The sequence below is a fragment of the Maylandia zebra genome, linkage group LG20, assembly GCF_041146795.1.
Source record: "Maylandia zebra isolate NMK-2024a linkage group LG20, Mzebra_GT3a, whole genome shotgun sequence".
NCBI classification, from domain to species: domain Eukaryota; kingdom Metazoa; phylum Chordata; class Actinopteri; order Cichliformes; family Cichlidae; genus Maylandia; species Maylandia zebra.
The window spans coordinates 19,672,612-19,784,568 of NC_135186.1; the positions used below are offsets into that span (position 1 = coordinate 19,672,612).

Below are 111,957 nucleotides of genomic sequence, written 5' to 3' on the forward strand. Positions count from 1 at the left end.
TTTATGGTAGGATAAACGTAGCTATATCTGTTTTAGTCTAAGTGCCTTTTGTTTAGATGAACTGCTGGACTTCCAGACCAGCAGGTTTAGGGAAGTCATTTATGGGGTCACACTCTGACCACACACACACACACAAGGTACTCTTTGTTTGTATGTAGACGTCATATGTTAATGAACCTATGCATATTCATGTAACCTCAATAAAAGAGCAGTGTTACGGGGGCGGGGACTAGAGCAACTGGGGTCAATGGCGTGTCACAAATTTAGAGGATCATCATTTAGCCTGGAGAAATAGTTTGTTGCTTTATAAGAAAGCAAAGCCAGAACATCTTACTATTCGTCACTGATTGAAGAGAGAGCATATTTCTCCTGTTTTGGCTTCCCTTCATTGGCTTCCTGTTAAATCCAGAATTGAATTCAAACTCCTGCTCCTCACATACAAGGTCTTAAATAATCAGGCCCCATCTTATCTTAATGACCTTGTAGTACCATATCACCCTATTAGAGCACTTCGCTCTCGCACTGCAGGCTTACTTGTTGTTCCTAGAGTATTTAAAAGTAGAATGGGAGGGAGAGCCTTCAGTTTTCAGGCCCCTCTTCTGTGGAACCAGCTTCCAGTTTGGATTCGGGAGACAGACACTATCTCTACTTTCAAGATTAGGCTTAAAACTTTCCTTTTTGCTAAAGCATATAGTTAGGGCTGGACCAAGTGACCCTGAATCCTCCCTTAGTTATGCTGCAATAGACGTAGGCTGCTGGGGATTCCCATGATGCATTGAGTTTTTCCTTTCCAGTCACCTTTCTCACTCACTATGTATTAACAGACCTCTCTGCACTGAATCATATCTGTTATTAACCTCTGTCTCTCTTCCACAGCATGTCTTTATCCTGTCTTCCTTCTCTCACCCCAACCGGTCGCAGCAAATGGCTCCGCCCCTCCCTGAGCCTGGTTCTGCCGGAGGTTTCTTCCTGTTAAAAGGGAGTTTTTCCTTCCCACTGTCGCCAAAGTGCTTGCTCATAGGGGGTCATATGATTGTTGGGTTTTTCTCTGTATCTATGAAGCGCCTTGAGGCAACTTTTGTTGTGATTTGGCGCTATATAAATAAAATTGAATTGAATTCAGTTTTATTTACATTACCAGTCAAAAGTGTGGACACACCTCATTTAATATTTTTTCTTTATTTTCATGACTGTTTGTTTTGCAGATTGTTATTAAAGGCATCAAACTTATGAATAAACACATTAAATTATGTAGTAAATACAAAAGTGTGAAATAACTCAAAACATGTTTTATATTTTAGATTCTTAAAAACAGCCACCCTTTACTTTGATTACTGCTTTACACATTCTTGGCATTCTCTCCATGAGGTCGTCACCTGAAATGGTTTTCCAACAGTCTTGAAGGAGGTGCTGAGCCGCTTTCCCTTCACTCTGCGCTCCATCTCATCCCAAGCCATCTCCACTTGGTTTAGGTCAGGTGACTGTGGAGGCCAGACCATCTGGTCAGCACTCCATCACTCTCCTTCTTGGTCAAACAACCCTTCCACAGCCTGGAGGTGTGTTTGGGGTCATCGTCCTGTTGAAAAATAAATGATGGTCCAACTAAATGCAAACCAGATTGGATTGATTTTTGAAAATCCACAACAGTGTCACCAGCAAAGCCCCCCACACAATCACACCTCCTCCTCCATGCTTCACAGTGGGAACCATGCATGTAGAGACCATCCATTCATCTTTCTGGGTCACGGGTGGAACCAAACATCTCAGATTTGGACTAATCTGACCAAAGCACAGATTTCCACTGGTCTAATATCCATTCCTTGTGTTTCTTGGCCCAAACAAATCTCTTCTGCTTGTTGCTTTTCCTTAGTCGTGGTTTCTTAGCAGCTATTTGACCATAGAGGCCTGATTCACACAGTCTGCTCTGAACATGTAGAGCTGTGTCTGCTACTGGAGCTCTGTGTGGCATGTATCTGGGCTCTAATCTGAGCTGCTGTTAACTTGTGATTTCTGAGGCTGGTGACTTGGATGAATGTGTCCTCAGCAGCAGAGGTGACTCTGGGTCTTCCTTTCCTGGGGCGTCCTCATGTGAGACAGTTTCACATTCAAAGTTTTCTGGACTGACTGACTTTCCGTTCTTAAAGTAATGATGGACTGTTGTTTCTCTTTACTTAGTTGATTGGTTCTTGCCATAATATGAATTCTAACAGTTGTCAAATAGGGCTGTCAGCAGTGTACCAACCTGACTGCTACACAACACAACTGATGGTCCCAACCCCATTAAGAAGGCAACAAATGAACCCTGACAGACACACCTGTGAAGTGAAACCATTTCAGGTGACGACATCATGAAGCTAACTGTTATTTGACGGCTGTGTGCAGGCAGGAAAAGGACCCAAAGTGCAGACAACCGGAGACAAAAGATGAACTTAAATACAGCTTTAATGCTGAACTCCAAAAATGTAACAAAACTGAGACTCCAAGGTAAACCTGCGCAAACAGAACACACAGCAAGATAAAGGTAGATCACAACACCAACAACCTGAAACACAGGGCTTAAATACATAGAGGGAGCAATCAGGGAATGAGTAACAGGAGGTAAACACAGCTGGAGCAAATCAGGCCTAACGAAACAGGGGAAGCAAAACCAGACACATTAACATAAGACATGCACCTCCAAAGTAAAACAGGAAACATAACACAGACTGAACTACAGACACAGGCTGTGTCCCAATTCAGGGTACACGCACTAAGCGTACTACGTACGGTGCGTACTATAAGTACGAGAAGGGTGGAAGTGAGAGGCTTGTGAAATGGGACGGTCTAGCCTTCGTCGCGCTGTTCAGGTTCCCTAGCAACCATGATACTAACCGCGAGAAACGTTACATACAGCATTGTTTGACAGAAATGAAGGAGAAACATGTTTTTTTGGTCATTAATTTTTGTCATGACATCCCTTTGATTAGTTGAGTATCTGAGGCTGAGACCACGGGACTGTAAAACATGATTGTTGGGCTTCATTTGTGTACTGAACAGTCATTTCAAGAGTAGTTAGTAAATAACAATTAGCTAATGTTGTTCATGAGACTAAAATTATCTCACTGTGGTAATGTAAATATGATATGGCCAATATTATAGTATTGTCAGATTATTCTGATATATATATACAGTGGGGCAAAAAAGTATTTAGTCAGCCACCGATTGTGCAAGTTCCCCCACTTAAAATGATGACAGAGGTCAGTAATTTGCACCAGAGGTACACTTCAACTGTGAGAGACAGAATGTGAAAAAAAATCCATGAATTCACATGGTAGGATTTGTAAAGAATTTATTCGTAAATCAGGGTGGAAAATAAGTATTTAGTCACCTCAAACATGGAAAATCTCTGGCTCTCACAGACCTGTAACGTCTTCTGTAAGACGCTTTTCTGTCCCCCACTCGTTACCTGTATGAATGGCACCTGTTTGAACTCATCATCTGTATAAAAGACACCTGTCCACAGCCGCAAACAGTCAGACTCCAAGCTCTGCCATGGCCAAGACCAAAGAGCTTTCGAAGGACACCAGGAAAAGTATTGTAGACCTGCACCAGACTGGGAAGAGTGAATCTACAATAGGCAAGCAGCTTGGTGTGAAAAAATCAACTGTGGGAGCAATCATCAGAAAATGGAAGACATACAAGACCACTGATAATCTCCCTCGATCTGGGGCTCCACGCAAGATCTCATCCCGTGGGGTCAAAATGATCATGAGAACGGTGAGCAAAGATCCCAGAACCACACGGGGGGACCTGGTGAATGACCTGCAGAGAGCTGGGACCAAAGTAACAAAGGTCACCATCAGTAACACACTACAACGGCAGGGAATCAAATCCCGCAGTGCGACAGCCCCAAAACATCACTGCTCTCGAGAAGATCTGCATGGAGGAATGGGCCAAAATACCAGCTACTGTGTGTGCAAACCTGGTAAAGACCTATAGTAAACGTTTGACCTCTGTTATTGCCAACAAAGGTTATGTTACAAAGTATTGAGTTGTATTTTTGTTATTGACCAAATACTTATTTTCCACCCTGATTTACGAATAAATTCTTTACAAATCCTACCATGTGGATTCATGGATTTTTTTTTTTTTCACATTCTGTCTCTCACAGATGAAGTGTACCTCTGGTGCAAATTACTGACCTCTGTCATCATTTTAAGTGGGGGAACTTGCACAATCGGTGGCTGACTAAATACTTTTTTGCCCCACTGTATATATATATTTTTTTGCCCCACTGTGTGTGTGTATGTATGTGTGTGTGTATGTATGTGTGTATGTGTGTATATGTATATGTATATATATATATATATATATATATATATGTATGTGTATGTATATGTATGTATGTATATGTATGTATGTGTATATATATGTATGTATGTGTGTATATATATATTAGGGGTGCAACGATACACAAAATTCACGGTTCAGTTCGGTTCGATACTTTGGTGTCACGGTTCGATATTTTTTCGATACAAAAAAAATGTTCATGCCTTTTTAACTTGTCATTTATTAAAATTATAAATATATATTTTAACTCAAAAGTACAGTTTTTAAATTTAACCCTAACCCTTGTGCGCGTTTTTTATTTTGACAGCGAATGCGCACCTGCGGACCACTTATGTGCAGCCCTGGTTATTTAGCTCGTCATATTGTAGCCACAGAAATTCTTTTGTCCATGAAACCATAAAGCTGCACTTTCTTTTTGCCTTATAGTCTCATTTGTCATAACTTCTCCGTTTTGTGGTAAGCTTTTCTTTGGCTGTCACTTCTTCACCCTGACCTGTCTTATTTGGCTCAGCAGAACTAAAATCAGAAATCAGAAAGGGTTTTATTGCCAAATGTTGAGCGGGTTTACAACATTAGGAAATTGCTGCGGTGCTTCAGTGCAAACATACTGTTATAAATACTGTTATAAATTAAGCTTAAATAGACATGAAAATAAAAATGAGAATAAGAATTAAAAGTGCTAAGTAGATAGATAGATATATACATGAGTGCAGGTGGTGATCAGTGCTAAACATCCTGCTGCTTTTACACACGCACTCACATAAGCTCAGCGATTCTCTGCGCGATCAACCTCTCACATGTTTAAGCTTGCTGCGGGAGATTTCACTTGTCATGTTTGCGTAGTAAGCTAACGATTAATAAGACGATGTCAGAGGAATTGGTGCACAAATTATCATCACTCACAGATCAGTGCTGTCGCTCTCTATACACAGTTCGCACGATTGCAAAATGAAAGCAAAAAAACAAGCGCAAATTCAAACGCGATTTCAATATGTCACATATTGACAGTGGCTCACCGATGCCAATCACATAATTACCCAGCTACATTTCTGAAAGAATGCAAAAGCATTGACATATATTTTTCCTTCCTACAATAGCCCGACGGGCAGGGTAGCCCGTCTGAAAAAAATCGCTAGCCCCAGGACGTCGGGCTAGCGATTTTGCGAGCCCTGTATCTGATTGAGGAATCACTCATCTTTGGAAAAGAGAGTTTATTACAGAGAAATGTCTCTTTCCAAAATAAAAGCTATACTATCCGCTTCTTCTGGGCTATATTCTCAGCAGCATAAGTAGAATCATGTGCTAACAGCTGTCTAAATGACTCGGCTAAAGTTAGTAGCATGCTTGTTGTTTTTGTCTTTGCACTAGGATGATGTAAATGTGCAGTCATATTCGTTGTGTTCCCACTAGTGCTTTCAGGTTAATCTCGTTGAAATGACCTTAACGCCACAACACGGCAAATCTCCGTTAACGAGCTACCGCCGATCGCCCCGTGCATGGGGCTAGACGGCCAACACGTTAACGAGCTAACTGCGCTAACACACTAGTTCCCACCCATGTAATTGAGCATTGCATGGCACATCCAACATACTGTTTTACTTTAGTCTAGGGCTGCCACGATTTGTCGACTAGTCACGATTACGTCGACTATCAAAATCGTCGACGACTGATTTAATAGTCGACGCGTCGTTTGAAGCTTTGTAAGATCACAAAAGACGCAGGAATAAGTGGCAGGATTTAAGAGTGTAATAACGGACTGAAACAGAAGATGGCAGCATTGCATGTACAAGGATGCCAGCTACCGTTAAACCCCGAAGAAGAAGAAGAAGAAGCAGCTGTGTCCCAGAATTCATAGCGTGGCCCAGCGCAGTTTCCAACAATGGCGGCAGCTAGTTAGTTTTAATGTTACTCTTATTATTCTTTCTGGGTCACAAAATAAACGTTTAACATATTTTCAGGCGAGAATGTAGCTGTATAAACCTCAAATATCTGCTCAGTTTATCAGGACACCACATATTTTCAAAAGCGCTCAGACGTTTTCGGAGACATCTGTTACCCACTAGCTCGTTAGCGAGCCGGGGGCTAGGCTCACTAGCGCCGTGAGAACACCGGACTCCCCGCAAATCGTTTTCAAACCCACCGCCGTCTTTCGCTACTCAGGTTAAATATATATGAGTCACTTAGATAACTTAAAATGTTATTGTTTGGCTTTTTTTTTAAATATTTTATTTGTTCCTGAGTAAATCAGTTTGTCTGAGATTAAAGTTATAGTTTTTACACAGCTGAATAAACGTCAAGCAGACAACTGATTATCAGAAGTGTGAGATGCTCGAGAATATACTCCAGTGTCCTGTTATATTTTAGATAGCAAGGAGTTTATTAAACTTCACCGAAACAATCTGCAAATTTCATTAAAAATTAATAAACTACCATCTTGTCTTTATTTTTAGTTAGCACAAACACTTCAAGCTGTAAGCTAATGATAGTTATATAAGAGCAGATGCTGCTGGTGCAATAAGCTGTAGTTTTACGTCCAATGGATGATGATCTGATTAGTCGACTAATCGCAAAAATAATCAGTGACTAGTCGACTATCAAAATAATCGTTTGTGGCAGCCCTACTTTAGTCCATGACTCGCTTACCTTCAGGGTCATACGTCACATGAAAACCAAAATAATTCCAAACGCCAGATCTGAATGAGAGTGGGGGAGGTCCATGTTGCACGGAGAGCTTAACTTCTGTCTTGCTAGCTTGCCCTGCGCTCTTCCTTCTGACTATGCTGTCTGTGTTGAGCGCTCAGTGGATCTGCGCTCTACAGTGCAGCCTAGGCGGAGTAGTCGAACGCAGATTCACTGAGCGCTCAACACAGACAGCATCGTCAGAAGGAAAGTTGATAAAATAAATTACAAATGTTGTATTGTTCGATACATATGCGTACCGAACCGAAAGCACTGTATCGAACGGTTCAATATCGATACGAATATCGTTGCACCCCTAATATATATATATATATATATATATATATATATATATATATATATATATATTACAGCAGTGAGCTTGAACTCTGCGTCAAAGATTCAAGTTGCAGTTATTTATATTTCCTATCACCTTAAATCTTCACTCAAAGACAAGTATCTGTGACAGTGTATATACAGATGTATTATACATAAGAGACAAATATTGTTCGTTTAATATGTTGGAATTATTACATTTGGCTCAATGCTTACATATATGTGTAAAAAGGAAAATGTACGAGCTGTGAAAACTGTTTCTGATAGAATGAAGAGTAAACTGATATATGAAATATTCCTTTATTGGGTGAGAAAATCATACCATGTCATAACTGCTTTAAGTCATACAGAATAGATATTAGAGCCTTAAACAGGCTGACTTCTGCTAAATGGGTCAAACTGGGCAGAAAGTATACAAACACATAACATCCTTATAGAATATGATGTAACACTATAGATCAACTTACCTCAGGATATATAAAGCATATAAACAATTACAGCAATATGATGCAGCAAACACAGCAGTACTACTAACCGAAAATACTCAAAGCTTCATAGAACTGAAACAAACATTTATTTTTAGGTCCATTCTGCTGCTGATACATACTTTAGGTTTCTGAATATTAAACTTGTTTCTGCCTTTCATAGTGTTTAACTTGAAGGCCCTGAGTATTTTCTACCACACTGAAAACACCGGAATGATAAAATTGTTTGAACATTACCTAATACGACTGATTCAGGACAGACAATTAGTTATTTTAAACTTTTCTAGCAGTCCTTCACAAACAGGGAACAGTTGTCACACATGGAAATCAAATGTGTGATAAACTGCAAGATTCAAACACAAGTGTAACTTATAAACACATGTTCATACTTTTATTCCACAATCAGAGAGAAAGAAACAGAGAGAGTGCAGGACAGACAGACAGGTGACAGTCTCAGATGTATACACTGCTACAAAACAGCACAAGAGAAGGAGGATTTAGTGTTTGTGTTATTACGAAACAAGAAGAGTTTCCAGATGGTACAGTGGACACATGTGTGACTCCTGTGATTAAAGCATCTTTCCTTCAGCTTAACGAGTGAACCGTCAGCTCGTTCAAACACACGTTAAAGTCCGTTTGGCTCGACACCACCGAACAGAGGCAGCAATATAACATAGCTAACATTAACAGTGCAGTGAATCCTGCTTGTGCCGTGATATTCAGGACTACAAACCAAGCAGTATCACAGACTTTCAGCTTGTTGTGTTTGTGGATATATGACTGACTTTAATTATCCATAAAATCATCACATTCTCTGTAAGATTAAGGTATAAAGGTTAAGATGGTTTAAGGTTTAAAACCAAGTTAATGCTGAAAGTACAAACATCACTAATGTCACACAACTTTGCCGACATGTGGTCAACTGTAATGTTTTAATGTTCTTCGTTATTAAACATTAGCACATAAATAAGTGACATCATATTCAGTACTTACTTTTGACAGTTCACTCTTCGGCCGCTCCCTTCTGCCGTATTCTTACGGCAAAATTATCCACACCCACCGCCGCGCTATGAATTGTGGGATATATGGAACCACGAAGCGTGCACCGGACCACGCTTGATATTTGGGGAAATCGAGCGCATTTGGAGTACACTTCGAATTGGGACAGCCGTCGTTGCGTGGCGGTGACGTAATCGCACTTAAAATGCGTACTTCAAGCGTGCAGAACCTGAATTGGGACACAGCCACAGACTCTGACTGGACACAGGGAGGCAGCAACTATGGAACAGAACAGAAACCAGAAGACACAACTCTGACAAAGAAACCAAAAAACTAGAAATGATAAATAATATAATAAACTCAAAACTCTGGGTCAACGACCCAGGCAGCCTAACACTCACTGAGAGAAGACCGAGGGTTTGCAGCACTGTCAACAAAGCAAAGGGTGGCTACTTTAAGGAATCTGTGATATAAAACATATTTATTCTTATTATGTTTATTCTTGTTATTTATTCTTTGCTACATAATTCCATATGTCTTGCTTCATATATTTGATTTTTTTCAGTATGTATCTACAATGTAGATGGTAGGGGTAGCTGTCATCTACTGATCAGGTTAGTGGTTTGATTCCTCGTTCCCCCAGTTTGCATGCCAAGTGGTTGCTCTCTGCTGCATCCATCAGAATATGAATGTGTGTGTGTGTGTTAGCTAGGAAGTCTTGATGCACGCTCAATCATCCAGGTAAGCTAGTTAGCTAGGAAGCACTGAAAAGCATAGAAGAAAGTGCTTGTGTGAATGGGTGAATATGGGATGTTGTATAAAGCGCTTTGAGTGCTCTGGGAGAGTAGAAAAGTGCTATAACAGTCCATTTACCATTTAGTAAAAATAAAGAAAAAATATTTATTGAGAAGGTATGTCAAAATTTTTGACTGGTAGTTTATATAGCGTCAAATTACAACAACAGTTGCCTCAAGGCGCTTTATACTGTAAGATAAATCCAACAACAGGGGATTTTTCTCGCTCTTAAGTAACTGAAGCCTTCCATTGAACTACCAAATAAACAAATTGGTACTCTCTTTCTGGCCAGACACGTGGCAGCACTTCTGCTATACTTTTGCTTTGTATTTAACAAAATAAAAATGCAGACATAAGTGTACACATTAGTTTTTGCCTGCGTGAAAATTGTTTTCTTTACAAATAACAATAATAATTTGTACTCTCTGCTCATATCACCTTCATATTAAATCATGTTTTGCTTTTTAAAAAAAACATTTTAACATTGCACTCAACAACAACCAAATCCTCCCTAACAAAAAACGTAATTTCAAGGGTCAAATCGCATATTTCACCACGTCAATATACGGGGCGCAAATAGGGATGACGGGTTGGGCTCCAAGTTCGAGACCTACAATAATACAAAGAAAACCCAACAATCATATGACCCCCTACTTCCTACTGTCACTTTGGTGACAGTAGGAAGGTAAAACTCCCTTTTAACAGGAGGAAACCTCCAGCATAACTGACTCCTTATCAATTGTCATTGGCTCCACCTCCTCTAAGCAGCATATCAAAGACATTACATTCATGCAAATTAATTACGTGCTAAGTGGTCATATGTTTGTGCACGTTGAAGGTATTTCCCCTCTTTGTTGTGATCAATGTACCCCAACATTGATCACTCAAAAAAGTCATTATCACACAGAATGTTACACAGAACATTTTTCTTAAAGGTAATGTAGTGCGTTACTTATTTACACACAAGAAAAAGACATCTGTATCATTTGCGAGCATAGGTCTTGTAAACCAAACATTTCTAGTTCTCACAGTATGCTGGATCCCAGTACAGCTGCAAGAGATGTTTCTTTAATTGAGCTGTCCTCCAGAGCTAGCCAGCTGAATTTGGAAACAGCGCCATTCATCCCCCCAAACAAGCAATGGCCAATGTTTGTTGCCTAATAACAGAACAGAAAATTTGGACGGGATAGGCCGCCAATTTTGCGTTTCATGGTTGTTTTTTGTTCCATACAAACCGAGATACCTGGCTATTTAAGTTGATAAACAAGATTTTTTTAGGAAGATAGGGAGACATTGGAACAAGTACAGGACTTTAGGGAGTATGCACATTTTTAAAAAGTTGATCCTGCCTCCTAGAGCAGTGGTTGGCAACCTTTAACACCCAAAGAGCCATTTGGACCCGGTTTCCACAGAAAAGGAAACAGTGGGAGCTGCAAATACTTTTTGACAACTAAAATGAAGATAACACGATATATATTATTTGTTTGTTTTTTACCTTTACACTTTGTATAAACAACTATAGTGTGTTGCTTATGAAATCCATGAAGTGCTACAGAGAAAATTACATTATATTTATGTAATGAACACATTTTAAACATTTTGAACTCTTAAAAAAATAATAACAAAAAAGAAACACACCGAGTTGAAGGTGTCTTTCAAATGAATTAAAAAGCTGAACTCAAATTATCCATGTAGCAAACAAAAAAAAATTGTGAGCTGTCATCTTTATCACCTTTGGGCTTTCGAAATTAATTATGAAAAATAAATATTTGCTAAATATTTATTTTACCTGGCTAATGAGGCTTCTGCTCATGAACCTCTGCGCACAGCGTCTGCAAATCAGGGCTGTACGAAGTCACTTTCATCTTTTCACAGGACTGTAAGCTGTCGTCTGTGAGGCGTGAGCAGTGTTTGTTTTTAACATAGTTCATGGTGGAGAATAGCTGCTCACATACGTATGTGGATTCGAAGATCGACAGACATCGTGGCCCTCTGTAAATCCATCCATCCATCCATCTTCATCCGCTTTATCCGGGGCCGGGTCGCGGGGGCAGCAGCCTAAGCAAAGAGCCCTCTGTAAATCTCTGGCTAAAACTGTCAGTTTGTCAGCTCAAACACTAACGTGTTGCCTCCTCTCCCCTGAAGAGTTGTATTCAGCTTGTTCAGGTTTGCTGTCATGTCCACCATAAAGTGCAGCTTTCCAGCCACTCTGGCTGTTCCAGCTCAAAAAAGGTGAGCCCTCTGCTGCTCATGAAAGTTTTCACCTCTCCCAGACATGCAGCAAACCGTTTCAGCACCTCTCTTCTGGAAAGCCACTGGACTCTGTTATACAGCAGGAGATCAGAGTACGTGCTCTCCACCTCATCCAGTAACGTACGGAACTGACGGGGGTTTAAATCTTTTGCTATGATTTTATTGATAAGTTGTAGGGTCTACCTTACAATATAAAGCGCCATGAGGCGACTGCTGCTGTGATTTGGTGCTGTATAAATAAAACCAACTGGTTGGTGGTCCTCCACCAACCAAGTGGTGGAGGATAAGAAGAGGAAGGAAAATACCCTTTGAGCAATGGAGAATATGCAAAGATAAGGAATGGTGACAAATGGAATCCATGTGACAGTTTTTTTTCTAGGTCATGAGTAGTGTTTATAGAGCAAATATTAAGCTAACATTAAGTAGGACAGTGTTTTCCCAGGTCAGTAGCCAGGAGCAACAATCCTATGTCAAACCTGTGAAAATGTGACTCGCTACACTACAATATTCAAGCAAATAATCAAATGTCTTTTGAAAAAGGTGTACTCATTTCATCCCAGTAGTTCAGTTTGTTGGAATTGTTAGCTCGCTTGCCTATCGAGTCCATTAATCGGTTCCACTTGCACTACAATCAGCTGATTTTATTTTGTCTCAGAGGAGACAGTGGCACAGTCTCCTCCATAGATATGAACATTACTTTTATTTCAATTGCACAAAAGCTTGATGGCAAAGTGTATACTATATCCAGAACAGAAACAACCGCATTATGCTTGTAAAACAACTTTGGCTCTTTGCAAGTATCTGCACAAAGCCTCTGGTAATATGTTGTGCACAAAAAACAACTTCTCACCTGAGAGTTATTTTTAAAAGATTTTTAAATTCATTGAATGCAGTACCACAGCTCACTTAAAGAATGGTATTTTATTGGACTAAAAACTAAAACTGCTCATAAACAAAAAATGTAATGATTAATGTGTGATTACTTCTAGACAAAATCCTACCTTTGCCACTGCTCGGGAATTGCATTCACTCAATAAAATGTATCACACTTTGTTGGCGATAAACTAGTTTCCAAATCAGGCTGTGGGACAATGTCAGACTTGAAACAGAGTAAACTTTAACCCAATGCATTTAAACATAAAATGTTTTAACACTGATGAGCAGCTGTCAGATTAGAAACTGATGGCAGCACCTGGAGCACAGTGAGCAGAAAAACAGACTTATATAAATTTCACTTGCATCCCTCAAACCCCCACTTGCAATTAACAAAAAACAAGTTCTCTTTTGGATTAATATCAACACATTTGCTGCAACAGTGTTTCATTTTACTGTTTAATGCAACATTGTGAATTCATAAGGCCAATAAAGATTCACTTCATCTTTTCAATCAGAATGGTTATCAGTTCCGAATCTATATGCCATCTATAAAGTATGATGTGCGATTTATTTCGGGGGGTATCCCACCTGTCTATCCACGATATGCAATCCTTGTGCAGACCTATGTAATTCCATCTTCTTCCTTCCCTATAGCATGATCACGAGTTGGAATTTCCATACTTTCTTTCATTATCAGTCAGTTCCCTATGTCCGCTCACTGCAACTTGGATCTCTCTTTTAGTGGCAGTAAATGAGCTCACCCAGTTGTCAGTGTTGCATGCTTTCCTCACCAGGTTTCTCTGCAGTTCCTCTCCAACACCTCCTCCTTTCATAAACGTCTCCACCATCTGTTTTGCTTGCTTTAACTCATACTCTTCTATGATGGGATCCAGGGCACCGAGGTAGCCCTCACATATTTTCCGTAGAGGAGGGACAGGTACCCTGGGAAGTCCCTTCTGGTGGTTCAAGTATCTGCCACGAACAAGAATCACTTGTACAGGCTTCAGAACCCCTCCATGAATCAGTTTGTGTACTTTATTTATTTTTTTGTTTGTGTTTTATTTTTTCTTCACACGTGCTTTATCAGTACTATCTGATTCCGTGTAATTATTAATGTACAAGTTGTTTTATTGCCTTCAGGAGGACTTTTACGTTGAAAGATATAAACGGAAGTTATGAGGTAGAAACGATTTCGTATGTGAAAACACGTCGTCATGTGCGGATGCTTGTGTTTAACTATGTTTTTATATTCCTGCACACGGGATTACACAGACTGTTGCATAAAGCATATTTCTTTCTTACGATATGAACCGGAAGTTCAGGTATTACTCCAGTATTGCCAACTTACCTAGTACCGGAAGTGCTCGTGTTGTGTTTATGGTCTCTTTCCTTTGTTAATGACAGCACACGGGATTTACATTTTTTATACGCCAACACTTTAAATGACAGCTAATATCAACGAAATACGGGAACAAGTGTGCTGTACGAAGATTAGTTTTTTTGGCTGTACATCATTAACAAATACTTGTTTATCGAAATTAGTTTTGCGACGAGATATTAGTATCATTCATTTTCCCCGTGGTTCATCAACGCCACACGAGAAGAATTGTTTTTGTCATGTGACAGGAAGTATACGTGAAGTTCGACATTATTCGGAAGTGTGTTATTTACAATGTAGCGACACATAACTCTAACGCATTGAAATACGACAGTTACAGGTTGTTGTTTTTTTATTTTGAGAAGCTCAGCAGTGTTGCCATCAGTTGCTTATTAGATTAGCGGGTTGTGAGCTCTGTAACATGCTAGATTTAGCATTTAGCATACTGGCTACCTTGCTATCACCCGTCACTACAGCCATCTCGACTTGGGTGCTCTCTTTTGACGAATAACGCTTGTCAATAAGTCCGCTTTCAGTTTCACTTTTTCCCTTATTTAGCTAGTGCCCCTTCCTTAATGCCGGAACATATTTGACTACCTTGGGTTGCTGTTGCTGTCCCGCTAAATGTTTCTAAAGTCCTGTCCTGAGTGCTCTGACATGACATGGCCACCCACTGATAGTGGCAATAGGCTGGTACTGACAAGAACTCAAGGATGGATCGATAAGGCAGCTGTCGTCTTTGGCGGTGAGTCAGTGGCACTGCTGTCCGTGAGAGTAACATTTGACCGATGTTTGTTGTAACACGCATATGATAGCTAACTGCTGACTTTCCAGTTGAGGAATTTCCAGTTAGTCCTTCTGTGCTAACACTGGATAAATCAAAACATTGCCGCTAATCCCATATATATGACTATGTCGTTGCTTCATTAATAGTAGCCGTTTCTGACGACACGTGATTGGATAGCTTTAGCCTGGTGCCTGCCGTGAGTATTTCGGTGATGAAACCAGCTGCAAAACCGCTGATTTGTGAGGATACCAGTTTGCAGAGAAGGTTATCACAGCCTGGCTGCTACATTTGGCTAAAGAACAGCAAGCCTACACCCCCAAAACCGCACCGCAGTTGCTTATAAATAAATATGTGTGATTACGAAACGAATTTCGGGTCTCTTAGTGGGGCACTGCACAAGTGACACGTTAAAGGGCATTTCATGGAAAACCTGTGTTAGTAAAGTGTTCAGCCACCACATGCTGATAGAGTAGCTTCAGTCCTTGGATCTTACAGGAGGGCTAAACATAATTGCTCCAACAGACACCATACTTTAATGTTTTAATGGTGGTGTTGGAGAGCATTTTCTGACCCCTCAGGCAAAAATCTCCCATAGTAGTGGTATGATGATTGTGAAGGTTATAGCATATGAATCACACAATTTTCATTCTCGTACAATTCAGTGTGTGCCCTATTGACCAAGTAGTTGAAATCCCACACGAAACCAGTCCCATTAAGACAAAATGTTTCATTTTAGAGTACAAGTGCTATCTCTGAACCACTACAGCTTGATTTCTTTAAGCTGTCATCTATCTGTATCTGACTTGTAGCAATTTACTAGAATTTTGTAGGAACATTATGCAAATGGTTAAAAGAAATTTGTTTGCTATGTTTATTAGACATTTAACGGCTCCCTCGTAAGACCTGCAATCAAGAGGGTCAATCTTTCATCATCACAATTTTCTCCCACCGCGGGTGGCTCTCATCACCCCCGAGCCATCAGGATGTTGGAGGGCCTTGTTGCCTGGGTGCTGAACACATACCTAGGAAAATATGTTAGCAACCTAAATACAGATCAACTTTCCATTGCTCTTCTGAAAGGTAATTACACATGCTGAAATTGTACAGGCGAGTAACTTCACTTCTTTCATATTTGCTTGTGTTTCTTCTTGTTGTCTTTGTCCATTTTCCTCTCACCCTAGTCTGTTGTACTAGATGGCTGCCACTCCACTTTAACCAGTTTATGAATATTAGTTCTAAGTAAAATTTATTTCAGGGGGATGAAGATTGGCACACCTCTGCTATGCCGGTGGACTAATAGTGGTTTGATCTGCTGCTGTTTTAATGATCTGCAGCTCAATGTTAACTGTGTGTGGTCAAAGGGAGTGTGCTTGGAAAATCATTTAAAGACAGTGTAAAAACTGTCAAGGTCAATCTGAATTCAGACACTTTTAAAGGAGTGTGCAGCAGCCCTAGTAAACATGGTGTTTATCTGTTTGTTGTTATTCCTCAGGTGCGGTGGAGTTAGAGAACCTCCCTCTGAGGAAGGATGCCCTTCGAGAGTTTGACTTACCATTCGAAGTCAAAGCAGGTGAAACACATTCACTGATATCTGCACATAGTGTAGAGACAACTACTTTGTTTAAACAGATCTGTATCTGTATGAATACACAGAACTACTAGTCACTTATTTGCTAAGTGAAATCACCAGCAGTCAACCAAGTAGTTTGTCAGACTGGCTACAGAATATTTTCAGAGTGCCTACATGTTTTCATAAAACAATTGATTTTGGGCATCAGTGTATCAAAAGAGGCAGTGGATATAATATATCTCTGTATCAATATTTCCTTCCACATTTATTTGGTACCAGAAGCCTTTTGTGTTGTGTTTGTAATCCAAGTAGTGTCATATAGAACTAAAGAAACGTAATCCTGATGCCATGCTCTATTGGCAATTGTTGCCATATTTTGAATTTGCCCTTTGTTAGGAAATTATTTTTAAAAAGTTGGAAAGTCAGTTCAGATCTTTATTATGCAAATGGCAGGTTTTTCACCCTTTTCAGTGGGATTTTCAAAAGCAGTACTCGACTTTTGGAGGTCTATAGTTATCTTTTGATAGCTTTCGATGCAGGGAACTGCTCTGGATTTTTTTTCTACAGTATCAGTCATTGATACTGTTTACCATAAATTCTTACCTAACATGCTTAAGGCTGTAGTGGATATCTTTGGCTCTGCATTAAATTATTTTTTTCCTATTTGTCTGATAGGACTTTCTCTGTTAGGTCAAACAAGTTTTTCTCTATCATTGCCTTTCTAACAGTGGGGTGTTATGCCGACCGTACCCTGCTACATACCTTCTGACCGGCCGGGAAGCCATCTAGCCCAGTCCAGCAGCAACATCTGCTGTCTGGGCCTGTGTGATACGCTTGTCACAATGAGGCAAGGATGGAATGGGTGAATTAGGCACTTCCAGTCCCAACCGATCTCTTTAACCAGGCTCACCAGAGAGGTGATTTAGCCTCTCTCCATTCTTTCAGGAGGTTGAGGTGATATATTTGTGTGGCACCCCCACTATCCAACCGTACCGTTGCATAGTGAACATCCCCTACTGGCTGTATGACAACAAAGGGCCATTGTCACTTGGCGAGTAACTTTGAGCTGAATGAAGGGAGCAATGAGTGAAAATTGTCTGCGCTGACATTCCTGAGCCTGGAGCGGATTTTCGTGAGATAACCTCACCAATGTGTGAAGTTCAGCTCTCAGGTCCAGAACGTATTGAATTTCGTTCTTAGCTGGGCTTGGACTTTTCTCCCAGTTTTTTTTAACCAGATCCAACACTCTGAGCGAACAGTAACTCAAAGGGAGAGTCTAACCAGGATTCTAATTGCGTTCATCCCTGTGAATGAACTTACAAAGCATGAACTTCAAGGTGTTATTCAGCTGCTCCACCAATGCCTCAGCAGATGGTAGACGCTGGTTCGAATAGACTTGATGCTTAGTAACTTGCGAAGCTCCTTTAACCCTCTGGGGACGACAGACACGCCAACAAATTGTTGTGGCTTCTGCTATCTTTTATGGTGTGGTCTGCTGGGGCGGCAGCATCTCTGCTGGGGACAGGAAGAGACTGAACAGGGTGATCCGAAGGGCCAGCTCTGTTCTAGGATGCCCTCTGGACCCAGTGGAGGTGGTGAGTGACAGGAGAACGGCGGCTAAGCTGTCATCCCTGTTGGACAACATCTCCCACCCCATGCAGCAGACTGTGACAGCACTGAGCAGCTCCTTCAGTGGGAGACTGCGGCACCCACGGTGTGGGACGGAGAGATTTCGCAGGTCTTTCCTCCCCACTGCTGTCAGACTCCATAATAAAGACTTTAACTGATCAAGCACACACATCCATACATATGCAATAATACCAAGTGCAATAATCCTTTCTGTCATCGTTGTATTTTTACTCAGTTGTATATAGTATTTGTATTTGTATTCTATTTTTATCTTATTGTATATTTATTTTATTTTATTCTACTGTATATAGTATTTTATTTTATTCTATTCTGTACAGTTGTGTACTGTATTTATTCTTATTGTATTCTAATTTTTGCCTCATAACTTTTGCACTGTCCACTTCCTGCTGTGACAAAAAAAATTTCCCACGTGTGGGACTAATAAAGGTTATCTTATCTTATCTTATCTTATCTTATCTTATCTTATCTTATCTTATCTTATCTTATCTTAAATCCAAATCACATGACCGATTTAAGATGACATAGCATCAAAATGCAGCCCCGCTAAGTCTCTATTTTTCCAGTTTGCAGTTATTTCATGATTCAGGCTTTAAAGGGTGGCGGCAAAAAATATGACAAAGGATACCTTTTGGATTCAAAACTGCAGCAATTACTCTCTTCAGTTTCAAAGCATTACAGCATTTTGGTAAAAGAAGAGGTTGTACAACACAGTGTGAATAATTTTTGTTGCAACTGTTTTTGAAAGGTGTTGCTGCAGTCAAGTGGAATAAGCACAAATGCTGTAAGGAGTCTTTGGTGGGTTGTGGTTTCTGGCTCAGCTGGGGATGGTTGGAGCAGTGGGTTCAGCGGTGGTGTCAGGGGAGGCTAACCAGCATTGCTGGTCTCCATCGTCCAATCATGGCTTTCCGTTGGACCTTCTCAAATAGTGGGAAAAGCTGTGGTGAACAAAGTGCAACAAAATAAACTTCCACAGCACTGCAGTGCCTTATGTGTCAGGTTCTTTTTGTGTTACTGAGTGATTACTCAGTAGGGAGTTTAAAAGCCATTTCAAGCCTTGCAATGCATGATTAACAGACATGAATTTAAAAAGTACTTGTTCTGTTTCTTTTACTAGGCTTCATTGGAAAGATCACTCTCCAGATCCCTTTCTACCGGCCTCACAGTGACCCATGGGTCATCTCCATGTCCCAGCTCAACCTGATTGTTGGCCCTGCCCAGTTGCAGGAGTATGATAGGGAGAGGGACATAGACGAGGAGAGAGAACGCAAAAAACGCCTCCTCAAAGCTCTCGAGGACAAATTCAAAGTAAGTAGATCAAAAGTGTTTTGTTTTTTTCCCAGAAATGGTGGAAATAAAAAATAACAATGTAACAATAAGTTTGTCTTGCCATTTAATTGTCTGGTTACTAATGAACTTTGCCACACAGTGAAAACACCGTTGTAAATTGTAGATGCAGGCCACTGCATCAGTTCTCGCCTAAACAATTTAAGGTTATCTCACCTAACTATTATTTTTGATTGTGATAAAATTATTTTCTGTCTTATATCCAGACGAGCTCATGACATGACAAGTTGTCTGTTCGTCTGTCCATCCAGAAGTCACAGGAATCGCTTTTATCTCATACAGTGATTTTATGATGTCTGGCTTTTCTACTAAGCACAGTTATCTTTAATGTATTTTTCGTATGTCTTTGGCTCTTTCAGAATGAGTGTGAACAGACAGGAGAGTCGTACTGGTACTCTGTGACTGCCTCATTAGTCACCAGAATTGTGGAAAATATTGAGGTAAGACATGAGATACCAGTTGAGATTATATCAAAAACAAATAATAATATAAATAATTATTACAAACAGCCCAACGGATAAACAGAATTTGGTCCATTTTATGTTTTGCCCTCACAGTAGATCTCAGCGGTGGTTTTGTCTTCAGCAGTTAAAAATAAATAAATAACCTCCTCTCTTCCATGAAGCAGCTTTTAAAAGAAATCTTCCTGAAAAGTCTCTGAAAATAGAAACGTGCATGCGTGTGCAGTCAGCTTGTGATCTTTTTTGAACAAGGAGCAGGCAGTGACCAGAGGGTCATTTTGGCCTGTTGAGAACACCTGACATGTGAATGAATGGGTTACAAACTACACAGAATACACACATCAGGCACAATTCTCTCAGGGTCACATTTACTGCAGACTTTGAATTTCTTCATTTATGAACAACGACACAGCTGGTTTGCTTCATTAAAAAGTTATCTTAACTCTTTGGTACTAAGGTAGTTCTCATTGTCTGACCTTGAGTTACAGATTGAACTGTGACTAAATGATGTTTTTTTTATATGTCTAGCTGAAGATCCAAAATGTGCATCTACGATTTGAGGATGACTTTTCCAACCCAGAGAAGCACTTTTCCTTTGGTGTTTGCATCAAAAATATATGTGCTCAGAACCCTTCCAGGGAATTGGTAAGTGTTAGTTGATTTCATAAAATCCAATCATTTGTTATATTCATGAGAACAGATGATACAGTAGTCCATTTGTTTTCTGTTCTTCTTGTAAGACTAGTTATTGCTACATAAAGATTTTCTGATCAAAGCAGTTCAAAAACACTGTGTGCATCATTGTAAACAAGTTCTTCCATTGCATACTGATTTATGTATTGACATTTTCACTTTATAGCTTAGCCCAGACCTGTAAACTTATTGCATCTCATACTATTGCTACTCTCAGTTTGGACTGGCAGCCATCATGACATTTTGCGGTTACAAACAGCAGCTGTAGCAATGAATGAGAACTAAGGAAATTGAAAAGACAAGAAGGAAATTACCTGTGTTTGTCTGAAAACAAGAACAACAAAAAAACATTACCATAAGACGTTCTTCTCATCTTCCTACAGCACCATAACCAACTCACCCCAACCAGTCATGACAGATGGCTGCCTTTGTCTGAGCCTGGTTCTGGTGGAGGTTTCTTCCTGATAAAAGGAAGTTTCTCCTTCCCACTGTCACCAAGTGCTTTTTCATAGAAGGTTATCACCCCATAGTTGGGGTTTTCTCTGTATTATTGTAGGGTCTTTAGCTTATAGTGTAAACATATATATTTGTATTAGAAAGTTTAACTGATGTGGATTAATATGTCATCTATTCTTGTTCTGATCATTCTCAGCCTCTTTCATGAAATGGGCAGTCATTACACAGGGATGTTCCTGGTGACTAGTCTGAAACTAAGAAACACTAAGATATTACTGCTTTATTATATATACTCAGTTACATCTGAGAACCGTTTAATGGAAAATGTCAAAAACTAATAACAAAGGCATTTTAAACTATTAAGGACATTCTTAATAATAAATCATGTTGGTGGCAACATTACACACAGCGTAATGTTGATAATGCACGACATGAGGTTTTGCACCGTTAAGTAGCAGACGAAAAACAATTAAAATAAACCAACATGTTACTATAAAAGATATCACTTGGTATTACTAAAATGTGATCAATTAAATTGCAACTGAAAAGAGTGGAGCATTATGCCGTGCATTATGATTCATGCGGTTTGAAAATTCATGACAACCACTTCCATGTAGGTTAAAATCTAAAATAATAAATCAATAAATCATCCAACTATTTTCTTCCGCTTATCTGAAGTCGGGCCGCATGGCAGCAGGAAAGCCCAGACATCTCTCTCGCCAACTCCTCTAGCTTATCCAGGGAAACGTCGAGCTATTCGCAGGCCGGCTGATAGATGTAATCTCTCCATCTTGTCCTGGGTCTACCCCTGGACCTCCTTTCGGTAGGCCATACCTGGCCGAAGCACCTTACCCGGGAGGTGACGGCCTTAGGTGTCTCATTTCGATCCAGGATGAGTAGTGGCTCTACTCTGAAACCCTGCTGAATGATTGAACTCCTAACCCACCTTTTGGAGAAAGTTAATTTCCGGGTATATCCGTGATCTCAGTCTGATAGGGTTAGCAAAAACAACAGGCCTAGATTAACAGATTTACGCCATTTTTCAACAACAGTGTGCCATCTCGTGGCAGATGTCTGCCTAATATTTAGGACAATAACTTACCGGCATTGGGCATCAATTCAAATTTGAACTATTAGATTAAAAGACTATTATGTCTGTTACCGATAGAGGTGGGAATCACCATACATCCCACGATACGATATTATCACAATACTTAACGCACGATACGATATTATTGCAATTTTTAAAAAATATTTTGCGATATTCAGATTCTGTACATAAAGGTAAACTTTATCAATATTCATTTTATCTGATATCAAAGTCTCGCACTCAGTCTTTCTCTCATTTCAGTCAGTTTTATTGTTGACAAACTGAACGGTTTGTATTACAGTCTAGTCCAACTTAACTGAATGCAACCATCTGGTACAATTATAGCTATTCTGAACTATGCAATTTATGAAAACTATGCAGCCCATTCAGCAACTGAAGAATTTGAAAGTAAATTAAAACAAAATATAATTTTACATTAAATAAAAAAGTTTTAAACGTAATTAAAATAAAACATGTCTTAAATTAAAATAAGTAAACAGTCATGTTTATTGCTGCCAAAAATAAGTTAAACACATTTGGACAGTGAAGGAATGTCAGGATTCTTGCTCAGAAAAAGGATCAACATGCTCTGAAGTCAGAGCACAAGAACCTTTTGTGTAACAAAATATCGATTTCTGCTGTCCCTGTATCGATACATTATTAGCAAACAAAATATCATGATACTACACAGTATCGATTTTTTCCCCCACCCCTAGTTACCGACCAGTGACAACACTGACAATTAGTCGGCTAGTCAACTAGACGTGCAGATGCCTAATCACAAGTCATCCTCCTTAATGCTGTGTTACATTAATGCAAAATTTCCCTTGAAAGCACTAAATACTGTTAACTATTTAAGTATTAAGTATTACTGATGAGCAGCAGAGTATCACAAAAAGAGATTCTGTGTGCCTATTCATTTTTTTCTGTGGAAAATTAGAAGCATTATCAAACACTTCCATTAAGAGCCATCAGTCTGTTAATCTGTCAGCTAACCCTGAGACATGCCCTAAAATGACATCAGTCAATCAGTCAGTTAATATCAGATGTGCATCACATTTACAAAAGAGGTTAGAGGGTAAACTGCTCCTTTTATTAATTAAGGACTTGGTTTGGTCTTTGGATTTGAGGTTAGTGGTGGTTTTCTTTTGCAGGTCCAGAAGCTCTTCAGACAAAAGCAGTTGGAGATCGAAGACTTCAGTGTCTACTGGGACACTGAGTGTGAAATGCTGGGAAAGCTGCCCATTAACCAGATCCAGGTCAGTCATAAGGTGAACTTGGTGGCAAATCACTGGAGTATTACAGCTCAGTTCTGAAGACCACCTGGATGGCTTGTCTTTAAAATTCAGTTCACTAAAACGCTGATAGAATGAACAACAATCTTCCAAAATACATTCACTCTTTTGTTTTGATGATGATGAAACGTGTTTGGGTTGTATCAAATAACTATAATTTCCATAGCATTACAACACATTCAAAAGACGTTTATTCTGATGACCATAGTCCTCTAGGGACCCAGATGATGCCCACAGCATCACAGGTCCACCTGATTGTTATACTGTGAGAATCAAGGGTTCATGATTTTCTTTTACTTTGCCACCCCTCTTTTTATAGTCCACCAGTTAGAAATCCTCTTGGATTCTGATCTGTGATTATACAAAGATAGATCAAAAGTAAAATTTTCTCAAAAGAGATACCCCATATGAGTAGGCTAATTGTTTTTCTAACTAACAGGATGCTATGAGCCAGTGTATGCAAAGCCGTGAGCATCAGTACATCTTTGAGCCGGTGTGTGCCTCTGTGCTGCTCCGAAGAAACACCTCCAAGGAGCCTTTGAGGTCCCGACACACCCCACGAATCGAAGGCCAGGTTCAGCTGGAGTCTATGTCTTTACGCCTTTCACAGGTCTGTATGAAAACCTAATGCCCTCTTTTTTTAAACAGTGACAACTGTTTTCGTAAAATTATATATGTGAGGGTTTCATATCCCCAAGGAATAATTTGAGGATCTCCATAATCCCACAGTCATGCTGTGGGGATGTATGATTGAAGCAGTGTCTGCCCATAACTGGGGCTGAGATAACTGATGTAGGTAAACAACTGTACAGTGGGCTCCTGGGATGGATAAGATTTGCCCTAAAAGTTCCTGAAGGCTCTGGATGTTGTAGGGCTGTCCTGGCTGACACGTTTCTGCAACGTTGTCTTGAGCGATACCTCTGGATTGGCATACTGGGTAGGTGGTTCCCCTGTTTCAGAAGAGGGACCAGAGGATGTGCTCGAACTAAGGGGATCATCTAGAGCTACCCTTTGTCACTGATTTTTCATAGTTTTTATATACAGAAAATCTAGGCATGGCCAGGTAGTGACCTCCAGCTTTTAGCGGAGTGATTTGAGGCTGAGCTTGAAGTGGTGGAAATGAGAATCAGCACCTCTTAAGTCTGAAACCATGGCTCTCAGCTGGAAAAGGATCAAGGAAAAGTTAGAACCCCAGGTGAAGGAGGTATCGGGGTCTTGTTCGCTAGTGAAGAGAGAGCAAAGCGTGAGATTGACAGATGGATTGGGGCTGTACAGATCTGTTCTGGTGAGGAAACAGCTGAGCATAAAAGAGCTGAGCTACTGGTCAATCTGCATTCCTCACCTGTGGCGCCAAGCTATGAGTAGTGACCAATGAGATCATGGATACAAGCGGCAGAAATGAGTTTCTGGGTAGCTGGGTTCTTCCTTAGACAAGAGCCGCTGCTCCTTCACCTCGAAATGAGCCAGTTGAGGTAGTTCAGGGGGGGTCTGACTAGGATACCTACTAGACGGCTCCTAGGTGTCCTACAGGGAGGAGGCCCCAGGGCAGACCCAGGACTCACTGGAGAGAATGCATTTCTTGGCTGGCTTGGGTACGTCTCAGTGTCCCACTGGATGAGCTGGAAGAGGTGGACTAGGTGAGGGAAGTCTGGGCTTCTCTGCTCAGGCTACTTGCCCCACAATCTGACCCCTGATCACCAGTAGAAAATGGATGTATGGATTTTCCATTGAAGCATTCCTTGTATCCTTAGGAACTGAACCTAATCTAGAGCTTTCACAGACCAAGGCTAGAATTTTGGATGATGTTTGTTGTCTGTGTGTCTTGCCTCTTAGGTGCAGTACCAGCAGATCATGGCCTTCCTTAAAGAGCTGGATCGCAGGGAAAGGGAGATGTTTTACAGAAAGTGGAGACCAAAAGTACCTATTTCAGGAAAGTAAGTTCACACTTAAAGGTACAGTGTGGAAGATCTCACTGCTGGATGTCAGTAGATTGCAGACTGCAGTCAACTGAATTCCGTTTTCTTACCTCTCTTGATTGAACTCCATAACACTAGCGACTGTAACCAAAGACATTTTAGCTTTTGAGTTATAAACTATTACTTTCTCTTAAAAAGTTGATATTTGCGAATAGGAAATCAGGAGGTGAAATTAGTTTTTTATGACAAAAACATGAACCTTTGTAATCGGATTACTTTATCCCTATGCTGGTCACGTTGTCCCTTTCTTTCATGTTTTGCTTCTTTGGTGAAGGACACTTTGTTCGATGATAAAACATAGATGTGATTCTTGATAGCTTGATTTGAAGGTATATCTTGAAGGTGTACACTCAAATCAAATTTGCCCCCACAGCACACGAATGCCTACAAGTTCTTTTCTCCACCTGTGGTTTACTGTGTATCTGCCTGGCCCGTAGCTACATGCAGACACACAAACACTGATCACCAAACTTCCAGCCTCTGATCCAGCATCCACTCTGCTCCGCCTCAGTCTGCAGCTGCCTCTCCTCAGCTCTGCTGCTCAGACCTGAAACTATTTGGGTGGCTGTAGCTCAGGTGGCAGAGCAGGTCAGCCACTAATCAGAAGGTCGGTGGTTCGATCCCAGGCTGCCTCCTGGCTGCATGCCAAATATCCTTGGGCAAGATACTAACCCCATGTTTGCCTACTGGTGGTGGTCAGAGGGCCCGGTGGCGCCAGTGTCCGGCAGCCTCGCCTCTGTCAGTGCGCCCCAGGGCAGCTGTGGCTACAATGTAGCTTGCCATCGCCAGTGTGTGAATGTGTGTGTGAATGACTGAATGTAGTGTGAAGCGCTTTGGGGTCCTCAGGGACTAGAAAAGCACTATACAAATGCAGGCCATTTACCATTTGGCCATGGAATTTCCTCTTTATTTCCTCGGATTAGTTTTCCACACTCTAAAGTCTCTCCTGAGTTCAGCTACCGTAACCCCGCTGCTCAGAACAGTCAGTAACCCAAGTGTTCAGTCACATTCTCCCCGCTCTGCTACGGGTCAAAATAATGTCTGTTTTTTCCTTTACCAGTAGACTTGATAACATGCTGTACTGTATTTTAATACTCGGGTTGTTGTTTAATAAACCTTTGAAATCATGCAGCTGCCGACAGTGGTGGATGTTTGCCATCCAAGCCAACCTGAGTGACATAAACGAGCAACGGCGGCGAGGCAGTTGGGACTTTGCCCTGCAGCGCGCCCGGGACTCCCTAACCTACACCAGCCTCTACTTCAGAAGACTCAAAGGAGTTCCACTGAGTCCTCAGGAAGAGGTACTTCAGTAAGAGAAAGACGAGATGAATAATAAGCATTCAGTATAACATGTTGCTAATATGAAAAGAAAAAATCTATTACTAATAAAAACTGCCAAAAGTACACAGTGTTGAGTATTTTTGAATGATGGCTAGATCCCTTAACAGATACTCCTGTTGCCCACATCTGTACCATTTTCTATAGATAAGAAAGATATTTTTGTATACAATCCTGCTTAGCTGAACAGTGATGGCATGAAAAGTGTGTGAAATTGTTGGATTTGTTTCCAGCTAAAACACATTAACCTCATTATCTTCTTAGATTCACTCTTGTTGTCTGTCCAAGTGCATGGATAGGAAGGCAGTTAATTTGTACTGTACTGATCTTTCAAGATTATATTCTTCTGAGAACATTTCCCTGGACTTTTTCATCTAGAGTGAGCTGGAGCGGGTTGAGGAGGAGCAGACTTTTGAAGAGCTGCAGCTTCTCAGAGAAGTTGTCCATGAGTGGTTTCGAAAGCAGGAAGTAATCGCAGAGGTATTCTCAGGTTTTATTCATTTTAAACAAAAAACACATTATTGTGTCATTTCCCAGCCTTACGTAAATGCCTTTCAGATATTGTGTTGTCATTAATCACCCCCACCCTTAAACTAGTCAGCCTACAAGAAATGCAGCCATCACTCCTCAGACGGTCATTGATCGTTGTGAACGTTCCAGTCATCTTATTTCCGTGTCACCTCTGTCAGAATGCACGTGAGCCCAGCAGTGAGCCCCAGACGTGTTCATCTACAACATCTGTTCCAAAGAGCGGGAGTTCAGGAATGATCCAGTACCTACAATCGTGGTTCCCAGGCTGGGGGGGCTGGTATGGAGAGTCCCAGGATCCAGATAGGCCACAAGAACTCCTGCAAAGTCCATCCTCTTGGAATATTCTTGGTGAGCTAGGCGATCGTGGTACCTTTGACAAATGCCAGCTGCGAACAGTTTTACATCTATTTTTCATCTGTATGTAAACTCTAGTTGTGGTAGTGCACACATGTCTTGTGAAACAATCTTCTGTTTAAAATAATGTAAACGTTTAATATTTTTCCAGCAGAAACAGAAGACTTGTTCGACCCCTTGGAGGACTCTCACACTTTGAACACTTTCACCAGGCGAGATCATTTGTTTGGCCGGTTGGAGTTCTTACTGGAGAAAGGTGGAGTCACCCTCTTCCACCAGGACAAGTGCGGAGACACGCTACATGAGAGTGGAGTCATACAGCTGGAATTCTCTGGTATATCAAAGCAGGAATTGTGTCTTTTAAATGTCTAAACTCAAGCATCTCAAGTGAAAAACCAGAGTATTTGCACGTCTAATCTGCTGTGTGTGGAAGAGTTGGATTGAGGAGGCCGTGCTTTGGTTAGATTTATTAGAGAACCATTAATACTCTCTCAATGATGGTAATTTTTCAACTTCTTCCACTCGGGCAGTTAATCAACCCTAAATGGACCCAGCAGCTCTGATAAACTGTAACATGTTTGTTCACTTGTTTTGTGGCTTCATTCACCTGCAGGATGCAGGATGGAAACATAGTTGAATACAGTCTGCATTGAATATCAAGAGAGGGGGGTACCCTGGGTGAACAAATTCAAGTCCCCCTAAAATATTTTAGTTGAGATGGATGATCTCACGTAAAACATTAATGTCCTAGCCTTACAGATAAGGACCTGTTAGAGACATAAGAAACCAGCCAGTTAAGAGTCACATGACTGATGCCATCAAAGTCTTTGTTCCAACAAGTGACTGATGTTCACAATCTAGCTGTAGTTTAATCTACCTACAGCTGTTTTTCCCATAGACTGATGGGAAAATGTAATAAACTCAAAACCTGTGCACGTCTGTTAAAATCCAAATGACTGTAACTGTTTCCACAGGGGTGAAAGTGATGGTGGAGTCTCTCCCTCGCTCAGAGTCCTCCTTATTGTCTGTAAAGCTGGGAAGTTTGTTCCTTCGAGACTTGACCACTCAGGGCACCATCTTTCCTGTCCTGGTGTCGCCCAAAACGGTAAGCAGTGATGGCAGAGCAGGGAGTTCATCACATAAAAATATTGAAAAAGTGGATTGCAGTTCCTCAAACACACAGTTAATTATATTTTGCTGTTACATGTTATAGGGGAACGTTGTTGTTGTAGCTAACCAGTCATCGAGCCAGTCCAGCACTACTTCTGGTAAGATTTTTGTTTTGTGTTAATGTTAATGACCAATTACAGTTATGAAGTAAAGTTTTATGGAAACGGAATAAAATAATTGGTTCGCTGAGCTTGTGGCCATGCTGTATGTGGGTGAGTATTAAATTGTGCACAAATGGTTGGGGGAAGTTTTTAAATTCAGTGTGTCGATATTTGTGTCCTGCCAGTGGATTAATTTAGACCATCTCATAATTTAGTCCGGAAAAATAGTTTGCTGCTTTTATTAAAAAAGCCCTTTGTAAAGGTAGAACGTCTTACTTTTCATCACTAATTGAAGAAAATAAAAGCAACCCTAGGTTCCTCTTCAGCACTGTAGCCAGGTTGACAAAAGGTCAAAGCTCTGTTGTGCCAAGCATTCCTTTAACCTTAACTAGTAATGACTTCATGAACTTCGTCAGTCTTTTGCAGTCTTCTTCCTAGAAGTCCTACTATTAATTAATGTTTCAATCTTAAATATGATCAACCTATTTCGATTAATCCACTGTGTACCAAATGTACCAAAGATCTTCAAGCTGGCAGTATTTAAACTGTTACTAAAAAACCCATCACTTGACCCTTCTCTCTTAGCTAATTACATTCCAATCTCCAACCTTCCCGATCATCTGCAGAGGAAAGGTTTATTTGAGTTTCAGTCAGGTTTCAGTACAGAATGTGGTCTCTGGGTGTGGATTCATCGTTGTGCTTATTAGAGCATACTGTAGGTATTACAGGAACTGTGCTATAGTGGTTTGAATCATATATGTCTTCTACTTTGATAAAGTGTATAGTTAGAACTGGATCAAGTGACCCTGAACCCCCTCTTAGTTACACTGCAATAGGTCTAGGATGATGGATTGATTGATGATATTTATCCCGAGGGAAATGCTGAGGGATTTCCACAATGCATTGAGTGTTTCTTCTTCATTCACCTTTTTCACTCACTGTGTTTATACACCACTCTGCATTAATTATTATTAATCTCTGGCTCTCTTCCAGAGTGTGTCTTTGTCCTGTCATTCATTGCCCCAACCGATCATGGCAGATGGCTGCCCCTCCCCGAGGCTGGTTCTGGAGGTTTCTTCCTGTTAAAAGGGAGATTTTCCTTCTCACTGTAACCAAAGCATTTGGTTGTATTAATTTAACTAATCTCTTTAAATTACAGTATTAAGCACCTCAAGGCGGCTGTTGTTTTGATTTGATTTGGTGCCATATAAATAAAATTGAACTGAATTGAATGTCGTCTGTGAGATGGTTATGAGTAACTTCTTCTCCAAAGAGCAAAATTTTGTTTGTGGATAAATTCATAAAGCTGTTGCTATTTAAGGTTGCTAGTTAAGATTTAAAGGATTGATTGGTTCAACAGAGCTCTTATTTTTTTGTGAGCATGGCAACCGTGCAGAGAGAAACCTAGGGTTGTTCTCCTTTACACAGTATCCAGAGTCATATGCAGTGAAGATGTAAAGCTGAGATAATCAGCCTACATGTGAGAGCAGAGTTCAGGTTGCTGTTCTGTTCTGTGTTGGCTCATGGCAGTGAAGAAAATAACAGTAGAGGAATTGTATTCTTAAACTTAGTTGCAGCACTTTCAGAAAGACACCTGCTGTGATGAAACTTATCACCCACTGCTGTGTAATGGAATTGTGCTTTTATTGCATACTACCAGATTTGAGTGACTATTTCCTTTTTTAACATAACGCACTTGAGAACACTTTGTTTGTTATGTTTCTGTCAGGATGCAATGTGGAATGCGTTTCATGCCCAGTGTTTGAGATGATTTACGAGCGTAACCCTGTGAGGTGCAAGTTTGAGAGAAGACTGGAAGTAAACACTAGTCCACTGAACATAATCTACAACCCACAAGCAATAAAAGAAGTGATTGAATTCTTTTATAAGGGAAGAATTCACACCTCGGGTAAGTATATTTAAAGTGGATTTTATACCTTGCTGGTTTTCCTCTGTAGCATGTTTTGCAAGCACTGAGACCAGAAATGTGTTCTGCGTGAGTGGTCATGTGATATGCAATTACAAGCAGAGTTGACTGAATTGAGACTGTTTAAAAACAGTTTACTGTTTAAATAAATGTCTTTCAAACCCAGGTTTTGGGTATCAGTCAGAACTGGAGCTGAGAGTGGCAGAAGCTGCAAGGAGGCAGTACAACAAGCTGAAAATGCAGACCAAGGCAGAAATCCGACAAACCATCGATCAGCTGCTTGTGGGAGAGTTCATTGTAAGAAACATACTCTGAATTCAATTATATTTTTCAGTCAATTCAGTTTATAGTGTCAAATCACAACAACAATTGCCTCATGTTGCTCATGGTGGTATGAAAAAGTTAAATCACCATTAAATCTTACTCATGTCTGATTCGTAGGAGAACAGTAAGCGCTGGACAATGAAATTGGACATCTCTGCACCCCAGGTGATTTTTCCTGATGACTTCCAGTCAGGAGACCCAATGCTTGTTGTTGTTGATTTAGGCAGGATTCTACTGACAAACTCTCAAGGTAAATTAGCCATTTCACTAATATGCCTCAGTGTCTTTGTTATTTTTCCCACTGTTAAGAGTGATATCTGACTTACCCCTGCTATTGTATCCATTGTTTTTCAAGATGACAATAAGTCCAACTCAGTGGCTACTCAGCCAGAAAGAGAAAACATAAGTGATGATGAGTACCAGACTCCTCTTGCAACCCCACCAGAATCTCCCCCACCTGAACTCGATGTGCCTTTGAAAGCACAGGTGAAATACCCTGAGTTTACAAGCTTCAGGTCTCTGGAAGGTACTCAGGCCTACAGACAAAAGCTTTATGAAAAATATTCCTTGTCCTTTAAAGACCTCCAGATAATGGTTGGTCGCTATAAAGACAACTGGAAGCATCTTCAGGAGAGTGAGGTAGGGCCTACACACGTGGTGGAGAAATTCAATGTGCTCTTGCAGCTTGAGCAGAGACTGCGCTACACATCTGACCCCCAGCTCCCCGGTGCTGTGCTGTCAGGAACCCTACCAGACCTCAAGATCCATATGAACCTTGAGAAGATGACTGCTCTCAGGAGTTGTCTGGCTAGACTAAACAGTCCAGCTGTAAATGAAGGAAACAAAGGCCAAGAGAAGAGTCAGACTGTCAGACCTTCTGATCCTCTTACCCTCCGCCATGAAAAGATATTTCAAAGAGAAGAGAGCTCATGGAAGCTGCAGGGTTCAGCCAAAAATCTTACTCAGAGCGTGATGACATTGGAGCAGCATACACGTGAAGTCTTGGTGGAATCCCGTCTACTGTTAGCTGAATTCAACATTAACTACATGCAGCTTGGTGTAGAGAGTGATGGGCGGTACATATCTGTTCTTAAAGTGTTTGGCACAAATGCTCATTTTGTCAAGCGACCATATGATGCAGAAGTTGCTCTGACTGTCCATGGTCTTCTGCTGGTGGACACCCTACAAACTTACGGCTCAGACTTTGACCTCCTTGTTGCTTCTCATAAGCATCTCAGTTTTGACATACCCACAGGCAGCCTAAAAGAAAGCCAGCCATCGTCTCCTGTTTCAGCTAATGGCAGTTCTCCTCCACATCAGCAAAGCTATACTGAGCAGTCTTCTCACCTGCCCTCAGATGGACTCTCCCCCTTCAGTTCCTTTTTCAAAGACCAAGAAGCCCTGATTAAGCTTGAGTACCAGTTTGTCAGCTCAGACTGCCCCTCCATGAATTTGGAAAGCTCCCTTCAGGTTACAAGCATGCAGGTTAATAACCTGGATATCATTCTCAACCCTGAGACTATGGTAGAACTGCTCAAGTTCCTACAGAAGTCTTTCCCCAAAGAAGAAGGCACCTGGACGTCACCAGTGCAACACGATAAAGCACAACAACATACAGAACAGGACTGTGGTGAGGAACAAGATGGGATATATCAGTCCACCTATGACCAGAACAAAGAACTGACTGTGGAGATCCATCGCCTCAACCTGCTTCTCCTCCGTACAGAGTCTACCAGCACTGTTTTAGGTACTGAGAAGAAGGGTTTGAAGATTGCCACTGCCAGCATTACTGGTACCAAGGTCAATGTGTCCATGGGTAGCCGGTTGGACATTAATGGTTCACTTGGATGCATGCAGCTGGTGGACCTAACCCAGGAGGGAGGCCGAAGCCAGTTTGTGGTCAGCATCGGTAGTGTTGAAGACTGCTCCCCAAGTCTTGATGGATTAACATTCCTTCCCAATACAGGAGAACGTTCTCCTGCAGAAGCTTTGAATTTCCGCCTTATGGAGAAATCCCAAGGAGAGTGTTCTTTGAAACTTCAAATGGCATCATTGCACTACAACCACTCAGCTAAGTTCTTAAAGGAACTCAGTCTGTCAGCCAATGAAGTAGAAGACAATTTCCGCTCCATGTTGAAAAGAGCTGCCACGAAAGTGTCAACAGTTTTAGCTAACAAAACAGCAGAGTATAGTGGGATGGTGTCACTCTTTGAGACGCCGTCACGGAAAATGCGATCTTTGAGTCAGAGCTGGGCCTATCCGTTTGAGGATGAAGAGGACGTTCCCATGGAGGAACCTGAATCCACTTTAGATACATTCTTAGTAAAACTGACCCTCAACATTAGCATTGAATCACCAGTTGTGTCCATTCCCCGTAAACCTGGTCACCCAGAACTCTTGGTTGGTCACCTGGGAAGCATAACAATCCAGAATTTTGTTGCTGGGCAAGACTCAGAAAAAGAAAGGTTGCAGGTGTTGGTGAAGGACATTTGCCTCTATTCACTCAACATGAGTAATTTAGTTGTGAAGAGGCTAGGCAAGGGGGTTAATGCTGGCAGCGTGTCACCAACTCGCAACAGGAGCAACACTCAGGATGGACCACAGTTCACACGTCATGACTTCTTTGAATCCTTAAATGATGGAAAAGGTGAGCACGCTTAAAATTTCTAGGATAGTTGTATTTCGGATGGCAGATTCTCTCCATGGTAATGCAAGTATGTTCATATAATTTCTTTCTTTCATTAGCTTTCCATATACTGAAAGATACCACTATACAGTTCACCCTGGAGAAAGTTCCTGTTGATGGAGATGCACAGTTTACTCTCCTCACCACAGAGGAATCCTTCAAGAGCACAGGACTACTGAGAATTGAGGGCAAATTTGTTAATCCTGTTAAGGTATATAACATAACTATATATGCATTCTAAATATAAGTCACTATTCGTGAATGAAGGACTGGTTACTATGGGGTGGCTGTAGCTCAGGTGGCAGAGCAGGTCAGCCACTAATCAGAAGGTCGGTGGTTCGATCCCAGGCTGCCTCCTGGCTGCATGCCAAATATCCTTGGGCAAGATACTAACCCCATGTTTGCCTACTGGTGGTGGTCAGAGGGCCCGGTGGCGCCAGTGTCCGGCAGCCTCGCCTCTGTCAGTGCGCCCCAGGGCAGCTGTGGCTACAATGTGTGTGTGAATGGGTGAATGACTGAATGTAGTGTGAAGCGCTTTGGGGTCCTTAGGGACTAGAAAAGCGCTATACAAATGCAGGCCATTTACCATTTACTTCTAAACACATAAATAGAAAACACAGACTGGTGGTTTTTGCCTTTACAGATCACATAGTACATTAAGGAAAGCACAACAGTGCTTGCACATCAGTATTACAACAGAGCTGGGCCCAATTTCACTTTTTAACATAAATGCTGTCCTTACAACAATTCAAACCTGTACTTTACCTTTCTTTCTTTAAACTACTGTCAGTAGATGTTTCTGTAAAGTGTCCTTCACATCAATACTGAACAAAGAACCATGAAGTAGAACATTTTGAATTCCTTATAGTTGGAAAAATCTGTATTTCTATAAAAGAAAAATTCTAAACAACAGTAGTCTGACAATTACTGAATATTAATGTGTGAGAAGTGTAAACTATATTTAAACTAAATTTATAAACAAGATTACAAAAATAACACAGATAGCTTGATTTCCTCCATTAGTTTCTGAGCTGGTCTGTAACATGTAGTAAGTCATGTAATTTATCATATACAAAAGTTGCACCAACACAGAAAATGTTGGTCTAAAGGTCTAGTTCAGAGACCTGAGCTAAAAGCTGTGGACATCTATGAAGCAGTATTATGACCACAATAAGAAACAAATATAGCATTGATCATTTTAAAATTAAAGTGAAAGTGGAAGTTTGCCTAGAAACAGCTGTAATCTCCACATTTTGAGTTTTTTCTTAAAATAGAATTTCAACTTTATTCTCAAATTGATCTGTATTTGTTTTTTTCTTAATGTGGCCATAATACTCTGTCGTAGACACCAGATTCCCCAAACAACTGATTTAAAAAATTCACCGCCCATGCATGTTTTTAATATAGAGAAAACTATACATAGAGACAAAAAACATTTTTTATTGTAGGCTATAACACGCTGCTGTAGAGTTGTGCATTTTAAGATAAAAATGGAATTCAGCTGCCAGCCACTCGTGTAACTGCAGTTTGTGGCACATCTGCATCATTTATATTTTTCAGAGGTGGAAAGGTGGAGAGTATTTTGGATTAATCTTCCTAAAATATACTTGTAAAAAGTTAGGAAGTAAGACTTTTGTAATTAAAAGCAATAATTTAAAAACCACAGTTTTTGTTTAGATGTAACTACCTCTCTTTTTTTCTAGATTTTAAAGATACAAATTTTAAACTGACTCTATTACTTTAATAATTTTGGCTTATCACAACATCACATGGTTACACCAAGACTAGCTTGACTGGCTTCACCTTTCCCTTTTGAGAATACTTTATTCCAACACAGCTGCACCATCTTCTGCTTGAGATGAAGTCGGATATAACATGCGATGGCTGTGCAAGTCTTACTGCTGGGTTATTAATTGCTTTAACATTTCATTCTGGTGACAGGTGTTCCTGTGCAAGCCTGTGTATGAACAAGTCCTCCAGACACTGGACAATTTGTCTCTGACTGAAGAGCAACATGTTACACCGAGCCAGCCGCCCACACCCCCACCACCAACACCTTCCTGCACCAAACCTCACCGCTTTCCCGACCCCCAGGGAGGAATGTTTGCAAGGGACCCTCCTCACTTCAGCTTCTCTCACATGTCACTTTCATCTCCTTTGCCTCTACAGTCAAACAAACATACAATTGACTCTTCCTCGTTCACTCAGCTAAAAGTCACCTTACATGTGGCAGAATTGCAGGTTCATCTCAGTGCTGATCTAACACAGGGGTCCCAGGGCTTAGTCAGTTTGCGCTTCCAAGATTTGGAGGGAGACTTTACCAAGGATCACCCTCATTTACTGGAAATCCAGCTGGCTCTTCGTTCCCTGCTCATGGAAGACCTTTTGGAGCAGAATCCCGAGTCCAAGTACAAACATTTGATGGTGTCGCGTGGAGCTCCCAAACCTTCCACCTTTAGTCCAAAGGAGTACCTTTCTCAAAGCTGTCCGTCAGCATCTAATGCTCTGTACCCAGTCATGCCTCGGTCACTGCCCGCTCACATGGAGGAGGCTCAGAATGTCTTCCAGCTGTACCAGAGGCACCCCAGCAACCCTTCATCTAGCAGTCGCAAATCCAAGAGGGGCCCGGACTGTCCCTGCACTCCTCCTCCTTCTCCGAACCACCACACACCCTCTCCTAACCCACCACCAGATTTTGATGAGTCATTAGTCCATATCAGTGTACAGCTGGTTGACCAGAACCATCCAGAGTTCAGAACGCGTTATGGGAGCGTAGGCCGAAGTGTGGACGTTGACTTTAACTGCCTGGACGTCTTGATCACGCTGCAGACCTGGGTGGTTATTCTGGACTTTTTTGGTGTTGGCTCTACTGCCAATAATCATGCAGTCAAGGTGCCTGTGACACCCCAGCCCGCGCCAGGAGAGCCTCTCTATGAGCCAGACAGCAGTGAGAAAGACAAAAGAGAGCCTGTCAACACCAAAGTCGACCTAAAGGTATGTCACATAGCCTGCTAAAAGTTATCAGACCTTATGCTGAATGCATATGGATTCAATAATTAAGAGATCCTGTATGAAAATATAGTCTGTTTATCATTGATGCAGGCTACATTGCTCTAAGGATAGCAATGTAAGGCTGTCAGATACAATTTTAGTGGTTTGTCCTTTAATTGGGCTCACCTGCCAAACGAATGATCATAGGTATCCGAGATTAATTTCAGTGATACAAAGAGCCCTGAGACACAATTCCATCCAAGAGTTTAATTGAAAAACAACTTATTTGATCTTTATGCCACTTAAACACAATTTGCATAATAATTTGGAATGTGGTGTACAGCATGTAGTCAAGTCAAGAACGTACTTAACAGGTAGGTGTATTATTTTCAAAGTCTGCAATCAAGAGATAGCATAATAATTCAAGAACATAAACTTCTGTCACGCTGCTAGAAATAAAAAAAACAGAAGGAAAAGAAGGACTTTGTAGCACAATGATAATAGGCGAGGGGGTTGCTGGGGAAAAACAGGGCTTATGATCTAAAGCATACCATGTCATTTGCTAATCATCTAGTAAACATACTAGCAAATTCATCAAGTGTTGGTTCATAACAGTCAGTCATGCTGTGAACCAACCGGAGAGACCTCCACAGTGGAGAGATTACACCTGGAACATATAGCCTTGCTGCAACCCTGATAATCACACATGAATACATGGGAGTGAACTAGTCGCATAGGCTAAAGCAGCAGAAGACCATGCCGGGTGCCACTCCTGTCAGCTAAGTAGGGGGTTAAAAACTGAGGCCGCAGTTTACAAGGGCTCTCCAAAAATGGTCAGAAGATTTGGGGGAAAAAAATGTTGGTCTTATGAGTTTCAGTTTCTCCTGCAAGATTTGGATTGTAGTCACAATTTGATCCATCCTACGTTTTATCATTGGTTCAGGTTGGCGGTAATGTAATGGCTAGATACTTTGAGCACCTTTGGGCTCTTAGTGCAACAGGAGAATTAAAATCATGGATGCAGGCAAAACATTTGCAGTAACTGTGTGATGATGTCATATCAGCATGGACATGGATCTCTGAGGAATGTTTTAAACACTTTGTTCAATCTGTGTCAATAAGAACTGAGGCAGTTCTGAAGGTGAAATGGGGTCCACCCTACTACTAGCAAGGTGTCCTTGATAAAAGTGGCTGGTGAGTGTAAAGTGGCAATTCTGAAGTGATTTTTGTATTGCTAACCCCTTTCCGTGTTTTCATTCATAGGTTCATTCTTTGTCTCTTGTACTGAACAAGAAACTCAATGAGCTTGCCAAAGCAAGTGTGTCCAAATTATCTGCTCATCTGGAGATGTTTGGTATGAATGAATCTTTTTTATTTTATTTTCCATATTGTAAAAGCAAAAAAACAAACTGTGCATATTCAGATTTTATCTTATTACTATCGATTCACCAAAATGTATATTGTTGTTATATTTTGTCTGGTATTTCAGATGGTGACATGGCATTACAAGGAGCTTTAGGAAGTTTGTCCCTGAGTGACCTGACCCCACATGGTGATCTCTACAGAGAGCGTTTCACTACACAAGGAGGGGAGGCACTGATCTTCAATATTCTTAAGTATGTATCACTGCAGTGCTCGAAAGACTGTTCCTCTGTGCTAAAGGAATTAGAAGTATCGTGCTGTTTTTAGTCACCTGTGTGCTCTGTTCTCCTCAGGTATGGCCAGCCTGACCCCGACCTGGAGCGGGAATGTGACATCAAGGTGTCTTTGCAGATGGCGTCAGTGCATTACGTGCACACACAGCGCTTTCAAGCTGAGGTGGCAGCCTTCATCCAACACTTCACTCAGCTACAGGATGTGCTAGGCCGGCAGCGGGCTGCAGTGGAGGGCCAGCTTGTGAGTGCTGTCTGCTAGGGCTGCCGTCATGGAAAGAAAACAACATGATTTCTTTAGGCTGTAGTTTTTACAAACCAAATGTTAGTGAAGTTGGTGTCATTGCCTGTAGCCCCTTGTAAAGTTATGCATATGTTCTCCAGGCTGCATTTCATTTGGTTAGATGTAAAGACTCTTAACCAAGGAAAGACTTCAGTTGTCCTCTGTGGTCTTCAGGCCGTTTAGTGTTCTTGAGAAGGTTCGTTCCTTCTTTTGGAGAATGGACCACATTGTCAATTTGACCACTGCTAAAGTGGCACAGTTCACTCTTGGGCAGAGCAGGCTTTGTCAGTAACTACACTTTGCATGACTTTTTTTAATTGGAGGGGCACTAAATAAGCACAGGTGTTTACTTGTTAATTTTTTAATTAGATTGTGTTTTTCCATTACATTTCATGATAAATCACTGGAGAGATTGTGCTAACCAGTGGGGGTTTTGTTGCATATTGCTCATTCCTTCCTCCCTGTGTCTGTCAAAAGGTACGAGATCAGCCTCAGAGGGCATCCAGACTCCTGCTGGATATTGAGGCTGGTGCCCCAGTTATTCTCATCCCAGAGAGCTCCTGGTCACCAAGGCTCATTGTAGTCAACCTTGGTCAGCTGAGGGTGAAGAACCACTTCCTTCCTGCAGGGGCGTATGGGACTTTTTCCCTCAGAGACAAGGTAGAGAAACTGACCATGGCACATGCCTTTTTCCCTTCTCTGGTGAGTCATGCTTCTGGTTTCATCCATGCATGGAGTGATGCCTGCGCCCCATTTCTCTTCCAGTCTTTTCTAATTTCACCACATTTATTATTATTTAAATTATACGTTTAAAAAAAACAACATGTCACTTCACACACTAATGTACTATAAGTTAGTGATTGTCAAGTGTAGTTCAATTTCTGATTGGCTTTGGTGTTTAACCAGCTATTATGATGACTGTGTGCACATCATCACTGTTTTTTTGGAATGATGCTTATCTACCTGTGTGTGTGTGTGTGTGTGTGTGTGTGTGTGTGTGTGTGTGTGTGTGTGTGTGTGTGTGTGTGTGTGTGTGTGTGTGTGTGTGTGTGTGAGAGAGAGAGAAGAATTAAATCCCAGCAAATTCAAAAACAAGGATCTGAAATGGGACAATGCTTTTGATGTGGAAACAGGTTGTACTGTTTTTACAGTGCCACAAGTCACCATACTATAAATATCTGAATGATGATGTAAAGTAATGCCGATATGTCAATGATCGGCATATATTACATACTCATTTGCCTCACAAAGCTGGTTGTACAGTTATTGTTACATGTTACACTGACTAAACAGAGGTTACTCCTCCTGTCATAAATGTATAACACAGGGGGGAAAAAATACTCTTAAGGACAAATACATGCTTGAATGTATAAGTTTAACTGTGACCTAAAGAGATCCACAGATTAAATTATATAAAAATAATTAAGAATATTGTATTGTATAACCCGCCTGAAGACACGTCTTTACTCCCTAGGATTTTTTTAAATTCTTTTTTTGGTTTGTGTCTTGTCTCTGTTTTTGTTTCAGTGTTTTTCCCCCAGTTTGCATGACACTTTGGTCAATCTGTGTGTTGTTTTTAAATGTGCTTACAAAGAAATAGACTTCACTTAAAAATTAACAATTGGTGTTACTAAATTTTAGGAATTATGTTAGATTTAGGTTATTATGATAAAGTATTTTGAAAATTGTATTTGTTTTTCGTGTATATTATTTTCTAAGCTCTTGGTAAGCTTTTCCACAGTCCCATCTCATAAATATATATGTAAAACAGTTTATAGTGTCTTTTGCTTTTAGTTATTTTGGCATTTAACAAAAATATGATTTACTATTTGTGTGTGTATGTAGAAATCAATTTTAAAAGTACTTGGTGTTCAACTATACAGCTCTTTTCTTTTTTTTTTTTTTAAAGGAGCATGTCCAGAGTGCAGCAGAGAGGTGCAGTGATCAGGAGACGTGCAGAGTCTCCACATCCAGTTCGACCTCATACACAGGTTTCACCTCTGGGAGGCCACAAACCGTAGACACAGAGAAGACACCTGAGAAGGATGGCCCTCGCAGTTTAGGTCAGCATCTCTGTAGCTACTGTACAGTCCCAAAAAACAGTGAATGCAAATGCTCGTTAGCAAGGTGAGTAATTTCTGAGTTCTTAAAGCCCTCGATAAGGATGCACGGCCATTTCACACATCTCTAGCAGTCCTTGGTGTTTCATAGTGTTTGCAGGCCGTCATTTATGATAAGCTCTCTTAAGGTCCTACCACATCATTTTAATCTTGTTGAGGTCTGGACTTAGGTCTTAGACTGCATAACTTATGGCAAAATATCTCCACTTTCACCTCATCTATCCAAAGGACATAATAGAAGTCTTGTGCTTTGTTCAGCTGGAGCTTTGCAAACTTTAGCCCTGCTGCTGTCTTCCTTTAAGAGCGAGGAGACTTTCCCTAACTCCAAACAGGCCATATTTTCTGTAATTATACTGATATGAAACGTAACATTTAACATGTCAGTTGAGGCCTGTAGAGAAACAACATTGGACTGATTCCCATCATTCTGGTACAAGATTAATTTGTATCAGAATGATGGGAAGTGAAAAGAATTATGAAAGTAAGAGCAGCCAAAGGAAGCCATGTCATCTATTGAAGATGGTAAAGGCAGTGTTATAGAATTTGTCCAAAACACTATGAACCTAGCTGTATGTGGTGTGTCTTTATCCCCATTAGAAAACCATGTGTGCTTGTTGGACTGCATTGCATTGGACCTGCAGGAGATGGATATCTTTGCTGCAGAGCATTTGCCAAGTCAACCTTTGGACAGTGGTGGTAAACCTCTTGAATATTCAGACCTGGTCTTTCCTTCCTATTGTGTCCGTCGCACCGGAAACAACCTGCTGAAAGACTGCTGCCGCCTCGAACTTAAAGTGGAGCGCAACCTGGACAAGTAAGCCCTGCTTTTAAATGCTCATAACAGACTTTCTTTTCTTTTTTCTTTAGCAGTGGAAGCACCTTGAGGTGACTTTTGTTGAGATTTGGCACTAAATGAATAAAACTGAATTGAAGCTGAATTGAAAATCAGTTTTCAGGGCATATTTTCACTGTCCATCCATTATTTTTGTGTTGTTTTGCTCCCCTACCGTAAAATAAGTCAGTTATAACTCAGGGCTATTAGGCTCACGAGCACCCAACTTTGGCTTTGTTGGGTTCTCCTCCAACTTTGAAGGATACTGAAAAGTACAGGCTTTCAGTACATCAAATATTTTAATCCTACACTCATTGATATGCTGAAGTTTTAAACATCAGCAACTCTCACATGAATAATGGGATAATGTTTAGAGAAAACCTTTTTCTGTAGCACATGCTAGAATTGTTTCAGTATATGACCATACTCATAATCCAAACCTGGTCCTAACTCAGAGAGCTCAGCCATGTGGTACCCGACATGTCCATCCAAGGCAGCCTGTCATCGGTACACTGCTCTCTGGATGTGGACCACTACCAACTTGTCAGAGGGCTACTGGAAAACAACCTGGGAGAGCCTATTGAAGAGTTCCTGCGACCCTACAACCTGCAGGATCCCAGCACCTATGTGAGAAAGCACACATACGTACACCTGAGCAGTTTACAGTGCATTGTAGTACATTTTTAAATAAGGATATGTCATATATCCTACAAAATATAGCATTTGCTGGTTTTTGATGTCTTAAATACTGCAGAACATTTACTCATTTTAAAAGCTGTAAAAAGGAGGTGATGTAGAGCGTAAAGCTGACATTGGAAAGTGCACGGAATTCTTCAGGTGAGGCTACGTGGTGGGTAGTGAGGACAGCAACTACAATTATAGAAGATCTCATTGCCAGAATGGCAAAACAGATTAGCTCTTTTTTCATATTTCAGTTTGCAGACTGACTTTTTTCTCTCTCCCTAGACGGTGTTGAGTGGAGATGTTTATACCAACTTTTCATTCTTGTTGAACATGATGGATGTCAGTTTGGAGCTACTGTACAATCCCCAAAACAGTGAACACAAATGCTCACTAGCAAGGTAAGTCCTTTCTGACTTTCTATATAGAAGCATTTACAGCTATTTCACGGCTCTTTAACATATTTCGGGCTGGTGTTGTTGTGGAGGAGCTACAGCATTCCTTCACTTCACTGAAATTTGCAGGCAGTCATTTATGCGCAGCTCTCTTACAGTCCCGCAATAGCACTTCAGTCAGGTTGAGGTTTGGACTTTGAGTCATTGTAGCACCTTGTGGGCGGGGTTTCAGCCATGGTGTTATACAGCAGGTAACATAGGTATGGTCACCATTTTTCTAAGCAAATATATTTCTAAAGGTGCTATTTTCACCAGATGTCTGTAACAACCCATCCAGTCCACACATGCAAAGAAATCCAACCATAGATGTCCAAAAATTATGCGACGGAAATTTATTTATTTAAAGCATTTATTGGTGATGACAGTTTCAAGAAAGCTCCTGTATAGGGAAACTAGTCGAATGCACTCCTCAAGTGTGATTTTGGCCCATTCTTCCACAGAGTCTCCAAATCCTAAACTCTGAGCTTTAGCATTTAGATTTTCAATTAGATTCAGGTCAGCTGATTAGCTGAGCCATTAGAGCAGCTTTATTTTCTTTCTCTAAAACCAGTTGATTATTTTCTTGGTTGTGTGTTTGGGATCATTGTCCTGCTGAAATGTCCACCCTCATTTCATTTTAATGGCAGCAGATTTTTAACAGGAATGTCTCTGTACGTTTTCCATTCATCCTTCCTTCAGTTATATGAAGTGGTGTGTGCTGAAAAACAGCCCTACCTCCAGACTTCATGGTATGGTGTTTTTGGGGTGATATGCTGTGCTTTTAGACCTCCAAACATCTTAGCAGGCTATAGTTTCCCAGTATTTCACAGGCTTTCTTCAGCAATGGAGTTGTGCGATACAGGCCATGGAGATTGAGTGTGTTACTTGTTGTTTTCTTTGAAACAATCATACCTTCTGATTCAGGGTCTTTCTTAAGCTCTCCACAAGGGGCCCTTGGCTCTTGCACAGCTATTGCGATAATTCTTGGTGGATGTGGAAGGATGTGTGCCTCTGTGCAGTTTCTGTGTGTGTATCTGTTTGGCCAGTCTTGGGTCCCTCTGGGACATGGTTTAGAACGGTAACAACCCCGTGATGTAGGTGCTTAGTGGGTGGTTGCTAGCCTGCTCCCTGGTTCGGTCACTTAGGCCTCTCTGTTGTGAGGTGAGAGCTGCGGCAGGTGTCAGGCAGTTCTTGGGTGGCTGGTGTCTGGGGCCCCTTCCTTGGCTCATGCTGGGGACAAACGCTCATGCACAGACAGACACATTCTCTTGTATGTTTGTTTGTTTACCTCTTTTTAACTTGTTTTGTGACTTTTGTTGCCCCTTAGTATGTTTTGCAATAATAAGGTCACAAAGGTCTTGAGGGTCATGGCTTTCGTTGTCATGACCCCCTGTTCTGCGTGTGTTCAATACTTTTTCCGTGTCATTTCTCATTGCTAATTGCACTTAATTTATGGACATCTACAATTTGATTTCATTGCTCGTGTGGGTTGTATGGGTTGTTACCACATCTATTAAGAAATTCATGTTAATAGCACCTTTAGACATATATTTACTTCGAATATCGATGAGTGGTTAAACATTTATTTTACCAACTGTAGATTTCCTGCTGTGCTTGGGACCATTATCCTGATGGATGACCCGGTTTAATTCAAGCTTTTATCTGTGGGAGACGAGGCCTCACATTTGGCCCTAGAATTTTTGGTACTGAGGTTCGTTTGTTTGCCATTTTGGACACGTGACAATGTGGGATCAAGTGAACCCACATTCTCTAAGCCTGTGTAACCTCAGTTACACAGTTCATGCAGGCTGGCCAGTTACTCTCTGAGCGGAAGTGAAACTAAGGGTGCCTCAAACTGGAAATGGAGACTGTTTGTCTTCAGAGTAAATGCTGTGCCTAAGGAACCATGTTGGCTGCAGCACAAAGGCACAACTTTTATTTTGAGATCAATCTTCTTAATCTCTGGTTTGCGTCACTCTTTCTCAAGATGTACTACTGCTTAACTCGTAGTTTGCAGACAAACATAAAAAGCTACCGGCAACTGTGGCAGTCTGCTAGCAATCAAATCAAACACTTGGCGCTTTTCTGGTACAGTACCTTCTTTGCATTCAAGGTCACCTACCAAAAGCCAGAAACCTCCAAAAACCTCTGCCAGCCTGTGGGGGAATAGACATTTTTCCCTAGCAACTGGTGCTTTTATCATGTCCATTATGGTGGACAGTGCTTGAGATATGTGCACAGATTGTTCATGGTCTCCATACTTAGTGACTGCAAGTGGCTGCAATGTAGCCCATCACCGCTCTAGCATTAAGCTAACAGTTGGCATGAGGTGTGTTGATATGCTGTATTTGGTTTTCTCCAAACGTGGCACTGTGCATCATAGCCAAACTTCTCCAGAGAATTTTAAATCATTTGGTATCATTTTAGTTTGTGCACCAAGAAGAAACAGAAGCTATATGTCTTCTTTGATTTCCTAGAAACATCAGCTAAAAGTTGCAACTTGGGTTTGGTCATCTAATATTCGATGGATGAAAAACTGTGGTGGTGTTCGAGGGATTTAAATTGTTAATTTTTTTTACAGGGGAGTCTGAAACTATTCCATTTCACCCTTTTGTTTTTATTTTTCTTGCAAAGGTTCGACTTCCTTAAATCAAAGCTGCTCTTTGAGAGTCTCTCTAATGGATCCAAGTCTGTCAACCTGGTGTCTCATTCCCTGCTGGCATATGACACTCGATACACCGGGTTAAATAAAAGAGCCGGTGAAGATGATGGGGCAAGGCACAATGTATTTGATTGCATTCTCCAGGCATCCAAAACAGGCACCAACCGGGCATCCTTACAGCTTGAACTGCATTATAGGTAACACTGGAGAACATCTTTGAACTGGAAGAAGTGGACATTCTAGATAATGTTAGTCACTTACATTATGATCTCCCTTTCTACAGATCCACACGTGAGTCTTCCAGCTTCACAGTGGTCCTCAACAACCTCAGGGTCTTTCTCATCTTTGACTGGGTCCAGCTGGTACAGGACTTCCTGCAGAAGCCGACTGAGAAGATACCCAGTGATGCCAAACATCATCAGCGCTGGCCTAGTAACACTAGCACAGATTCAGGTTCCTGTACCATGGCCAGTACAATAGGAACTGTTATGCCAAAGACAGTCAAGAGTGGGGTAGTCACCAAGAGGTCCACAGTGTCGGTCACCCAGGAGCGCTGCCTTGAGATCAAGATCAACGTCACAGGTCAGACATGAAGAACAAAGAAAGAAAACTGTGTGTGCTCTTATATTGAAAAGTAGTCAAAGTGTGGTTGTTGGCACACCAAAATGTAGCTTAAACTTCAGATTACAGTGGCTACACACAGTACTGTAACTAATGCTACTAGCAGTCTAACAGGAACAAGTTTGTTGTTTTTTTTAAAGATAGTTTTATTTTTTAATGAATTCAGAAATACTTCCATTCAGCAGTTGTATTTTCACTGCATCTACAAATGAAAAGAACTGCAAAGAAAAGTGATTGATTTTCCTCCACTCATTATATGGAGCTAACTACTTCATAAGACTGTCCTTTAGTGCTTGTGACATATTGGGAAAAGATTGCTTGGTCTCTCACAGTCAGGGGAGAAATTATTTGAACCCCTACTGATTTTGTAAGTTTGCCCACCAGTAAAGAAATGGCCAGTCTGTCATTTCAATGATAGGTTTATTTGAACTGTGAGAGAAAAAGAAATCCAGAAAAATGCATTTTAAAAAAAGTTGTAAATTAATTTGTATTTTGAAGGAAATAAGTATTTGATCCCCCATCAATCAGCAAGATTTCTGGCTCCCATTTATATTTTATACAGGTAACAAGCTGACATTTGGAGCCTTCTCAGCTTGTTACCTGTATAAAAGACAGCTGTCCGTAGAAGCAATCAATCGACCTGCACCATGGCCAAGACCAAAGAGTTTTCCATGGATATCAGGGACAAGATTGTTGACCTACACAAGGCTGGAATGGACTACAAGACCATCACCAAGCAGCTGGGTAAGAAGGTGACAACAGTTGGTGCGATTATTCGCATATGGAAGAATCATAAAATAACTGCCAGTTTCCCTCGGTCTGGAGCTCCACACAAGATCTCACCTCGTGGAGTTTATAAAATAAGAACTGTGAGGAATCAGGCCAGAACTACTCGGAAGGCCAGAACTACTCGGAAGGAACTCCATCAAACATGGAGGTAGAAACATGCTTTGGGGTGTTTTTCTGCCAAAGGGACAAAACAACTGCATCACATCAAAGGGAGGATGGATGGGGTGATAATCACCTTCCTTTAGCCAGGGTACTGATAATGGGCCGTGGGCGGTTATTCCAGCATAACAATGATCCAAAACACACGACCAAGGCAACAAAGGATTGGCTCAAGAAGAAGCATATTAAGGTCTTGGAGTGGCCTAGTCAGTCTCCAATCCCAGAGAAAAGCTGTGGAGGGAGCTGAAGGTTAGAGTTGCCAAACATTAGCCATGAAACATCGATGAGTTGGAGAGGATCTGCAAAGAGGAGTGGGACAAAATCCCCCCTGAGGTATGTGCAAAACTTGTGTCCAACGACAAGACACGTATGACTTCTGCAGTTACCAAAACAGGTTTTGCTACGAAGTACTAAACCACGTTTTGCAAAGGGATCAAATATTTATTTCCTTCATGAAGATGCAAATTAATTTTTAACTTTTTTGAAATGCATTTTTCTGGATTTTTTGGTTATTGTCCTGTCTCTCACTGTTCAAATAAACCTGCCATTAAAATTATAGGCTGATCATTTCTTTGTTAGAGGGAAAACTTAGCTGTATACCCCATCTCCTTTACATGACGTGCTGTATTTCTCTCACAATCTTCATGCACAACTTAGTTGCTGTATACACTCCCATTTTAGAATGCTATGTTGTTAACAATTATTTTGCATAGTGTTAAAAAAACAGGACTTGCACATCGGGCAGTCACTGGTCAGACAACTAAAACCTTTTTTTTTTTTTTTACATTTATAGTTTAAAAAAAAGTCACATAATAACTTAAATCTCACTGAAGAAAAATATATTTGTGTAGCATTTCATCTCCTGCATTTGTAAATTATGCCAGGGCTTAGAAATATTTTGGGTTATCCTAAAATACCTGACCTGCATATTTTACTGAGTTTGCCATTTTAAATATTTGCCATTTGATTTACAGGAACAGAGTTTGTGGTTGTGGAGGATTCGTCCTGCCTGGATACCAATGCCATCATTTTAAAGGGCACCACTGTCCTTACCTACAAACCCCGTCTGCTGGACCGACCCTTCTCTGGCAGCCTGGCAGGAATAGAGGTGACAGCTGAGACTGCTAGTTGTTGTACTGCTGCTCATTTATCACAGTTCTTTTATTCAGTTCAAAGAGATGATGTTTAAAAATTAAAACTCATTAAATGATCTAATTGTGGTATTAGTATTATGGCTCTACCAAAAAGTTCATCTGGATGTAGCGCCTTCAGTGGGAGAAGTGGGGTGACCGTGGGTCAGGGGGGTGGGAAGCGTATCTGTAACTGGAAGGTCGCCGGTTCGATCCCCGGGCTCTCTGTCCTGGTCGTTGTGTCCTTGGGCAAGACACTTTACCCTACCGCCTACTGGTGTTGGCCAGAGGGGCCGATGGCGCGATATGGCAGCCTCGCTTCTGTCAGTCTGCCCCAGGGCAGCTGTAGCTACAACCGTAGCTTGCCTCCACCAGTGTGTGAATGTGAGAGTGAATGAACAATGGCATGGTAAAGCGCTTTGGGTGCCTTGAAAAGCGCTATATAAATCCAATCCATTATTATTATTAAGTGTTTCATCACTTATCCACCCATCAGTAACAGTCAAAGAGGCTATTTGCATGAAAAGGGAAAGACAATCTCTGAATTGAGGAGGGGGCTTTAGGGTACATCTGTCACCATCTTACAATGCTGTGATTGCAACTATTCCCCAGCTCTCTGTGAATGGTACTCATGGACATTAATCAGTTGAGATTGATCAATGGTCTTTGATCAGTATTTGCTGATCAATGGTCATGATGCATATTAATGATCAAGAAACTACCTCACAGCACATTGTTAGTCAGTGGTGCTAGTTTCAGTCAATATACAGGGTGGGCCATTTAAATGGATAAACCGTAATAACATGGGAATGGTTGGTGATATTAAAGTCCTGTTTGTGGCACATTAGTATATGTGAGGGGGCAAACTCCTCAAGATGGGTGGTGACCATGGTGGTCATTTAGAAGTCGGCCATCTTGGATACAACCTTTGTTTTTTTCCAATAGGAAGAGGGCCATGTGACACATCAAACTTATTGGTAATGTCACAAGAAAAACAATGGTGTGCTTGGTTTCAACGTAACTTTATTCTTTCATGAGTTATTTACAAGTTTCTGACCACTTATAAAATGTGTTCAATGTCCTGCCCATTGTGTTGGATTGTCAATGCAACCCTCTTCTCCCACTCTTCACACACTGATAGTAACACCGCAGGAGAAATGCCAGAACAGGCATCCAGTATCCGTAGTTTCAGGTGCTGCACATCTCGTATCTTCACACCATAGACAATTGCCTTCAGATGACCCCAAAGATAAAAGTCTAAGGGGGTCAGATTGGGAGACCTTGGGGGCCATTCAACTGGCCCACGACGACCAATCCACTTTCCAGGAAACTGTTTATCTAGGAATGCTCGGACCTGGCACCCATAATGTGGTGGTGCACCATCTTGCTGGAAAAACTCAGGGAACGTGCCAGCTTCAGTGTATAAAGAGGGAAACACATCATCATGTAGCAATTTCAAATATCCAGTGGCCTTGAGGTTTCCATTGATGAAGAATGGACCCACTATCGTTGTACCCCATATACTACACCAAACCATCCCTTTTGTTGGTCCAACAGTCTTGGAGGGATCCATCCAATGTGGGTTAGTGTCAGACCAATAGCGGTGGTTTTGTTTGTTAACTTCATTCACATAAAAGTTTGCCTCATCACTGAACAAAATCCTGTTCCAATTTTTGTTTTGCCCATTCTGCAAATTCTGTGCGCCGATCTGGGTCATCCTCGTTGAGATGCTGCAGTAGCTGGAGTTTGTAAGGGTGCCATTTGTGAGTAGCTAATATCCGCCGAAGGGATGTTCGACTAATGTCACTCTCCAGTGACATGCGGCGAGTGCTACGCTGTGGGCTCTTGCTGAATGAAGCTAGGACAGCCACTGATGTTTCTTCATTAGTGACAGTTTTCTTGTGTCCACATTTTGGCAAATCCAACACTGAATCAGTTTCACGAAACTTAGCAAGCAGTTTGCTAACTGTAGCATGGGAGATGGGTGGTCTCGTACGGTGTCTTCCATTGAAATCTGCTGCAATGACCCGGTTACTGCGGTCACCAGATATCAACACAATTTCGATCCGCTCCTCATGTGTTAACCTCTTGGACATGTCAATGGCTGTGAACAAAGAGAAACTTGTAAATAACTCATGAAAGAATAAAGTTACGTTGAAACCAAGCACACCATTGTTTTTCTTGTGACATTACCAATAAGTTTGATGTGTCACATGGCCCTCTTCCTATTGAAAAAACAAAAGTTGTATCCAAGATGGCCGACTTCTAAATAGCCACCATGGTCGCCACTCATCTTGAGGAGTTTGCCCCCTCACATATACTAATGTGCCACAAATAGGACTTTAATATCACCAACCATTCCCATGTTATTACGGTTTATCCATATAAATGGCCCACCCTGTACAAATGTTCTGTTTATAAGAATGAGGAAACCAGCATTCAGCTGAAACTGCAGAAGTAACTTGGATGAGTGAGTAGGTTAGCATATGAAAACTGCTATCAACTTCAACTCCTTTGATTCTGACGAATTTTGTGACACCAGGTGTTCTCATGTCGGCTGGGCAGCGAGCAGGAAACTGCACTCTCCATCATCGACCCGGTCAATATCCAGCTGGAGCTGTGTGGGAGCCCCACATACCAAAGCAGTTCAGGTCTGTTGGACGCCTTCAATGTAGAGGACATCCCACCGCTGCTGGAGGTTAGAGGTTTACAATCAACCTATGTACAGTAAACTAAGGTTGGGAGTTACTTGCAAGTTCAACATATTTTCAAAAGAGACATAGGATAAGATATTGCATTACATTGGCAGGACGCCCCGAAGATTATTAACTCATTCACTGCCAGCCATTGGCAGTGAATGAGTTAAACCCATTGACTCATTCACTGCAATTGACGGCTATAGACGTCAATGGCAGTGAATGAGTTAAGAAAGCCTTGTTGTCCAGGCTGCCTGTTAGTGCATAGAAATGGGCAAGATTCAACTTTAATGACAATGGCTTTGGAATAATGATGACACTTGGTGATTAAAGCTGGTAACTCGAAATGCACATGAAGCTAGCTGTACTGTATTTTTGGACAATTTCCTTAATCTCAACTCAACCTTTGCTGCCTCTATGTCAATTGTCAATGGAAAATTGTATTTAGTAGTCAGTATAATCTTTTAGTGATATAAGTTTGCTTATGGTAGGATGCTGTTTGTAGTTATTTGGTAGTGACAGGATGTGTGATTTTTAGCAGGCTTGGTTCACCCCCACATCCTGGGAGCATGGGAGAAGTCGTACCTTGTTTTATTGTTTTAACGTAGCTATGTCTGTTTTAGTCTAAGTGCTTTAACTGCTGGACTTCCTCACCGTGCCATCTAGGGTGGGGGAGACTACCCTCTTTATGACCAAGGATGTACCTTTTGTGCTTTCATGTTATATGACCCTTTGATCAACACACACACACACACACACACACACACACACACACACACACACACACACACACACACACACACACACACACACACACACACACATACGCTCAATGGAGTATAAATAAAGACCGGGGCAGTTCTCTCACTGGAGTCTCTTAGAGTGGAGGCTGCCCTTGCTAGCAAGAAGTTCTGTGTGTTTCTCTTCTCTGAGTCTTTACTGAAGAAGTGTTTTAGAACATTTTCCCTAACATCAATAAAATTTAATTCACATATCATTTCCATTCATTGTTTATATTTTTGTTAATGTTTGATAGCTTCAACTAGTAACTACATAAGTTTGTGAAAAAAATATCAGACGCTGACGCTGAGCATGGCTGGTAAAGACTTGTCCTACGATTGAGGTTTTAGTTTTGTCATAAAATAGTTGAAGTTAGAAGACATACGTTAAAAAGAGCTTTGAAAGCAGATATGGAGTATTTCCCAGTATTTCTTCACAGAATGTAACATTATGGATTACCAAGTTAGCTTTGGATCTGATTTTCTGGCAGATTCAGTTTCCAGCTCTAGACATCCGTCTGTCCTACAACGACATACAGCTCTTCTTGGCCATCACCAAGTCTCTCCCTACTGCCAGTGCCCCACTGCCTCATGTCTCTGACACCACTGCTCCCCCCACCAAAGGAGCCAGCCCTGCACCCAAAGACATCTTCAGGCAGAAGACTGAGTCCCTTATAGGTATGCTGTACAGATTTTTAAGTCTTCATAGATCAACATAATGCATTTAAGTTTCTTGAAGACATTTCATCTGACAAGCTTCATCAGTTCTAAGGTCAAATGGAGGAGAGTCCCAGATTTTAAGCCCTATGGGAGTGTCCCCCAAGAGGGTCAAGGAGCCCCTATTGATCCTCTGCTTAATCACACTAAGCCAAGGTGAGAAAACTTGTGTGGGTCACAATCAGCCAAGGTTTTGGGTGAACCCACTGTGAAACCTAGCCCCACCCTATCATGTGATTTCCTGAGGTCAAATGGCCCAGGATGTGAGTGGGCGTTAAGACTGGAACTCTCCACCAGTTGCTATTAGAACTGAAGAAACTTCTCTGATGAGAGGTGAAACGTATTCAAGGAAACTTAAAGAAATCCACACGCTTTTCTTTTCAAGCTCCTTGGATCAGTGTGCATGTATACACATAATTTTTTACATTATTACCTCATTCCTGACTTTTTAGATTGTATTTTTAGTTGCACTGATTACTGATTATATGCTGTTATTCCTCTAAAATATGTTTCCCTCAGAGGGTCAGCTAACCCACTTAGAAGACCTTGGTTTCAGGAAGGAGGACTGCAAAACAGCCCTGATCCACTGTAAAGGTGAGTGAGACTATTAAAACTGGAAGTAGATGAAATGCTTAACAATCTGTGCAAACCTTCCTAAAAATCCAATTATTTGTCCATCAGGTCAGCTGGATCAAGCTGCAACATGGCTGCTGGAGAATGCTGAGAATATAGCAGGTCATCATCGAGCCAGGGCTAGCTCTGGGACCAGCAGCCACTCGGCTCCTTTGTCAGGAGTGGAGGTGAAGGCTGATAGCATCTGCATCTGTTTCATCGATGACTGCCTGGACTGTGACATTCCGCTGGCAGAACTAACCTTTTCCAGTAAGTCTCTCTAAATAATGGTTGTTACCAAAGACATTTAAAATTGATTAGTCAGCATCCAGTAGTTTAAGCTCAAGTGGCACATTTTAATCTTACCTCAGCAACTGCTGCTGAGCAAAGCCATTTATTAGATTCACTTAGAAGTTACTGTTCTCGTGCCCACTAACATGGGCTGCTTGTGTTCCAAATAATGTTGGACAACAAAATTGAAAGCGCTTCTTTTATGTTATTGGAGAAAATACTTTAGTATTAGAAATTTTAGACCTTAAGCATAAGATGAAACAGGTAAGCACCTTCACTAAATCCAATGAACAGCATCCACCTGTTTCTCAGCCTGATCTCAGAGTCTTTGTCATTAAAGGACTTTACGTGCTGCAGCGCATTGGTTCCATCCATGAAGGCAACGCTAGCTTCACTCTGTCTGGAGACTACTACAACAGAGAGCTGTCAGGTAATAGGATTTACTTACTGCATGTTTACACAATATGGTGAACATTCTTTGTTTCCTACATCTGTGTTTTTATGTTTATGCAGATTAATCAAAAGTAGTGTCTCAGTAGACTGTTATTTTCAGAGTTTGACAAGAGTTTTAATGGCATTGTAAAATGTATTAGGATGTTTCACAACAGAGTTCAGAACAAGGTGACCTCAATCGATCTCTCTCTAGATAGATTGAGAGAATCTATCTCTCAATCTCAGACAGAGCCTTGCCGCCAGCTAGCTATCAAGCTAGTGGGTAACAGACGTCTCCGAAAACGTCGGAGCGCTTTTGAAAATATGTGGTGTCTTGATAAACTGAACAGATACTTGAGGTTTATACAGCTACATTCTCGCCTGAAAATATGTTAAACGTTTATTTTGTGACCCAGAAAGTATAATAAGAGTAATATTAAAACTAACTAGCTGCCACCATTGTTGGAAACTGAGCTGGGCTGCGCTATGAATTCTGGGACAGAGCTGCTTCTTCTTCTTCGGGGTTTAACGGCAGCTGGCATCCTTGTACATGCAGTGCTGCCATCTTCTGTTTCAGTCCGTTATTACGCTCTTAAATCCCACTACTTATTCCTGCGTCTTTTGTGACCTTACAAAGCTTCAAACGACGCGTCGACTATTAAATCAGTCGTCGACGATTTTGATAATCGACATAATCGTGACTAGTCGACTAATCGTGGCAGCCCTAGTGTGAAACTCGTGTTTACTTATTTTACAGCCATTAGAAAAACAACGGCTCTTCATTTTCATGTTGTCAGCAGGTTTGTATAACAGAATCATGTGCACCACGATCAACAAAGTGAGTCATGTCAAGTGCAGCCCCTGTAGGCAGGCCAGGCCTCTTCTCTTGTCACTGCACACTTTGCTCACAGGGGGGGACTGAGGCCTAGTGGAGGACCCAAGAGTCCATTAGGGTGGAGTTCTAAAGGTATAGAGCTACAACCATCAAAGCTCATCCTCCTCTCTGATCTGAGAAACTCAGATTCCTTCTGGCTGCTTGTTTTAAGCAGCTCTTTAAAATGGGCACGTTACTGACAACAGAATGCTCTGAATGCAAAACCCGGATTTGTGAATTATATTGTGTAAATGAGAGAAAAACATTCATTCACCCAATCATCCATTTATCGAGGAGCAAGGGCTTGACTTTAACATTGTTCCCGAGATGAGAGAAGCGACTTCCACAGACAGTCCAACCTTATAGTAGAAAGGTATAACAGAAGAATATAGAGAGCCAAGAGTTGCTATAAACTTTGACATAATGCTAGATAAGCAGAAATAGGAGCTTCAGTTCAGGCAGTATTTAGCTCTAAAAAATAATAAGAAATTAATACTACCATGATACTGCATACTGCACAGTGTTTTGCTAAGTTGATCTCTGTCTGCGTGCCAGGCTGGGAGCCCTTTATTGAGCCCTGGCCCTGCATCCTTTCGTGGCAGCAGCAGGCCGCCGGTCGTCTCCATCCTCCACGTCTTAAGATGGGGATTCGAGCCAAGCAGAGACTGGACATCAACATCACGTCTGTCCTGCTGGGTAAGTAAGGAGGGACTTTCACACAGTGTTTCCAGTTACATTGTTAAAATTGTCCCACATGGCAGACCTGTGGCTCATGTGTATGTCTGGCCTTTTCAGAACAATACACCACCACCAAGAGCTCCTGGATAGCTGACTACTGTAATGAGGAGGACCAGCCCCCCCAGACGTCGCCCCCTATGCCCTGGATAGGCTCTTCAGTTGATCCACCCAGCTTTGGGCAAAGTAAGTTACAGCAAATCGGTAACACCTAATGGACTCTAGAGCTTTTTTTTTTTAATGCGTAAAAGAGAAAATCCAAAAACCTGAAATCGCCTGAAAATCACCTGAATGGTAAAGTGGCCGTTTCAGGTGTCATCAGCACTCAGGTGTCATTATCAGTACAATGCTAACACTGCACGACAAGCTGCATGACATCTCCAGTCTTGTAACTTTGTAAAGCTGAATGAACAGTTACATTGTGTTCTTTGAACCGTTTTTATTTGTATTGTCAGCTCAGACAGTACTATGTAAGATTGTTGCCAGGGTAAGAAAACAGAAGCCCGCCTGTTATCCTAGTTTAGAAGCTGGGTGTTGGTCGAGAGATGATTTTCAGTGCATTGCTGGTGTTCTTGTTTGAAGGATAACACTAACCCTCTTGTGTGTTCCCTCTGCATGTGTCTCTGTTTCAACTATCTGTCTCTACTATCAGGTGCGCCTCTTGCTCACCTTAGAACTAGGAGCACAGCCAGCTTGACTTGCCTCGAGCAGCAGATTCATTCCAGAGGTACAGTTCAGATTAAGCCACCCACTCAGCTTCCTCAGTAGCATCAGTACCACAGTTAGGGATTTTTTTTTAACTATTGGAGTGCTGGTGAGGTTCTTGTTTTGCATGCCTGTCTCTTTTAGGAACCACATACCCCATGTGTTTCCACTGGTACACAAAGCCAGCTTTTTCCTAAGCTCTGCAGACCTTTTGTTCTTCTGAGTAGTCTCTTTATTTCAGTACTTGCAATTCGCGTTAGTACTTGTACTAAACCTGTGAAGCTGAATTGTAGCTGACCTGATGTCAGCATCGCCATGATTTCACTGGCACCTGCTTCGTGCTGGGAATCTATTTTAGCTACTAAACCCAAACTGTTTTTGCTCAAAATTGCCACAAGTTGTTTAGAAGTGAGAACAAAATGACTTCTGTTGGATAGCCTCACTTCATCCATTGATCTGTCCATTCGTTTTCTTAACTACTTGAGCCTATCCCAGTCATAGGGCAAGAGGCAGGGTGCACCTTGGACAGGTCCCCGGTCTATTACAGAGCTAACACTGACAGGCAGAATCACATTCGCAGCTGCAGGCAATTCAGAGTCACCAGTTAACCCAACACAGTGTCTTTGGACTGTGGGGAAAAGCTGTCGTAACCAAACAACACAGAACATGCAAATTTTGCAAAGCTGGCCGATGGGTTTGAATCTTCTTATCACTGCATCACAGTTTGTTGTGTGTTCCCTTATTATACTAGGCTCAGTCAGATTCTGACTAGCACCAAAATGATCGTACTCTATAAATTATGTCTGATATCAGTATTAAAAATGCCAAACTACAGACAAGAATAACCAAGAAGCCGACTTACAGCAGAGCCGCTCCATCTGTTCATTCTCTCTCACTCTCATTTCTCCTCATGTCTGTTACCTAAAGCTTTTAAATAAAAAATGTGATGTTTCCAGCTTCTAAGTGAGTATTGTTAAGTTTTTTGATACCAAGTGAAATGCAATACTTGGTGCATTTCAGTCTCTGGTTGTGGATGAACTGCTAAAACCTGTTCTGGATGTAAAACTCTCTTGCTTGCACACATCACTCCTTTTGGCCGTTGATCATTAATTGTTAATACTGTTATAGTACTCAACCATACAAACAACATGCATACAAAAAAATAGAAATGACTTGGAATGGAAAAAATGTGTCTAAATGTCTGCATTTAGAGTTCTTAACCAAAAAATAAACCCATTTAAGTCTAGCTCTATCTGCTCAGCAGCGCTACAAACATTACTGAGGGATTCAAAATAATACTGCAGTTGGTATTAGGATGAACCATTATTAGTTCTATGTGTTTTATTTATATATATTTAATTTTATTGTTATCCTTTCTGCTCCCTATTCTCATCCGTCATCCACTTAGACCTTCTTGTTCCAGTAACCCATCTGAATATCTATCTTTCTATCTGTCTGTGTATATGTATATACACAAACTCTGTTTTTAATTCTGTTTCTGTCAGATGTCAAGTTGTCTAAGAAGAGGCAGCCCTTTGTCCCCTATGCTCTACGCAACCATACTGGATGTACTATGTGGTTTGCCACTATGACTACAACACCCACCAGGTAGGTGTAACCATAACGATCTTAATGCATACAATCTGCAGAAACACCATGTTTCATAGAAATAAACTGCCAACAAGTGAACACTGACTGTACTCTGACAGTTCTGTTAATGCTGAGTGCATCAGTTTGCTAACACCACAACTTTCTCCGTTTGGGTTTAATTTGTATCTAATGAAGCATGAATTTACACAGCAAAGAATTGCCTCAGCCACAAAGAATAGACAAGTACCTGAAGCTCTTTACATGTTTCCCACAGGGTAGCACTCTCCCACAGCAGTAGTGCAGACTCCATTTCTGATGTCCACAGTTCAGGATCTGATGACAGCCACAATGTGAGCCAGTGGAGAGAGGTGCTGCCTGGGGAGGAGATTCCCTTTGAGTTTGAAGCCCATGAGAAACTCCGTCATCGGTACTGCTCGGCTTCACGTTGCATCCAGTGACTCTGTTGACTGTCTTAATCTTTATTCCTCCCGGTTTGATTATTTGTGATAACACAGCAGCTTAACTGTGCTATTAATAAGCAGCTGTCTGAAATTAAGATGTTGTTAAGAAGCTGTCTACTTTGCTCAAATGATGATATGCAAGAAGAATCTGAATGATATTTGGTTAGTGTAAAGCATTTCACATTTGCCTTTTTAATCAAAAGAAAATTATCAGTACATTAACAGGGTGAATAGCAATTTGGTTGAGGTAAATGAGCTCCAACACGATGCAGCTCATATTTTTAGATGGTTCATCTCTATAGAGCTACGCACCCTTACTGTGTATCACTGCCTTTTTCAATACAGACACACTCATGAGCTGAAACTGCACCAGCTGCTGGTTCGTGTATGTGGATGGGAGCAAGTGAAGCCGGTGTCTGTGGACAAAGTGGGCATTTTCTTTCGTTATGCAGCTCCAGACAGGAGCAGCTCTTCCAACACTGTGAGCGCAACTCAAAAACAGAATTCATATTAGTAATGCTAAGGTTTTCTGCCTTCTAGGGTTGGATGTTTTTTTGTTGTTCCTTTTTTTCTCATCTTAAATATTTTTTGCTCCTTTACTTTCCCACAGGTCGGCAGCCCTATCAGCAGGACCAACATTATCCACCCACACGTTTACGTAAGTATGCCACATCTTGTTTCCAGATTAGTGAACAGCAGAGAAGGCAAGCATTTTGAAGAGACTCTAAAGCTACAGTAACAGCGTAATGCTTGTTACGCAGCAGGAAATCAGACTGTGAACAGCTCTGTCAGTCTTTAGTCTAGTCAGGTTTTTCACAGTTTTCAAATGACTGGCAACAAATAGCAGCCCAGTATAATACATGACAAAGGATGATCTAGTATAATGTACCTTGTATATTGTTGATTATGATCTAATACTACAAATAAAAAAAAATGAAGTTCATTGGAGTTAAAAGGACAAAGAAGCTGAAGACAAACTTCGCTGCATTTGTCAAAGTAATTACAAAGGTTCTAAGCTGTTCTCAGAAGTTAAGAGACTCTGAGTGTGAAGAGATGGACGACTTTGACGTGACTGTTGCTAATAATACACCTCATACTTAATGGCTCCTCAGTTCTCTGCCCTGCCTCCTGTGAGAGTGGTCTTCTCCATCACAATGGAGGGCAGTGCCAGGAAGGTGGTCACAGTCCGCTCTGCCCTCATGGTCAAGAACCAACTGGATGTTCCTATGGAGGTCAGACTGGATAGCCCCTCCGCGCCTGACAGTAAGACGCTGCTCAATTTCCCATCTACTGTAGGGTCATTTATTTTATCAACTATCCAATCAACCACTGATTTATCCTATTTTTAATTATGTTTTATTGTATGTAGTTTGGGTTATTCTATGTTATTTTCTTGTCTTCTGTCAAATCCTTCTATTTGTGTGTGCGTGTGTTTTGACAGAACCAGTAGTGTTGCCTCCAATTCTGCCTGGCCAGGCCTTGGCAGTCCCCCTCCACTTGACCTCCTGGCGGCTGCAGTCTCGGCCTAAAGGCCTGGGCTTGTTCTTCTGTAAGGTTCCTATCCACTGGACCACGGTGGAGCGGCCTGGAGAGATCAGCAGCAGTAAGAGGGAGTGTCAGTCAGCAGACTTTGATGACAGCCTCAAGCTCAACTTCAGGTAGATCTGGTCAGATGTTTTTGCTCTTTCTTCTTGTCTCGCCTGCGCTCAATACCATTCTTAATGTTTCTTCCTGTCTTGCAGGTTTTGCGTGGTCATAAAAAAGGAGAACTACCCAGACCAGCAGCCTGCCAACAAATACGTTTCTGGCAGTACAAAGCAAATCTATCGACAGCCAGGGCACACGATCTACCTTCTGCCTACCATGGTGCTGGCCAATTTGCTGCCCTGTGACATCAGCTACTACATTAAAGGAATGTCCATTAAAGGCTCATTGAAGCCGGGAAAAGAGGCTGTGCTCCATGCTGCTGACACCTCACAGAACATGGAGCTGGGTGAGCATTAGCCAAACATCAGCTGGTGTTTATGTCATAAACTTGTATTCTCAGTCTCCATGTTGATGATGTGCATCGTTCTTTAGGAGTCCTGCTGGAGAACTTCCCTGTGTGTAAAGAGCTGCTGATTCCTCCGGGAACTCAGAACTATGTAGTGCGCATGCGGCTGTATGACACCAACAAACGTCTTCTTTGTCTCACCATTCGCATCATTTTACGAGCACAAGGAGCATTAAAAATCTTGATTTCTGCCCCCTACTGGCTTATCAACAAGACTGGTAATGTTTTCTGAACGCAATAGTTACTCTGATTATTAAAAGCAAACATTTTCCCGGAAGCTTCTGTTCTCTAAAGCCGGTTTTATCCCTCAGGTCTGCCATTAATTTTCCGTCAGGACAATACCAAGACTGATGCAGCAGGCCAGTTTGAGGAGCACGAGCTGGCCCGTAGCCTCAGCCCGTTACTCTTCTGCTACACCGACAAGGAACAGCCTGCCATGTAAGTGTGTGCCATAAACAACAGGGATTCCACAGTAAGCCTCAAGTTCTACCCAGCAGGTATAGAATTTGATTCCTTCATCCTTACTTTCTATTTATTTCCCCATCTATAATGATCCCAGGTGTACAATGCGGATTGGTAAAGGGATCCATCCAGATGGAATTCCTGGCTGGTGTCAAGGCTTCTCCCTGGATGGAGGAAGTGGAGTCAGAGCAGTCAAAGTGATCCAACATGGAAACAGGCCTGGCCTCATTTACAACATAGGCAAGTTGGTCTATTCACAATCGGTGTGAGCTGAATGATTGAATGATGTCCGGCAGATTTTATCATAGTGTGTTCGTGACCTCTCTGGATGATTTGCTGTCAGTACTGATGCAACAAATTCATGGTTACATTTTAGATGAGTTAATATTTTTTCTCTAATTATTTTCTTAGTATTCTCCCTCATTTTTTTGATCAGTTTTGAGTTATTTTGTGCCTTGTAAATAGTGGCCTTTTGCCCTGATTCTATAGTTCTGTGCAACAAGGATCTTTCTCCTGTTCCTAAATGTCGCCTGTTACAGCACTCTCTTCTCACTACCCCAAAATATAATGTCAGTTCATTAACTGTTCCCTGTCTCACTAACACAGGTATCAGTGTGCGCAAAGGAAAAGGACGCTATAGAGACACACACATCGTAACCTTTGCCCCACGCTACCTGCTGGACAACCGATCTACACACAAACTGGCCTTTGCTCAGAGAGAATTTGCAAGAGGAAAGGTGAAAGAAACTCTGGATAATACTTATTTTATTTTTTATTTATTTTGCACAGGTGTTTTAGAGTAGTGGCAGCTTAGAGTGATCTTTGTTTCATACTCCTCTCTATCATTCCCTGTCTACTTCTTTACTCTGACCTGCAAAGATACGATACGCAAACAGGAAAAAAAACTGTCCATATCCTGTCCCTACATAAACAAACCAAACAAACAAACCAACCAGGTTCAGCCTTGACATCCCTGTCACTCTGGACTTTTACTTTTCAGGCCCAAAGACTAAAACAGTGCTTCTTTTTGCTTTGCTGGTTGGTAACTAAGTAAATAATTAAAGATAAATAAAGTAATAAAGTGATTCCAGGGAACCAGTATTCCCATAACAACAAATATTCATGTGTGTCCTAGGGTACGGCCAACCCGGATGGTTACATCTCCACCCTGCCAGGCTCCAGCGTTGTCTTTCACTGGCCACGAAATGATTATGACCAACTGCTATGTGTGCGCTTCATGGACATCCCCAATTGCACATGGTCAGGAGGTTTTGAGGTTAACAAACCCAAGTCTTTTCATGTAAATATGAGGTGAGCTACCTACTGTATGAAGACACATTAATCTTTTAGCAAATGTCCATGTTGTCTTTCCGTGATGCCAAAGTCCCTCTAGGAGCACGTTTCCCCACTCAGCAGCCAGCTTGATGAAATTCACATGCAGTTATTTAAAGAATGTGCCATTTCTATTTATGTGTAGCGTGGCCTCTAAACAAAAAATTCAAAAGCTGGAATGATATACTACTGTGGAATTGCTATGCATATGTATAGTCTGGATTATTTGATTTCCATGTCCCTCTCTTATCTGTGTCTGCTATGACTTGATTAGGTCAGGTCATGGCAGACAAATTCATGATAAACAGCTCCATCTGTCACTTGATGAGGGGTATCGAATGTTGCATTGAAAGCAATCTTGTTACTGGCTGTAAAAAAAATTCTCATGAATTTTGTTTCTCTAATAATCTGAGAGAATATTTTATGGATAAAATCTCTTAAATCTTGAGATCTGATTTTCACCCAGGTGTCATCCACATACCTGAGACAATGACAATGACCAGGGTAGGATAACAAAGCCCTGTTTTTCCATTCTTCCATGTACAAGTTGCCACATTGGCTGAAACTGAGGAACCCATGGTTAATTAATGGCAGGACATCTTTTAGCAGTTTTGTAGGAAGTAGTAGTTTTGTGGGGTCTAAAAGACACATTGATGGTTTGGAGGAAGTAATTACTGATGCTAACTCAGAAAGATCAATTGGAGAAAAGAGTCTAAATTAATATCAATGGTACTAAAAGTAGCTGTAGATAATATTACATCTGTGAGATGATTATGAGTAATTTTTTCTCTAATGGTTAACATTTTATTTGTGAAGAAGTTCATGAAGTCATTACTAGTTAACGTTAAAGGGATGGTTGGCTCAACAGAGCTCTGACTTTTTGTCAGCCTGGCTACAGTGCTGAAGAGAAACCTGGGGTTGTTCTTATTTTCTTCAATCAGTGAAGAATAGAAAGATGTTGTAGCTTAACGGGGGGACGCTTTTTAAAATTTAATTTTGTTTATTTATTTATTTTTATAAAGCAACACACTATTTCTCCAGGCTAAATGATGATTTTCTAAATTTGTGACACGCCATTTCCTCTCAAGCTTATGAGTCATCTGCTTTAGGCTATGTGTTTGAGAATTATACCACGGAGTCAGGTACTTCTGATTTGAGGCTCTATATTCCAGAGGAGTTACAGTATCCAGAGTCATACGTAGTGAGGATGCAAAATTACTATCCACCTCTGTTGGAGTAGTGTTCAGGTAGCTGCTCTGCTCTGTGTTGGTACAGGGCATTGAAGATGATAACAGTGGGTGGATTATATTCTTAAACTTAGTTACAGCACTTTCAGAAAGACATCTACGGGAGGAGGGATGGGGAATAGTTAGTGAATAATGAAGAGGATTTTTAATGAAAAAGTGAGTTTGGCTATGAAGAGTAGAAAAGTGGTTCGTGTAAATACCTGCACAGGTAGGAAGATGTCTCGGAAAAAAGGACAGTGGATGTTTTACTCAGATTGTTTAACACAATCTTGGAAATTGAAAGAAATGCGCTGGTATCAATTTTCAAGAACAAGGGTGGTGTGTAGAGCTGAGTGCAAGTTAGAGAGATGGTTTGCACATGGGCAACTGAGAGATGGTGGATACATAAGACAAAGAGTTTGAAGATGGAGCTGCCAGGCAGGAGGAAACCTCAGAGATGATTCACAAATGTAGTGAAGGAGGACATGAGAGGGTGATTGAGACAGAGAAGGATACTGGGGAGCAGGTGTTACAGACAGACAAACAGAAACACATTTCACAATATTTTATGTATTTATTTGATTTTATTTGTATCTTATTTTAAAAAGGGACACACTGGGGAATTGTTTCTTCCTACGGACAGAGATCACCCTCAAGGGAGCCACCTACCAGATCTCCTTTACTGACACTGACCAGCTGCCTCCTCCTTTCCGCATTGACAACACCTCTGAGGTTGGTCCTAACTGTCAGGTGCTACTGTGTTAGTCAGATAAACAACGCCTGTACTCAAAACACTGGACAACAAGTGCTTTTGTCTAACGTTCATGCACACTCTCACACATTAGGTAAACCAAGGGTTCAGTAACTTGCCCAAGGATACTTTGATGTGCTTTGTGTTAAACGACCTGCTCTACCTCCTGTAATGGATAGTATACCAGAGACAAAGGGTCTTATTATTAATTTGCAACTTGGGGGGTGTTGTTCTGAGAGGAATTCAGAATCTTTTTTTGAGATCCATAGCAGTTATGGTCTGGTTATTTGTTATTTCTTATCTTTTTGTGTCCTTCACATGCAAAAGTGTCTGGGTTGGCTTTATTATCTGTTACACGTCTTCAGTAAAAATGAAAGACAAATGGAGCATGAGGTAAATTGTTAGAATAAACTCCTTTGTTTTAATTGTTGCAGGTGCCTATTCGATTCTGGCAGCATGGTGTAGTTGACATGCAGCTGCACACTGAGGTGAAGCCAGGCGCAGTGCTAGACTACGCATGTGATGAGCCTACATTGCCCCCATGCCTCATACTCACTGTGAAGGGAGCTGGATCTTCTGAGGTCACAGCTGACATGAACTTCTTCCGAGAATACAACAAACTCTACTATGAGAACTTCATCTACATCGCAGCCACGCACACTTTCTCACAGTATGGCTGAAGGAATTAAAAAGGACATCATTTTCTTTGTTTTCCTTTTTTTTAAAGTTCAAAGGTTAATTTTGTATCTGCAGGATTGTCGAGAGACGACTTGTTGGGAAGAAGTGTTTGGTGAGCTGTGCTGAACTGGTTCTAGATGTGGACACTAAGACTCAGAGGGTCATCCTGAGGAAGAAGGTAGTATATTTGTTAGGTTATACATTGTAAAATGTAAAACAGAATGCACTGATTTACAAGTCATTTAAGATAGTAATTGATTTATTTATTAGTTATTACCTTTATTTAACCTTAAAGTCTCACTGAGATAAAATCTCTTTTTCAAGGGAGACCTGGCCAGGTTAGCAGCCATATAAACTCAAAATGTCTCAAAATGAATGCAATAGAAAAAGACAAGAGCTACAATATGACGTAGATCCACATTCCCACAACATAAGACTAATGGCCTCTCAAGAAATACGTACAAGTCTCCTCCATCACATTGCTTGTGATAAATTTAAATCTATCAATAGATGTAGCAGCTCTACTTGGAACCCCTCCCGAATTGCTAAGCTTCTCCCCCTGGCTTTAACGAGGGCCAGCCACCCTTTGGAGAAAGCTCATCTAACATCCAAGATCTAATTCTTTCAGTCACTAGCACTTGTCTATTGGTGAGTGTAGCGACTTAGATTGACCGGTCCTTATACAACCGTGCAATGGCTTGAATCTCCAGTCATAGGTGCCCTCTTTTAAAAATGGTCACATTGCTAATATCACACTTTAAATACTACCTGGAATTGTGTTAACGCATTCATCTGTGTGCAGGCTAGCTCTCCACTACTGTGAATAAGCAGCAACCCAGCAGCAAAACTTGCCATCAACTCAAGTTTTATGCACGTGTCAGGCTGATCAGAAAACCTGTTGCCATTATCTTTTCCTGTGTGTGTGTGTGTGTGTGTGTGTGTGTGTGTGTGTGTGTGTGTGTGTGTGTGTGTGTGTGTGTGTGTGTGTGTGTGTGTGTGTGTGTGTGTGTGTGTGTGTGTGTGTGTGTGTGTGTGTGTGTGTGTGTGTGTGTGTGTGTGTGTGTGAGAGAGGAGAGAGGAGAGAGGAAAAAGGAAAATTATAGAAAATTCTAATCATTCTGTTTACATGGAATATTGTGCAGGAACCAGGAAAGCGTTCCCAGCTGTGGAGGATGACTGGGACTGGCATGCTTTGTCATGAAGGTTCATCTCCACCACAGAGCAAACCAGCTCAGCCACGCCCACTGGACTCCTCTCTTGTACTGGACATCGCTGGACTTGCAGCTGTTAGTGACAACAGGTTTGTTCTCTGCAGTTTAAGAATTCTCTCTCAGGAGTAATTTTCAGTAATTTAATGACCCCAGACCGTAAGCTGAGATGAACTCTGGGTGTAAGAGGTATTTCTTTACCTCTCCCAGTTTTGAGCCACTAATGCTGAGGAGGCCAGACTCACGACGCAGCACCACCCAGACATGGTACTTCAGCTCAGGCATGCTGACCTGTGGCCTGCCTCGACTGGTAGTACAGGTAGGTGCACCACCAGCTTAGCTTATTATTGTGCTTGTGTTTTTCCTTTCATGACTTTCTTCAGTTTTACACTATTCGGTGACTGGTACTCTCCAGGTGAAAGGTGGGGTTGCGGGTCTGTATGATGGAGCAGAGGTGGTTCTGGGACCAGATTCTGGACTTCTGGAGCCTAGTCTTGAGCAGCAGTTCATCAACCAGAAGATGAGGCCGGGTTCTGGGGTTCTGTCGGTCCAGGTGCTGCCAGATGGACCCACACGTGTCTTACAGGTGAAAAACCCAAAACAGGAAAGTCTAAAGAAATGACAAAAAGCTGCTCGTAAAGAATTGTTTAGACCAGGGGTCGGCAACCTGCGGCTCTTTAGTCTTTATACTGTGTATAGAGTTTGCAGTTCGTCTTGTAATCGGAAGGTTGCCAGTTCGAGCCCCGACCTGGACAGTCTCGGTTGTTGTGTTCTTGGGCAAGACACTTCACCCGTTGCCTACTGGTAGTGGTCAGAGGGCCTGGTGGCGCCAGTGTCCGGCAGTGTCTCGCCTCTGTCAGTGCGCCCCAGGGCAGCTGCGGCTACAATGTAGCTTGCCATCACCAATGTGTGGGTGGATGACTGAATGTAGTGTAAAGCGCTTTGGGGTCCTTAGGGACTAAGTAAAGCGCTATACAAATACAGGCCATTTACCATGGTGATCTTGAAAAAATATAAAATGATATTTTATTATTTTTCGTTGCTCAAAATAAGAGTCACACTCCCGGCTTCCGCGAGTGTGACTCGGGACTTTCAACCCCAGGTAGGCCAAGTATGGAGAAATGTAAGAAAAGAAAAATATCTGAAGAAAATAGAACATTTAATGATGCCTGGGCAGATTTATTTGCATTTACTTCTGACGAGGCCTGCCAGTATGCCTAAATTCGGACTTTGGATCCACATACGTATTTGAGCAGCTATTCCCCACTATGTTAAAAACAAAAACCGCTCGCGCCTCACAGATGACAGCTTACAGTCTTGCGTAAAGATGAAAGTGACTTCATACAGCCCCGATTTGCAGACGCTGTCCGCAGAGGTTCAGGAGCAAAAGCCCCATTGTAAACATACCACGGCAGACCCAACAATGTTTGCATGAACATGCTTTTTAGCATCTCTTTATTGACCACTTTTCACACACGGTTGCTGTACACATGCAGCTGGCTTTAGCTTTCCAGCACAGAGCCCAACACATAACACAACAGCAGAGAGAGCACAGACTTTAAGGTGGCAAGGCGTCATTGCGGATGATACTCAGGTGCGTCCACCTCTTCTGCAGAGGCATTGCAGGCCACGCCCCGCCATACACATTAACCATTTTTTAGCAGCATAGTGCTTTTTTCCATCCATCTATTCATCCATTCGCTTCCGCTTATCCTTTTCAGGGTCGCGGGGGGCGCTGGAGCCTATCCCAGCGAGAGGCGGGGTACACCCTGCAGGGTTCTCAAAATTTCAAAATTCCTGGTAGCCCTTCGGGCAGGGACTCTTCAGTTTTTGGTAGCCCAAAATAAATGTAAGTAGCCCGAATAAAAAAGAGAGCAATTTTTTGATTGATGTTTTGTTTCCTTTACAATATTATACATTAAAGTATAATATTGTAAAGGAAACAAAACATTAATCAAAAAATTGTTGAAAAACAAATTACAACATTGTATAAAAATTACAATCATCAACTCAAATACTTGGTTCTAATTGAACAGAAATTTCTATGAACTTGTAAGAACTGTGTAGGACATGAATCAGTCTGTGCCAGATCCTGAATTTGAAATTTCCACTGAAGTCACGGGTAAGAGACAAGTGGAACCAAGATCTAGGCCATTTGCTTTTTGAAGTTTGCAAAGACTGCTAAATTTTGCCAGTGGTAGTTCACTCTTTGCAACATAGTACGCTGTTCTAAACAGATTTTTCAGGTTTATTTTTAGTATGTTATTTGCAATTGGTGTTTGTTCTGGGAAAGATATTGCAGACTGAGCAATAATGCATTTCTTGCATTTCTCATGGGTTCTAATGGGGGCCTTTCTTAAAATGACTGGTCCCAGTAACAAAGGCGCTTGTCGACTCAGAAATCGAGAGAAAACCAACAACACACCCGGCAGAACATTATGTTATTTACACGGGTGCACATAAGTGGTCCGCATGTGCGCATTCGCTGTCAAAATAAAAGACGCGCACCAGATAAGGAGTTGCAACGCGCGTTTGCGTCCATATAAAAAGCACTGTTTTTGTCCGCTAGAGTGGGATTTTCACGGCACATTCCACACCACATCTCTGTGCGTTCATCATTTGTTTGAAGCCAGCTCACCTCCTGCAACCACTTTTCCGAGAATACGTGCTTCTTTTGTGGTTCGGACTCCTTCTGACATTTCTTTGGAGGTAGAGGAACACCAAAGTAATTGCTTAAAGGAGCTTCTTCGACATCTTTAAGAGTTTTAAACAAATGTCTGTCCTCCTCCAGAAAATCTTATGTATGCAAACACGCGTTGCAAGTTCATATCTTGTGCGCGTTTTTTTTTTTTTTTTTGACAGCGAATGCGCACCTGCGGACCACTTATGTGCACCCCTGGTTATATAGCTCGTCATATTGCAGCCACAGAAATTCTTTTGTCCATGAAACCATAAAGCTGCTTGTGGTAAGCTTTTCTTTGGCTGTCACTTCTTCACCCTGACCTGTCTTATTTGGCTCAGCAGAACTAAAATATATATCCTGCTGCTTTTACACACGCACTCACATAACGCTCAGCGATTCTCTGCGCGATCAACCTCTCACATGTTTAAGCTTGCTGCGGGAGATTTCACTTGTCATGTTTGCATAGTAAGCTAACGATTGATAAGACGATGTCAGAGGAATTGGTGCACAAATTATCATCACTCACAGATCAGTGCTGTCGCTCTCTATACACAGTTCGCACGATTGCAAAGTGAAAGCAAAAAAACAAGCGCAAATTCAAACGCGATTTCAATATGTCACATATTGACAGTGGCTCACCGATGCCAATGACATAATTACCCAGCTACATTTCTGAAAGAATGCAAAAGCATTGACATATATTTTTCCTTCCTACAATAGCCCGACGGGCAGGGCAGAGATAGATTTTGGTAGCCCGACTGGAAAAATCGCTAGCTCCGGGACGTCGGGCTAGCGATATTGCGAGCCCTGCCCTGGACAGGTCACCAGTCTGTCACAGGGCCAACACACAGGGACAGACAACCATTCGCACTCACATTCATTCACACATTCACACCTAGTGACAATTTGGATTATCCAATCAACCTATCCCCACAAGCTTGTGGGGATAGGTTGCTTTTTTCCAATTATTTTTAAAATTCAGAGCAAGCCCAAAGGTGATATAAGAATGACAGCTCAGTTTTTGTTTGCTACATGGATAATTTAAGTTCAGCCTTTTAATTCATTTAAAAGAGACCTTCAGCTGGATGTCATTCTTTTTTGTAATTTTTTTAAGTGTTCAAAATGTGTTCATTACATGAATTAAATTTTATTTTCTTTGTAGCACTTCGTGAATTTCATAAGCAACACTTTATAGCTGTTCATACAAAGCATAAAGGTAAAAAAAACAATGTATGCAGTGTTATCTTCATTTTAGATGTGAAAAAGTATTTGCGGCTCCCAGTGTTTTCTTTTCCGTGGAAACTGGGGCCAAATGGCTCTTTGGGTCTTAAAGGTTGCTGACCCCTGGTTTAGACAAATAAAAAAACACAGCAATTACAAACAGTTTCACCTAACAGGCTCTTCAAAATAATAACTAAGAAAATGCGTTCTGACAGCTTTTGTTCATCTTAAAAGGTCATACCAATAGTTTAACCTGCTTGTTTGTTGTAGTTTATTGTTGTTTTACCTGGTTTACTAGAAACCACAACGTACCAGGGAGTTATCAATCTTTTCCTCCCTACATGGCAAACTCGCCTACCCTGTAGATTAGGTGCAGTACTCTCTTCTCAAGCAACTTGGTATGTATGCTTTTTTTTTGCGTCTTTAACATACTGTTATAACATCATGATATTGACTTAATGAATGCTCAGTCATCCAGGCAAGAAAATTCCAAAAAGTTGATGCTGTTCATCCGGAGGTTTCGTCAATCATCCAAGTGTCTTCTTCTGTCTCAGCTGACTGCAGGTTTCCACAGCCTTATAAACAGTAAATTTGCACAATGAGTAAAACTAGCACCACTTGCGAAAGAGGAGCGGATCCAACAGAGACTTACAATGCGGCCAGAAGAGAGAAGGATGCCACACCGAAGGGGACAAGTGGGTGAAAAATATGTCTAACAGACAACTCATCCAAGCAGAGAAAAACAAAAGGGTTGAACTTTGCTGTGACACAGAAACAAATCCCTCTAGTGGAACTGATCACAGCCACAGAAACGGCAACATTGCAGACGTGGAGGACGTGTCCCCCGACACAAACAGAGTAGTATACTGTACACTGTTAAGTGCCGGGAGAATTGCCAGAATTTATACATCGGGGAAACCAAACAACCTCTGGCGAAGCAGATGGCACAACACTCAAAAGAGTTAAGTTGTCTTCACCACAGTGGACACTCTTTCAGTGATAAGGGTGTACACATCCTGGACAGGGAGGAACGCTGGTTTGAGTGGGGAGTCAAAGAGGCCATTTACATGAAAAGGGAAAGACCATCTCTGAATCGAGGAGGGGTCCTAAGGGTACATCTGTCACCATCTTGCAGTGCTGTGATTGCAGCCATTCCCCAACTCTCTGTGAACTCTCTGTGGTACTCATGGACATTGATCATTAGTCATTGGCCAATGATCAGTGGTCAGTGACCAGTGGTTGTTCATGCGCAATAATGATCAAGAAACTGACCTCACAGCCCATTTTTCACAAGTGGTGCTTGTTTCAGTCATTATGCAAATGTACTGTTTATAAGGTTGGGGAAATCTGCAGTCAGCTGAGACTGAAGAAGTCACTTGAATGAGTGACGAAAGGTTTCTCCCACTGAAAACGAGATGTCTGGATGAACAGAATCAACTTTTTGGGATCATGTTATTGGGAGCAGGTCTTGACTCATTATCCTGCTCCTGAATATGCTATGGTCAATAGGACACCCCCCAGTAATTGTGTGAATCAGAAGCCTTGGGTACACTACCAACTCACTCATGTTTCCACCCTAGAGACTTGTCAATGTATTCCAGGGGCCAGAGCATGCAACACAAAACAAGTTAGAAACCTCTGACTAACATTCCTAAAAACACTGGTAGCGAACAACTGTGAGCAACAAAATGATGCACGACAGGCAAATCACTTCCTGTGTGAGCGTGCCTTAAGACAAAGAATTGAATGTTCTTGAATGATTTTAACCCATCTGAGCATGTGTTTTTTGTTTTTTTTTACTGAAGGTGGGATGGTAGAGTAACACATTTGATGTTGAAAAAAAATTGCAATTCCATAATACAGTTGTTTTTGCTTTCCAGTCTTTACTTCAGTCATTTATATTTGACCTGACTCCAGATGTTCCAAATCTGATATACAGTCTCTTTGGTTTTTCTTTTTTGTTCACACACTATAAATCTGGTAACTGCTTCTTTTATGATGTACCAGATATTTATCACTCTAATGATCCAAAAATACTTGTGAAAATATCTGAATTTCATATCTGTGAACCTCCTCAGTATTGATTTTGGTTTAAACTGCATTTTTTGCAGATCAGTGACTTCAATCAGAGGAGAATGATGAGGAGCTCACCTAGTACAGAACAGGATCGGGGCAAAGATGACGTGAAGAAGAGAGAGGCTGAGCAGGAGCTGGAGGTAAAATCATTTGAAATGCATCTATTATGCTATAACAAAAATCTTTCACTTCAAGTGTTTATTTGTAGTGTATATATACTTCTCAATTTGGGGATTCAGATATTCTCACAGTTTAAAAAAGTGAATATGTTCTCCCAGCTCTTCATCTTTAAGAACGAAGACTGGAGGCTGTGCTTAAACTACTGGGGGATCACTCTCCACAGCCTCCCTTGAAAAATCTGTTCCATGGTACTGGATAGGAGCACAGCAGAGTGTGACGTACCAACAATGAGTCCCCCTTCCCTCTTCTGAGCTGTTTCTCTTTCCCTCTTTCTTTCTCCCCTTCTTTCCCCCAGTCAAGTCTGTCCCGTATTCAGCAAGTGAAAATAAAATAAACAATAAAAGGTGAATCAAATGGACCATTACGGCAAGGCTGGGATGGTCAATTTGGTAAAGTAAATCTGTTGGGCATCTTTCTTTGCCTTTAGACAATAATTCTGATGGCAAAAGAGCCAAACGGGACAGGCAAAAGAAAAAAAAAAAACAAAAAACAAAAAAAAACTGAGTATTAGCACCTCCAAATTTGAGGCCATGGCCCTTAGCTGGAATAGGGTGGAGTCCTCCACGTGAGCTGCTGCGTCATGTGAAGGAGCTTAAGTATCTCAGGGTCTTGTTCATGATTGATGGGAGAAGGGAGCAAGAGACCATGGCTACAGTGATGCTCTCTGGTCTCTCTTCCTTAGAGATAGGATGAGGAGATAGTCATTTGAGAGAGTCTTAGAGAAGAGCCCCCGTTCCTCGACATCGAAAGGAGCCAGTTGAGGTGGCTCAGTAATCTGGCAAAGATGAAATGGGTGAAATGTTCCAAGCATGTCACACCAGGAGAAAGCCCCTGGATCTGCTGGAGAAATTACATCTCTTGGCGTGTCTGGGAATCCCTCAATGTTCTCCTGGTTATGCTGGATGGGGTGGGGAGAGGGTTGTCTTGCCTTCTCTCTTCCTAGCCCTACAACTCTGCCCTGAATAAGAGAAAGATGGTGAATGTGTGGATGAATATTATCTTATTATTTTCTAGAATTTTTTACATTGTTGCACTGGTCTTGGTTAGAATAGGCTTTCTAGAAAACCTTAAAATGGTTCATCTAGGAATCATACACTTCTTCTCTGTAATTATACCCAGGTGTTGGTGAACTTGGAGGAGGGGCTAGGGCTGTCTCTGGTCAACAAGGTTCCTGAGGAGCTTGTTTTTACTACGCTGTCTGGTATAGATGTCCACTTTACTCGCACTGCTGCCAATGAAGTGTTGGAGCTGAGCATCCACAATATACAGGTGAGCTTACTGCACATTTGGAAATATTTACAGTACTTAATAAACGCATTGGAGGACCACGCAGTGTGAGGTTTATTCCAGAGCTACTTTAAACGAACTGTTTCACATGCTCAGGGTAGCTTTCCATTATCTGGACTCACTTACCCAACACTGACAGTCAGGATAAGTTTCACACAAAGCTGGCTATCAACGTTAACACAAGGTTTCACTAATCTGTTTTTTTTTTCTCTTAGTTGTAGCCTCTGTGGTGTATGATAGTCTGGGAGGAAGCAAAAATTACCATGGCAACATACTGGTTTACAGTAGGAATTAAACCACCTTCGTAATACATAAAACCCAGCTTACATAAAACCCTAGAGTAAAACAGTTTTCCAGCTTCCTCTCTCTAGTACAGGACACCGCTCTGCAGTCAGGTCTCATGCCTCCCCTGACACCACACCCTGAACCCACTGCTCCACTTCTGCCCTGCAGCTGAGCCATAAATCACTTAAATTTGAATTCATGTTATTAAAAGATGCATAAATGACTTCAATTAAGCAACCAAGATTTTATTGAAATGTGTACTTTCAGCTTAAATGGGTGGCAGAATGATACAGTGGTTAGCATCATTGCCTCACAGTAAGAAAGTCCTGGGTTAGAGTCCAGACTAGGGCCTTTCCATGTGGAGTAAATGGGAAATGGACTGATTCTTATATACTGCTTTTCTACTCTACCTGAGCACTCAGAGGATTTTATACAACTTGCCTCATTCAGCCATTCATACAGGCACTTTTTTCTATGCTTCCGTGCTTTCTATCTAACACATACATTCATAGGCACAAGCCCCACATGACCTTGAATTCAAATAGAGCGGTTGATAATATAGATAAATGAATGCAAAAGATGCTTCATTTTACATTCATGTGGTATACATGCTGAAAGTTAAGAAGGAAAATTGTTTGATCCCCCTCTGAATTTGTAAGTTCACTTACAAACAAAAGAAAAGTCTCTAAATTTTGTGGTAGTTTAATTTTATTGGAGAGACAGAATATAAACCAAAAATCCAGAAAAACACTTCATATAAATAACAGTCAAGCACAGACGTGGATGCTTTGGAGTTGTTTCTCTGCTAAGGGTACAGGGTGACTTTGTTGTATTGAGCGGCCAATGTATGGGATCGTGTACAGTAAAATCTTGGATGAGAACCTCTTTCCCTCGGCCAGAGGGCTGACGATGGGTCATGATGGGTCTTCCAGCATGACGGTTATCCAAAACATACCAACAACATAACCTAACAAAGGAACAGCCAGATAACAAGCACATTAACATCATGGAGCCAGTCTCCAGACCTCAGTACTAGAGAAAATGTATGGAGGGAGCTAAAGCTTCAAGTTGCCAAACGGCACCAAGAAACCTAAAGGAATTAGTGTTTCTGTGGAGATCCCCCATCTCCACAGAAACACTAATTCCTTTAGGTTTCTTGGTGCCGTTAGATGTTTAATAAGATGTTTCTTGTAGGATTTTGACCCCCCCCAGCCAAAATCCTACAAGAAACATCTTATTGCTGTGTTTGTGGTTTCTAAGTCATTTTAGCTTAGGCATCAAATACTTAATTCACTCAATGACATACAAATCAATTCGTAACTTTTTATGAAATATGTTTTTAAATCAAAATTAAGCTGCCATAAAAATGAGAGATTTCACATCTTTGTATTGTAAGTGAGCAAATTTACAAATAATTATTTAACTTGCTGTACTTGTGAGTCTGATAAGTGCATCTGGAAAGTATTCACAACATTTAACCTTTTCCAGATGTTGTCATATTATTCCAAAATGGATTTATTTATTTTTTTAATTTCACATTTTTACACACATACCTTATAATGACAAAGGGAAAAAGTTTTCTTGAAATTCTTGTAAATTAAAATCTGAAAATAAAAATATAATATGTACATAAGTATTCAGTCTGACACTGTGCTGTGAATGCTTTCCTCATGAACTTGTTTATGTAGTAAATGTTTCGCTAACTCTATAAATACTCTTTCTGTCACATTGTGGTTATCAGGTGGATAATCAGCTCTTGGGTACCACTCATCCTGTCATGCTGTGTGTGACTCCCAGTTCCAGTGAGAGCAGTGTAAGTGACAGTGGCCCAGCGATGCAAGTCAATTCAGTCAAGGTTCCTAGCAGCCTCATGCTTACTGACCTCTACAAGGTGAGTACCACACAGTGCTCCATCACAGGTGATCACTGGGGACTGTAGAAAAGTAAACTGATGAAACTGTCATAAAGTATATTTTTTAACTTAATCTTGATATTTTTTTTTAGAAAACATATAGCTTTGTTGTACCAGAATCTTGTGACTAAAGATGTAACCATGATATATACGCAGCACCTGATGGTGACAGCTCGTCACTTCACTGTCATAATTGAGGAGAAGTTGCTGCTCAAGCTGCTCAGTTTCGTTGGATATGGACAGACAGATGCTGGTGGGTCTTTGTTTCAGCATCATTGTTAATAGTGGTAAGAGGCTCACCGCAAAACTGATCATTTTTATCCTTATCCAGAGCTGGAGAAGTTGGATGAAAACCTCCGTGACAAGCCCAACGAGGACACTGGACCTCACAAACGGTACTACTTTGAGAATTTGAAGATCAGCCTTCCTCAGGTCAAACTGAGTGTCTTCACCTCTCACAAGCTGCCTGCTGAACTCAAGGTAACCAGACACTGATCTTTTTTTATAACCAAGCTTGAAATCATTCTGATAATGCAAAGTGGCGGTGCCTTTGATAGAGAGCAACATGTCCAAAAACCAAAGCTTAATGGTAGACATAACCACTCAAAAGTTTTATTTTCTTAAAGCAGTTGCTCAGCATTTTGAGAATATTTTCTTCTTTTCCTTAATATGCTGTTTACATGTAAATACAATTTAATTAACCTAACCAAGTATAAAAATTGGAGTAGCTTGGATCTTTATAAATAATAAAGCTAAATTAATTGTTTAAAGTTGAAAACGTCTTTGTAGGGCAGATGAAATCTTAAAGGATTGATATAACAGTAGACAGGCACCAGTTCTGTGTAGCTCTCACTCGTGCTGCCAACAGCAGCAATATTTAGGTGGGAGATATCCACATGAATACTAGGACACAAGGTTTCCAACCAGAACATCGTATTCTGTCACAGGAGATCAGTGCTTTTCATTTCTTACATTAAATACTTAAATACTTATAATGTTATGTGTGATCAGCTGGTTTTCACACCATAAAATTGTGACTTTGCCGATTATTAATTAATTTATTTTAAAGCTGTCACCATATTGGGTTTTGGAGCCTGGAGAGTACATCTGGAGCTCGATATGGAGTGCTACGTTATCAGCTAACAGTTGGTAGCTCATTTACCAAGGGGCATCTATAAACTGCTTGATGCAACACATGCACACACACACACACACACACACCTGTGCATATCTGCTGATTAGATAAATCTGTTAAAATAGTACCAAATGGCGCCAAAAACCCAAACGTTGTTAAAAGGTCCAGATCATTGACAGTTAGCCGAGGTGAAGTCAGACAGCTGCTAGCTAAAGCACTACACAGGTACACCTGGCAATCCAAGCAGCCAAGCCACTGACTAACCAACGTCCAAATGGGAGATTTATCGTAAAAAACACATTACTTCCCATATAGTTGTTACTAGGGAGAGATGGACGGCAACATATTTTTTTACCAAGCTGTTTTGTATCAGGCTGTCCGTGGGCCCCTGAGGCTGCCTTTTGTTTCAGACCACCACTCCCAACAAACATAGATGTTTACATCAGCGCTGTAACTTGCACTATTTTATCAACCGATTCACACTATAAACAGTGTTTGCCTCTTATCTGTATTTAATTATTTAATTTAATAACGGTACAGTACTCTTGGTAACCATTGTCCTTCATGTAAATATGTAAAAATTGTGCATGTTTCTGTTCTTTGTCATGTGTACTGTTTGTTTGTATATGTGTCTTTCTTGCTGCAGTTACACCCAAATTTCCCCTTGTGGGACAATTAAAGGATTATTCTATTCTATTCTAATGTGGTTAAAGCCTGACTTTGCAGGCACTCTGCATTTGTGGCATAAAACAATTCAAGTATCTGAGAGCTGCCATGCTACTGCCTCATATTATTACATGATTTGTTTTTCTTTTCCTTTTTTTTGGTCATTTTAGGCCCTGAAAGGTACCCTGGGCTTTCCTCTAGTTCGCTTTGAAGATGCAGTCATCAACATGTACCCATTCACAAGAGTGCATCCCTATGAAACACAGGAGATCATCATCAATGACATCCTTAAGCACTTTAGAGAGGTAACAGGCTTTATATACGTGTGTGTGTGTGTGTGTGTGTGTGTGTGTGTGTGTGTGTGTGTGTGTGTGTGTGTGTGTGTGTGTGTGTGTGTGTGTGTGTGTGTGTGTGTGTGTGTGTGTGTGTGTGCGCGCGCGTGCTTAGCATAGTGGTAAGAATGTCTGTATCAAGTAAGGGTCCCTAGGCTAGAACTCCCATGCTAACCAATCCTACCTCTGATATGAGCGAGAGACTGAAGCCATACCGGCTCAGACGTCGCCCAGATTAATAATGTCCCGCGTCAGGTGTTGAGGAACCAGGACACACTGATGAGAAGTGAGCTTCTGGAGCAAGAAGGTGCAAGTAGACAAGAGATGAGAATAGGACACTGTTGGAACACTACTATACAAGTAACTCCAGTGGAAGTGGTCACATGAACATGATGAGGGACCTATGGAATCTTCGATATCCAGCATCCAGTTTGATGGCAAAACAACTAGTAGCTCAGTGTTCCAACATTCAGAAGAAGGTAACTGCTCTCACTGTAAGAGACTGACGAGGTACAACAAAAATGCCACACCAAGGACGACAGGTCAGAGGGGAGATATCATAACCCCCATCTGACATTTGGTACCAAACCCCAAGTATGAAGGAAGAAGGAGTGTTGAGTGTGAGAGGTGCTGACCTGAAAGATAGGATTATGGCAAAGCTGGAAACTTGGACCCTCCATAGCCGGTTACCAAGACCACGTGAAGTACCCTCTGAAGATCTACTAGATGATGGACAATTCCTACTGCAACCATCACCACAGCCTATCAGCTGATCTACACCACCATAAATAGAACAGTTGAACAATGGTAAACAGGGATTTGTGTTGTTGTGTGGAACTGTAACTTCAGGTTTATATGAAATGGTAATTATGAGGCAATATGTTTTAGGTCATTTTACAGATAAATGCAGTAGTATTGTAATGAATAGTGTAGCAAAGTATTATCCTGCATTACTTTTAAGAAAAGTGTTCTGTGTAATACTTTTTTGAGTAATGATCCCAACGCTGATAGCAACAAAGAAGGTAAATCCCTCCAACATGGACAAACATTTGACCCACAGCATGTAATTAATTTGCATTAATGTAATGTCTCAGTGGTGACTCTCAAAATGTAGCAAATGAGAATCGATAAGTAATAATGATAATGGAATAACTACATTCTTATCAATTCTTATTCCCATCCCAAGCTGCCTAAGACAGTTCAGGCTGTGTTGAAAAATACCAAATATAGACTTTCAAGCTTTGTGAAATTGTACAACTTCTGTTCTTGCCTTATATACTGCATTTTTATATATATATATGTGTATATATATATATATATATATATATATATATATATATATATACACATATATCTTTCAATGAAAGGCTGCAGCTATTATATCCCATTTTCATAGCAAACTATAAAGAAATGTGGTGGGCTCAGGAATTTTGCACAGTACTACATGTCAACAGAGATTTCATTTAGAAGAATTTAGTAGAACAACAAAAAATATATAAAAAATTAAAACTGCAACAATTCTAAGCTGTTAAAGTGTTTATAAAAAAATGTTTTTAAATCCACTATATGTTATCACATAGACAACTATGTCATGTGCTGTGGTAGACAGTGTAGCTTGTGTCAGAGCCTTACAGTGCAGTGTTGTCTTTATGTAGGAGCTCATCAGTCAAGCGGCTCAGATACTTGGGTCTGTGGACTTCCTGGGGAACCCCATGGGCCTCCTAAATGACGTCTCTGAGGGCATGACTGAACTCTTCAAACATGGCAATGTGGGTGGTCTCATACGCAGTGTAACCCACGGTGTGTCCAACTCTGCAGCCAAGGTATGTATATCTTAGGTTTGTTTCACGGTGCCTCTCACTTTTTAGGTTTGGTTAAAATCAGATAAACTTTATTCACCCCCAAAATTCAGGGAATTCTGTATTTCTGTGATATTTTTATATAGTTTATATACCCTGGTCATTAGGTATGAATGTCATCTTTTAATCATTTCTTTTAACTTTCTTTTTCCAGGTTAGAATGATTGTGCAGCATCTCTAATGAGATTAAAAAAAACAAGATTCGGATACACAACTTCAAATTTATTTAGGATTTTCTGCAAATCCACACATGATCAAAAATATACATAAAGCCTCAAATATATACATAGACATTAGAAGAGTTAAGTAAGTTTTGTTGTTTAGGTGTATAATGTCCAGCCAATGACAGCAAATCGTCATTTAGTTTTAGTCATAATTTAGGCATCTAAATTCTTTTAATTCGTTTTTGTTGATTAAATATTCTAAGATTATAGTAGATTAAATCTGAAATGATTTAATCAAGCTCTGCCCAGGTGTCACTGTGGATGATTCAAATTCGGTGGCAGCATATTCACCTTGTGGACGTAGCACCTGGTTCATGAGCTGTTGGAAAGTGGCTGGGGCTCCGAACAAGCCAAAAGGAGGTGTGAAAAATTTGTACAAACCATATGGAGTAGAGAAGGCCATTTTTTTCCTTAGACTGCAGAGACAAGGGAATGTGCCAGTATTCCTTGGTTAAATCCAGTGTTGTAAAAAAAAGTGAGCAGTGCCTAACCGGTCCGTGAGCTCGTCAACCCAGGGCATGGGCTACGCATCAAGCTGTGACATTTCACTTGTGCGAGACATGAACGATGTGCCCTGGTCGATCAGTATGTCTTTCTGGAGATGACCTGAAACGGCACCTGCGCCACACTCTTTGCAGAAATGGTGCATAGAACCAGTCCATTTATAGTGTGGTGGGACTCTACTTTGTTTGTCAGTTTGCAGGGACTTTATCAGATGGGCTGGGAAAGACTATGGACAATCGGCACCAGAATGAACGAGAGTACATCAGATACCACGGAGCCACCAGTGGAGAGCACCTGGTAGCAGGGATTCATGGATTGGCTCACGGTACAACTTCAAAACTCTTCTTTGTCTGGTTAATGCTACCACTAGTTGATAAAAGATTCATTTAATTAGTGTCTGAATGAAGAGCCTCCCAAACCCTTAAAAATGTAATTTATGTAAATTCTGTTGTCCGTATGCTAAAATGCTAAAAAAAAAAAAAGTGGTGGGGAGAACAAATTATTGTTGAAACAAAAGATTTAAGATCAAACAATACAGATTACTGAATGAAAGATGACACTAAAATGATAATTGTTAATAGAAAATATTTGAGCCCTTTGGAATAAGTGATGTTTCAGAATTGATTTTTACATAATTTGAGCTGATCTTCAGATGACAGAATTATTAGCCCCCTATGGAAATTGTGAAAAGTTGAAAAGTGCTGTTTAATGGAGCAAGGAATTTTTTAACTATTATCCACTGTCAGGGTTCCTGGGTCGTTGACCCAGTGATTTCAGTTTGCTCATGTTCAGTTTAGTTCGCCACATTAATGTTCTCACTTCCTGTTTTTTCCCCGTGTCAGCTTGTCTCCCGTGTCATTAGTCAGATTATGTTCAGCCCTGTACTCACCTGTTTCCAATCATTGTCATCATTCAACCTGTGTATTTAAGTTCCTCGGTTTCACCAGTTTTTTGTCATGTCATTGATGTTATGTCGTCGTTCCCGTTAGTGCTCAGTTATTTAGCCAGCCACTCAGTCTTTCAGTCAGCTAGTCAGTTCTGCCGTTCCTGCGTTGTTCATTCACCCACTCCAATAAATCCTCATCATTTCTGCACCGTGAGTCCTGCGTTTGGGTCATTTCTTCCACGCCTCCACACACAACCTCTGACATCCACAAAGGGCGAAAATATGGAACAGTAGTGAACCTTCCCAAGAGTAGCTGGGCAACCAAACTTACACAGCGCAGCAACGACTCATCCAAGAGCCTCAGAACAACATACCAGAAACATTACTCACATGAAATATCAAAGTTACGGATTGCCTACATTAAACTAAAGACCCACTGCCTGCTCCCCTTGAAGCTAGCATTTTTGCAAGTTTGTACATCCTTTTAAATACACGTTCTGTCCTCTCTCAGGTATCATTGGAGGCATGACGAGCATCATCACTTCCACAGTGGAGGGTGTGAAGACGGAGGGTGGGGTCGGTGGCTTCTTCTCTGGCCTGGGTAAAGGCCTTGTTGGTACTGTGACCAAACCGGTGGCTGGAGCTCTGGACTTTGCATCAGAGACAGCCCAGACAGTCCGTGATATGGCTAGTCTAAGTAATCATAGGTGGGTTAAGTCTGTTCTCTGTAGTATTCGAATCCAAAACATTCTTTTATTTTGTTAAAGTCAGTTTTATTATATAACCTCAACCTGAACATGCACCAGCTTATATTTTGACCATGTGCACACGGATTCTCTCCAAGCAGATTAGGCCACTCTGCGGTGGGGAATACTCTTCATTTCAGTAGATGTTTTTCTGATAGTGGTGAAAGTAAGTTTAAGGATATTATTCCTCCACTATCCACTATCTCCTTCAATGCCTTGTGCCCACACAGTGCAGAGCAACTACTTAATTGATGTCTGGGGGCATAGAGTTTATCTTATTAAATGTATTACATGTTTGGTGCATACAAGTCTGGATACTGTGGCTCCTCTGAAAAGGAAAGATGTAACTGAAATGTGCAATCTACATTTAGCCTGAAGATACTTTGAAATACTTTGTTACTCTATAAAAAAGCTCCCTGTGAAGCTAGAACATCTTACTGTTCATCACTGATTGAAAAAAAAATAATAGCAACCTTAGATTTCTCTTCAGCGCAGTACAGCTTTCAGTATCACTGAAGTTTATTTAGACTCTTTTTCTCCAACCTCAGTAATTATTACTTCAGTAATTCCAAAACATCAACATGTGTTTTAGACCATATTCCTACAAGACTGCTCAATGAAGTCCTGCCATCCTACAATCTTTCACTCTTAAACATGCCTATCTCTATTAATGACCTCGGTACCACAGACTTTCAAGCTAGCAGTGATTAAACCACTACTCAAAAGCCATCGCTTTACACATCTGTCTTAGCTAATTATAGACTCTCTAATTAAAGACAATCTCCAACTTTCCTGTTATCTTAAAAATGGTTGAAATAGTAGCTGTAAAACAGCTAACAGATCATCTGCAGGGGAATGGTTTATTCAAACAGTTTCAGTCAGGTTTCAAAACTCATCACAGCACAGAAACAGCTTTAGTGGAGGTTACAAATGATCTTCTTATGGCCTCTTACAGTGTGCTTCTTCTTTAGCTACTCCTTTGTTGCCTTGGTGGTATGTTTTGAGTCATTGCCATGGTGGAAGACTCATCCACGATCGGTCTTCACTGTTCTAGTTGAGGGAGGGAGGTTCTTGTTCAGGTTTAAATGGGTTAGTTGATGTCAGAAAGTTGTTTTTTGGTTTCATCTGACCACAGCACTTTCTCCCAAGCCTTCTCTGAACCATTTAGACCAGGGGGGCCAAACCTACGGTCAGCGATACAATTATATCTGGCACGCAAGATCATTTCATATGTCAGTTGTTAATGGTCCATCGGTATGTGGGAGCCAATCTTCAGCCCTGCTGAGAATCAAGAAGAAATTCCTGCTAAGTATTACCAGCATGTAGACTTTCCAATGTGCGGCCATAACTTCCTGGATCAAATTTACACCTCAACGTCTCCAGTCTCCCTCAGAATGCTGTTGAAGTTCTGCCATAGACCTGGCAGCAGGCGTACGTTTTATGTGTGCCAGGTCTGTCCAGCATCCTCCCCCGCCACCTGATCCAACTCACCACCAGGTGTTGATCAGTTGACAGCTCAGCCCTTCTCCTTACCTGAGTGTCCAGAACATATGGCTGCAGGTCTGGTGATATGATTACAAAATCAATCATCAACCTGCGACCTAGGGCAGCTGCGTGCACTTATGGACACCCTTATGTTCAAACATGGTGTTTGTTATGGACAAACTGTGATTTGCACAGAAGTCCAACAACAAAACACCACTCTGGTTTAGATCCAGGAGGCCGTTCTGCCCAATCACGATGCTCCAGGTCACTGTCGTTGCCTACATGAGCGTTGAAGTCTCCCAGTAGGACAAAAGAGTCCTCAGGTGGAGCACCCTCAAGCACCCTGCCCGTTCGGCGCATAAGCACAATTGACAGTCAGGACCCGTTCCCCGACCCTAAGGCACAGCTTCATTTTTGTCTAATGTTCTTAGAACTGAAATATCCTGAATCGTTCTTGTTCTTGGAAGTGTTTACATTCTGCTGCTATGTCGTTCAGGCTCACTGTGCAGCGTGTGAGGAAGCCCCGCTGCTGTAAGGGACCCCAGGGTCTGCTGCCTCGATACTCAGCCACACAGGCGGACGGTCAGGAGCAACTGTTCCACCTCACAGACAACATTCACTCCGAGTTGTGAGTGTAACTCAGTTCATTGTGTGTTCTTACAGTTGATTGCCTGCAGATTCAGCAAAGCTTAATGTTTTATTTCCTACAGCTTCATTGCTGTTGAGCCCATCGACACGTACTGCGTACTCATCTCCTCGAAAGTTGTCTACTTCCTGAAGCCAGGTGACTTCGTGGATCGTGAGGCCATCATTCTGGAGGTCAAATACGATGACCTCTACCACTGTCTGGTATCTAAGGATCATGGGAAGGTATATGTGCAACTCACCAAGAAGGCTGAGAATACTAGCAGTGGTGTGGCAATTCCCGGTCCTTCCCACCAGAAGCCCATGGTGAGTTTTCGGTGACATTTTTGGATTGTTCCAGTGGTTTTGATTGATTCAAATTAGACAAAAATACTGTCTCATTTCTCTTTAAGCAGATAGTTTGCATTAGACCAAGCAGGACAAATAAAAGCCAGACACAGATTCATTCACAGAAGAAGAAACCAATCCACTATGTTTTTTATTTTGTGTCCTGTGTGATACTCAAACAACTACACCCATCAATATGGTTTACTGCAGAAAAAGAGACTCCTAATTTCCCTTTGAACATCTTCTGCAGTATGTTTGGTAACTAAGAATATAACTTCATCTTAGTAGCCATGTAAGTGTCTGGTGCTTACCCTCTGATCATGTGTCATCACAAGTAGGGATGTTCCTGCCGACTAATTTCCTAAATCGACTAAGCAAGTGGGAAAATGAGACTAATAGACCAATTTAAAACTAAGAAACACTCATATACAGGGCTCTAGACAAACTTTTTGCCACGGTTGCACTGGTGAGCACTTTGCGCACCAGTGTACTTTTTGCGCACCAGCACAAAAGTTAGGTGCACCCAAATTTTTCAACCGCATTGCTTAACACCACAGTTTTACATGTGCACTTTTTTGGGGGGGGGAAATTGCTGTCCATACAGACAATTGATTTGTAAACAATTAATTAACAATCTTGTCAACACAAAGTTCTTTATTTGGAGCACATTTCTACAAGAAAGATAAGTTACTGAAAAAGCAGTGAGCCACCTTCTCCACCTTATCTGGGAAAAAACACTTCATTCCCAATCCAGTGTGTCCTGGGTCTACCCCGTGGCCTCCAGTTGGAACCCAGGAGGCAACCGCATCAACTGGCTCATTTCGATATGTAAGAGTAGCAGCTCTACTGTGAACTCCTCCCAAATGACTGAACTCCTCACCCCATGCTAAGGGAGAGCACATCCACCGCCTGAAGAAAGCTAATTTTCCCATTTCGATTATCATAATATCAAGAACATTGATATAACTGCTTTCTCCCATTTAATTGAGTCTTCCTAGCAGAGACAATTTATCTACTCCTGATGAACTGGTGTCTCACTGCAATTATGGACTCCAGTCTTATGGATATTTTTGCTCCTTTAAAAACCCAGTGTCTCCTTTATCCACTCTGCTGGGTGGAATTTGACCCACTTCCCACTTAGGAGGCTAAATCCTACTTATCCTTACTCTTTCCTTTAATAGCAGACATTATTCATTCTTCCCTAATCTCTGCTTTTTTCCTTTACCTCTTAAAACAGCTGTGATAATTCCAACTCTCAACAAACCTGATGCAGACCCTTCCAACCTAAATAATTTGTGTCCAATTGCTAATTTACCTTTTCTTTTGAAAACTTGCTGTTTAGATCTACTCTCACCTTCCTAACAATCGTCTGTTTGAGCATTTTCACTCTGGTTTTTGGTCACTTCACAGTAGTGAGACAGCCCTGGTCAAAATCACAGATGATACTCTTATGGCAGCTGACTCTGGGCAGACACCCATGGGCTTCAGAGCTGTCAGCATGCAGTCAAGTCTATAGAGTGTTGATCTACTCATGTTATTCAGGTGTGTTGCAGCAAAAAAAGTAAACGTTTGGGGACACCAGCCCTCCAGGACTGGAGTTTGACACTTTATAATAATGGTTTGGGGAAGCCTGCAGATACAAAATTCAAGGTCTTAGAAGTACTCCCCACCTACATAATGTGATGATAACATTGCAGAGGTCAAGTTGTGGGTTAGAAGACCAAAATAACTTTCTTTAATCCCGAACCTTCATGAGCTAGGATTCTTTTTCAATCAGATAATGAGATACACTTCAGCTGAATTTTTAAAATTCATGTCATTTTAAATTGTAAGAAGTTGTCTAATTTAGTTCTCCAATTTCAGTGACTGGTGGCTTATAGGACCAGTTTTCATTCAAATTGTTCTGTCTCTTCCCAACTTCAGTGTTTTCATTCTTTGACGCTCCTTCCGTAGGTCCATGTGAAAAGCGAGAGCCTCGCCATCAAAATATCTCAAGAAATCAACTACGCCAAGAGTCTGTACTACGAGCAACAGCTCATGCTTCCTTCCACTGAGAATGAGGACTGCTTACTGCTTGAATCCTGATCAGGACTTTTGGAGATGGTGTCTGCAGGATTGTGGGGCATTTAATTGATTTTTGCAGATAACAGTTTTTTTAAATCTGTTTTGACAAACAGCAGTAAAGGGTACTGGGTACAGATACGTGACCTGATGTTTCAGAAAGCACAGACATGTACAGGATAGAAAAAAAATAAAACTTGCACTGCAGTGTTCTTTTCACTGTGTATATGTAGAAAGCCCTTGTACTGCATTTGGCCTTTGCATTTATGACTTTTATGGCTGTAGTTGTACACATTCCACAACAGTTCTATATATTTGTGACTAGACTTAAATGTAAATAGAGCTGCATACCAAGAGTATAAATTGTTGTACATACTCTATTATGATGAAATATAGAAAGTCACAACTAAAGTGGATTATGTAAGAAACTGCCTTTACAAATGTATTTTGTGTAAGAGTCTATTAGAGATGGGGACATTGATTTGCACTGACATTGGGGTGGGACATGCAGCCCCCTCATCCTTTCAATTATACACACTGGAGTGTCCGTCATCGCCTACACTGCTTTTTACAATCATAAATCTAATGTGTCTAATTTTATTTAGCTACCCTTTTTTAATGACCTCATAATGAGCCTTCTAACCAAACTTTAAAGCAAAGTGAGGGCTTCCTTTTTACCTTTTACTCTGAGCAGCCCCATACGATAGGAAGCCACTGTTTGCAGGTGTGCGTGCACGTGCGTTATCACAGGCCTGTCAGAGAGATGACACACTCGGTCTGTGATCCTGTTAAAATGGTAAGATTTAAATAGACACTACTTCAAATAAAGCACCAGATTGCAGTACTCACTGTGGGGAACGCATTATTTTCCGACTCATTCAAAACACACATTTCCATTGTTGACTTCTTGCTTGTCCAGTGGTCTTTACTTCAATGATACACAGGGGCCACTACTGTCCTGTCTCAGGAAAACCAAGACCAAAAATGTGGAAGAAAGAGCTGGCCAAGTCTACAATCTCAGTGTTTTTTCCCTATATATTTTTTTTGTTTTTCTTTTTATTACCGGAGCCACAGCTGAGGGGTTGCAAAACCCTGAAATTAGACAGCTGGCAAGAAAGATTACTGCTGCTGTCACTCCTCTTCCTCCTCTGCCTGTGCTTCAAGGATTCTGAGAGTTAGTATGATTTAGGTATTGATTCATTTTAACTATTGCATTCTGCCTGCTCTAATCAAGTTCACTTAATGTTTAATAGTCCACATTTAATCTATTTAGTCATATGCAGTTGAGAGTTTCTTTCTTTTACATAACGTTTGTATATAAAGGTATAATGATATTTTTAAAAATTACATACATAATCTATACATTAAATTAAATCCCTAAAAAACTGATATTAGTCTTTACTACCTCATTTTAAGTAAATTCCACCTAAAGTTGGGGTCAGCTTCATAACAGTTAATGTACATTTAAGGTATTTTTGTAGTTTAACATTTAAACCTTATACATTATATCACTGGACAGCAGTTTATTCATTTTCTTTCTTCTGAAAACTCTAATTGATGCTCTATTCCTCCACTGTCAAGCTCAAACTTTGTGAAACTTGTGCTTCATTTATATAGCACCAATTTACAGCACTTTACCCCTACAATATTAGAGAGGAAACCGCAACAATCAGATGACCTTCCAATGGGGAGCACTCTGTGACAGTGGGAATGAAGAACTCTTAATAGGACGGGATGTGATTATTTGTAACTTTTTCAGTGATGACTTTTGCTGGGCAAAAAAGTAAAACAGGCAATGTTACTGGAGAAGAGCTGCAGGAGCATGTAACTGATGCTGAGAAAGTGGTGGTTCAATATTATAGAGTCGATCCTTACTTCCAACAGTGAAAGGACCGGAAACGTGGAGTGGCAGTTATTACGAGTGAAAATGTGCAGCTGTCAACCATCAAAGTGAAAAAAGACTGGGCCCTCCAACACGGTACTGGAAGGAGATGCCAGTCAACCAGTAAATAATCCAAAGCAAGACCTCAGTATCCACCAGCTACTTGAACAAAAAACAAAACCGATATAGATAAATATGCTCAGTGAAAGCAGCCCAAAGCTCCTCAGAATATGAAAACGATGAAAAATCAACAAACACTATATGGATGCTCCCAAAGTGGCAAAAAATGTTTAAAAATCATCTGGTCCTTAACAGGTATAGTAAATCCAAATGTAGAAGTAGTGTGAAACAATTAAGTAAAGCCTTATTTAGGCAAATAAATGGAAAATGGACTGGTTCTTATATATCACTTTTCTATTCTACTTTTCTACACATTCCAATGATCAGAGAGCAACTATGGGTATCAGTGTCTTTTCCACAGATGCTTGGGCATTGTTAGAATATACTTTTTATGTTTAATGCTTATAAACCTCATTACTTTATATTTCAAATAAACTCATAACACATTTATGTTTTATCTAATCTCACACATTCAAATGTTATCTTTCCAATGTGGGTGTTGGGTTGTGATACCTACAAGAAAACAACTCTGGGTCTCCTGAACAACCTAAGAGGCATGGTGTTTTTAACTTGAACCTTTTAACTGCTTAATAAATTTAAGAAAATGTACTTTGGGCATATTTGTCTTTCATCTCATGAAATGAATCTGACAGCGTGCAGACTGGAGCAGCCACAGATCAAACCACCAACCTTCCAATTAGTAGATGGACTATACCTCCTGACCTACAGCCAACGTTAGCTGTCCAGCCAGGTGCTGATTATCAAATGCACTTAAGCGCTCCTCAGTAGCCATTTTTGTACTTTCAGGCCTTTGCTACTAACAAGCTCCAACAGGGATGACTCCAGAGGGACTGCACACAATGAATGAGAAAAAAAAGGGTTCCCAGTCATCCAGGTCATGGTAGTCTGAGGAGCTTTGAAAGAAAGCAGCTGGAATTCTCTAAGTTTCTTGAAGACCTTTCACCCCTTGTGAGGAGAAAATTGTTAGAAGGCAAAGAAACTCACAACTCAGAGACCGTTAACTTGTCTGTTAACACAGGAGGTAGTATCATATGTCACAGCATTCTTCTACACATATGGCTTCACTCTCTTTTCCTGTGGTGGTTCCAATTCACAAGCTCTCCTTCCTTTAAATGAAGCTACAACTAAACATAATCACAAAACTAAAAAATCTTTCATCATTCCCTCCTGTTGTAGCGAATTTAAACAGATACATCAACGTGTTTCAGACACAGACCCTACATTGTGAGTGCTTTCGGTCTGGTTGTCATAAAATGTGTATCATTCAAACATAATCATTCATCACATTAGTTTCATACTCATCGTCTTCTCCTTCTTCCTCGTCTGGCACAGTGACATATGCAACAAGAGATTGAGATATCATTCTTGATACCATTCCTCTTACACAGGGGATAATGCATGTAGTAAAGATATAAAACATGATAAGTATTAGGCCAATAAACATCAAAACCTTAAACATCAATGTTCTCCATGAGCCGCTCATAAGCCAATCCCACCAATTACTTTGTGAATTTGCCCAATCGGTTACCTGTGCCTGTTGAACGTTTCGAAGTAATTGTAGATTATTTGTCATATTACCAGAATGCACATTGTCTGGAATATATGTACAACAAGTTGTATTAAACAAAACACACAGTCCACCCTTTTCTGCCAAGATCATGTCCAGGGCAACTCGGTGTTGCATAACAGTTATTCTTATGGCATCAATTTCCTGAGTTTGCTCTTTGTTGATGCTGGTCGATGCATTTAAAAACAGCCCAAAACGATAATCCAATAGTCAGGGGGTCGCTGTGGTTTAGGACAATTCCTGAATATTGATAACCTAGACTGGCAAAGCTTGCTGCGCATGTCACTTGAGTCATGTTCATAGGTCTGCCATATAATGTAGCATGCTGTGTTGTAGCAGGCATGTGCGAGTATATATAACAATCTTTGCCTTCTGTGCGATTATATATGTATCTATACCAGGCCTTGTTCATCCAGGGATGGATGTGGTCCTGTGTCACTTCAGCCAGGTGTGAGTTGTCATATGTCCATGCCCTTCTATGCAAGTTGGCTTCTTGATCCTTTAAGTGCATCAGAGTCCATGCTGTAAGCAGCAGGGCCAAGGTGGTAAACAGAATAATCTTCATGATGACCAGACACACCGATTTACTCTGGTGAGTGGACTACAGGCGAGAAGTAGAAGGCGGGATATACCCAATCAGCCCTCCCTTCACCTGTAGATCACCAAAGAGTCGGGGTGGTGGTGTCTTTAGGTTGTGCTGTCACTCACTTCCACTTTTTTGCAATGGCTCTGGTGGACCCAAGAGGGCCTCTCAGCGATTTTGCAAGCTGTTGGTGTCGTTAGGAGTACTTGGTATGGACCTTCCCACCGAGGTGAGTTCCAATTCTTTCTCTGGAGTACTCGTATAAGGACCCAATCGCCTGGTTTTAATCTGCAAGAGACTTGAGAAGCGTCGCACAGCAGTTCAAAACAATATCTCTATTTTCTACTAAAGTTGCCTCTCTAACAGATTTATCTATTGGTTCACTTGCATCAAATCATGCATATTTTCACTGAGGTCTGATTCAAACTATCTTACTTCTGATTCTTTCCAAAAATAATTTCACATGTAACAATTTACTGTATATATGTGTGTTTTCTATTTTTGTTTACCTCTTTGTTGTGATCTGGTGGACATCTCTAAACACCATCATGAGTTCAGGCTTCAATTTCAACCCAATTATACTCCTCTGGGCTTCACGTTCACTGGCCCCTGTACCCTTCTCAAAGTATCCTTCGTTGTCTTAAATCTCCAGCAAACATAATCTGTTTCTTCTCTGTTTCTTTTCAGTATTTTCCTTTTAGATTAAGTCCCAGCCAGGCAAAATATCACATTCAGTGCCTTTAAACAGTTATGTCACACTGTTCTTACCAGCCTGCTGTTAATTCTTCAAGTCCATGATGTTCTGTTGGTCTTCATCAGGAGATTGACTGTCCTTTGAGCTTCTTCTCAGGATCGGGACAAGTGGGAGGTCAAGCTGTAAAAATTTAAGCCAAACTTTGGCCTGTTTTCTCCCAATTATGTTAATCTATGGTTTTGCTGCTATGCTCAAAATTCTAGGTTGAGAAAAGTCCACCTTTATTTATTTGTGACCTATATTGACACACTAAACCATAATATTAATATCATTTTCATTTCTTTTCTTAAAGCCTCCATTTGCTTCATCTGGCTAGAGTCTGTCTCTTCTGTTTTTCTCTCTGGGTGCTCACTCCTTTTATGGGCATGCAAAGGTCCTGTCACACACACACACTTCCTGTTACTCTCTTTTGTGTTTCTACAGGCTAATCAAACTCATTTTGTATTTACAATCTACAAACCCTCTGTAATTCTACTAACTTTTAATCTAAAATGTAGCATCATTCACACAATAATTTCATAATCCTCTCACACACACTGCCTTTTAAATAAACTAAACTCTTTGCATTTTTATCTATTTCAGGCATTTTCTAGGTCTCTGTTTTATGGTGCTGTTAGTTCTCTCTACTAACCCTGCACTCCATAGATGATAAGCACATTGATTTCTTATGCTGAATCCTAGTGCTTCAGAGACCTTACTGATCACATCATTGACAAAATGTGTCCCATTGTCTGATCTTATCAGAGAAGGGATACCATATGTTGGAATAAAATGATTACATAAACATTTTGCAATGGAGATTGCCTCTGCTTTTTACTGGATATACAGTGGGGCAAAAAAGTATTTAGTCAGCCACCGATTGTGCAAGTTCCCCCACTTAAAATGATGACAGAGGTCAGTAATTTGCACCAGAGGTACACTTCAACTGTGAGAGACAGAATGTGAAAAAAAAATCCATGAATCCACATGGTAGGATTTGTAAAGAATTTATTCGTAAATCAGGGTGGAAAATAAGTATTTGGTCACCTCAAACAAGGAAAATCTCTGGCTCTCACAGACCTGTAACGTCTTCTGTAAGAAGCTTTTCTGTCCACCACTCGTTACCTGTATGAATGGCACCTGTTTGAACTCATCATCTGTATAAAAGACACCTGTCCACAGCCTCAAACAGTCAGACTCCAAACTCCGCCATGGCCAAGACCAAAGAGCTTTCGAAGGACACCAGGAAAAGTATTGTAGACCTGCACCAGACTGGGAAGAGTGAATCTACAATAGGCAAGCAGCTTGGTGTGAAAAAATCAACTGTGGGAGCAATCATCAGAAAATGGAAGACATACAAGACCACTGATAATCTCCCTCGATCTGGGGCTCCACGCAAGATCTCATCCCGTGGGGTCAAAATGATCATGAGAACGGTGAACAAAGATCCCAGAACCACACGGGGGGACCTGGTGAATGACCTGCAGAGAGCTGGGACCAAAGTAACAAAGGTCACCATCAGTAACACACTACAACGGCAGGGAATCAAATCCCGCAGTGCCAGACGTGTTCCGCTGCTGAAGCCAGTGCATGTCCAGGCCCGTCTGAAGTTTGCCAGAGAGCACATGGATGATACAGCAGAGGATTGGGAGAATGTCATGTGGTCAGATGAAACCAAAGTAGAACTTTTTGGTATAAACTCAACTCGTCGTGTTTGGAGGAAGAAGAATACTGAGTTGCATCCCAAGAACACCATACCTACTGTGAAGCATGGGGGTGGAAACATCATGCTATGGGGCTGTTTTTCTGCCAAGGGGACAGGACGACTGATCCGTGTTAAGGACAGAATGAATGGGGCCATGTATCGTGAGATTTTGAGCCAAAACCTCCTTCCATCAGTGAGAACTTTGAAGATGAAACGAGGCTGGGTCTTCCAACATGACAATGATCCAAAACACACCGCCCGGGCAACAAAGGAGTGTAGAAGCAAGAAGCATTTGAAAGTCCTGGAGTGGCCTAGCCAGTCTCCAGACCTCAACCCCATAGAAAATCTGTGGCGGGAGTTGAAAGTCCGTGTTGCTCGGCGACAGCCCCAAAACATCACTGCTCTCGAGAAGATCTGCATGGAGGAATGGGCCAAAATACCAGCTACTGTGTGTGCAAACCTGGTAAAGACCTATAGTAAACGTTTGACCTCTGTTATTGCCAACAAAGGTTATGTTACAAAGTATTGAGTTGTATTTTTGTTATTGACCAAATACTTATTTTCCACCCTGATTTACGAATAAATTCTTTACAAATCCTACCATGTGGATTCATGGATTTTTTTTTTCACATTCTGTCTCTCACAGTTGAAGTGTACCTCTGGTGCAAATTACTGACCTCTGTCATCATTTTAAGTGGGGGAACTTGCACAATCGGTGGCTGACTAAATACTTTTTTGCCCCACTGTATCTCTGGTCAGTTTGAAAACACATCTGTGATCACTAAGGCATATTTTGATCCTTGACATTCTTTCAATTTGATAAAATCCATGTGGATTGTGTGGAGAACTGGCCTCTCTTAGGTCTTAAGTTTCCTTGTGAGTTGTGTTTTTGACAGAATAGGCATGTTCTTACAAATTTTTTCGCTGAAGTTTCAAAATTTATAGTGTAAAAATTTATAGTGTAAAAGTGTGTATTGTTTATCTATACTATATTTCCCTCCTGTTGACACATGTGTTACTTCATGTGTCACTACAGCCGCTGTCCTGTGTAACGACTCTGGTAATATTGGTTTTCCATCACAGACCATTAAGTCATCTTTCAGTTGTGCTCCACATTTCAGCCACTTGTTTTGTTCAGTGATTGTTGCAGCTTTTTGTTCGGTTTTTAGTACGTCAAGTGGTATTTCTGGGCAGTAGTCGGATACTAGTAGCTCTGCCGATTGTTGTGCAGCCTGTTTTGCTGCTTGATCTGCAAAATTATTTCCTTTTGTGACAATAAAATTGTCTTTTTGATGTGCTGCACATTTGCAAAGTGCCAATTGTTTTGGCAAGGTGATCACTTCCAATAAGATTTTTAATAAGCTGCCGTGTTTCACTGGGTTACCCGTAGAGGTGACCATATCTCTATTATGCAAAATTTTTGCAAAGTGGTGCACTGCTGAAAAACAAACTGGCTGTCAGTGTATATATTTATATTTTGGCCTGTGTGCAATTCATATGCACGTATGACTGCATACGTGCAGCTGACTCTTTTACTGCCTCTGCTGCGGCTACACAGACTTGCACATGCAGGCAGGCCTGACGCAACAGAGTCTAATTTACACAAGTCTAAGTTTCACCAGGAATCAGAATCAGAATCAGAATCAGAAACTTTATTGTCATTGTCATGAGAACAACGAAATTAAGAATGGTCCCCGATCATTGCATCATCCCTAGCAATATCAAAATATAAATAAAACAATAAAATTCAATAAATAAAATAGATAGAATACTTAAAATACTAATAAGATATAACAGTAAAACATTCACATACATTCCCACACACATGCTTCAGACCGTGCATAGATTAACACAAGAGTGGCGTGATGGACATTTTTTTTGTAGTATTCAGATGTGTTATTGCAGTTGGATAACAGCTGTGTTTGAGTCTATTAGTCCTTGCTCTGATTGCCCTGTACCGTCTGCCTGAGGGCAACAGTTCAAACAGGGAGTGGCCAGGATGTGAGGTGTCTTTTATGATGTTTTGGGCCTTTTTAAAACAGTGGGCGTTGTGTAGAACTTCCAGTGTGGGGAGAGGGCAGCCAGTGATCTTTTGGGCGGTGTTAATGATCCCTTGGAGTGCTTTCCTCTGAGCCCCTGTGCAGCTAGTGTACCAGATGCATATGCAGTAAGTTAGAACACTCTCAATGGTGGCTCTGTAGAAGGACACCAGCAGTCTCTGTGTGATGTTATTCCTCCTGAGAATTCTCAGGAAGTACAGTCTCTGTTGGGCCTTTTTCAGCAGCTCGGAGGTGTTCACACTCCAGGAAAGGTTCTCCTCTATATTGACTCCCAGGAAGCGGAAGCTTGCCACCCTTTCTACACAGTCCCCATTTATGAATAGTGGTTGGATCTCTGCCTTTTTCCTTCTGAAGTCTATTATGAGTTCTTTGGTTTTTGAAGTGTTGAGGAGGAGGTTATTGGCCTTACACCATGACGTCAGCTGCTCCACCTCGTCTCTGTACGTAGACTCGTCTCCCTTGGAAATGAGCCCCACCACTGTGGTGTCATCTGCAAATTTCACAAAGATGTTGCTGTGGTGGCGAGGAGTGCAGTCGTGTGTGTAGAGAGAGTAGAGCAGTGGACTGAGCACACAGCCCTGGGGTGAGCCAGTGCTGAGACTCAGGGCTGAGGATGTGTGATGGCCAACTCTGACTCTCTGTCTACGGCCCGAGAGGAAGCTATTGATCCACATGCAGGTGCTGTATGGAAGCCCCAGGTCTTGTAGCTTGGCCACCAGTTTGTGTGGAAGGATGGTGTTAAAAGCTGAGCAGTAATCCACGAAGAGCATCCGCACATAGCTACCATGCTCTTCCAGGTGAGTTAATGCAGCATGGAGTGCTGTGGCTACAGCGTCTTCCGTGGATCGGTTTGCTCTGTAGGCAAACTGGTGTGGATCCAGGCTGCGGGGCAGGGCTGCTGTGATGTGTCTGCGGACCAGCTTCTCAAAGCATTTCATTACCACTGGGGTGAGTGCCACCGGTCTGTAGTCATTCAGGCCGGTGATGTGGGGCTTCTTAGGCAAGGGGACTATGGTGGAGGACTTCAGGCAGAGTGGGACAGTCACCTGTGCGAGGGATTTGTTGAAAATCCTGGTGAAGATCCCAGCCAGCTGTCCTGCACAATCCCTCAATATTCGACCTGGCACACCATCAGGACCCGCCGCCTTCCTCGGGTTAACAGCCTGCAGCATGCGCCTCACCTCGTGCTCTTCCAGGGTGAGGGTGGTGCTGCTATGGGTGGCGTGTTGCTGCTGTGGCTCCAATACCTCCGGTACCCTGGTCTCAAAGCGGGCAAAGAAGATATTCAGCTCCTCTGCCAGCTCCAATGTTAACAGGCGTTATTTTTCTCCAAATGCCTGTGTTATCACAGCTTTCATATAACCTGCTCCTCTATCTACACATAAGTAGAAAGGCTTATCATAGTCAGGCAATGCTAAAACTGTATCTGTCTGTAATGCCTATTTTTAAACAACTGAATGCTTCTTCTTTCTTCTCTATAGATGCAACATTACATTTTCACTTAATGCATTTTTAGATAATTTCTAGTTTTTCAAAGAATTCACCCTCTCACACATCTTACATATTTCAAACTTTGAAGTTAGAGTTTTTATATATATATATTAGTGCTGTCAAAATTATCGCGTTAATTGTTAAGATCAACGCGAAATGTTTAATGCATTAAAAAAATTTAACGCTGATTTTTTTTTTTTATTAATTTCCTGTAATCTAAGACCTTTAAATTCATGAGCACCTCTGGAGGAGGGGGCAACAGTGTGCTATGCTGGCGTTTGGCCTGACAGAAATGATTAGAAGAAGAAGTGACACCATGCTACTATCTAGCTAACACTAGCTAACACACGCAAGCATGGACGAGGGCGGACTTTTGGGTGGAAAGTTTCTCTTTAAGAAGTTGCCTGATGGCTTGTTGGACAAAACGAGAGTAAGATGCACAATTTGCAAAGCTGAATTCAAGTACCACAGAAGCAGTTCATCACTGGCGTATCACCTGAGAGCAAAACACCCAACTGAATCCACCTCTACGGGACCTCGCCAGTCTACGCTTCAGGAGTATGGTGCTTGTGGACGAATAACAAAAAATGTGAGAGAAAAGGTAACCAATTCCTTGGTTGTTTGGATAGCTAAAAACTGCCGACCAGTTAGCATAGTAGAAGATGATGGACTGAGAGAAGTCATTCGTGCTGCATCAGGAGATGTGTGTTACAATCTGCCCTCGAGAGGAACCATTGTGTCGAGACTGCACACTTTGTATGGGGACCAGAGGGCTCGGCAGTCCAGCAAGCTTGTGCAAGTAAGGAATGTCGCTCTCACCGGAGACCACTGGACTTCGGTGAACAACGATAATTACTTGGGGGTCATGGCGCATTTTATTGATAACGACTGGACTATGCAATCGTTTGCACTAACAGTGAGTAAAACTGAAGAGAGACACTATGCTGAGGCGTGTGCTGACCATTTTCTGAATGTTGCAAACGAATGGAAAATCAAGGACAAGGTAACCACGCTTGGCACCTACAGTGCTCGTAACATGGTTGCAGCCGCCAGACTACTTCCATTTGAACACATGCCCTGCATGGCCCACATTCTGCAAAGAACGGTCACAGTTTCTCTTAATGACAGCGCATTTGAAAGGGCTCTGGCCAAATGTCGCAAGATTGTTGGACATTTTAAGCATAGTCCAGCAAACGCTCAGGAATTAAAGGCACAGCAAGCTGCACATGGACATCAAACAGAACCGCTTGTTCAGGACGTTCCAACAAGATGGAACTCCACCCTAGAGATGATCAAGCGGATCCAGAGAAACAAATTTGGGCTGACCACCATCCTGACTCAACAAAACAGCAAGGTGACTATGTTGACTGACCAGGAGCTTGACAGACTGCAAAAGCTGGAGGAACTACTGGAACCTTGCAGGTAAATCATTTTGTTTCTCATGATTGTGTGTCTATCTTTGCATTCTAGCTTTGTTTTCAAGTATGTTCTCCACCTCCACCTCTCTGTGTATTTTCATATGTGGTATTTATGTTTGTCTCTGTGTGATTAATAGAAAAATACAGACTTGATCTTTCTATTGCAGATATGTTACCGAACTGCTGGGAGGAGAGCGGTATGTCTCTTGTTCCATGGTGTTGCCAGCCTTGTGTCATTTGTTCAGGATTATGAAGCCCTCAGATGATGACCCAGTCTACGTTTTGAGGTTTAAGAAGATTTTTACCACAGACCTAGCTCAGCGGAGGGACAGCAGCAATCTCACATGGCTGAAGATCGCTACTGCCCTTGATCCCAGGTTTAAAGACCTTAAATGCCTTTCCAAAGATGAAAGAAGAGAGGTGTGGGCATCAGTACATGACCTTCTGATGTCAGAGACGGATACACACCAACCATCTGCTCAGACAACAGAGGAACCCTCACCAAAGAAGAGCAAGATGTCCATCTGCTTGCTGGGTTCTCCTGATTCAGATACAGAGGAAGAGGAAGATGCTATAGACTGCTGTCTGAATCTGTACAAAGCAGAGCCCAAAATTGACATAGGAGAGTGTCCACTACAGTGGTGGTTAAAGAGAGAAGGAGCACATGCCAGGCTGGCACCTATTGCACGCAAGTACCTGTCAACCCCTGCAACCACAGTGCCTTGTGAGAGATTATTCTCACTCTCAGGTCACATCATTCAAAAGAAGCGTGCTTCTTTGTCATCAGACAATGTAAACAGAATAGTCTGCCTCAGTAACTGGCTGAGTGCAAAGAAGGACTAATCCAGATTGCTCCTTTGAAGTGAAAAATGTTCAACATTCTGGGTTTTCAGCCGTGTCTTTTTGTGTTTTAAATACTGAGTTTTGTGCACCCTTTATTGTTATGATATTCACTTTAACCTGTAGGCCTGGGTTCAGTCACTGTTGATGGCCTTAAAGGTTTTTTGTAAGTTTTCACTGTGTTAAAGATTGATGAAAACCATTAAAATTCTCTTTGAATTTCAGCATACATTCTTTGTGTTTATTCTGCATTTACTTCATTGTGTTGCATAAATGTCTGTTACAATCTTAAAATATAAAGAATAAAAAAATGTAATTGGAGCCAGGCTATTAATAAAGTAATTGAGATTAATCGCAATTAATAACAGAAAATTGTGAGATTAGTTAGTTATTTTTTTTTAATCTATTGACAGCACTAATATATATATATATATATATAAATATATAAATATATATATTTTTAAACTTTGAATTGCTCACAGTTCTAAAACTGGGCATTTGTAAATCATATGCCTAATCACTATGTGTCACTGTGATCCACAAGTATGGTCACAAATTCGCTTCCAAACCAACAAAATAAAATAATCAACCAAAACAGAAAACATACATGAGTCAGGACACAAAAAGAAAAATGCTGCTACTGAAACAGAGCAGAAGTGTGAGGTAAAAACTGAGCTCACAGACAGCTGCATGTGTTGGCTTTTAATAGCATGCTCTAAAAACAAATAAATAAAAAATAAAAGAAAATGTGTAACATGCTCATCAACTTAGCGGTGTCCACATATTTAATTCAGCTTCTCAATCCTGTAGCTTTAGCTGTTGTCTACAGGGTTTGGCTTATTAGTTGTTATTATAGATGTGCTCTATATCTCAGTAATATTTTATCTAGGATAAATGACAGGTTTTCAAGCAGGTTAAGTGCCTCTATGCACCTAATTAGTTTAGAAAGTTTCTTTATTTTCTTCATCTCATATGTCATTATACTGAGTTTGAGCAAGCCTTAAGCTTGATGCAGACTACTTCATAACAATCGTCCACCTCACATCATAACTGACTAGGTTGCTTCTTATTATTAATATTATATCATTATTAATATTATCATCTTTTTCTTTCTATATAATAACAATAGTATATTACAATATTTTATTAGTGTATATCACTATACTACTACTGAGCCAATTTAATAGTTAGGATCATCTTACTCAGCAAACAGATAATTTAGAATTCATCCAATCTGCACAGATTTGCTTTTCTCTGAACAGGTTTGTGCCTACTTTTTAGACTGGTCTTCTGTTTGCCTCATCTCAGATCCAACCTTCAGTCACATTCATTCTCTCTGTTGCATGGCGGACCAAGCAGTTTATTATTATATATTTTATATTTTATTTTGTATCCATCAAGGGCTTCGGGTGATCTGCAGTTTCACCCTTTCCGAAGCTGGAGACATTTACCTTTTCACACACTTTCCTTGGCTGAACAATGACACAGCCTTAATGTACCTTATGCATCTCTCTATTTTATTTAAAAGGTTTTCGTGTGAATTATTTCCTTTTATTCATTTTATACATTCTGGGCATGGTCGTCATGCCAACTATGTTTCATTGTTAATATCAGTTTACAGGTTGTTATCCTTCCTATTATTAGTTTCAATACGTTAAAAATAAGTTCTAATGCAATTTTGTCTTTGTTTATTTTTATTTTTGTACTTCTTATATTTATATCTATTCGGTGGGGTCTGTTTCCAACCTTTTTAAACTACTTTAAACTATTTTGATCTCTGGTTTTCACTTAATAAGGGTTTTATCAGTCACTGCACTGTAGTGTGACCTGATGCTGATTTTACTATTAAAGTATCTTCTGAGAATTGTACTTCCTGTGGTTTTCTGTTCAAAACGGTTTTACATACTCCTGTATCACATAACATCTGCACTGGTTTGCCTTTTACTTCAGAAACTAATTGATAGACATTAAATACTTCTGTGTCACTTTTGTCATTTTCATTTGGCTTTTTCTCATTTAGTCATTCATTTGAATATTGCCGTCTGTCTGTTTTATGTCTGCAATCTCTGGCGAAATGCCCTTCCTTGCCTCAGTTCCAGCACGTATTATCTCTTTCTTCACTTCTTTCGCGTAAGTCTGTCTGTCCTACGTATCTCTGGCCCTTTCCTCTAAATCCTCCTCTTCCTCTGCCTCTATTTCCTCTCCTCTGTCCCTGTCTGTTACCTCTAAATCCTCCTGAGAATGCGATAAACCGTTTCTGGATCTAATGTGAAAGTACCTGTGCTTGCAGTTTTTTTCTTTATTACACGGCGAGCGTGCTCGGCATGTTGCAATGCGTCGGCTAGTGGTCCCGTATTCATTGTGACCCAGTGTTTTTCAACGTGGGATTTCACTGAGGGTAGCAGGCCATTCAGGAATGCATTTTTTAGCTGCTGTTGGTAAGGACCGTCAGGACCTTCATTATAATCCATTCCTGAATGTTGCCTAAAAACCGGACGCAGGCGATCTAAAAAATCGGACGCTGTTTCATTTTCTTTTTGTTTCACTTCACCAATTTTGCCTATCTTTTTGTGACCATGGCCGGAACACGAATACATTTGGGTTATTATCACGTTGTGCCTCTCCACCTTCTTCACCTTCCCCTGTGGGTTGGCCGTATCTGGGGTTTGGTACTGCTATCATGGGAAAAATGCCGGGAGGACCAGGTGGATCGACATCGCCTCCCATATCTCGTCCGTAGGGATCTTTTCCTATTTTTTCCTGTGGATTTTCACCTAGTGCCATTTTATCTAACATGTTTTGTGCCTCTGCATAAGGACCAGGTTGAGGTCTAAACGGATCACAGGATAGTTTAAGGGGGGTCGCAGCAGCGGGAGTGGGGGTTGGCTTCAGTATTGATGCTGCTTCAGGGAGTGGTGCATATGGTGGGGGGTTTGATACTTCTGCCTTTTCTTTTTTCTTTTCTTGTTTCTTTTGTTTATTCTCACATCGTCTATCTGCCTCTCGCTTCCATACTTGGAAATATTCTAATTCTTGCGTGCGTTTTCCTTTTTTCTTTAAATCTTTTGTCTCTCCTACTTCTTTCAGTAATGCTCCTTTAAGTTGTAATAATGCAGATGGGCTACATTTTCCTTCTCTGGTGGGACATTTGGTCTTTTTAGGATTTCTCCATCTTTCCACACTAATTTGTCCAGCGCCTGGACACATTTTTTTTCCTAACCACTGTTCGTCAACAGTAAACTTAGTGGGCTGATTACCCATTAACACTAGGTTTACTAACCTGCGCAAATTTGCGTAACTTCCCTAAACCCAACACCTAGTAGAATTACTGGCTTTTTTATTTTCTGGTGCAAGTCCCGAGTTAATCACCCCTGCTGAGATTTTCACAGGTCGTCAGCTCGTTTCTCCTCCAGCTTTTGTTGTGCAAACCACCCATTATCCTTGAGGCCTGGCACGTTTGCATTTGCTCACTCAGAGTTGCTCAGATCCAAGTCAGGCCAAACCTCTGTGTTACAACTTTCAGAAATGCCTGCCGTATCTATACAAAATATTCCACACATTGACTGACCTGCAAATATAAATGACACACATTCACACCTCATTGCCATATTACATATGATATTTATATAAACCCATTTAAAGTGAGGTTCATGTAAATTTACCATTCTCTATTTGTTTATCTTCTGACAACGTAAGATTACGAGTGTGCTCCAAAGCTTCCTTTGCCTGTTAGACCAGGGAATGCTGCAGACCATCAGAGAATGCACGGTACATCAAGCCCGCAGAACAGAGCCGGACTGGAATTTGTCAGTTCATGAACTGATGGCATTCATTTCAATCCTGTTTGTAAGAGCAATCATATGTCCTGTTGGTGCCATTGTGGATTGCTGGTTAGAAGGATTTCTGGTGCCAGTAATCAAAGATACAATGCCCCGAGATAGATTCATTTCAATTATGCAACACCTTTGATTTGATGACAGGGACACGTGGGCAGAACGGGTGAAAACAGACAAATTTGCGTCAATCTCCGACATCTGGACACGCTTCAACAAGAACTGTGCTAAGAGTTTCACTCCAGGAGAACACATGACCATAGATGAACAGCTGTTCCCTACCAAGGTTCGTTGTCCATTCACACAGTATATTGCAACCAAGCCAGACAAATTTGGGATCAAGTTCTGGGTGGCCACGGATTTGGACACCAAATATGTCTGCAGTGCATCTCCTTACTTGGGAAAGACCCCAGTCGTCAGAAGGGAGAGAGGCTGGCAGAGAACGTGGTCATGAAACTGATGGAGCCGTTTTTGGATGATGGGAGAAACGTCACAACAGACAAATTCTTTACTTCACCATCACTGTCGCATATATATATATATATATATATATATATATATATATATATATATATATATATATATATATATATATATATATATATATATATATATATATATATATATATATAGAGAGAGAGAGAGAGAGAGAGAGAGAGAGGTGTGTGTGTGTGTGTGTGTGTGTGTATAACTGGACTTTGTGCATATTATGTAAGGTGTGGCTATATAAATATATGTACAACTCTGTGTATATGTGTTTATGGACAGGCATGCAATGTAGTGACAAGGATTGACAAGAACTACCATGGTGTATTGTACGCTGCAGGTAAGGAAGGAAAGTAGCCTTGCAGGGAAGGAAAGACCTGAATTTCTCATGGTTGGGGGTTGGGGGAGGGTGTCTTTGCACAACAAAAGCAGGAGAACAATGGAGCTGAAGACCTGTGAAAATCTCAGTGGGGTGCCAAGAGGTGTTAGGGTCGGGGGGAATTTACGCAAATTTGCGCAGGCTAGTAAATTTAGTAGTAGGGACTTGCACCAGGGAAAAAAAGGCTCAGTAATTCTAGGCTTAACTTGACTCAGCTCGGTCTTTAGACTTTCCATTAGGCGGTAGTAACTGGTAACAGGTATTTTTTTAGTACTTGCTCAGTTAGGTTTCCAAGTCACTCTCAAAATGTGACATATACAGATTGCATGGCAGGGACTGTGCAGTCAATGGCATCACTCAATGAGTCATGAGAGTGACTGCTTCACACAATCAGTAACAGCAGTTTTGACAGACAAATTGGTGTCACAGATAACACAGAGTCAACAGGGATGACTCCAGAGGGACTGATGGACGTGACGGAAGTGATGGGAAAAGGTAAGCGACCCATGTTGTAGGTGACATCAGACGCCGGAGATTTGGTGGAAAAAAGGGAATTGTAGCGTAGAATTTAACAAAGTTTCTTTAAGCTTCAGTATTACCAAATAAACTAATCAATTGTCATATAACTAACAACATCTCTCCTGTCATCTCTAACACCCTGGAGGACAGCTGGGAGAGTTTAGACGCTCTCCAAGATTACATCGACCGGTGCTTCCAAGATTTAGTAATGAAGAAGGCTCAGAGTGCATCTTCCCCGGCCAAAATTGAGACACCGTCATCGAGGAGATGTCGCCCGGCACACTCCTCCGGCACAACATCACCTGTCGGCAAAGACATTGCAGACATCCTGGTGTCAATCGACAAGCGATTGTCCAGTTTTGATGTGAGGCTGTCCCTGGTGGAGATTTTACACTGGGAATTTAAATCTCGGAGAGAATCCCTGGAATTCAGCCAGCAGCAGGTGGAAACGCTTGCCACTGAAAATGCCACGCTATGGGAGTTGGTCAAATCTCTCACCGATAACGTGACCCAGTTAAACATAGAAAATAAAAGAGTCCGTTATCGATCTACAAGCCCGTAGCTGCGAGACAATCTTGTGTTTTCTGGTATTCCAGAATCTGCCGGAGAGGACGCGGAAGCAATGGTGAAACGCTTCATTAAAACCCACCTGAAGCTGCCGGAGGAACATCGCCTTCGAAACAGTGCATCGCTTGGGGGCTGTAAGGTCGCCGACTGGGAGACCACGTCCAATTGTGGCCAAATTCGGCCAATTCAAAAAGAAGGAACAGGTGAAGAGTCGCGGCAGGGAGCTGAAAGTAATGGACTTCAGCGTGAACGACCAGTTCCCCAAAGAGATCCTGGAACGACGCAAGGTCCTGTTCCCAGTTCGACGTAGCTTCATCCAGAGAGGCTCCCGCGCTGTCATCACCGTGGACCGGCTCTATGTGGACGGACAGCTCTACCGCAACCCCGGCACCACTCCGTGGTTATATTGACTGCACTCCAGATAAAAACCCACTACACTCTTTTCTTATTCATTCACACTCTCTCCTTTAACATGAGTCTAACCTTGTAATTGTCAGGGCTCTGTGTGCGGGCAGGCAGAGATGAGGATCCAAATGCAGGACTCGAACACAGAATTGTAACTCAAAAACCTCAGCTTTATTGCTGGCAGGAAAACAAACATGAAGTGAGGATGGAACACTGAGACCAAGGACACACAGGCATAATCTGAGGGTACGACGCGACACTGGGCATGGGAAAACACAGGGCTTAAATACACAGGGTAGTAATGAGGAAATGGGCCACAGGAGGGGGACACAGCTGGGAGAGATCAGGGCTAACGAGACATGGGGAACAAAGCTGCACACACTAACATAAGACAAAGACTTTCACAATAAAACAGGAAACATGAATCACAACTCAGAGACATGGACTCAACACAGAGACAGAAAATGAAACATGGAACTGAACTATACATGAAACCACCATTCCTAAAACATGGATAATAGAAACATGAAACTCTAATAATAATAATAATAATAATAATAATAATAATAATAATAATAAGAATAATAATAATAAACATCACAACAAGAGAATGAGAAACAATCCAAAACACCAAGATAACTGAAACACAAAGTACCAGAGAAACAAAGAATAATCCATGATGCAAAAGTGAACCAAAACATAATAAACTCAAAATACTGGGTCCAACGGACCCAGAACCGTGACAGTAATATCAGTATGATGTCATAGCTGATATAACACCGTCACCCTCCGTCATTGCTGCAATTGGAATGTTTCCGTTTCTTTTCTTTTTTGTTGTTGTTACTCACCGTTCTCGGTTTTTTTTTTCTTTCTCTTTTCTTTCACTGCTGTGATCACCTACTTCCCTACTCACCTACAAACAATACCCTCTATTTCTGCATATTTACACACCACGATCACGCAAACACATCCACTCAACGGTAGCACATTTACATCAGCCTCACAGCACACACAGACTTATAGGACACACACGCAAGCCACGCTTGTTCATATTAGTGAATATACACACACATAATCAGACTTATGGAGCCTCTCACCACCCATTTTTTTTCTCTTTCTATTTACAAACAAGTGATGTTTCCACATTCTCTTCCCCCATTTAAACGAAACACCCAGCGTACATCATTAGACATACACACACAATTATGGGCATACTAAGGTTTGTCACATGGAATGTAAATGGAGCTGGCACCAGAGAAAAAAAGGTTAAAGATATTTAACCAGCTTAAAAAACTACAGGCAGATGTTGTTTTATTACAAGAGACCGGCCTGTCACAGGTTTAAACAAACTTAAAACAACTGAGTTTCTTAATGTGTTTGCAGCCTGTTATAATTCTAAACAAAGGGGCAATTTTAATACATAAAAATGTTAATTTTACAGTACTCGATACAGTTATAGATCCAGAGGGTAGATTCCTTATTATTAAATTATCAGTATTTAACAAAAAGCTATGTATTGTAAGTATATATGGTCCAAATGTTGATGAACCCTCATTCTTCCACGAATTTTTTAGTGCACTCTCTGAACACCTTGATTGCACACTTATTCTTGGAGGCGACCTCAACCTTGGATTAAATGAAGAAATGGATAGGCTCAACTCAACACAGGAACTCAGCGCAATTGGCAGTCCACAAATATAATCAAACAGTATATGAGCGACTATGGCCTTTGCAATGCATGGTGCTCCCTTCACCCCAACAGTAAGGAATATTCTTTCTTCTCACATGTTCATTACTCCTACTCTCACTGCTGAATGATATTTCAGACACTGAGATCGTGGCTCAAGAGTTGGGAGGTCGCCTTGTAATCGGAAGGTTACTGGTTCGAGCCCCGGCTTGGACAGCCTCGGTCGTTGTGTCCTTGGGCAAGACACTTCACCCGTTGCCTACTGGTGGTGGTCAGAGGGCCCGGTGGCGCCAGTGTCAGGCAGCCTCGCCTCTGTCAGTGCGCCCCAGGGTGGCTGTGGTTACAATGTAGCTTGCCATCACCAGTGTGTGAATGTGTGTGTGAATGGGTGGATGACTGGATATGTAAAGCGCTTTGGGGTCCTTAGGGACTAGTAAAGCGCTATATAAATACAGGCCATTTACCATTTACCATTTACCCTATAGCTGTCAGCGATCATGCTCCTGCATCTTTAACACTAATACATAAGAAAAACGCTACATCGCTGCTCAAAGATGAAGACTTTATTAAATATTTTTAAAAAGAGTGGACTGCATATTTAGACTTTAATGACACTCCTGGAACATCAGCTTCTGTTCTATGGGAACAGGGAAAGATGTGATGAGAGGTAAAATAATTTCTTTCTCATCACACAAAAAGAAAGAAGAAAACAAAAACATTCAGGAACCCCAAAAAAACCATCAAATCCTTAGAAGAAGCCTACGTGTGCGACCAAGTTAAAGAAATAATGAACAAAATATGCAAAACAAAACTAGAATTAAATGAAATTATTAATAAAAAAAACACAATTCCTAGTACAAAGACTTCGCTTGCAGAATTTTGAACACAGTAACAAATCAGGTCAATTTCTAGCTAACCAGTTAAAAATAAATAAAGAAAAAACAACTATATGTGCTGTTAAAGATTTATCTGGAAACACAATATATGACCCTGGAAGAATAAACAACATTTTTAGGGATTTCTATGAAACTCTATATTCACTAGAGATGGCACGATACCACTTTTTTATGTCCGATACCGATACCGATATCATAAATTTGGATATCTGCCGATACCGATATGAATCCGATATAGTGTGTTTCAACAAAACTGTTTTTTTTAAATATCTTGCTGCATTTTGTATAAGTTGTGATATTATTCTGTTATTATATGTTACCTTATAGATGTAATCAAAATAGTTGAATTATGATATTGTTGTAGATCATATTATACCCTTTAAAATAGAGTGTGTGATCTGTATGTAGTTTAGTTCTCATTATACTTTTGAGTTAACAGAACATATTCACATATTAGTTTATTAGATAAAGGTGCATCACTCTGTATCCTTGATCTGCTGGGAATGTGTGACACTGTTTTCTTGACATGCTTAATTGTTGAATCATGAAGAGAAGGTTGTAAGCAGGAGACTCTGTGTCTAAAGACAGGGGAGATAGATAGACCACATTCCACACCCCCACCTTACAGAAGGCAGAGAAACAACTGCCGAGGTCATAACTTAGGCGCTGTAACAGAGAAAAAATGTGATGTTTTGGCTTTTACGACTAGCTGGGGGCCACTAGAGACTATAAAAAGCTGAGCAACCCGTCACCATTTTGAGACATGTGCCTGACCCTCTGGTAGCATCTCTCCCGTCCGGACGTTGTAATGCTCTTATTGTTGAATTGTATGGAAATAAATGATTGTTGATTGAGCATTGATACACCGAGTATTGTCCCTCCTTCAGCCCAAAGATTCAAAGAACTGCGTGTTTTCAACAAAGTTCATACTCAAGTTTAAAACAACAACTACACTAAAGCTATTCTGTTATACCTGTATGCAAAAAAATATATTTCATAGTTCAGCAATACTGATCAATCTAATAAACTTAAACCTACACCATCCTCCCTATTCTGGTATTTTAAAGAGTACTTAGCGTAAATATTAAGCAACCTAACTAATAGGGTTCAAACTCCCAGCAACAACAAAAATAAATAAATAAAAAATAGGGAACCACCCCTCACGCTCCACCTCATGATGCTCAATCGACGTAATCAACCTTAATTTGATGCAGTGTGAAAAAAAATGCACAGAAATCAATTATTTTTCAATATATTAAAATATTAAATAGATTCAACATCTTTCCTCAACAAAATTGCAGACTGCACAGCTGGTACCTTCCCAAAGGAAAAAGTACTATAGCTTACTAGGGTATATATATTAGACTTAATAGTTACTATATACAGTAATGGACTTCTATTCATTTTGCATCAAATTAAAACTTTGGGTGTCAGATAATTATTTATTAAAAGCTAGACATTTTAAATGAGAATAAGAAAGAAAAGTATGTCTTTCTGCTCCCCTTTTCCCTGTTAATGCCCTATCGGCCCCCCTGGCTAAACTTTGCTAGATCCGCCCCTGCACAGTTACCAGCGTCAGCTACTAGAAAAAGATCCTGGTGTAGAAACTAATATTAAATACATTCTAACAACAGCTGATCAAGCTTAAACGTGCTGCTGTTGTTTAGCCGCTGGTTTCCTCTTTCTGGTGCAAAGTGGGCCAAAAACAAACAAGAGAGACGGACTCGTGACAGAAAAGCCGATCAGCTGATCATTGAGCAGTTTCATGATTGAAGTAGCAGCAGGAGAGGCAGTCGCTCCATATATCGTTTGTTAAGCTTAACGCAGGAATGCTTTACAAACATTCAGAGATGGACTTACACACTTGCTTTACTTCTCTCGGGGATAACTTTGTCGGAGATGAAATGCCGGGTTGCTAGCGAAGCTCCACATGCTATCCAGACCACGACAGGTCCCGCATGCGGCAGCCGCTCTATCACGTGATGCATACTGCTCCGACGTGCTAACGTTCTGAGGCGAGTTACGGCGTGTTGCAAGTTTTGCGAGGTGCTTTCGTGATATTTAATGGATCGGATTACATTTTTTATTTTTCTCCGATATCCGATCCAGTAATTTAGGTCAGTATCGGACCGATACCGATACGTAATATCGGATCGGTCCATCTCTAATATTCACCACAAATAAACCCGTCTAAAAATGAAATTAATCAGTTTCTTGACAACGTAACTCTTCCAAAATTACTAGACAGTCAAGCAATGGCACTGGATTCGCCACTGACGCCAGGTGAACTCCAGGAAGCCCTGATAAACATAACCCCCTTTTTATTCATCCTGACCAAACTGGTTTCATAAAAGGTAGGCACTCATCAACAAACGCACGTAGATTACTTAATTTAATAGACTACTCATACAGTAAAAACACTGAAACCACAATATTATCTCTAGATGCAGAAAAAGCGTTTGACAGAGTTAACTGGAAATTTTTATTTGCAACTTTACACAAATTTGGTTTTGGAAACTCTTTCATAAACTGGCTAAGAATATTATATAATTCCCCAACAGCTTGTTTCAGAACAAATGACCAGACATCCTTCAGCTTCTGTCTCCTGAGGGGCACCAGACTGGGATGCCCACTCTCCCCCTCACTTTTTTCAATTTTTATCAAACCACTGGCAGCAGCATTGAGACAGGCTACAACAATTAAGGGCATAAAATGTAAGAACATAGAACATAAAATCAGTCTCTATGCGGATGATGTGTTGCTTTTTCTCCAAAACTCACAAACAGACCTTTCGGAGGTAATTACTCTAATAAACTGGTTTTCAAGAGTTTCAGATTATTCAATTAACTGGTCAAAATCTACAATTCTTCCAATTAACTGCTCCTTCCATAATTCTTCTTCTGCCCCACTACAATCTGGAAATATTAAATATTTAGATATTAATCAAGAACGAAAGTCGGAGGTTCGAAGACGATCAGATACCGTCGTAGTTCCAACCATAAACGATGCCAACTAGCGATCCGGCAGCGTTATTCCCATGACCCGCCGGGCAGCGTTCGGGAAACCGAAGTCTTTGGGTTCCGGGAGGAGTATGGTTGCAAAGCTGAAACTTAAAGGAATTGACGGAAGGGCACCACCAGGAGTGGAGCCTGCGGCTTAATTTGACTCAACACGGGAAACCTCACCCGCCCCGGACACGGAAAGGATTGACAGATTGATAGCTCTTCCTCGATTCTGTGGGTGGTGGTGCATGGCCGTTCTTAGTTGGTGGAGCGAGTTCTCTGGTTAATTCCGATAACGAACGAGACTCCGACATGCTAACTAGTTACTCGACCCCGTGCGGTCTGAGTCCAACTTCTTAGAGGGACAAGTGGCGTTCAGCCACACGAGATTAAGCAATAACAGGTCTGTGATGCCCTTAGATGTCCGGGGCTGCACGTGCGCCACACTGAGTGGATCAGCGTGTGTCTACCCTTCGCCGAGAGGCGTGGGTAACCCGTTGAACCCCGCTCGTGATAGGGATTGGGGATTGCAATTATTTCCCATGAACGAGGAATTTCCAGTAAGCACGGGTCATAAGCTCGCGTTGATTAAGTCCCTGCCCTTTGTACACACAACCCGTCGCTACAACCGATTGGATGGTTTAGTGAGTTCTTCGGATCGGCCGTGACCGACCCCGGCGGTACGCCGAGAAGACGATCAAACTTGACTATCGAGAGGAAGTAAAAGTTGTAACAAGGTTTCCGTAGGTGAACCTGCGGAAGGATCATTACTGGCTATACCGAGCGGCCCACCTGCAGTCCACCCGGTTGTCTCCCTTTTGCCGCCGAGGGTCTCCCGCCACCGTCGCGGATCTCCCGAGTTTGTCAGCTTGCGCGTCCCCCACCGGAGCTCGAGCCTTAATCTGGGCCTGGTCACTGGCCGGACGACCCGACGGCCCCGCCCCGCCTCTACGCCAAAGCGAGCCCGCAGCCCTGACCGCTTCCTTTGAGGGCCGACCGAGGAGAGTCGGGACTGTGGCTCGTTGGAGGCGGGCGCCGGGGTCCCTGTCCGGCAACTACCGGTAAGGGCCCGCCACGAGAACCTCGACCGAAAGCGCTGGCTGGTGGTCTCGCCCTGGCCGCTGCCCGCGTGCCTCTGGGTACCCAACTCTCCTCCCTCCTGCGGAGGGAGCACGGGGGGTTCAATATTTCCTCTCCCCTGCTTCGGCGGGGGAAGGAGCGCCCGGGGGTTATACCTTCAAACCCTTTTCCCCGTCTACGAATGTGGCAACCCACAGTGAAACAAAAGAAACAATACGACTCTTAGTGGTGGATCACTCGGCTCGTGCGTCGATGAAGAACGCAGCTAGCTGCGAGAACTAATGTACAACTAATGTACAGTGATGTACACTGTCTTGTTGGTATATGTAT

The 111,957-nt window shown here is 41.3% G+C and overlaps 2 protein-coding genes across 6 annotated transcripts; both read left to right on the forward strand.

Moving 5' to 3' along the window:
- The first annotated feature begins 14,350 nt into the window (after window positions 1-14,350).
- vps13d (vacuolar protein sorting 13 homolog D) lies at window positions 14,351-87,197 on the forward strand. Of its 5 annotated transcripts, none has more exons than XM_014410380.4 (70): window positions 14,351-14,875; window positions 15,796-15,997; window positions 16,410-16,487; window positions 19,252-19,442; window positions 19,841-19,921; window positions 20,471-20,587; window positions 23,336-23,440; window positions 23,916-24,086; window positions 25,310-25,410; window positions 26,585-26,753; window positions 27,169-27,270; window positions 27,480-27,669; window positions 27,830-28,009; window positions 28,650-28,780; window positions 28,889-28,943; window positions 30,676-30,855; window positions 31,040-31,170; window positions 31,315-31,447; window positions 31,553-33,844; window positions 33,943-34,094; window positions 35,825-36,877; window positions 38,138-38,228; window positions 38,364-38,490; window positions 38,590-38,770; window positions 39,287-39,511; window positions 40,719-40,872; window positions 41,527-41,743; window positions 42,217-42,388; window positions 42,728-42,843; window positions 45,511-45,735; window positions 45,822-46,120; window positions 48,082-48,215; window positions 50,780-50,935; window positions 52,204-52,390; window positions 52,949-53,023; window positions 53,111-53,311; window positions 53,673-53,762; window positions 55,194-55,334; window positions 55,434-55,559; window positions 56,026-56,100; window positions 57,584-57,686; window positions 57,943-58,095; window positions 58,475-58,610; window positions 58,740-58,787; window positions 59,242-59,392; window positions 59,571-59,787; window positions 59,872-60,122; window positions 60,209-60,400; window positions 60,494-60,620; window positions 60,742-60,884; window positions 61,251-61,381; window positions 61,780-61,955; window positions 63,811-63,934; window positions 64,388-64,623; window positions 64,707-64,809; window positions 65,774-65,931; window positions 66,050-66,158; window positions 66,255-66,425; window positions 71,855-71,959; window positions 73,119-73,268; window positions 75,313-75,462; window positions 75,640-75,736; window positions 75,815-75,963; window positions 77,455-77,589; window positions 79,272-79,439; window positions 80,396-80,528; window positions 81,601-81,796; window positions 83,817-83,948; window positions 84,031-84,271; window positions 86,246-87,197. In XM_014410380.4, exons 2-70 carry the CDS (start codon window positions 15,901-15,903, stop codon window positions 86,375-86,377), a joined length of 13,218 nt encoding a protein of 4,405 aa, XP_014265866.1. In that variant the 5' UTR covers window positions 14,351-14,875; window positions 15,796-15,900; the 3' UTR covers window positions 86,378-87,197. The 5 variants fall into 5 exon arrangements, with proteins under 5 accessions (XP_014265866.1, XP_014265864.1, XP_014265868.1 ...); XM_014410378.4 differs by having other exon boundaries at window positions 14,352-14,875; window positions 27,827-28,009; XM_014410381.4 differs by having other exon boundaries at window positions 14,353-14,875; window positions 27,827-28,009; window positions 39,287-39,469.
- A 9,673-nt stretch (window positions 87,198-96,870) lies between these two features.
- LOC143414293 (E3 SUMO-protein ligase ZBED1-like) lies at window positions 96,871-98,776 on the forward strand. The gene is made up of 2 exons (XM_076878399.1): window positions 96,871-97,937; window positions 98,179-98,776. The coding sequence occupies exons 1-2, from the start codon at window positions 96,871-96,873 to the stop codon at window positions 98,774-98,776; spliced, it is 1,665 nt and encodes a 554-aa protein (XP_076734514.1).
- The last annotated feature ends 13,181 nt before the right edge of the window (window positions 98,777-111,957 follow it).

Bases quoted from the DNA above. Each gene is read 5' to 3' on its own strand.
- vps13d (XM_014410378.4), top strand. From the start codon at position 15,901: ATGTTGGAGGGCCTTGTTGCCTGGGTGCTGAACACATACCTAGGAAAA. The intron at 31,171-31,314 runs GTAAGAAACATA...TCTGATTCGTAG, and splicing joins TGCTTGTGGGAGAGTTCATT to GAGAACAGTAAGCGCTGGAC. The intron at 80,529-81,600 runs GTACAACTTCAA...GTCCTCTCTCAG, and splicing joins GATTCATGGATTGGCTCACG to GTATCATTGGAGGCATGACG.
- LOC143414293 (XM_076878399.1), top strand. From the start codon at position 96,871: ATGGACGAGGGCGGACTTTTGGGTGGAAAGTTTCTCTTTAAGAAGTTG. The intron at 97,938-98,178 runs GTAAATCATTTT...TCATTTGTTCAG, and splicing joins GAACTACTGGAACCTTGCAG to GATTATGAAGCCCTCAGATG.